Here is a 144,179-nt window from a genome sequence, read left to right as displayed (position 1 = left end):
GAGGAATGGATGGAAGCATTTAGCGTGTGTGATATTCCAAGAAATGCACGTGGTGCACATTCATTAATTTAAAAATATACGCGTGTTTCTCATATTGCCATTATAAAGCTAAAGGTTGATTTTTTGGGGGTATAGCAAAATGTTAAGTTTTCGAGTAATGGTCAAATGTTGCAGATTTAGGGTTATAGCCAATGTTAAGTTTTCGAGTAATGGTCAAATGTTGCAGATTTAGGGTTATAGCCAATGTTAAGTTTTCGAGTAATGGTCAAATGTTGCAGATTTAGGGTTATAGCCAATGTTAAGTTTTCGAGTAATGGTCAAATGTTGCAGATTTAGGGTTATAGCCAATGTTAAATGTTTTCGGGTTATGGTTAAATGTTGATATATGCACAAAGACGCCTCCGACGACGAAAATACCTCCGAAGACGATAGCACTGCAGATTTGTAAATGTTTACAATTGTTTCTCGTATCAGCTTCGAAAATGTTTATTGAAACAGATTTTAACATTTTTTCTATTTTCATTTTGTTATTAATTTTGATCGAATTCATTACGGTTGAGTCGTCGATCTTCTTTTCCGGATTCTTCTGTCATTTCTTTTTAAACAAAAAGATCTTCTTGTGCAGTAAGCGCAGTGGTTAGCATCTCACCAAGGCGACCCGGGTTTGATTCCCGGCCCGGGCTCATGTGAATTTGGTTAGTGATCACTAAAATGGGTTTTCTCCGGGTACTCCGGTTTCCTCCACAATACACGACACCACACTCTTGCACAACATCGTGCCAACGACAGTGACTAAGAATAAGCTGTCATAGCTTCCTTCACAATCGTTGTAAAATATATAATGTTCAAACAAAGAAAAGTAAAGTGGATGTAAGCCCTTAACATCAAATAGAAAGGTTAGCAATTTTACCATGTTTGTACTTTTTGTAACTATTTATTGTATGTTAGAACTAAATTTTTATAAACCATACAACGAAATATATATTGATATAATTAGAATTAAATACTAGCTTTAGGTCAAAGAAAAAATAGTATGAATATTGAGCAATTGCTACCATTTACATGTAACTTGTTTGGTAATTGACATCTAAACGTTATCGGTAAACAGGAAGAATTGCTATAAAATCAATGTTGCCCTACATTGACCGCAAAATGTGACCTTGACCTTGAGATAACTCACAATCAAATGCTCTTCTATACATTTGTGACGTTTAATTGAATTCCAATGAATTACACATTATAGTAGCTTGGAATAAATGATTGGCAATATTAGCATATAAATGCGACCTTGACTTTTGAGCTGTTAAGGAAGTGACACGAAGCAATAAAATGACGCCGTATTATGCAAAATTAATTTTCATGTGAAACCTTGTCCTTTCAGATGAGAGCACAATTTGGTGCATGCAATTCTCATTAATGGTCAAAATGATATTGCTGAGACTTGAAGTATTGTTATGAAGCCCATAGTATGCAACATTGTTCTCCCAAAGTTGACCTTTGATCTCTAAGTATGACCTTTAAATTTGAGATGAAAGCCCAACATGCTTCCAAAAATTGTCTTCAAGTATATGAAGTTTGAATGAAGTTTGAATGAATATACATTCATAATATCAGAGTTATGGCTGTTATGGGTGGGAGGGAGTGTGATGTGGGGTCTTGCATAAACCATACACGTACCCAATAATAAATAACTACATTTAATATAACTCACGTAGAACAAACGCCATATTTGTCGTTTAGATAAGCCCGGAATTTAGGTAAACACATAAAGACGATGCAAATTCTACCTGACAAAAAGCTCCTTAAACAACCGAAAATTTACTCGGAGTGTTATCATATCCATTTGTTTTCATTTGTGAATAAACATTTCCGATGATAACTGGATCTGATAGTATTGCAATACACTATATTTGGATATCATATCACCATTCAGTCGATATAAACCGGTATATTGTTACTGTTCTACAATTAAATGTAAGAGCGTGACAAACAGTGTTAAGACTGTTATCTTCTGAGGCTATGTGTGATTTTATTTATAATTAACTAAATTAGACGGGCCTCACGTAAGGGTGAGGGGCCGAAAACTGTCAATTATCTCAGACAAAGAACAGTCCGATGCTCTCAGTCCCGAGGCTATTTTTTCGCTGACATAATTGACAGTTTGAGGCGTTTCACCTTCTTAAAACAAGAAGACAAAATGCAACGAGGTCCAAATCATAAATTTCATGGCGCTATTGTCAAATTATTGGACACTGTCACACAAGTTGAAAAGATATTAATCATGAAAAACTCTTAGGTAAAAAAATAATAATTTTGTTTTCTACTCTTTAAGGAACATACAACTAATAATCATTTTCCTTTGCCCTAACGGCTGCGCAGACCTCAGTCACATCATCATTAGGCATTTAGTTGTTGCAATCTAATAATCGGGATTTTACTAACATCAACATTTTATAATTATTTATTATACATTAATAAAAGAAAGATTTTAGTGTGTGTTTTTCTTAAAATAAGTGCATGGTTTTACACAATACAAGATAAACAAGTTTGTCAACACACGCCTTGATTCTACCATATGACTATTTCTACTGACCTTCCATTATCGGAACAATAACTGTCCATAATTTGAACAATGACTGTCCATTCTTAAAATATTGGACAGTTAGTAGAAATAAAGTACCGCATACAGTCCAATAACCTATATAGAGTACAAAAAGAACAATGGATGACGTCACAGACATGTTTTAATAATCGCAATACATCACTCAGTACTTAAATAAGGTCAAAGCTACTGCATTGTATTTTATATGTGCCATTTAAAGCGACAAGGCCTTATCGTTTTGTAAGGCGACTTCAAATTATTGAAAACCAAAATTAATAATATTATTCAACACCTGCAAATATATTGAAATCAGACATCGGCACTCGACAAACTTATGAAGTTCAAACAACCTGCTACTCTTAATGTAGAATGTTATTACCAGGCCAGGTCTTACGAAACGCATTTCAATGCTACGTATTTAAAAAAAATCTACGTGTTACTGCGTTGGATCATAGATATGCTAATTCAATTAACAAAGGCTTAAAGTACTCATATGGCCACTTTAAATTCTCAAAATATAAAATCATATACACCAGCTGGCCCCAAGGCTTAAGTAGCTTATTTCAATGTCACAAAACACATACTTAAATGTGATTTTGGTAAATAAAATTTGGTTTATTGTGATAACCATAACAGTTATTCCTATTTAAAATCTAATAACTCTAAAAGAAGTTGATATTCTGCGAATTAAAGACAAAGAAAAATAGTGAGATTAGCTTAATCCTGTTATAAGGGACTTAAGAAGTTTCGAAAAACTGGGGCCTAGATGCAAACTAACTGAAATCTGACTAAGACAAAGTACTTGACAAAGATATTCAGTTCTATGCACCTGCTACTTTCAATAAAGGCTGTTGTTTGGTTCTATACATCCTGTTTTAAACTGGAATCACCTTTACCAGAAATGTATATGAATACCTACGTTTGCCCTACTTCCTTTTGTGTGACTCTTTGCCATGTATATTCATTATCAAATTTTGAATTTGATCTCAAACTGCGTAAACTAAAAGCACTATGTTTGCCAATTACATGAAGTCTATATTTGTACAATATCTGACCTATTTGTTCTCGATTTTCTGCATCATCATATTTGATAGATAAGATGAACGAAATGGCTATATAAATCTTTCATGACAACAACGATAATTTAAGTTTATATTAGTTCAACGTTTTATGGACACTATTTTGAGATGTATATCTTCGCTCCTTCAATAATGAGAAAGGTGGCCATTATCGTCCTTTTTCAGTTGTTGGATATTGCAGCCTCCCAGAGTAAGTTAGCTCTCGTTTAGTACATTACTACGTTTAATTCGGGAATGAATTGCGGGATTGATGTCATTATAGCGGTATGTGCGCAGTTGTGCTGATTAAAGTGTTTGGAGAACTCCACGCGTACTTTGACCAGCCCAGTTGTGTTCAACATTAATATGTATATTAATCTGTGATGAACCACGATTCGAACATATTCGAAGATGTTGCGTTTATCGGAATATGCATTGAAATATATTTGCAATTACCGGAAGGCAGTTCATTTAAGGAATGAGAGTTGAGGTGTATTTATTTTGTTTGACATATTTTCAAATATAAACTGCTTTAGATGAAATTTGTGTGCACAACTACTAGACTTAAAAAAATGGTGATTTGTTAGATCAAGTATCCCAGTCGAATGTGACATCGATTTTCCCCTTTTTTTGATAACTTTCTTATTTGAAAATATGTCAACAGTACCTCTCAAGACAGTGTTGATTAGGTGATCTTGGGCATTTTGACTCAAAATAAAAGACGTAATTTTGACAGACTTTTCCAGAAAATGTGAATGTTTTAATATCAAAAATCTTCTTTTGTAAAATTTGCTCAATTCCTTACTACTCCAAAACATGTCACCAGACTTGCGTTCTTGACTCCTAAAAAGATCGATCATAAAGGCTAAATAAAACATGAATTTTTGAAACGCTTTTAATTTTTGACCACCCTCCTTTGCTCTGTGGAAGGTCCTTCAATGATTCTACAAAATCGATAAGAACAGACATTTTAAAAGCCCAGTCCTTTAACAATGGAATGTCTAATACATTCAAGACAAACATGTCTAAGGTATCTTAAACAAACTGACTTTGTTCTTGTCGCGATTGAGCAACTGTAAATGCAGAATCAAATTCTAGAAAGAGATTAAAACGATAACCTACTTGAAAAGATGAAAAATAATATGTATAATTCTACAATAATTAATATTAGTATTTGTTTCGTATTGTTTAATGTATTTTATATACCATAACGGTATTCCATATTAACTGGGAGTTTTGCTTTTGTTGCACATAATATTCCTGCTCTGTATGATATTTATGTAAAAATTGCATGGGGCTCACACATGCTATCCTCTACTTCTTATATTTGCTTGTGTTATAAATATAATAGCCCTACTAGGTATGTGACTTGCGGTACGCTTGCAGAGATATATTGTGATACATATATATAATATTTTCATGTGGTATGTTGCTTGTGATACACATATATAATATTTTCATGTGGTATGTTGCTTGTGATTCACATATAAAATCCCTTCATGTGGTATGTTGCTTGTGATACACTTATACAGTCCTTTCATGTGGTATGTTGCTTGTGATACTCATATATAGTCCTTTCATGTGGTATGTTGCTTGTGTTATGCATGTACAGCCCGTATCTTCGAATGCTGTTCGTATTTTACACGTTGTAGCCCCTGCTGCGTAGTTTGCTTGTGATAGACATACCAAATCTCTGCTGCGAATGTGTATTGTGACCAACTATAAAGACTTTATTATAAGGCTTATATGCGTTTGTTTCTTGTGTTACAAATGCAATACTTCTTGCTGGATCTATTGCTGGTGCTACCATATAATACCCGCTGCTGTTTTTTTTTTGCTTTTTCAGACATATAATATACCCAGCTGCGTATGTTGTTTGTGTTTCATATAGAATACCACCTGATGGGTATGTTGCTTGTGTTTCACATATAAAACAACATGCTTGCTTGGTAAGTTGTTTGTGTCACTCGTATATTAATCTATGCTGTGTATGTTGTTTGTGTTAACACATATAACAACATCTTCTGAGCTTGTTAATTATGTTTCACATGCAAAACCCCTGCTAGGTAAGTTGCTTGTGTTACACATATTATAGATACGCCTGTTTTTTTGTTGTTTGTGTTATAAATACATTTTGTATAAAACAACTTCCTGCATTGTGTGCTAGCAAAACACACAATATACTATCCGCAGGGAATTTTGCAATTGGTACACATACAACTGGCAAAATGTACCTTCCATTATAGGCATCACGACACGTTTGAATTAATAAAAATATTGTAAGTAATAAAATGAAATTGTAACCTAGAAAGTCATTGATTCGTGTCAGTGTCTAGTATAGGATACCATATTGACGCTAAAGTAATTGACAACTACTTTCAGCATCCTACGGTCGACAGTTTTTTCTTGGTTTTCCACGAAATTCTGATGTGGGCCAAAGCCACCAGATATCCATTGATATTGTCACAAGGGTTAAAGCCCAAACTGTAAGTCTTACCATCCAATCACCCTTTCAACATGGGCTTAACGCTAACAAGACGTTGAAGTTTACCAGCCAGAAAACTTTCTCACTGTCAGATGGCTATGAACTTCACTTCACCGAACGAGACCGACGAGGTGTTTATGTTGAGGCGAACCATGACGTGGCAGTTTTCGTCACCAACGTTCAAGGGGATAACAGCGGAGATACATATGCCGCGATTCCCGTCCAAGGTCTTGGAAATAAATATGTTGTGGCTGCCTATGAACATTTTGATTTCTCTTACCCATCTGAATTCCTAATAGTTGCAACCCAAGACAACACAGATGTGCACATGTCTTTTCCAAATGGATCTAGGTTTACATTGGACCTTCAAAAGTATGATGTCTATCAGGAATCTTCTCCTCGCGGTGATCTCAGTGGAACTGTTATAACATCTAATAATAACTTCAGCTTGTTCGGAGGAGCAACGTGTGGAGAGCTTAAGAATGACAACGGGCCGTTTAATGGCTGCGACTTTATGGTTGATCAGATACCGCCACTTAATGGTAATAATCGTAACATCGAAGTGATAATTCCGGAAATATTTCATCAGAACTATGTCTATAGAATATACAGCGGTAATGTCACGTCCCAGATATGTCATCGGAATAAAACCAGAGGACAGGCCGAATGTCTGCAATCATCTGATTTCAACCATAACATGTACGAGTCAACTATGACAAATGGGACATCTGCGGTCTACTGCAAATCAGCTGATTTCTTTGTGGCATTGTACAAAGATCAACAAGGATTTATGATGATCATTCCGTCCATAGACCAATACCTTACAAGCTACCGGTTTTTGATACCATCTATTTATAGTAGTGGACAGAACCACTACATTGCCGTTATTGTTCCCACTGCCGAGAAGGCTGGCATTATGATTAATGGGCAACCTGACTCTCCAATTGCTTCAACACTAGTTGTCAGTCCGTTTGAAAACTACACCGTTGTAACATACCGTGTGTCTAATCTCCATGTTAATGACGTAACGCATAGTGCTGGAAATGTCAAGTTTGGCCTTTTTTGTTATGGATATAAGGATCGGAGTCCGGCCTCGGCGTACGGATTTGCGATTGGGTTTGCATTTGGTATGTAGCATTATTCTATCTTGTAGATGATGATTTATTGGAATGCGAATTAATTCGTTTCAATTTTATATGAACTATGCTATTTCGAATCCACTAACCAAAATGGTAGGTTCCATTCAATGGTATGTTCATAAAGACATATAATGTATATTGAACGGAACAACACTACAATAAGTTAATGTTTGCTTTCAACGAACTCCATCCATCTCAAAGAAAGTCACATTGTTCATAATCCCAATAATCAGTAATGTCAAAAATTGATGCCGAGCAACAGGTCTTAGGTCTTGCCTTTTGCTCCTCAACATGGTTAAATTTGATTGTTTGACTACTGGTCTAGTCTTTGTAATTTCCATTTTATTGTTTTGATTAACAATACAGAATATACATATAGATTGGTCAACATACTCTAATTATTCTTTTTGCCGTAGGTATGTTTGCTTTATGTATTTTATTTCATTTTTTATTGAACGTAATAAGATAATACATACTGCTATCCTTCATGGCCATAAAAAGACTCGTTTATAATACTTGTATTTGTTTGTCATATATAAAACATTATATTTCATCTAAGAGATGAATGATTTTGTAACTTTTATTACTAGACACCTTAATTATAGATGATAGAAATACCTTAATGTAGGTTCAGATGAGAATGGATGTCGGACGTCTGGTTGTGAACATGGTGGCAATTGTGTTCATTCCCTTTCCGGTGGCGTCTGTGTATGTCGTGATGGTTTCACCGGCAGCAGGTGTGAAAAGTGTGAGTAAGATTCTTCTTTGATTTTGATATTGAGCTTACATCGTGTGAATTAAGAAAACCATATTCTGATAAGTTAAATCTTTGGCACACTGCGTTAACTATATCATCAAACAAAAAATACATTGTGCCAATAGCACTTTTGAAGAAGCACCTACAAAAGTGAGATATTGGTAATCAGACTACACTGCAAAGCTTTATAATTTGTTTTATCTTCACTGTTAACCAGCATTAAGAGTTATCACACGTGTATGCAAACTGTATGAGTTATTGAACTTAAATGTAAAGCGTTTTGGGTAATTTAACTACATATATCTTTTAAAACTTAAATGACTAATCCAACTAATCTGCAAAGCTTTAAACATGATGCAAAGTCTTATGGGAAATTTAATAACAGTGCAAATTATTATGGGAACTCAACTACAATGCAAACGTTTATGGGTAATTGAACTACAATTCAAAGTGTTATTGGAATTCTAATTACAATGCCAAGCTTCAAGTAACACATGGTTTGTTTGATAAAACCTTAAATAAAATCTTAACAATGGATCACTATATCCGTGGACATTATATGTCATTTGGACACATTTTGGAGTGATGTCAATTGTATCAGTTGACACTTGTTGCAGTTGTAGTAGATGACAATGAACATGATGGCTGATATCCGGTCATTTCTTACGGTAGGTGCCGATGAGTGTCAGCACGTGAACTGTCTTCATAACAGCACGTGTGTCGGAGGTTTTGGCGAATTCGCATTCGTTTGTGCTTAAAGATATTCTGGAAAATACTGTGAACTAACAGATAATAATTACTTACTGGTGGAAATGTATTTGATGGGTTACTTTAATGTATTAACTCGAGTTTATTTTCTGTTTTGGACCAACACAAGCTATTAAGAAAATGTATTCAATATATTAGCATGTAAACATGTAATTTGACTGCTGTGAAAGTTATGACGAATTTGAATCTATTGGCATAACAAAGACATCACATAATCGTGAATCATGACCATGTGTTGGGTTGTTTAAAATATTATGTTCATATAGATGTTATCCGGAAGGTAAATATTTATAAGCTGGTTTTTCCACGATTTCAACAAACACTGTAGGGATAGGTAATAACTCAATAGATTCTTCCGTTTATATCCTTTTTAATATTTTTATTTTTTTAATAGCCTTAACCATTGATTGCTGTTTGAGTAGATTATAAAAATAAGTAGTCTCGCCCGGTTAAGATACATAAAACAGTAACGATTTTAATCACATTTAAGTGCGTACAAGACAAAATAGTGAGAACAATGATACAATGAAAAATAAAGGGACAAGCCCAAAACTCGAAATGTCGAAATGAACCCTGTTAAGGTGCGCAAGGCAAGAGCCAAAACGAAAATGAACTATAAACATAAACATATTAACATTATATACACACCAAATGCACAAACTTACACCACATACACAAAGGAAAACGTCAAAAACAAACTTACACCAAATGCACAAAGGCAAACGCCACAAACACCCCAACACCAAATGCACAAAGGCAAACGCCCATTAAAAACTTACGCCACATGCACAAAGGCAAACGCCACAAACAAACTTACACCAAATGCACAAAGGCAAACGCCACAAACAAACTTACACCAAATGCACAAAGGCAACCGCCACAAACAAACTTACACCTAATGCACAAAGGCAAACGCCCAATACAAACTTACACCACATACACAAAGGCAAACGCCACAAACAAACTTACACCAAATGCACAAAAGACAAACGCCCAATACAAACTTACACCAAATACACAAAGGCAATCACCACAAACAAACTTACACCAAACGCACAAAAGGCAAACGCCACAAACAAACTTACACCACTTGCACAAAGGCAAACGCCACAAACAAACTAACAACAAATGCACAAAAGGCAAATGCCACAAACAAACTTACACCACTTGCACAAAGGCAAATGCCACGAACAAACTTACAACAATTGCACAAAAGCAAACGCCACAAACAAATTTACACCAAATGCACAAAAGGCAAACGCCAAAAACAAACTTACACCAAATGCACAAAGGGCAAAAGCCCAAAACAAACTTACACCACTTGCACAAAGGCAAACGCCACAAACAAACTTACATCAAATGCACAAAGGCAAACGCCACAAACAAACTTACAACAAATGCACAAAAGGCAAACGCCACAAACAAACTTACACCACTTGCACAAAGGCAAACGCCACGAACAAACTTACAACAATTGCACAAAAGCAAACGCCACAAACAAACTTACACCAAATGCACAAAAGGCAAACGCCAAAAACAAACTTACACCAAATGCACAAAGGGCAAAAGCCCAAAACAAATTTACACCACTTGCACAAAGGCAAACGCCACAAACAAACTTACACCAAATGCTCAAAGGCAAACGCCACAAACAAACTTACAACACATGCACAAAGGCAAATGCCACAAACAAACTTACACCAAATGCACAAAGGCAAACGCCCAATACAAACTTACACCACATGCACAAAGGCAAACGTCACAAACAAACTAACACCACATGCATAAAGGCAAACGCCACAAACAAACTTACACCAAATGCACAAAGGCAGCAAATGCCACAAACAAACTTACACCAAATGCACAAAGGCAAATGCCACAAACAAACGTACACCACATGCACAAAGGCAAACGCCACAAACAAACTTACACCAAATGTACAAAGGCACACGCCACAAACAAACTTACACCAAATGCACAAAGGCAAACGCCCAATATAAATTTACACCTCATGCACAAAGGCAAACGCCACAAACAAACTTACACCAAATGTACAAAGGCACACGCCACAAACAAACGTACACCAAATGCACAAAGGCAAACGCCCAATATAAATTTACACCACATGCACAAAGGCAAACGCCACAAACAAACTTACATTACATGCACAAAAGGCAAACGCCCAATATTAATTTACACCACATGCACAAAGGCAAACGCCACAAACAAACTTACACTAAATGCACAAAGGCAGCAAATGCCACAAACAAACTTACACCAAATGCACAAAGGCAAATGCCACAAACAAACGTACACCACATGCACAAAGGCATACGCCACAAACAAACTTACACCAAATGTACAAAGGCACACGCCACAAACAAACTTACACCAAATGCACAAAGGCAAACGCCCAATATAATTTACAGCTCATGCACAAAGGCAACGCCACAAACAAACTTACACCAAATGCACAAAGGTAAACGCCACAAACAAACGTACACCACATGCACATAGGCAAACGCCACAAACAAACTTACACCAATTGCACAAAGGCACACGCCACAAACAAACTTACACCAAATGCACAAAGGCAAACGCCCAATATAAATTTACACCACATGCACAAAGGCAAACGCCACAAACAAACTTACACTACATGCACAAAGGCAAACGCCACAATAAACTTACATCACATGCACAAAGGCAAACGCCACAAACAAACTTACACCAAATGTACAAAGGGCAAACGCCACAAACAAACCATACACTCATTAAAATTGCTTTACCGTTAAAGGATTTGATTACTGGCTTGGAACAGTCATTGAAACAAGATATCACTGGAACCCGAGTCTACCCGGGGCTTACACTAATTAGTATGGTATTTCCCTAATGTAACGTTCAGCTGTATGCAAAAGTGTATTCATAGTACGTTTATATACTTGGTTGGTAATATGCAATTTGGCATAATTAGTTCTCCGTGTTGACGAAGAATATACTGTGTATAAGACCAGGCGACCCCTTTCAGGTTGAGCATTCTTTCCTCTGAAGGAATCGGTTATTGGCCTCGCACGTTACAAATGCCTATTCGCAGACTCCCTTATCCCAAAAATCAAGTATGAAATCATTCATATATACACTCGAATAACAATGATGACTGACAAAACCAAATAATTGAAAATAATTATCATGGTTCAAGAATCAATGTTTTATTATCCAAAACCACGAAAGTACCGGAAAGTACCAACTCGAAAACTACAACGCATATACTATTTTTTTAACAGGACCAGTAAACAAAACGTCCATAAACCAATCTTACAATATGTCAGTGAAACCCACAGTCCAAATTGTATAGCTTGCATACGGGATATCAAACCATTGGCTCTGTTATGTCTGTATCGCAATGATCCAGGCTTATTGAGAGGCCAACAAGAAACCCGACGGGTGTCCAAATCTCAAGACAAGACTGTAGCGCAATGCTTCACTTCTATTATCCTAGTCTCAAATAGTTCAGAATCCGCACCTTGCGCACCTTAACAGGGTTCATTTCGGAGCACACACCAATGAAGAATGAAATCAATAAAGAGTAGGTTAAAGGCATTTTTAATTTTAACTGCAAACTTCTAGTTAAATAGTTTTGAAGTCAATTATTGGAGTGGAGGCGTTAACTGCAAACACTTCCGTTCTAGGGCGGTACCTAACAATCCTTGATATATACACCTAGTCTTTCATACAGTCTATATGCACTGAGTTTTGTGCTGTTGTTCCATATTTCCTGTTCGTGATTTTTTTGTGTTCTGTGTCTTTGACGTTTAACCTGTGCCATAAAACGGGATTTATATTTAAACTTTTGGCTACTGAGCTTGTTTCTGTAGATTGAGATATAAATATTAACAACAAGCCATTTGTTTACAAATAATGAATATTACTTTTTGGAATTCCCAATTAAAAATGTGGTCCTAATTCACGATGTTGCTAAGTATTCTTAAACTTATTGATGTTTAATCCCGATTTGATAACTTAGGAACTTAAAATGAAAAAAAATACTAATATTGGCGAATAAAATATCACAAGATCAATTCAAAATTATAAATATGCTCTTTTTTTCTTAATAAGGAAAAGCAATAACAAATGATGTACATGTTATTTCTGGGTCATAAGTATTGTCTTTTTTCCTTTATTTAAGAATCTATTTTTGTCTTTAATCCTTTATTTAAATCGGTTATGAAAGAGAAAGTTTAGTTTGCTACCAATCAACAGATACTTCAATATATGTGAACTGCTGTTCATATCGATACTTATGTAAAAAAACCTACAGAAATAAGCTCAGTAGGTAAAAGTTTAAACATAAACCTAGTTTAAAGACACAGGGTGATGCCTCGATTTATCTAAGATGTACTACCAGAATAACAGTGTACATTTGTAAGATGAGAAATTAATAACCACTGTTAACATGCCAAGCAATAGTTTAATTAAAAAGATAACTTGAAATTTTCGATCCATTTTTGCAACCTTACATCACCCAAACATCTGTTGCGGAACATTTCGTTGAATAATTAATAAAGAATCTACTTATCGCTCTTGAGGTATATGAATTATGGTTTAATAATCGACAATGCCTTTTTACTTATATATATAGTTCCGGTTCCGTGTGCGAGCTCTCCATGTTTAAATGGAGGATCCTGTATCAACAACGGCACGACTAGCTACACATGTTTTTGTTACGGGAACTTCACAGGAGAACAATGTCAAATGCGTATGTGTGTTTTAATTGAACACGTAGTTCAATTCATCATGCATTCGATTGTTCTTTGATGAATCATTAATTCAAATCTTCATTATTATTTCATTGTTAAGCAATTGATATATTCTTTTTTAAAATACTGATTGTATATTAATAATAATAATGAAATAATGCGTTTCAACGGCAACAACTATGTAACTACGCGTGCAACTACAACATCGTAACTATCTTTAAAGTTTTCTATTCATAGCAATTGCTCCTCAAGTGACGACGCCGCTGACGTGTTTTGATTGTGAGGATATGAGTCATCTAGAACTATGTGACCACGTGACCAAATGTGCTATAGGGGAGGTAATACATACTGCATACTTACATCAATCTTCGCGCAGATGCAATATGTAAAATAACAATTCATTTCCACCAAGCGAAAAAGAAGGGAAGTTGTTTCTTTTGAAATCGGACTTTTTAATTGGAAAAAAGGAGGTTTTTTTGATAAGCTGTAAAATGCTTACACATATGACAAAACTACGGTTTTTAGATGTTTAAATGTGGATCAAATTGTATCTTATAGATAAGGGATAAAAGGAATACTGTAAGTAATTACTATTCATTCAGGATCTTGGCAATCTACAGTCATTATAGTAGTATCACGAATTCTTTATAGAACACCAATGTTCTTGTGAGGCAGAGCTAATATTGGCTAACCGTAAACGTAAAAGTACTTTCTCAATTAACTTCTTTTTAATTGCTTTAACAGCATCATTGTAAAAAATGGTCCCATTTGATCAACCATTGCAGATTTTATTTTGTTTTATCCATTTTTTTTGGTAAAATGGTACTTGTAATCCATTTGCTATCTTTCCGATTGATACTTATACGAGTTGTATACCTCATTATATAGCTATTTTAAAGATGTGTATGGTGCAGAGAAGTGGACACAAGTACAGATCCGGATGCATGAGTTCAGATGTGAGAGTACTTATCAATTGTCTCGATAAGTATAACTACAATAATGTGCTCGCCTTTTCCGACGTATTATATTTTAAATACTTTTCAAAGAGCAAAATATCGTTTGCATTTTCATTTGTATTAATAATTTAACTGTGTGATTTATAAAATGTGTATGCTGCCTTTGTCGGTGAAGTTGACGGTGTTGCGCCAATCATTGTTGTCAATAAACAGTCTTAATCACACAGGGACTGCTATCGCCACTACCCGTGTGTATTTCGTTGTTTCTAGAGGACTGGGGCCGTATTCATAAAACATCTTATGTCAAGTCCTAACTTAAGTCATTTTCTTAAAATGTTCACAGTCAAATTAAAAACAAATGAATAAGTGTTTTAACATTAAAGTGATTTTTTTAATACGGTTATTGGAAATAATGTTTCTGTATTTTATATGATTGAAGTTTAATTAATACCGCCTCAGCTCTTCATCTTGTTCAACTATATATGTATACATGTATATCGCACTGTTAATTTTAGGTATGCTCTAATGCCCAGAAATCATCTGACCACTGTTTGCAATGTTGCGAAGGCAATTATTGTAATGGTCAAGGATGTGGATATGAAGGTGAGTTTTATAAATCATACATACGCATTTTTACGCACTATAACCTTTCCAGTTGTTTTTTTCCTCTATATATTTGGCGGTAAATTGTAAATTGGCAATTTAAATGATTATAATATGGTACATGATGCAGTTCCAATGATAACAGAGAATAATCCAATTGGAAGAAGAGAAATGAGCTCAATATCTATGTATAGTTTGCTAGTTTTAAGTTGTTTATGAAATTCTTGGAAACTCGGCAGCATTTCCCAGCTATATTGTATAAATTATTTACCATAACAAATCATGAAACCCCTTTAACAACTAGGTTAAATTGATGTTCTTTTACAGGCGTGTTGCGAGGCCCAATGTGTTACGACTGTAGTCATGTGCAAACTGTTGAAGAGTGTTCAGCTGTGCTTTGTCATCCGGATGAGGTTAATGAGATGTCTTTTTTTGTATAACAATGAGTAATCTTTTGAAACTCTTATTTCCAACTACTCGTTACTGCGTCTTTGTATGTGTTGTATAAGTATCGTCATTTGTGAAGGTACATCATATATATTAACATATTCCTGACCAATTTAAATGGTATTATTCATTACTACATTTACTTAAAGAAATATATTTTAGCCTTCCTTTATTTTCTATCTTTAATAGTGTAGTAATAATTTATTAGTGATATTATCTGGGATAGTATATTACCCGCTTAATATGTTGTGTTTATTAATACTTCTAATAATACTCATTTAGTTGTTTATGACGGAAAAACGCAATGGGGCAGTCAAAGTTAGTTTTGTTAGCTTATCTATATTAAAATATTAAACATTGATTGTCTCCGGCTAGTTGCAATGGACAATTTGAATGTCACATGTTTATTTGTTTCGTTTAGTGGTTATATTACAAATGGTTCTCAGGCTTTTGATATTAAAATACATAACTGACCAGAGGTTATTGGTCCTTTTCTAATGGGCATGTTTAAGACACATATTTATGTTTTCAGGTGTGTGGCATTGAAGAATTTGAGTTGATCGGACTCTCCCACTTCAAACTAGGATGTGTGGATAAGGCGGTAGGTTAAATTATCATGTACGGTGTATATGTATTATCATTCATTTAAATGGAACATAAATCAACCTCAAAGGTAATAAATTCGTGAATTATTCCCAAGTGCAATTTTTATTCCAGTGTGGGCCGATTACCCAGCAACAAACCAGGTCCCTGCCAAAATGCAAGTCTTGTTGCAATGAAGACTTTTGCAATCAGAACTGTACACGTCATCCAACAGAAATTATTGTCGGTGCGTATAAATCCGTCTTGTGAGGAGGCTGTTAAAAACCGCCGAATACTTTGCAAACGTCCGGTCAATCGGTATATTGGATATAACTGGGTGATTCTGGACAATAGAATACTGCATTGACAGTTTTGCACTTGTACACAGTGAAAATACTTATATATTTGTCTTTCGGACAATTGAATATGTCTTATTAATACTTTGAAATTTTGGTTTATACGAATTTATTTAAGTTCGATTGTGACGAAAGCTGATAGCTTATAGAATCACTCTCGAGTCCGTTTCCTGGGCAGAAACCAGTACTGTGTCCTTTTTGAGAGGCTATGAGAAAATACCTCTGCTGGGGATCGAACCCACAACCTCTTGGGTGAGAGGCGGACACCTATACCACTAGACCACTCTCACCCTTTGAAATTTTGACTACTGCTAAATCCGGCTCTAGGGATGCTGACATAGTTACACTTTTTATTGCTGTCAATGAAAAGTTTCAATCAAACAATTTTCGTACTATGAATGAAGTTTGTGCTTCCAAAATACAGATTGGCATTCCTTGTAACGACTACCAGACGCAAAGAAAAAGAGAAACCAGCAGCAAACTTTAAATTATTTTTATATGATTTTTGATCACCATAAAGAAGAAAGCTCGATTATTAAAAAAGTACTAAATTTTAAATACATATAAATGCCTATTAACATTTAAATATGTGTTGCATGTGAAACATTACTTTTTCAGGATGACAATGTGGTACCGTGAGATGATGTCAGCTCTTTCCCTTTTCTTTGATTTTAAAGTAGACATGTACACAGTAACATATCTTGAATTAAATAAAACTACTCCTTTTTCACAGCCTTAATATCTATCCGCTATTGCTATACGACTTTGGTTAATTTCTTGCAATTTTATACCAATCATTTTGACCTGACATTGGTCATTCTGATGGCATTGACCGTTGATGTGTTAATCTAGAAATAAAAACCCGTATTAATTTCTAACTCGAAGTTTCAAAGGTCAAGGAAGTCTAATAATATACATCTACAGGTCATAACCAACATCCCACACCAACTCGGAGAACCGTAGGACTAAGAGTTTTTCTTATATTGATTCGAAAAACTGTCGTGTTCTTGGTCAATCGGTATATTGGATATAACTGGGTGATTCTGGACAATAGAATACTGCATTGACAGTTTTGCACTTGTACACAGTGAAAATACTTATATATTTGTCTTTCGGACAATTGAATATGTCTTATTAATACTTTGAAATTTTGGTTTATACGAATTTATTTAAGTTCGATTGTGACGAAAGCTGATAGCTTATAGAATCACTCTCGAGTCCGTTTCCTGGGGAGAAACCAGTACTGTGTCCTTTTTGAGAGGCTATGAGAAAATACCTCTGCTGGGGATCGAACCCACAACCTCTTGGGTGAGAGGCGGACACCTATACCACTAGACCACTCTCACCCTTTGAAATTTTGACTACTGCTAAATCCGGCTCTAGGGATGCTGACATAGTTACACTTTTTATTGCTGTCAATGAAAAGTTTCAATCAAACAATTTTCGTACTATGAATGAAGTTTGTGCTTCCAAAATACAGATTGGCATTCCTTGTAACGACTACCAGACGCAAAGAAAAAGAGAAACCAGCAGCAAACTTTAAATTATTTTTATATGATTTTTGATCACCATAAAGAAGAAAGCTCGATTATTAAAAAAGTACTAAATTTTAAATACATATAAATGCCTATTAACATTTAAATATGTGTTGCATGTGAAACATTACTTTTTCAGGATGACAATGTGGTACCGTGAGATGATGTCAGCTCTTTCCCTTTTCTTTGATTTTAAAGTAGACATGTACACAGTAACATATCTTGAATTAAATAAAACTACTCCTTTTTCACAGCCTTAATATCTATCCGCTATTGCTATACGACTTTGGTTAATTTCTTGCAATTTTATACCAATCATTTTGACCTGACATTGGTCATTCTGATGGCATTGACCGTTGATGTGTTAATCTAGAAATAAAAACCCGTATTAATTTCTAACTCGAAGTTTCAAAGGTCAAGGAAGTCTAATAATATACATCTACAGGTCATAACCAACATCCCACACCAACTCGGAGAACCGTAGGACTAAGAGTTTTTCTTATATTGATTCGAAAAACTGTCGTGTTCTTGGTATCTTTGGCCTTGACTTTGGATATGCTGACTTTACCATCAATCGGGTTGATCAGCGGGTCGTGATCATTTTGTCTAGAAACTTTGAGGAACGTCAGATTAACCGTTTTATATTGATCAATCGGACAAGCTTCATGTGTTCAATGTCTGTCATAACCTTTTACCAACTTAATTCAGAGTAAAAAGGCGTCATCTGCAGATCATGACCATTACGTTACCAAGTTTGAGGACCTTAGACTCAAGCGTTCTCTAGTTAGCAATCGTACGTGTTTCTTTCTGTTTTTACCGAACGATGGACCGACCGACCGAGTAATATACCCTCTCATTTTCGGGAAGGGGGCATAACAAATGGTTCTTTTTTCTCAATCTTAATATATTAACAACCACGTTGTATCATCACAGAATTGTGTGACGTCCTGTTAATGTATTTGTAATTGTTTTAAGGTTTATTTCGCACGTGCGTTTGTCACTGTAATTCTTCCGATTTAAACAAGGACACTTTGATTGTCATATATGTCTTTTATTTACTGCAAACACACATGGAATAAATAATATATTGTGTTGTATAACGTGTTAAGACTAAAGTCCAGTAGCCTCCCATTCTATCATTCATTTATTCATTCTTAGATACTTGATAAAGTAAAAGGTATTTGTTCATCATCTGCAATTGTTCTTTAAGGTCTCAGTTATCAACACACTATGTTTGGAGAAGAGGTATGTTTTAACTCGAACATATAAACCAAACATCTATGGTTAAACTTTAAAAAATGAAGTTTGTAAAAACACTGTGTTTATGCACCAGCCAATTGTAACCATGCCCCCCCCCCACCCCAGGCCCGAGGAATAGCGGCAACTTTGACTTTCCGTCCAGCCAACCCCAGCTAAAATCCTCGCCCTGCGGGAACGAACAGATGGTCAAATTCCCGCCAAACGCCCTCGCTACCCAGGGACCCTTCTATATTTAAAGTGAAGATAAAACCACCGCATTCACCTGGCACTGCGGAGCCACCTGAAAGGTAAAAACACGGCCCATTTCCCCGGCTATCTCCGGGACCTGGGGGTGCCGTGGTTACAATTGACTGGTGCATTATTAGAAAGTCTAACCTATTATCAATCTATGTAAAGTCAGATTCAGACTTATTTGTATTTCAAAGAAATCAAATAAAGTATTTGTGTTCTTAATTTTGCCACTGGTACCTGGAGCTCAAAAATTATTGTTTACTATCTCAGCATCTGTCAATTGGAAGCAGACTTAGCCCCACCCACCAAAATTAAATGACATTTCCATTTAGTTTCTCATTAGGGCACTTTGTACGCCATTTTTAAATTTTAATAAAATATATCAAGTATAAAAATAACACTTACACACAAACAAGTGGTACTAGTTCTCCCCTCATCCTGTCTTTGGACCAACATATCGCTTGGTTGTTTGAACATCTCCTTGGTCGGTCATGATGGACTATTTTCTAATAACCCGTAATAGTTCCGAGGCAAGTTCCTGTTTGATACTGGCCGATGTGTTCCGATTGGCACTTTAGGAACGCAATGAGCCAGATGCCTGTGATTTCAACCATAGTACAAATGGCAATTTCAAAGTAAGGGGAAGGAACTTTTCTGTGATTAGTTGGAGCTAGCATTGACAAGCTCATCTTCTGTTTCGTAATCAAATTCTAGTTTTATCGTATCACGGTTTGAGCTTAAGCAATAGACACATTCCGATTTGCAAAATATAAATACAAATTTCGAATCAAACGACGTAACATTTCAGTGATAAGTTGACATTTACATGTTTAGTTTCGTAATCGAAATCGAGTTAAGCGTATTGCGGTTTGGCATTAGGCGTTAGACACATAGCGGTTTGGAACATGTTGAAATTTGCTAGTCAGATACAGACAATGCCTATTCAAGAAAGATGGAAAACGAAATGTAAATTACGATTTAACACTTTATTACAACGAATTAAACAATACATGAATGGAATGTATTGTAAGAGATTATTAATAAAGCATATTTATAAATGTTAACAAATTGCAAATTTCATTTTTGAACCGAATACCGCTCCATAGGATATCATATCACCAGTCAGTCGATATAAACCTGTATATCGTTACTGTCCTACAATTAGATGTATACCAAGAGCGTGGCAAACAGTGTTAAGACTGTTATCTTCTAAGGTTATGTGTGATTTTAATTCATAATTATCTAAATTAGACGGGCCTTACGTAAGGGTTAAAGGCCGAACACTGTACATTATGTCAGAGAAAGAACAGTCCAAGGCCAGTAGTGCCGAGGCTGTTTTTTTCGCTGGCATATTTGACAGTTTGATGCATTTTACCTACTTAAAACAAGTAGACAACGAGGTCTAAATCATGAATTTCATGGCGCTGTTGTCAACTTATTGGACACTGTCACACCATTTGAAAAGATACTGATCATGAAAATCTCGTTGGCAAATCAAAACAATTTTGCGCTCATTTACATGTACATATAAATTGTAAATATGTTAAAGCTAATATTTAAAACATTTTTTTACAATACTCCTATATTTACAGTCAATGAATTTGCAGATAGGCAATCATTAAGTAGTATGTTTAAACTTTAAGAATATCAATTTTCGCGGGTGTTTAAAGATCCGACCACTGCCACTCACCCGATACACAATCCCTGCGTCAGAATTTGCGTTGATAATGTGTCAGCCAAAGAGGTGCATTCTTAACTAAGTCAGTTAGATAACCTGAATTGAAATATTATGATTAAGAATGGGCGGAGTGAACGTAGCGAAGATTTTAATTCATGAGATCTTAATGTAACTTAATATTCAACTTCTACGGATTGATAGTGCAAACTGTGCTTTCATTGTGCATTATTCACTTAATACGGAAACTTTTTAAGTCTTACCCAGGTTTCATAGAGTCATATTTCAAAAAGTTAATCTCATAATGAAAAGAGCAGGTTTATTTATTAGCATGTGGACTGAGTGGTCAGTTGTATTGTGCATGTTTTGTTACTGTCCTCATGGTGATTAGTGATTTTGCATATTTCCCGCTCTTATTTTTACCAATCACTTTCGAGTCAGGTTTTAAGATTAAAACATCTCAAAGATATTCCTTTTACTGCCCGGTAAGTTTTTGTTTTACAGTACTTTGTATTATTGGAAATGTATTGTAATTGCATTATGAATTTATCTTGTGCTTGATGTATTAGATACTTATTTATTCTTAATTATTTGAATTGTGTAATGTATTTCCTTTACTTGTATTAAGGACTTATTGGTTTATTTTGTACATTTAGGATTTATTCAAACCTTTTGAGTCTAAATAAAAAAACAGGAATCTGAACCCGTAGTCTTCGTTATCAATGCTAAGAGCCGGGGCACGGGTAATATAAGTTTAGAGTTGTATTTTTTTACTCTCTTTATGGGACACTCAACTAATAAACATGTTCCTTTGCCCTAACCGTTGCGCAAACCTCAGTCACATCTTCATTGGGCATTGTGTTGTTGCAACCTAAAAATCGGAATTTTATTAAATCAACTTTTTATAATTATATATTAAACATTAATAATAGCGGTTTTTAAAGTGTGTTTTTTTACATAAGTGCATGATTTTACTCAATACAAGATAAACAAGTTTGTCAACACACGTCTTGATTCTACCATACTTATATTTCTACTGACCTTCCATTATTGGAACAATTACTGTCCATTATTAGAACAATGACTGTCCATTCTTTAAATATTTGACAGTTAGTAGAAATACTGTACAGAACACAGTCTAATAATCTATATAGAGTACAAGAAGAACAATGGATGACGTCACATACACGTTTATAAGGTCAGGGTTACTGCGTTGGATCGTGTATATGCCATTTAAAGCGACAAAGCCTTATCGCTTTTTAATGCGAATACAAATTCTTGAAAACCAGAATTAATAATATTATACAACCCCTGCAAATATACTGAAATCAGACTACGGCACTAGACATAACCTGCTTCTCTTAATAAAGAATGCTATAACCAGGCCTGATCTTACTAAACGCAATTCAATACTACGTATTTAAAACAATAAAGGTCTGTATAACTGCGTTGGATCTTAAATATGCCAATTAAATTAAAAAAGGCTTTAAGTACTCATATGGCAACTACAATTTCTCAAAGAATAAAATCTTATACACCAGATGCAAACTAAATGAAATCTGACTGAGACAAAGTACTTGACAAACATATTTAGTTTTAAGCACCTGCTACTTTCAATAAAGAATGTTGTTTGGTTCTATACATCCTGTTTTTAACTAGAATCACCTTTACCAGAAATGTATATGATTACCTAAATATTTGCCCTACTTCCTTTTGTGTGCTCTTTGTCATGTATATTCTATATCAGATCCTTCAATTTGCACTCAAACTCCGTGAACTAAATGCACTATGTATGCCAACTACATGTAGTCTATATTTGTCCACTATTTGACCTTTTTGTTCTCGAGTTTCTGACTTTGCATCATCATATGTGATAGATAAGATGAACGAAATGGCATGAACTGCTATCTTTCATGACAACAACGATAATTTGAGTTTATATAAGTTCAAAGTTTTATTGACAATATTTTGAGATGTATTTCTTCGCTCCTCCAATAATGAGAAAGGTGTCAATAATCGTTCTTTTTCAGTTGTTGGATATTGCAGCGTCCCAGAGTAAGTTATCTCTCGTTTAAACGCTTTAAACGAAGGTAGTACATTACTACGTTCAATGAATTGCGGGATTTATGTCATAAAGGTAGTACATTACTACGTTCAATTTGGGAATGAATTGCGGGATTGATGTCATAATCGGGGTATGGGTGCAGTTGGACTGGTTAAAGTGTTTGGAGAACTCCACGCGTACTTTAACCAGCCAAGCTGTGTTCGAACATTTATGTGTATATCAATTTACGATGAATCACGATTCGAACATATCTGAAGATGTTGCACAATTACTAGACTTAACAAAAAATGAGATTTGTTAAATCAAGTATCGCAGTAATAATTTTGATGTATTGAATTAGAGTCTGAATGTGACATCGATATTTTCCATTATTTTCTTTAATAACTTTCTTATTTGAAAATGTCATCAATAACTCTCAAGACAGTGTTGATTAGGTGGTCTGGGGCATTTTGACTCAAATAAAAGTAGTAATTTTGACAGACCTTTCCAGAAAATGTGATTTTTTTTTTATTAAAAATCTTCTTTTGTAAAATTTGCTCATTTCCTTACTACTCCAAAACATGTCACCAGACGTGTATGTTTGACTCCCCCCAAAAAAATCGATCATCAAAGCTAAAAGAATATGAATTTTTGACATTCTCCACCCACTTTTGCACTGTGGAAGGTCCTTCAATGATTCTCCAAAGTCGATCAGTACAGACATTTTAAAAGCCCAATCCTTTAACATGGAATGTCTTATATGTCCAAGACAAACATGTCTATGGTATCTTAAACAAACTGACGTTGTTCTTGTCGTAATTGAGCAACTGTAAAGGCAGAATCAAAGATTGAAACGATGACCTAATGACTTAGATATCTTGAAAAGATGAAAAATAATATTTATATTTCTACAACATTTAACATTATTAATTGTATCACATTGTATAATGTATTTGATATACCAAACCGGAATCGGAATGGTATTTGAATTGCAGTGTGGACCGAAAACAATTAATATTATATCATGTTATTTCGAGCATAGTACAAATATTGTGAGAACATATGTTCCTTGTGTTACACATATTATCCCTACATGTGCTACACATATAACACACCTAATGGGTAGGTTGTTTGTGTTATGCATATATTACGTCCCTACCAAATATTGTGTTTGTATTACACATAACAGAGTTGTGTTGAGTATGTCGCTTCCATACATAATGGGAATTTTGCTTTTGTTACACATATAAATTAACTGCTTGATATGTTGCTTTGGGCTCACACATGATATCCTCTACTTCTTATATGTGCTTGTGTCATAAATATAGTAGCCGTACTAGGTATGTGACTTGCTGTACGCTTGTAGAGTATATTGAGAGACACATATATCTTCTTTTCATCTGGTATGTTGGTTGTGATTCACAAAATATTATATAGTCTTTTTATGTGGTATGTTGCTTGTGTTACACATTTATAATCCCTTCATGTGGTATGTTGCTTGTGTTATACATATATAATCGCTTCATATGGTATGGTGCTAGTGATACACATATATAATCGCCTCATGTGGTATATTGCTTGTGTTACACATTTATAATCCCTTCATGTGATATGTTGCTTGTGTTACACATATATAATCGCTTCATGTGGTATATTGCTTGTGTTACACATATATAATCCCTTCATGTTGTATGTTGCTTGTGATACACATATATAATCGCTTCATATGGTATTGTGCTAGTGATACACATATATTATCGCTTCATGTGGTATGTTGCTTGTGTTATACATATATAATCGCTTTGTATGGTATGGTGCTAGTGATACACATTTATAATCGCTTCATGTGGTATATTGCTTGTGTTACAGATTTATAATCCCTTCATGTGGTATGTTGCTTGTGTTACACATACATAATCGCTGCATGTGGTATGGTGCTTGTGATACACATATAAAATCGCTTCATGTGGTATGGTGCTTGTGATACACATATATAATCGCCTCATGTGGTATGCTGCTTGTGTTACAAATTAATAATCCCTTCATGTGGTGTGTTGCTTGTATTATACATAAATGATCAATTCGTGTTTTATGTTGCTTGTGTTACACATTTATAATCCTGCCATGTGGTATGTTGCTTGTTTTACACATTTATAATCCATTCATGTGGTATGTTGCTCGTGTTACAAATTTATTATCCATTCATGTGGTATGTTGCTTGTTTTACACATTTTTAATCCATTCATGTGGTATGTTGCTTTTTGGTATACATATATAACCGCTTCATGTATTATGTTGGTTGTGATACTAATTATAGTCCTGTTATGTGGTATGTTGCTTGTGTTATGCATGTAAAGCCCGTAGCTTTGAATGCTACTCGTATTTCATACATTGAAACCCTAGATTTGTAGTTTGCTTGTGATACACATACAAACCTCTTCTGCGATGGTGTTTTGTGTACCAAATATAAAGACTTTATATGCGTTTGCTGCTTGTGTTACAAATGCAATACTTCTTGCTGGGTGTATTGCTGGTGCTACCATATAATAACCGCTACTGTCTTGTTTTGTTTTTTTTTGCTTTTTCAGACATATGATACACCCAGCTGCGTATGTTGTTTGTGTTTCGCATAGAATACCACCTGATTGTTATGTTGCTTGTGTTTCACATTAATGCAACATGCTTGGTAAGTTGTTTGTGTCACTCGTACATTATTCTCTGCTGTGTATGTTGCCTGTGTAAACACATATAATAACATCTCCTGAAGTTGGTGATTATGTTTCAAGTGCAAAACCACTGCTAGGTATGTTGCTTGTGTTGCACATAGTATAGATACGCCTGCTCATGTTATTTGTGTTATGAATCCATTTTGTATAAAACAACTTGCTGCATTGTGTCCTAGCAAATCACACATTATACCATCCGCAGCGAATTTTGCCAGTGATACACATACATCTGTCAACATGTACCTTCCATTTTAACGCTTAAGTAATTGACAATTACTTTCAGCGTCCTACGGTCGACAGTTTTTTCTTGGTTTTCCAAGAAATTCTGATGTGGGCCAAAGCCACCAGATATCGATTGATATTGTCACAAGGGTTAAAGCCCAAACTGTAAGTCTTACCATTAAATCACCCTTTCAACATGGTCTTAACGTTAACAAGACGTTGAGGTTTACCAGCCAGAAAACTATCTTACTGTCAGATGGCTATGAACTTGACTTCACTGAGCGAGACCGACGAGGTGTTTATGTTGAGGCGGACCATGACGTGGCAGTTTTCGTCACTAACGTTCAAAGCGATAACAGCGGAGAGACATATACTGCTTATCCTGTCCAAGGTCTTGGAAATAAGTATGTTGTGGCTGCCTATGACAAATTGGATTACTCTTACCCATCTGAATTCCTGTTAGTTGCAACCCAAGACAACACAGCTGTGCACATGTCTTTTCCGAATGGTTCAAGGTATTCATTGGACCTTCAAAAGTATGATGTCTATCAGGAATCTTCTACTAGCGGTGATCTCAGTGGAACTGTCATAACATCAAATAAAAATGTCAGCTTGTTCGGAGGAGCAACGTGTGGAGAGCTAAAGAATGGCAACGGGCCGTTTAACGGCTGCGACTATATGGTTGATCAGATACCGCCACTTAATGATAGGAATCGTAGCGTCGAAGTGATAATTCCGGAAATATTTCATCAGAACTATATCTATAGAATATACAGCGGTAATGTCAGGTCCCAAATATGCCATCGGAATAAGCCCAGAGGACAGGCCGAATGTCTGCAATCATCTGATTTCAACCATAACATGTACGAGTCAACTCTCACAAATGGGACATCTGCGGTCTACAGCACATCCGCGAATTTCTTTGTGGCATTGTACAAAGATAAACAAGGATTTATGATGATCATTCCGTCCATAGACCAATACCTTACAAGCTACCGGTTTTTGATCCCATCTATTTATAAAGACGGACAGCACCACTACATTGCCGTAATTGTTCCCACTGCTGAGAAGGCTGGAATTATGCTTAACGGTCAACCTGACTCTCCAATTGCTTCAACGCAGGTTGTCAGTCCATTTCAAAACTATACCATTGTAACATACCGTGTGTCTAATCTCCATGTTTATGACGTAACGCATAGTGCTGGAGATATCCAGTTTGGCCTTTTGTGTTATGGATATAAGGATGGGAGTCCGGCCCCGGCTTACGGATTTGCGATTGGGTTTGCATTTGGTATGTAGCATTATCCTATCTTTTCACTGATGATTTATTGGAATGCGAATTAATTTATTTCAATTTTAAATGAACTTTGCTATTTCGAATCAACTAACCGATATGGTAGGTTCAATAAAATGGCATGTTCATAAAGACATATAGTGCATATTGAACTGAACAACACTACAATAAGTTCATGTTTGCTTTCAACTAACTCCATCCATTACAAAGAAAGTCACATTCTTTATAATCTCAATTGACAGTTATGTCAAACATTGATGCCGAGCAACACTATTGTTGCAGAATCCTTAAGAACGGTTTTAGGTCTTGCTTTGTGCGCCTCAACATGGTTAAATTTGATTGTTTGATGATTGGTCTAGTCTCTGTATATTCCATTATATTCTCAATACAGAAAATAGTATAGATTGGTCAACATACTCTTCTTATTCTTTTTGCCGTAGGTATGTTTGCTTTATGTATATTAATTCTTTTTGAACTAACCGTAATTAAACATACTGCTATCCGTCAAGGCCATAACAAACTCGTTTACAATACTTGTATTTGTTTTTTGTCATAATTAAAACTTTATAATTTATCTCAGAGATGAATGTAACTTTTATTATTGCATAAACTGTGTGTTTTTGGTCCGTTATCGTGGTGTGTTTAAACGAAAAACCCGGGCATTAACGGTAGAAAACGTGCATTATTCAGTATATTCACGTGCCGTTAATGACCGGCTTTTTGTCTTTACATAAGCGCTTTCAGGGCTCGCATCATAACAATGGCAGCTGAGCGTAAGTGGGTCAACGATGCCAACTTTTGCACAAAAACAAATTTCAACATATATAGCTGTTTACAAATATCAAGAAACTAAATAAACCGCATTTAACTTACATATTTTATTCTGAGTTGTCTTTTCCTGGCAAGCTGATGTGTGTTTTCTAGATGGTACTTTGTTTTGACTATTTGTTTGCCAATAAAGCACTAAATTAAGTCTTAAACGCTCAACTCCTCCGAACTTTAGTTATTTCTCTCGATTTTATTCAGATCAAACGACTTATATGGACATGATTCCATAACGTCGTATGGAATGAACAAAGAAATTTAAACTATTTTTTCTCTGATGCTGAAGATGCTGTACATTTAATCAAGAACATGTTAACAATTTTTTCAGGCTTAAATTAGTTGTCAAAACAAATAACGGTTAAAGTAGGACTATATCGGTAATTAATCGATTACCCAATAGGTATTGTGTGTAAATAATCCCAGTAATCCAGTCAATTTCTAAAACAACAACACTTTCCAAACGAATGAAAACTGGAAAAAATGTCGTCGAAACAAAAAATGGCAACTGCCGAGTTATGTTGCGGCCCTAATCGAGCTAAATGTAAAAAAAAATCAATGACATCACTCATGACGTCGCACAAACACCTGTTATGGAGGTTATTTTGAACTAACTGTTTTTGCATTTTCGTGACATTTATAAGCTATTTTTAACACAAACGATTCTTGTGGTGTGTATTTTATGCTATAATAGCGATAATACACCTTTTTCGGTCGTTACCCTCTGCAAAGGCCCTTAAAATAGTAAACAACCCTCGTGCTACGCACTCGGCCTGTAAACCATTTTGCGTGCCTATGCAGAGGGTAACGACATAGAAAAGGTGTATTAACCCTATTTTATTAGACACCTCAATTATAGTTGCTACAAATACCTTAATGTAGGTTCAGATGATAATGGTTGTCGGACGTCTGGTTGTGAACATGGTGGCAGTTGTGTTCATTCCATTTCCGGTAGCGTCTGTGTATGTCGTCAAGGTTTCACCGGAAGCAGGTGTGAAAAGAGTGAGTAAGATTAGTCTATGACTTTGATATTGAGCTTACATCGTGTAAATTAAGTAACCATATTATGATAAGTTAAATCAGTGACATACTGCTTTAACTACATCATTGCATTATGTAAATTAAAAAAGACATTGTGTCAATAACTTTTGAAGAAGCACCTACAAAAGGGAGATATTGGTAATCATACTACACTACAAAGCTAAATGGTTTTCACTGTAAACCAGCTTTATACTTTGTTTTATCTTCACTGTTAATCAGCATTTAGAGTTAACTTGGATGCAGACTGTATGAGTTATTGAACTTAAATATAAAGGGTAATTGGAAATTTAACGACACATATCTTTTAAATCTGAAATGATTAATCCAACTACACTTCAAAAATATGATACAATGTATTAAGAGAAATGTAATAACAGTGCTAATTATTAAGGGAACTCAACTACAATGCAAACGTTTATTTTAGGAATGAATTGCTGGATTGATGTCATTATCGGGGTATGAACTCAATAAGACTGGTCAAAGAGTGTTGAGTGCGAAGGACTCCACGCGTACTTGAACCAGCTCAATTGCGTCCATATCCCCGATAATAACATCAATCCCGCAATTCATATCCCCGAAAATGACATCAATCCCGCAATTCATTACTTATATTTACACCGATAGTTAAAAAAATACTTCATTTCAAACCTTACAGTAAGCCTTTCTTACCCATTCGGCAAATAAAACGACCCGACTGTAACCGAAACCAAATGACGTCACAATAATATTAACCACTTGAAATCATTGTTTACGGGACCTGCTGACACAATATAAACAATAACAAGATAAGCAATGTCCATGTATATTGTTATGCAGAGATTCGCGATCCGAACGTATCCGAAGATGTTGCGTTCATCGGATGATAACTGCAATTGTTGAAAGGCAGTTCATTTAAAGCTGCACTCTAACAGATTTACCATTTTTAAAACTAAAAATGATTTTTTGTCTTAGAAAGAGCATTTTTGTGCCTAAATATTTGCAAACCAATGATATAAGACTGCTGACAAAAGATCAGATCGCAGATGTTCATATTTCTGTTCGAAACGGTATAAGAAAAATGAATGCAACATCAATTTTCGAACTTAAATTAAAAAATCTCGGATACACTTTTTTGTCAGCAGTCTTATATAACTTGTTTCCATGGATTTTCGCAAAAATGGCTCGTTCCAAGACAAAAAAAATAAAAACGTTGTCAAAACACTCAATCTGTGAGAGTGCAGCTTTAAGGAAAGGAAGTTGATGTGTAAATATGGGTAATTGAACTACAATTCAAAGTGTTATGAGAATAACAATAATTCAAAAAAAATTCAAGTAACACCTGGGTTGTTTAATAAAACCTTTAACAATTGTTAACAATGCATCACTTTATCCGTGGACATTAAATGCCATTTTCGACACACTTTGGAGTGATGTCAACTGTATCAGTTGACACTTGTTGCAGTTGTAGTAGATGACAAGGAACATGCTGCCTGCTAACTGTTTGCATGTCATTTCTTTCTGTAGGTGCCAATGCTTGTCAGCACGTGAACTGTCTTCATAACAGCACGTGTGTCGGAGGTTTGGGCGAGTTTGCGTGTGTTTGTTCTTTAGGATATTCTGGACAATACTGTGAAATAGCAGGTAATAATTTGAAGACTTACTTGTGGACGTGTATTTGATGTAATTTGATTACTTTGGTTGTGATGATGAAAGGTTTTTTTTCAATTTGCAAAATGATTACATCAAATAATAATAAATCATAACTATGCGTTGGTTATTTAAAATTAAAATACATATACATGTTATCCGGAATTCGAATATTTAAAAGCTCACAAATATATATGTAAAAGCTCTTAAATTGACCTGTACCATTTTTTCCACGATTTCTACAGACACCGGGGGAGATAAGTAATCAATAAATAAATATGTTCATGTTTATATCCTTTTCAATATTTTCTTTGTTTAATTAACCATTGATTGCCTTTCGAATGAGGTTAAAACTATGTGTAGTCTCGTCCGGTATAATACTTAAAATAATCCATAGCTGCCTTTAAATTGTTTTTTCGAGTTGAACCTAAATTGAATATAGAAAACAACTTCGTAGATACACCTTGAGCACAAAACTGCTTTAGAGTCCCACTTTGGACAGAGTTCCGGATAATACGGGCCATCAATAAAATATCGTTGAAATATAAATTCTAGTTAAAATGGCTTAAGCATACCTTATTGAAGTGATGATGCTATAGATTGTAAGTTTAAAGTACATGTGTCTTATGTGACCAAACTAACCATTTATTTTGAAAAAAAATACATGGGAAACTCGCTATGTCAAACTCTGTTATCTCGATGTTCTTGTTACGTCAAACATTTCTCGAATAGTCTAGGTTTAGTTATTCACTGTTTGAATTTCGGTTACATCGAATGTTTGTTATATGGAAGTAATTTTCGAAGTTTCAACGACTTCGAAATAGTGATTTTGACTCTTACAAGTAAATATTATTCTTTGGAATAACCACTTCAAAAATGTGACCCTGGAAAAAGATCGTCGATAAGGTTTCCGAGACGTATTGTTTAACCCCGAGTTGAAAACATGAAGTAGTTACTACTAATAGCGCAAACAATTATCACAAGATCAATTCAAATTGATAAATATCCTCATTTTAACGTAAGCTAATAAGGAAGAGCAATAATAAATGATCAAAAATGATGTATGTGTTATTTCTAGGCAGTAAGTGTGGTCTTTATTCCTTATTGAAGAATTTGTTTTGTCTTTATTCCTTTTTGAAGAATTTGTTTTGTCTTTATTCCTTATTGAAGTATTTGTTTTGTCTTTATTCCTTATTGAAGTATTTGTTTTGTCTGTATTCCTTATTGAAGTATTTGTTTTGTCTGTATTCCTTATTGAAGAATTTGTTTTGTCTTTATTCCTTATTGAAGAATTTGTTTTGTCTTTATTCCTTATTGAAGTATTTGTTTTGTCTTTATTCCTTTTTGAATCGATGTTGAAACAAAATAATTTAGATTAAAACAAACAATAAACAAGTAATTAAATTTTAGTGAACTGCTGTCCGTATCGATGCTTAGATTAATTGTTAATATACGTGCATAATAACATTGTGCATTTGTAACAAGAGAAATTATCAACCACTGTTCAATTGCTAAGCAATTCTAACTTGTAACAGTATTTTGATAGGTAAGATAACTTGAAATGTTCGACCGTATTTTTTTTTGTAATCCTACGACACCCACACATTTGATGCGGAACATGACTTTGAACAACGAATAAAGAATATACTTATCGTCGTTGAGTTGTACGCATTATGGTTTTATGACAACATTGTCTTTTTAACTCAATAGTTCCGGTTCCGTGCGCGAGCTCTCCATGTTTAAATGGAGGATCCTGCATCAACAACGGCACGACTAGCTACACATGTTATTGTTACGGGAACTTCACAGGAGTACACTGTCAAACACGTATGTGTGTTTTCATTGAACTCGTAGTTCAATTCATCTTGCATTCATTCATTCGATCGTTCGTCCTTTCGTTCACTGATGATTCATTAAAATAGTTCTTCGTTATTATTTCATCGTTTAGTGATTGATATATTAATTGAAAATACTAATGTTTTTATTATAAACATTATTTATGGGTAGTTGAACTCCAATGTAAAGAGTGAACTACAATGCAATGTTTTAGGGTAATCAAACTACAGGGCAAAGTCTTTAAGGTAATATAACTACATTGCAACATCGTATGGGTATTATAACTACGATATTATGTACCAATACTAATTTTGAAGTAACACATAATTTGTTTTTATAAATAACTTATAAGAACAATTCTATATTAACAAAACATCACTATATTCGTGAACATGAAATGTCATTTGGAAACATTTTGGAGTGATATCAACTGTATAAGTTGACACTTGTTGCAGTTGTTTCTAGATGATAATAACCATGCTGGCTGTAAGCTGTATGCAGGTCATTATTTACGGCAGGTGTTGATGAGTGTCAGCACGTGAACTGTCTTCATAACAGCACGTGTGTCGGAGGTTTTGGCGAGTTCTCGTGCGTTTGTTCCTTAGGATATTCTGGAAAACACTGTGAAATAGCAGGTAATAATTTGAAGACTTCCAATGGACATGTATTTGATAAGTTTCTTTAGCGTATCTATTTTAGGTTTAGGACCTAAACAAGCTATTTTGATACAGACTATATATAAGCCTGTATACATGTTATGTGATTGCTGTGGTTGCTATGACAATTCTTATTCGATTGGCAAAATCAAGACATCACATAATTGTGGAACATGACCATGAGTTGGGTTATTCAAAATACTCTGTTTATATAGGTGATTTCCGAAATTTAAATATCTTAAAGCTTTTTTTCCCAGGATTTTTACAAACACCTGAGGAGATAAGCAATTAATAAATAGATCCTTCTCATTTTCCTTTGTTTGATAGTCTTAACTATTGATTGTTGTTCGAAAAAGATTATCAGAATAAGTAATCCCGTCCGGGTAAGATACATAATATAGTCCATAACATTTAAATTATTTCTTTCGAGTTCAACCTAAATTACATATAGAATCAATCTTAATACAGCATAAAATCCAGAGTCCCATCTTATACAGAGTTCCGGACAATAGCCATCTTATTTACGATCGTTCAACAAAATATCGTTAGAAGAAAAGTTCTAATAAAAATGGGCAAGGGGCAGTCTCACGTATGATAAAATAGCGAAAAATAAAAAGAAAATTGTCAAAAACTGACATAAACTTGGCATCGATGTGTACAATGCATTGAAACTTCTAACTGAAGTACCACATAGTTTACAATGTATTTCAGTTTAGCAGTTATTTCGTATTTTTCCATTAAAAAAGATTACTGGGTATGTCTACCAGGTAGAATTCATTCCTTATGTGTGATTGGCTAGTCAGTGTTATCACGTGATATTACCGAGGTAGATGTGTAGTTTAATTATGTCACACGATTAGAATAAGCCTAAGCAGTTCAGTGAGTAAGACGCTGGACTTCAATTTTGGCGACGCGGGTTCGAACCCGGTCTCCGACACAATTTTTTTTTTTAACATTTTGGTACTTTTTTTACAATTATTTTATTAGATAATTGTCCTGAGATTCGTTACAGAAAAAAATCTTTTTTTGGTGCCAATATGTGACACAGTCCCTTTAAAATCACTTATTGAAGCGAAGGTGTGAATTGTAAATTCAAACTACCTGTGTCTTAGGTGACCAAAGAAACCATTTTGTTTTGAAATACTTACAGGGGAAACTCGCAATGCAAAATCTGCTATCTCGATGTTTTGGTAATGTCGAACTTATTTCGAATGTTTTGGGTTAAGTTATTCATTGTTTGAATTTCTGTTATTTCGAATGTTCGTTATCTTGTAGTTTTTTCGAGGTCTCAACGACTTTAAAATAGTGCGTTTTGACTGTAATATTATTTCTTGGAATTACCGCTTCAAGAATGTGAACCTACTTAAAGATTGTTGATAAGGGGCCCGAAACGTTTTGATGTTTTATCCCGAGGTGATTTCTGACAAGAAAACATGGAGTAATTAGTAGTTACTACTATTGGCGCAAAGAAATGTCACAAGATCAATTCAAAATTATGAAAATGCTTATTTTAACTTAAGGTAATAAGGAAGAGCAATAATAAGTGATAAAAAATGATGTATGTGTTATTTCTTTGCCGTAAGTGTTGTCTTTATTCCTTATTGAAGAATGGTAATTGTCTTCATTCCTTTTTTTGAATCGGTGTTGAAACAAGAAAATTTAGATTACAAACAATTAACAGATAATTGAATCTTAGTGAACTGTGGTCCGTATCGATGCCTCAATATATTTAGGATATACTAACAGAATAACATTGTACATTTGCAACAGGGTAAATTATCAACCACCAAACTGCTAAACAAATGTAATTTGTAACTGCATTGTAATTGTAAGATAACTTGAAATGTTGGACCTATTCTGTTTTGCATTCCTACGACACCAAAACATATGGTGAGGACCTTTGTTTTTGATCAACGAATAAAGAATATAGTTATCGCCCTTGAGTTATATGTATTATGGTTCTATCGTAACATTTTCTTATTAACTCAATAGTTCCGGTTCCGTGTGCGAGCTCTCCATGTTTAAATGGAGGATCCTGTCTCAACAACGGCACGACTAGCTACACATGTTATTGCTACGGGAACTTCACAGGAGAACACTGTCAAATGCGTATGTGTGTTTTAATTGAAATCGTAGTTCAATTCATCTTGCATTCATTCATTCGATCGTTCGAGTTCGCGTACTTTGTTGATTTTATCAGTTTTTCATTTTTATTTTAATCGTAAAGCAATTGATATATTTATTGAAAATACTGATTGTGTGTATTATTTTGAATCATGAAATAGTACGTTTAACCTTTAAAGGCAACAATTATGGAACTACGCGTACAACCACACTAGAATAACTATCTTTAAAGTTTGCATTCTTTTTCTATTTTTAGCAATTGTTCATCAAGTGACGTCATCGCTGACATGTTATAGTTGTGAGGATATGAGTCATCTAGAATTATGTGACCACGTGACAAAATGTGCTAAAGGGGAGGTAATACATACTGCATATTTACATCAATCTTCGTGCAGATGCACTATATAAAAGAACAGTACATTTTCACCAAGTGCATGAAGCGAAGTTCTTTCTTTAGAAATCGGCTTTTACACTTAGAAAAGGTCAGTTAACTATTTTTTAAATACTATTATCAAATTTTAATGCTTACACATATGACAGAATCACCGTTCTCCCACTTCAGATAAGTAGATCCAATAATTTAACCATGCTAGAAATTCTTATCTTGCCCACGGTCGAAGATAAAATGCTCGTATGGAACTCCTTTTTAATGGTAACCACATTGTAATTACCTCCCTTGTTGAAGACTGTCGTCTGTAGCATCATGGAAATCTTGTCTTGTGGCAATATTTAGAATCCTAATTAATTATTTCTCGCTTCAAATGTCACCATAAAATAGTTTTCACACACCTTTCAAGAAATAATGCTTCACTCTCCTTAGAACTATTTAAAGACCGATTTGAGTATTAACATAATCTGAATCACTGCGCGCATATCCATGACAACCACGAATTATCGCATATCCATACGCCATTATTTTCACTAAGCACAAAATTAAATTTTTACTTAATTTTGTTTAACTGAGGTGGGAGAAAAAGCATCTACCATAGCTGCTCGTGTAAAATAGGTTCATCGCAACCCTCGGGCAGGGTGTTTTGCGGAAACTCGGTAAACCTCGTTTCCGCAAAACACCTTACGCTCGGGTCGGGATGAACCTATCTTACACTCTTGGCCATGGTAGATACTTATATTCTAGGTGTTTTAAATGCCGATCAAATTGTATCACATAACTCAAGGATAAAGGGAATACTGAACGTAATAACAATTCATTCAGGATCTTGGCAATCTACTGTCATAAACTAGTGTCACAAATTCTTAATAGAACGCGAATGTTCTTAAGAGGCAGACCTAATATTTGTCAACATAATAGCACTTTCCCAATAAACTGCTATTTAATTACTTTTAACATCAGCATTGTTATAACGAGGTATCGTTTGATCAACCCTTGCAGAAACTCTTGCAGAAAAAAATGTTATATCCAAATATTGTTAAATTGGTACGTGTTATCCATTTGATGTGACCTTTGCTAACTGTTTGTCTCCAAGTGACATGAAATGATACTAATGCGAGACGTATACCTCTTGATAAAGCTAATTACATGCTTTTAAAGATGTGTATGGTGCAGAGAAGTGGACACAAGTACCGGTCCGGGTGCATGAGTTCAGAAGTGAGTGTACTCATCAATTGTCTGGATAAGTATTACGTCAATAATGTTGTCGCCTTTTCAGACAATTTATTATATTTTGAAAAAAATAATTTCCATTTGTATTTGCATTAATCATTTAACTGTCAGTGTGGTTTATAGAATTTGAACGCCGCCTTTGTCGGTGAAGTTGACGGCGTTGCGCCTATCATTGTTGTCAATAAACAGTTTAAATCACACAGAGGCTGCTATCGCCACACCATGTGTGAATTTTGTTGTTTCTAGAGTTATTTTCTTAAAATGTTCGCAGTCAAATCAAGAAAATTGAATAAGTGTTTTTAACATTAAAGTATGTTTTTTTCCAATAATGTCATTGAAAATAATGTTTTAAGGTCATTCTTAAGTTTTTATTTTAAATGATTAAAGAAAAATTAGGAAAGTGACTTCAGTTAGGAAATGACTTAAGACGTTGAATATCGCCCCAGCTCTTCATTTTGTTCAACTAGATATGTATACATGTATATCGCATTGTTATTTTAGGTATGTTCTTATGCCCAAACCTCATCTGATCACTGTTTGCAATGTTGCCTTGGTAATTATTGTAACGGTCAAGGCTGTGGAGATGAAGGTGAGTTTAATAAATCATCCATACGCATTTAACGCACTATACCCTTTCCAATTGTTTTATCTATATATTTGGCGGTAAATTGTTTTATTTTCAGTTAAAAGGAGAATAGACCCAATTTGAAGAACAGAAATGATAATTATATAATTTGCTAGTTCCAAGTTGTTCGTGAAATTCTTGAAAACTCGGCGGCATTTCCTAGCTTTATTGTTTCAAATTTTCACCATTACAAATCATAAAACCCCTTTTTAAAACTAGGTTTAATTGTTGTTTTTTCTAAAGGCATTGTACAACTAGGTGTATTGCGAGGCCCAATGTGTTACGACTGTAGTCATGTGCAAACTGTTGAAGAATGTTCAGCTGTTCGGCCTTGTCATCCGGATGAGGTGAATAAGACATCTTTTTTTATATCGCAATGAGAAATCTTTTGAAACACCTATCCGTTACTGCGTCTTTGTATCTATTGTATAAGAAGCATCATTTGTGAATGTATATCTTATAAACATTTTCCCGACCAATTTAAATGGTATCATCCATTGCTAATTAAAAATATATATTGTATCCTTCCTTTTTTCTGTTTTAGCGTATTATTGTTATGTTATCTGGGATGGCATAGTTCCCGCTTAATATGTTGTGTTCATTAATACTTATTAAAATACTCATCTAGTACTTTATGACGGAAAATAGCAATGCAGCAGACAACGTATGTTTTGTTTGCTTGTATATATATATATATATATATATATATATATATATATATATATATATATAAAAATCTTAAATATTGATTGTCTCCGGTTAGTTGCATTGGACAATTTGAATGCAACATGTTTATTTGTTATTAAATGGTTATATTACAAATTGTTCGCAGACTTTTGACATTAAAATTCATAACTGACCAGAGTTTATTTGTCCTTTCATAATGGGCATGTTTAAGACACATATTTCTTTTTTAGGTGTGTGGCATTGAAGAATTTGATTGGATCGGACACTCCCACTTCAAACTTGGATGTGTGGATAAGGCGGTAGGTAAAATTATCATGTACGGTGTACTCTTAAAGGTCATAAAGTTGGGCCCAGTGCCATAAAACCGGGTTTATGTTTAAACTTTTTGCTGTTGAGCTTGTTTCTGTAGCCTTTCGCATAAATTTTGTGAATTCTTGACGAATGTTATTTTGCATTGCAGTGTGGGCCGATAACCCAGCAACAAACCAGGTCTCTGCCGATCTGCAAGTCTTGTTGCAATAAAGACTTTTGCAATCAGAACTGTACTCGTCATCCAACAGAAATGATTGTCGGTGCGTATAAATCCATCTAGTTGGGAGGCTGTTAAATATCGCCCAATACTTTGCCTACGTCCGGTCAATCGGGATTATCGGATATAACTTGGTGATTCTGGACAATAGAATACTGTCTTGACAGTTTTGTACTTGTACACAGTGATGATACTTTTAGTCTTGAATTTCGGATAGTTGAATATGTCTTACTGACTCATGAAATTTTGACTGTTTAAATCCGGTGATAGGGGTGCTGACAGTGTTGAAGTTTTTATTGCTGTCAAAGACAAGTTTCAAATCAATCAACTCTCTTACTATGTACGAAGCTTGTGCTTCCAAAGGACCTCCGTGCCAAGATATATGTTCCATAAGATTGTTTCACTATGAAATGAATTCTCATGTTTTGTAACGACCACCAGAAGCAAAGAAAAGGTGAAACCAGCAACAAAGTTAAAACATATTTTTTGAAATGATGTTTGGTCACATTAAAGAAGAATACTCGATTATTGAATAAATAAAGTACTAATTTTGAAATACATATAAAGACATATAAATATTTAAATACGTGTAACATGTTTCAAATATAACTTTTTCAGGATAACAATGCGGTACCGTTGGATGATGTCAGCTTTCCCCCTCTTCTTTGATTTTGAAGTAGACATGTATACAGTAACAGATCTTGAATTAAATAGAACCACTCCTTTATCACAACCGTAATATCTATCCGCTCTTGCTATACGACATTGGTCAACTTCTTGCAAGTTTTATGCCAATCATTTTGACCTGAATTTGGTCAAACTGATGTCCTTGACCGTTGATGTGTTAATCTAGAAATCAAAACCCGTATTAATTTCTACTCAACATATCAAATGTCAAGGATACATCTACAGCTCATGACCAACATCCCCCACCCACTCTGATAACCGTAAGACCAAGAGTTCTTCTTATTTTGATTGGACAACCTCCCGTGTTCTAGGTTACCTTGACCTTTTATCTGATGACCTTAATATCAATAGGGGTCATTATGGCCATTTTGTCTAGATACTTTGCGGAACGTTATCTTAACCGTTCTTTATTTATCAATCGGATAAGCTTCATGTGTTCAATGTTTGTCGTGACCTTTGGCCAACTTAATTCAAAGTATAAAGGGGTCATCTGCTGATCATAACCACCTCGTTACCAAATTTAAGGACCTAAGACTCAAGCGTTTTCTACTTTGCAATCGTAGGTGGTTTTTGTTTTTACCGAACGATGGACCGAGTAGTATATCCTATCTTCTTTACAGGAGGTAGGGGGCGTAATGAGCAGTACTTTGTTCGCAATCTTAAGGTATATGCAAACACATTGTATAGCAGAATTGTGTGATTTCCTGTTAATGTATTTGTAATTGAATAAGGTTTATTTCGCAAGTGCGTTTGTCACTGTAATTCTTCCTATTTAAACTAGGACACTTTGATTGTCATATATGTATTTTATTCACTGAAAACACACATGGAATAAATAATATATTGTGTTGTATAAATTGTTAAGACTGAAGTCCAGTAGCCTCTCATTCTATCATTCATTCATTCATTCTTAGATACCTGATAAAGTTAAAGGTATTTGTTCATCATCAGCAATTGTTCTTTTAGGTTCCAAACGCAATCAACATCTGTATATAAATGGGACATAGGACGTTAGCAGTATTAACGGATTTGAATATGGATCTCTGTATGTTTCTGTTCAATAATTACTTGTACACCAAATGCAATATCGTTTGTTTTCCACGGAACAAAATACACTCTTTCGCTTACGACGGTCGACGTAATTCTGTTTCGCTTTCAACGGCAGAGATAAAATTATTTCGTTGTCGATGGTTGAATAATCACTATTTTGTTAACTGGTTTTTGAGATTAATGACAAGTGATCGAACTTTTAAAGGGTTTCAGTATAACTTGGTTTTAATATATGGCTAACATTGAAGACTTGAGTAAATTAAATTGTTAAGATTTTATGAATACTTTCACTTATCAGTTGTTCCTTGATACGGTTATAATTACCGTAAGCAATTCGAATTGTTTCAGACTCACACGGCATTCATTGAGCATATCTAAGCCGACTAAGACTCCAGATTCCATTTTGCATGAAAATGTGTCAAGTGTTTCGTCTACACTGAAGAGTTGCCTAAGGTCAATATTTACGTACTTCTCATACGTGTCATAACATGCATGCCGATAAAGAGTCAAACTCAAAGAAATTCTACTTTGGGATTCCATGGCTGATTCGTCGTTTACAAGAACTTTGAAATTTGCAATTTCGACATCTTCTGGCAAAATATCAATGCCTTTTCTAGCAAAGGAATAGTATGGAGGTATATGTCTCGTCGCGTCCTTAATGCTAAAGGCATATACAGGATGCTGAACAAGACCGTTTTGTAGAATGCTTATTCTAGACAAACTATTATATTCGCCATTGTTTGTTGGTTGCTTCTCCAAGGCTAGGAAGAGGCTTGTTTTCGATAACTTCTTATCATTTACTGGTTCGTTCAAACCTGACATTCTAATAGGACCAGCTCTGTCGATTACAACAGCTAAATTCCCGGGTTTTTGACTTGTAACGCCACGAGCGGCATTTGTAAAGACATTCAACCTTCGTTCATTATCCTGAAGTAAAGCAAAGGAGGTCATCGGATAAACACTAGCACCGAACTGTAATTGCTGTCGATGTTCTCTTTTAGACGGCCACAAGCCATTTATGTCCGTATACAATGTACTATTCAGTTCAGTCTGAATAGCTATGATTAATTCACCTACAAACGCTTTGTTATAATTGAACAGGTGTGATATAACATCGATTTGCAGTAGGCTTCCAAATTGACCTGATGTGTTTGCAAATGTTGCTACCATAGCAATTGTTTCTTGTTTATTTTGCAATCTAAAGACGCACTGTTTAGTTTCTGATATAAAATCAGTCTCAAGTGAAATTAATCGACCATTCATACCCGTAGTAAAACATGAACCAGGTGCATCATAATGCGAAAAGGCAACTTTTAAATTCACACAAACATCATCAACTTTGTTACACAATAGTATAGTTGATCCCGATGATGCGGGAAACGATACTTTAATAAAATTATTTTCACACACATTAGCTGTTTCATCAAGCACATGTTCTCTTAAATCTTGTTTGTTCTTTTTTATCGGTATTTGATTTGACACTTTTAAGTTGTTAACTACTTTAAATATCACCCATCCCAATGCTGGAATATCTACATCGAAAGATATTCTTCGTTTATTTTCGGTTACAATTTTTTCTTGAAAGTCTACTTTACGTCCATGATTGTCCAATACCATCAGACGTTTGTTCCTTTGAACATCTATTTCCATGTTCGTCCCGTGTTTCCTAGTTCTGTGGTAAGAATTCACAAACATTAAACTTACTTCTGTGTCATTTGTATCTGGAAAGTTTATGTTGAAGCCATCAATTAAATGGTTATGTTGGTGTCGATGTGCTAAAGGAACAAAGAATACGTTCCTTGTTACGGCGTGTTGATTTGTTTCAGTTATAAACTGAAGCAAAATAGAAGCTAGGAGATCTTGAGATTGAACAAACGTCTTGAGCAATCGTGTTTCATAGTCTAAAATCACGCGAGCTCTTGACGTTCCCGTAACAGCATCATGGTGTTGAAATAGATTTACTTCATGTCTACAATCAGAAACATTTTTTGTCAAATATTTAAGCCTGTTAATATCAATTTTGTTTCGAGAAAACTTCATTAAAGACAAAGCCAGAAAGCAGTCTGTTGCCGTAACAGACTCTTGTACCTCTCGGCCAAGTCTTTTTAGAAAGGGTCTTGTGGTGAAAGAACCGCTCCAGTAGAAAGGCGAAGATTTGACTTTTAGAGGCATAAAATCTCCAGTAATAATTGGATAGTGTAAATTGGTGTTGGCTTTGTTTGTTTTCATGTCATCGAAGAATTTCTGCAGCGTACCAAATGTGATGTTCGTTTTAAATTTGCTTTGTGAATTGATATACCTCATGAGTATTTGCGTGTTTCGGTACTGTTGATTCCAGTCGGCTTCAGTGTTGTATCTGAAGTCATCTCCCAAAGGCAGAAGAATCTGTTTGTGCTGATAGCCTTCACTCTTTTGATGCAGCGCCTTTACTAGTTTTGTTGCAAAATCATCAAGGTTATTGTACTTATGGTATCGTAAATGAATCGTTTTATTGATCTCTGGTGTGTTCAGATCGGGTAATCGCGCATGATTTGTAAGATCAAGGTCAGAACATACATTTCGGTCTGGGCCGCAGCTATCTGGAAAACTAAGCCATTCATATGGCTCGACCTGCAAAATTGCAATTGCAATTAATCCAGCATTCATATATCTAATAATGAACTTTTTTAAAGGCACACAATATAGGTTGATACATTTTTTTTAAATTAATGCGTAATCGTAATTCCTTTGATTTTATTTGTCAACAAAATATGAATATCATTAAGAAACATATAAAACAAATCATTATTGTTTTGGGGAAGCTTTTTACTGGAATGTTTGTTGCAAAGCTATTTATTAGAAAAAAAAAATATTAATGGTTTCATTTTTTCTGTACCTTAATCATACGATTTATTTTGTTCTTATCATATTAGTCAAATAATTTTCAACATATTATTGAATTGAAAGAAAACTTCATGTGTCATTGTACCTTTCATTGTAGCTGGCATTGTACCTGTCAGTGTATCTGTCTTTGTACTTGTCATTGTACCTGTCATTGTACCTGTCATTGTACCTATCATTGTACTTGTCATTGTACCTATCATTGTATTTGTCATTGTACTTCTCATTGTACTTGTCATTGTACCTGTCATTGTACCTGTCATTGTACCTATCATTGTACTTGTCATTGTACCTATCATTGTATTTGTCATTGTACCTGTCATTGTACTTGTCATTGTACCTGTCATTGTACCTGTCATTGCTCATGTCATTGTACCTGTCATTGTACTTGTCATTGTACCTGTCATTGTACCTGTCATTGTACCTGTCATTGTACCTTTCATTGTACTTGTCATTGTACCAATCATTGTACTTGTCATTGTAAATGTCTTTGTACCTGTCATTGCTCATGTCATTGTACCTGTCATTGTACTTGTCATTGTACCTGTCATTGTACCTGTCATTGTACCTGTCATTGTACTTGTCATTGAACCTGTCATTGTACCTGTCATTGAACCTGTCATTGTACCTATCATTGTACTTGTCATTGTACCTGTCATTGTACTTGTCATTGTACGTTTCATTGTACTTGTCATTGTACCTGTCATTGTTCCTATCATTGTACCTTTCATTGTACTTGTCATTGTTCCTATCATTGTACTTGTCATTGTACCTGTCATTGTACTTGTCAATGTACCTTTCATTGTACTTGTCATTGTACCTGTCATTGTACCTGTCATTGTATCTGTCATTGTACTTGTCATTGTACCTGTAATTGTACCTATCATTGTACTTGTCATTGTACTTGTCATTGTACCTGTCATTGTACTTGTCATTGTACTTGTCATTGTACCTTTCATTGTACTTGTCATTGTACCTATCATTGTACTTGTCATTGAACCTATCATTGTACTTGTCATTGTACCTGTCATTGTACCTATCATTGTACTTGTCATTGTACCTGTCATTGTACCTGTCATTGTACCTGTAATTGTACCTATCATTGTACTTGTCATTGTACTTGTCATTGTACCTGTCATTGTACTTGTCATTGTACTTGTCATTGTACGTTTCATTGTACTTGTCATTGTACCTATCATTGTACTTGTCATTGAACCTATCATTGTACTTGTCATTGTACCTGTCATTGTACCTATCATTGTACTTGTCATTGTACCTGTCAATGTACCTGTCATTGTACCTGTCATTGTACTTGTCATTGTACCTTTCATTGTACTTGTCATTGTACCTATCATTGTACTTGTCATTGTAAATGTCTTTGTACCTGTCATTGCTCATGTCATTGTACTTGTCATTGTTCCTACCATTGTACGTTTCATTGTACTTGTCATTGTAAATGTCATTGTACTTGTCATTGTACCTTTCATTGTACTTGTCATTGTACCTATCATTGTACTTGTCATTGTAAATGTCTTTGTACCTGTCATTGCTCATGTCATTGTACTTGTCATTGTTCCTATCATTGTACGTTTCATTGTACTTGTCATTGTAAATGTCATTGTACTTGTCATTGTACCTATCATTGTACTTGTCATTGTAAATATCTTTGTACCTGTCATTGCTCATGTCATTGTACCTGTCATTGTGCCTGTCATTGTACTTGTCATTGTTCCTATCATTGTACTTGTCATTGTACCTGTCATTGTACCTATCATTGTACGTTTCATTGTACCTGTCATTGTACCTATCATTGTACGTTTCATTGTACCTGTCATTGTACCTAGCATTGTACTTGTCATTGTACCTAGCATTGTACTTGTCATTGTACCTAACATTGTACCTGTCATTGTACCTTTCATTGTACTTGTCATTGTACCTATCATTGTACTTGTCATTGTACCTTTCATTGTACCTGTCATTGTACCTGTCATTGTACCTATCATTGTACTTGTCATTTACCTTTCATTGTACTTGTCATTGTACCTTTCATTGTACTTGTCATTGTACCTATCATTGTACTTGTCATTGTAAATGTCTTTGTACCTGTCATTGCTCATGTCATTGTACTTGTCATTGTTCCTATCATTGTACGTTTCATTGTACTTGTCATTGTAAATGTCATTGTACTTGTCATTGTACCTATCATTGTACTTGTCATTGTAAATATCTTTGTACCTGTCATTGCTCATGTCATTGTACCTGTCATTGTGCCTGTCATTGTACTTGTCATTGTTCCTATCATTGTACTTGTCATTGTACCTGTCATTGTACCTATCATTGTACGTTTCATTGTACTTGTCATTGTACCTATCATTGTACCTATCATTGTGCCTGTCATTGTACTTGTCATTGTAAATGTCATTGTACTTGTCATTGTGCCTGTCATTGTACTTGTCATTGTACTTGTCATTGTACTTGTCATTGTTCCTATCATTGTACTTGTCATTGTACTTGTCATTGTACCTGTCATTGTACCTATCATTGTACTTGTCATTGTACCTGTCATTGTACCTATCATTGTACTTGTCATTGTACCTGTCATTGTACTTGTCATTGTGCCTGTCATTGTACTTGTCATTGTACCTGTCATTGTACCTATCATTGTACTTGTCATTGTACCTGTCATTGTACCTATCATTGTACTTGTCATTGTACCTGTCATTGTACCTATCATTGTACTTGTCATTGTACCTGTCATTGTACTTGTCATTGTGCCTGTCATTGTACTTGTCATTGTACTTGTCATTGTACCTATCATTTTACTTGTCATTGTACCTGTCATTGTACCTGTCATTGTACCTGTCATTGTAAATGTCATTGTACTTGTCATTGTGCCTGTCATTGTACTTGTCATTGTACTTGTCATTGTTCCTATCATTGTACTTGTCATTGTACTTGTCATTGTACCTGTCATTGTACCTGTCATTGAACCTATCATTGTACTTGTCATTGTACCTGTCATTGTACCTATCATTGTACTTGTCATTGTACCTGTCATTGTACTTGTCATTGTGCCTGTCATTGTACTTGTCATTGTACCTGTCATTGTACCTATCATTGTACTTGTCATTGTACTTGTCATTGTACCTGTCATTGTACTTGTCATTGTACTTGTCATTGTACCTTTCATTGTACTTGTCATTGTACCTATCATTGTACTTGTCATTGAACCTATCATTGTACTTGTCATTGTACCTGTCATTGTACCTATCATTGTACTTGTCATTGTACCTTTCATTGTACTTGTCATTGTACCTATCATTGTACTTGTCATTGAACCTATCATTGTACTTGTCATTGTACCTGTCATTGTACCTTTCATTGTACTTGTCATTGTACCTATCATTGGACTTGTCATTGAACCTATCATTGTACCTGTCATTGTACCTGTCATTGTACCTATCATTGTACTTGTCATTGTACCTGTCATTGTACTTGTCATTGTGCCTGTCATTGTACTTGTCATTGTACCTGTCATTGTACCTATCATTGTACTTGTCATTGTACTTGTCATTGTACCTGTCATTGTACTTGTCATTGTACTTGTCATTGTACCTTTCATTGTACCTGTCATTGTACCTATCATTGTACTTGTCATTGTACCTGTCATTGTACTTGTCATTGTACCTGTCATTGTACCTATCATTGTACTTGTCATTGTACTTGTCATTGTACCTATCATTGTACTTGTCATTGTACCTATCATTGTACTTGTCATTGTACCTATCATTGTACTTGTCATTGTACCTGTCATTGTACCTATCATTGTACCTGTCATTGTACCTATCATTGTACTTGTCATTGTACTTGTCATTGTACCTATCATTGTACCTGTCATTGTACCTATCATTGTACTTGTCATTGTACCTGTCATTGTACTTGTCTTTGTACCTGTCATTGCTCATGTCATTGTACCTGTCATTGTGCCTGTCATTGTACCTGTCATTGTACCTATCATTGTACTTGTCATTGTACGTTTCATTGTACTTGTCATCGTTCCTATCATTGTACTTGTCATTGTACCTGTCATTGTTCTTGTCATTGTACCTATCATTTTACTTGTCATTGTACCTATCATTTTACTTGTCATTGTACCTGTCATTGTACTTGTCATTCTTCCTATCATTGTACCTGTCATTGTACTTGTCATTGTACCTAACATTGTACCTTTCATTGTACTTGTCATTGTTCCTATCATTGTACCTGTCATTGTACCTTTCATTGTACCTTTCATTGTACTTGTCATTGTACCTTTCATTGTACCTGTCATTGTACCTGTCATTGTACCTTTCATTGTACTTGTCATTGTACCTGTCATTGTACCTTTCATTGTACTTGTCATTGTACCTATCATTGTACTTGTCATTGTACCTGTCATTGTACCTTTCATTGTACTTGTCATTGTACCTGTCATTGTACTTGTCATTGTACTTGTCATTGTACCTGTCATTGTACCTTTCATTGTATCTATCATTGTACCTGTCATTGTACCTGTCATTGTACCTTTCATTGTACCTATCATTGTACTTGTCATTGTATCTTTCATTGTACCTTTCATTGTACTTGTCATTGTACCTGTCATTGTACTTGTCATTGTACTTGTCATTGTACCTGTCATTGTACTTGTCATTGTACCTTTCATTGTACTTCTCATTGTACCTGTCATTGTACCTTTCATTGTACCTGTCATTGTACTTGTCATTGTACTTGTCATTGTACCTTTCATTGTACTTCTCATTGTACCTTTCATTGTACCTGTCATTGTACCTGTCATTGTACCTGTCATTGTACCTGTCATTGTACCTTTCATTGTACTTGTCATTGTTCCTATCATTGTACCTATCATTGTACTTGTCATTGTACCTATCATTGTACCTGTCATTGTACTTGTCATTGTACCTGACATTGTACCTTTCATTGTACTTCTCATTGTACCTTTCATTGTACCTGTCATTGTACTTGTCATTGTACCTGTCATTGTACCTGTCATTGTACCTTTCATTGTACTTGTCATTGTACCTAACATTGTACCTGTCATTGTACTTGTCATTGTTCCTTTCATTGTACCTGTCATTGTACTTGTCATTGTACCTTTCATTGTTCCTATCATTGTACCTGTCATTGTACTTGTCATTGTACCTAACATTGTACTTGTCATTGTACTTGTCATTGTACCTAACATTGTACTTGTCATTGTACCTTTCATTGTTCCTATCATTGTACCTGTCATTGTACTTGTCATTGTACCTAACATTGTACTTGTCATTGTACTTGTCATTGTACCTAACATTGTACTTGTCATTGTACTTGTCATTGTACCTTTCATTGTTCCTATCATTGTACCTGTCATTGTACTTGTCATTGTTCCTATCATTGTACCTGTCATTGTACTTGTCATTGTACCTAACATTGTACTTGTCATTGTACTTGTCATTGTACCTAACATTGTACTTGTCATTGTACCTTTCATTGTACCTGTCATTGTACCTAACATTGTACTTGTCATTGTACCTTTCATTGTACCTAACATTGTACCTGTCATTGTACTTGTCATTGTACCTAACATTGTACCTTTCATTGTACCTGTCATTGTACTTGTCATTGTACCTGTCATTGTACCTTTCATTGTACCTGTCATTGTACTTGTCATTGTACTTGTCATTGTACCTGTCATTGTACCTGTCATGTGATCATGCCTTTGGCAGGCTCATGCTTGGAAACCGAATATGATTTCTTATCGTTTGAAAGAGTAATTCGCGCTAATTATCAATAATTGTAATAAATGGCCGAAAGTGTATTATATCACGGACGTATAAGGCCTATAGGTCAGTTGTTCTTGCGTTTATTTGTCATTTATTTCAGCTTAAATCATACGAGTATTTTTGCAAATATTGAAGGCAAAAAAGGATTGTTTGTAATATTATTTTTTGTATAATGTTTACAAATCCTTAACCGCTAAAAATCAACAACACTAAAACTGATAACATAGTAATATGAGGTGCATAGGCGTCCACTTTTCACATGTAACACATTCACAAATTACATAAACTTTGTCATTTAATGTTTTGGTTATCGCGTCATCCAATTCTTTAAATGACCCCATGTTTCACTGATCAACAGGCAGTAAACCCCATATTCATGTAAAGTGATAACTGTATGATGTCTTTTTAATGGTGTGTTTGGCTTTTTTTTTGCTTTTCACTTTTTTATCACCATAAACTGTAAACGCAAACACAAATAACATGGAACTTAATATGAATTATATATTTATTATCACTTGTCCCTGAAAAAAGAGTTCGTTAATGCATAAGGCATATGATTAAGTGTCAGTGTCCACTATGTTTTTTAAATGTAAATAGTTGGTAGGCAACATGTTTTCTCTTAAGTTATATAGGCGTGTTGCCTACTGCTCCATGGTATATAACCGTTCTGGTATTATATGCGTTATGAAGAAAAAAAAGTACATAAGAACTAAAACAAACAGATATATAGGAAGGAGAAATAGAAAGAGATAGGTTAACTGAGTGGAAAGAAACACATAAACAGATTATATTCACCTGCACGAAAGTATCGTGTTCACCGCTTTTATCCCATTCCTGTCGCCACCAGAAGTTCATTAACCGGTTTGTCATCATAAACGCCTTGATTCCATGATGTAACCGCTTTAACACAGCATTTCGAATCCCATAGTGGTGTTGCATATAGGCGGCACCAGGAGACAAGGTGAACTACGGAACATTAACAGATAAATACAATATTGCAGAACGATCATTTGACAGCCAAATAACACCAACAGTATTAAACATACGTTTCGGTTTAATTAAAAGCAAAAGTGACATTAATCATGTTGGTAAAACGCTTTCAATGTCCCCCTTTACAGCTTAAAGCGACACTCTTATTCAAAATCAATACATATGTATAACAAACATAATTTTTGAGTGACAAATCTGTAAGTACTTACTAAATAATGCATTTATTGAACATATTAATTACTGATAACAAGATTGTAACCGTTTATTTAATAGCTGAAAACCATAACATATTAAATGATTGGTAAACGCTAAAATATTTACTGTCCTCTACTATCGTCTCATAAGGTAGACATACCGTGTTTTTCTGTCCCTTTCTTTCGAATTAAACTCGGTTTCCTTCATAAGAATCATTGTTTTCGAAATGTATTCATCCTTTCTGGTATATTTAAACAATTGTATTAATTGTGGTAAATCTTATTTGGGAGTAGTAGTGAATCTTTAAGCGAGATGAATGTCCAAAGGTAAGGGTTAGATCTTATGTTTAAGCTCACTAAGTCATGTTATATGTTTTCAAGGGACAAGAGAAATATGTTTAAAAGTCACATACAGTAGAACCCCGTTGGCTCGAACTCGCTTGGCTCGATTTACGCGTTGGCTCGAACTGGATGTTAAGGACATATTTCATACTACTGAAAGTAAGCTTTCACGCTTGGATCGAATTTCCCAAAGATCGCGGTTATTTTCGCTGGTCCCCTGGAGTTCGAGCCAACGGGCTTCGACTGTAATTCTAACAATAAATATATTTAATACGTTCAAGAAATTAGCATAACCGAAACAAGATCTGTATAAGCATGTTCAGATTTGACCCCAAATAGCAGTTTTAACGGACATTCATTTAATATTGATCCACTTTGACATTTTGTAAAGTCACACTGATCAAATAAAATAATTGAAAGTGATAGTTATCGATAACGTCATTTAAATAACATCAAACGCATAATTTGTTGTACCAATGGTCTTCCGAAGATGTTGCGTTCAGCGAGAAATTAATACATGTACAAGGTGCATTTAAGGTATTGTACGAGGAATGTAAATATTAAATATTATGGAAAACCAATCAATTATTGAGATTATGTTATAAATACTATATTATATATTTATCCATATGCAATACTCAATACAAATACATAATACCTGATCCAGGCCAAAAGAAATATCTGACAATGTTCCAATGTTACGCTTGACCCAATTCCGGCCTTCGGACAGTTGGTCAAGGTAGGCAGTGTAAGGGACAGACGCCTCATCTGCTACCACCCAACCCCCGGGGGATATCTCAAGTCGGCCCTCTACAAATGTATAAATGACATCAATAATGCCCGTATTTAGCATACCTACACGGTTATTATCGTGCCCATTTCTTGTGAGTATGTGTATGCCACATGTTAATTTGCCATATCACTCCGTAGATATGCTTTAGTGATTCTTTTTAGTATAGTGGCCGATTAATTTTACAGCCCAGTCACTGAATTCTGATTCTGCTTTTCAAATCAAGATAAATCTAATATCGTTTTTAAATACGGCCCAAGTTGAATTGCATAAATCCCTGAAAGGGACTTGCTTTTGATCTTTTTTTTATCAAATATAGGTTTTCCAGGGAATGCATTAAAATATACTTTTTTAATTATTATTTTACTCTATGATTTCGAAATTGCATAAACAATACAATTTTTCAAAATAATTTGATTAAAGTGATTAAAGTGGGATGCGAACCCTAATGTCAAAAAATAGTAAACCGATGTCTTATCAATTAGGCCATAAAGAACAACAATGATGAATAGTTTGACATTTTAAAAATACATTAATAACATCAAGTGCTTATGTTAATCAAGTGCTTATGTTAATCAACTATTCACGCACCAATTAAATCGCCCAGTACCGTTTATAACGCGATTAAAAACTGTGCTCTTCAAAGACGATATTTGAGCAAACAGCAACTTATTCTTATAAAATAGTATTTCGTTAAATTTGCTTAACTACATTTCACACCGAAACATCATGTTTGCTCATTGCCCCAAGGCCTTTATACATTTGAAATACACTTTGATATTATGTGTTATATATCATGTGCCGGAGGCCTTATATTATACCTTACATAAATGTGTCCCTTCTTGTATATATATATTTTATAACGTCAGCGGTCCATATCATATTTTTGGCCGGTCCGGACCTCGCCAAAAATGTAATATGGACAGGTGACGTCATACAACTGGTAAGTGCGGCTTTCTAATTCCACAACGGCGAAAATTAGTCGCAAGTAAACTTTATTAGCTCTGTTCAATAAAACACATCTAAAGCGCTTTAAAGGTATTTAATGGTAATATACACTTTCGGTGGCTGACTGGCCGGTCCTTATAATGCCATAAGACCCTCAGTGCTGTGTAATATTTCTTAAATATTCTTCGCGTTGTTGTAAAAGATGTGAATAGACCTTCACTCGCATGCGCATTCATTTAGTACCTTTCACCAGCTGTTTCAGAAGCTCACGAGTGGCTGCCGTTTGCTCCTCCCACCATTCTTGTAGAAAACAAATTTCAGTCCAGACAAATGTAGCGTCTCTATGGTTGAAAATATGAGAAATATATGCATTGTAATAATCAAAGCATCTTCGGGACAATCGCCCAATTTATTCGGAATTGGAATAATAATACACTGTCAAATTGTTGCAGATAATTATTAAGCATAAACAAACAACACCTAAAATTAAAATAAACCTCCAGAAAAAATACATGCATAGAAATATCTATTTAAAACAACATAAACATCGATTAAAACAAAAAACAAAACGCACAATGCGGAATTTATATATTTAGCGAGGACTACTTTCTACATGGCGTCTCGAGGTATGAAAGGGAGATCATTAGAAAGCAAGCACAATAAACATACAATGTATGTAACTATTAAATAAAAGCTTAAAATCTGAACACTTCTAACAAATGTAATTTGTCAGGAGCACCCGTTTAAATGACATTTACAGGATGGTGATCTCATCGGGTGTCTAAAATAACCTCTTTTTAACTAGTCCCTGAAATACCCTTATTCGTCCTCATACCTCATGTTCTAATTATCAAAATATGAAGGTGAAAACCTTGCCAAGTCTATTTGCATGGGCAACAACCTCAGTCGGTGTGTCAAAGTGCATAATAATCAGTGTTTTCGAGATCTAGTCAATACATCGATAACTATAAACCAAGTAGTCGTAAACCCTGTTTAGAGGCGCAAGGCAATGGGCACACACGACCAAACTCCAATATATTATATTAAATTGATTGAACACCGCCTTTTGTTTGCTATGTGTATTACTAGGGTACTCCACTCCCGTTCCGCCTTACTTCGCCTGTAGGATAACAAGATGTTTGATACGTGCATTATGACTGACCTGAACTCGTTCATTTTCTTCATCAGTAGATCCAAAATGTGTCTTGTAAACTCATTGTAGTATTCGCGATATGTTCTTACGTAGCCTGCATCGTTATGAGAATGGAAAAATACATATACTTGTAAACAATCGTTATCCTCAAAACCACCATTCCTTGAAACATTGGGTAAGGGCTGTATTTGCGCGTTAACCTTCGTTTCAATATTACCAGTAAGCCATGATAAGTTCTCGGAGTCAATAACATTCTGTGAGTTCAACTGATTCATAAATTCATTTGCCCTTATATGAATGTTCGAGTCTTTTCTAACATCATCCTTGTTCTTCCAGCGGTCGATATCGTTATGTATTCCTGTCACTTTTTTAAAAGTTAAAATAATGAGCGGTATATTGAACACTTCTGTAGAAAAAGTTAACATACAATTGGATACCTATTGTAAAAACAAGTAAAAATCCGAGAACAATCACACTGTTCCTCCGGAACGACATTATTAGCAGTTATATTTCATTTGAAATAACGCAACTTGATAAACGCTTAAACATTCATTGTGTAAAGGCAATGTATATGTGATACGACTTCCCATTGAGTTATTGGTTTCAATATAAAACGTATGTATATAATACATATGAAGCCAAATTCCCTCGAGGACAGTACGAATATAACTTATTAAATAGTTTGTTAAAGGGACACACAACAATATCCAATATGATTTCTTTTAGCTCTTTTTTCCCGACGGCTGAAACCTCCATACAAAATGTTAAATCACACAAGTGAGTTTGTTTCCTGCTTAAAAATCCTAAATGATGTCCGCATGGAAATAAACCTTTTTAGGCACATATTATATCTTAAAATGCTTCTCACACATATGCAGTTGTTGAATAATAATAATAATAATAATAACAATAATAATAATAAAAATAATAATAATAATAATAATAATAATAATAATAATAATAATAATAATAATAATAATAATAATAATAATAAAAATAATAATAACAATAATGATAACAATAATACATATGTTTTTATGATAAGCAATAGGAATAATAAACTAATGCAACCCACCCATTCGTATACATAAATATAATGGTAGATTCCCCTTATGTGGTCGGACATGTACTCCTGGTAAAACCTAACTAAATTATTTTTGAAATTACTTGATTGCGGATGGTGATTGGTCTGTAAAAACAAGCACGTCTCTTTTAGAATTATTCAAGTTAAGTCTCTCATTGGTCATTTGCTATACTAACTTAAAAATGTCGGAAACAATTTATTTTCAAAATACCCTACACAAAGTTCAAACTATTTTTATTTCACTATGAATAGATTAGGAAGTGGATTGTAGTTAGAAAATGACTTAGGATGTTTTATGAATACCGACCCTGGGCCTTTTTCTCCTCGTCATCCTTAGCTCTGAAGCATCTTCTACCGCTAATCACTCAGAAATATTCATTAAAATGTCAGTGCTTATGAGGTAAGAAGCACATTAAGCAGAATTGTCTCAAATTTTGACTGGAACATATGTTGTCATTGGGATATAACACTGAAAACCTATCAACTGACGTACCTTTACAAAAAATGTATATTTTTAAAAAGTTGCTACCATCTGCAATAAGGGAAGACACCTTGACAGGGGTGATTGGCTTTTATACATAGGCTAAACGTACCGACCTGAATGAACATTAGCGCACGTCTGATATAAGGCACAGTCGTGTAAAAAATATATATTGTTGAGAAGGCAAAACAATCTCACTTTTAACAATTTGACCGAAATATTCGGAAAACTAACTCTTCTTTTGACTTTTGAAACATGTTGAGAGCTGTGTTATGCAATTTCTCAAAAGCCTTTGACTATGAATGGCATATAGGTCATCTCTTCACCATTCGTCAAGTGGTATCAAACGCTCCCTACTTTCCATGCTTACAGATTCAGTGATATAATGTAGTCAGTTATTTTTCAGTTATCATCTCTGACACCGTCTGAATATCAGCTGGAGTACCTCTAGGCTCTATCCTATGATGCCTTCTTTTCGTAGCCTGTAACAACGGTACCGTTCGTGAAAAAACAGTCACCTATTAGACTCTTTGCAGATGACACGTCTATATATTATCAGTCACAATCCTATTTCTTTTGCTGATCAACTTAACAACGACATTGGTCTGGTCCAATCATTTGCGGATGAAGGTGACTGGTATCCTTTAACCTACGAAAACTAGAATCGCTCAACTGTTACAAGAATGTTTCAATTCTTCACTACTTTCATGAAAGGTACATTGTCTTTGAAATTCAGCTATTATTTTCGCCATTTATTAGAAATCTGAACCTCAGGATGTTGGTAATTATAGGTCAATTTCTGTTTTAAGTGTTGTCAGCAATGTTAGTCCTAGAAAGAATCTTAAATAGATAAATTTTCAACTTTTAGTATTGTTTCACCTCATTTCAGTCTGGTTTTATTCAAACTTGGTTCTATACATCACACCTTCCTTCTTGTTCTCAATAATCGTAAAGAGAGTTGCATTATGCATTATGTCTGAGATATGATATGACACCGTCTCAACATCTGGTAGAGTACCTAAAGACTTTTCAATCATTTTTTTTGTTTATAATAAAGACACTATTTCTGAGAAACAATTACTAGTAGTTTTAGACATTGCAGATGACACGGATTTATCTACTTTCGTTGAAAATCTTATTTCTGCTTCAGTTCAACTTATCATTAGTTTTGTCAAAAGTAGTCTGCGCCTAAAGTTAACTGCTATAGTTTCCTCAAAACCAGCAAAAATGACACGTTCATTTTCTTTGGAAATCCAAATACTCATATGCACCCACATATATACATGAACGGCAGCCAGATCGTTTAAACAACATAGTCATTTACTAAGTGTAAGAGTGAGAGTAAGAGATCATGCCACGCTGGAAATAGCTTGAGTTATTGAGTTATTTATCTCAATATGGATTAGTTCAAATGAATCCTTTATATCTCATTTAATTTTTACGTGTACGTTAAAATATTGGTATGTCCATCAGCCCAGCGACTTATCAGCGGCTGATGGAGGGGTGTTTCGGACACCTGAACATGAGTATCTGCGTCATACATCTGAATGACCTGATCACATTAACCGGTACGTACGAGGACTACTTGAGACGAATAGACATCTTATTTACAAGGCTTACGGAGTGAGGGCTGAAGTTATCACCACAAAAGTGTTTCTTTATTCAGGAGCAGGAATCTTTTCTTGGCCACGTAGTCACTGAAGAAGATATCGAGACAGACCCTGCAAGGTGCTTGACTGACCAGCTCCCAATAATGCAGACTAATTGCGCTTGTTTCTACCATCTTCTGGGTATTTTATGCGCTTTATGAATGCCTTCGCCTGTTATTTTGAAATTTGCCTCTTGCTTAAATTTGAAAATATTGCCAAAAAGAAACACTGGTTTTTAGGCCGATTTTACTCAAAGTATATGCTTGTGTAAACCTAGTCTAACATATCTTGTCGGGAGGGGACACCTCCCCTATTAATCAAGTAATAATTGAATTATTTTTTCACTCATGATAATCATATTCTGCAACTTCCTGCTGGATTTTTAATTCGGTGTTAAATTGGTGTTTTATCCTTTGTAGAGATGGGGAGTCACCACTACAATCACCGCCGTGAAATATATATATTAATTTAATACATAATTTCACACTTACAGTCTCCTGAGCACTGCAAACAACTGGTCAATCAAATTGTGGTTTCTGCCTATCCATCACTGGGGTTTTGGCGCCATTCCAATACTGCATCTTCTGTGCCATAGGAAGAAAGAAGCTGAAACGGAATCTTATAATTTTTTACAAACATTTGTTTTAAATAAAATGGCAACACTGAGCAGTTTTTTATATTAAAGTTATGATTGTTAATCCCATGCATATCAAGCAACATCCACACAGATTCACCATAACATTTGTAATTGACGTATTACAATGGTGAATTATTTAGTTGTTTACTTCAGACCGAATTCTTATAAGAAGCCTCGCAAAAACAAAGGGTGATCATTCATTGTTTGAGTCATTATTTAATATAATAGTTTTCTCCCTTGAATGACCCATTAATTACCTCTATAACCACATAAAGAAAGCAAAGGTTGGCAGACCAGTGTAAAATATTGTGTCCTTGTCATCATCCTTAGAATTGTTGACGCCAAACTCAAACATCTGCAGCTCTTTCCTCAATTTTTCGTTCTCCTCCCTCAGCTGTTGATTCTCTTCTACAAGAGGGTCTGTGCCATACTGCGAGCCTGTGGAATATATACTACAATAAATCAAGTACACATATCTACAACTTGAATCGTTGTGCTTAATTATTATACACATGCATTAGAACTTTAAACAGATTATTTTACAATGTTGTTTTATGTTGCATTGAATAGTGTTATAGTGAATTATTAATATTTGAGTAACATGTATCATTACTTTTACTTACAGTTTTGTATGACAATCCTGGAAAACAAAAAATAAGTAGTAATGTTATCATTAATTTAGCAACATATACTGTCATGCTGCAGCACAGCTTTCCCAGCAGTGTGGTCATATCAATCAGATTAGCCATGGTCCTGGGTTTAAAACATAACCAAAAATGTTTTTATACAAATTCTAATGAAAGCAAAAACTTTATAGATATTAAATAATCCTATTAGATACTATTTTTAATAATTGAAACAATTACACTGATATTAAGCACCTTTATCTTTTGTGAAAGTGATTGATATATAATCATGGTACTGCATGGAACATGCCTGGGCATGTTCATCAACATCGTTTTGCCATCTCCGCAGTATGTGTGTTTCACAGTGGACATCTGGAGCAAGCTGTCATTCTTTCATCGTGAGTCGTAGTAGCAGCTTCAAATGTCTGTATGATAATTCAAACGTGAATGATTCAAAAGAAAATCAATGTATCCTACATTGTAAGACCGAAACTGCCTATTTAAACCGTTAATACTGGAATAAAAATGAACAATAGTGGCAATATATATCCTGAGAAGTATTGCGATATTTCATTGGTCAACTTCGAGCAAGTTTTAAGCTAAATCTGTCTGTCTGCCTGCCTGTCTGCCTGCCCGCCTTTCTGCCTGCCTGACCGCCAGTCTGTCTGCCTGCCAGTCCGTCCGTCCGTCCGTCCTTCCGTCCGTTCGTCCGTCCGTTCGTCTGTCTGTCTAAATGTCTGTCTGTCTGCCTTTTTCGGGGCATGACTTGAAAGTATTTGATCTTTGTTATCTTTGTTTAAAGGCTTCATTCCAAGCAAACAATTGCCTTCCGACGTAGGATTTATGACGCAATTTATCACGTGGTATACATACAATGTTTATGATATTCTATATACGAAGTATTTACAGCAATACAATTAAATCTACAGGTGTGGACAATTTTAAAACACAAATTATAACACTAATTAGTTTAGCTAAAACCTGGGTCACGAGAAACTTCACCGATGTTATCAAACCGAAAACCGGTTTATTGCTTGAATGTGTTCATCAAGAATGCAATTTATGAAAATTGATGAACATAGCTTAAATAAGTTTCGTCCAAACATACTTTTACTGACAGATTAACTGAAAATTAATCCGTTAAACAACATAATAATGCCGATACCAACAGGAAATCCAGCCTTATTATATGGCATTCTACTTCTGACTCGTTCGTTGATCTATATATTTATCATTTGTCTAAATAGCCAAATGTTTACTGGTTCATAATAACATCCGCTGTTTCGCTAAATGTTTAGTTGTGACTAGAATACATATTATTGTTTTTGCTTTCTTCATTTTTCGAACATGATTTTGGTTTCGGAAAATGTGGCAAAACTACTTATTTACTAAAACGAAATGACAACAGTGCAGAAAAAAGCAAAACAGATGGATGCATTAGATATTGTTCCCTGTTGAAAACGCAGATGAGTAACCCATTGCGTACAATGGTTTCACGGATACGGGATCACGGCGTACACATGTAATAAAAAAGAACTTACAATAAGGCTCATCCTTTTATTAGAACACAGTCATTGGTTGTCGGTTTTCTACAGTGCAATTATGTTTTGTTGAGCTTTGGTTTGTTCATTTTCTTAATTGATTCAAGAGTACTGTTTTGTTTTCTTGTAAATAAACATTCCTCAGCAGCCATTTGTGTAGTACTGGTTAATTGCTTGATTTCGTTAACTTAGACGAAATGTTTACCCATTGGTCAAAGTGTTTCCAAAATTACTGTTGGCCAATCCAGTTGCTTGTATATGCAATATAAAAGTATTTGAATTAAAAATGATTAAGGTTGTCTATTTTAATATCATTGTCCCCTTTAACTAGTAAAGTTTTAATTGAAAATCGATACTGCTGTATACCTTGTTTAAGCAATAAACACACCACATGTTAATACATGTCATTGAGTTTTAAGTTAGAAACAGTTTACCTGACTGTTCTTCTAAAATCAAAGCACCAAAAATGCTGAGAGACTTGGAGAACGTTAAGTTGGTGTCGAGAGTAATGAAAAGGTTCATTTAATGAACATATGGTACCTTTATAATTTCATTTGATGTGGTTTACATTCGCAACGGTCCTGAGATGAAATTTGCATCAAAAACTCCGTCATTTTTTTGAAGTATGGCCACGGAAAATGCGCAAATGCAATGGAAATAACATTTTATCGTTTACGACTATGTTATTGAGCGTAATGGAATATACCTCGTTATTTTAAATATAAAGAGAAAGGCTTCTTTTACTGTGATAAGGATGCAAAACGTTCTTTTTCATCAATCTAATTAAAGTAACATCCCAATATTCTTTTTTTATATTTTTATTTACTTATGATATTCACTCGGATTAGTCTTTTCATTGGGTCGGACGGGTTCTGATAAGTTGACAATAGTGCCATGAAATTCATGATTTTGACGTCGTTGTTTGAAGTAAGTAATACGCCTCAGACTGTATATTATGTCACCGAAAAGACAGCTTATGACTGTCATTTCTCTGATATAATGGTCAGTTTTGGCCTTCCACCCTGACATAAATATTATATAATTCAATGTTCTTATGAGTATAATATTATAATTTAAATTTCCACCATCATTCATTTGTCATAATCACCCAATGACTAAAATTTTCGAAAACAAAATCGCGAGATTATGGTTACTAAACTGTAATTGATAATTTCAGAAAGCATAATAGTTATTCGATATATTTTGACTGGAATTTTTAAAAGTCTTTCAGAATGATTGAATTTATAGAATTACAAAATTCTGAACACTTTTCTTAGATATTGTTTAGGTAAGTATGCTATAAGTTATATTGCTTCATACCATGTCTAGATGTGTGTTCGTTATGTTATTTTACATAATTGTAATGGTTATTTCACTCTCCCATACATAATTTCTACTTCCATGCGTTTATTTTATTGTTGAAAGAATAACTGTACATGTTCAAGTTAAAGATAAACGTTCAGTTCAGTTTTTTTTTCTGGTGATCTTAAACGTTGTATGTGCTGCGTAAAAACTAAGAACAAAGCAAACATGCCTGACATTAACACTATGCATAATAAAAAACAAATTTGGACTCATATTAATACTAACCTTTTCGCAACACGGACTATAAAAATTAAGAATGGAGAAATAGAAGTTTTTAATGAGTTTTCCCTTAGGCTTAAATTAATCCCACAATTTTAAATATTTTATAGTTGATTGCTGGCACGATTTATAGATTGGCATGCGTTGTTCATACATAATCAATTGTTTCAACGCATAATACATAATCAATAGTATTAACGCAAACCAAATGTAAAGTAAGCTATGTTTTACACAAACAGAAGTCATGGGCCTCTTTACTTCCCCAAACCCTAAGACCGCAACACCTCCATCCATGAGTTATTCCCATATATGTCACTGTATACCTCTGTCTGTCACAAAATATTCAAACAAGCCCTCACTGTGCATCGAGAAAGGTTATCACCTTGTCCTTCACTATCGCAGTTCCTAGGAAACAAAGTAGTATAGCATACATAATTTCTACAAAAAAAACTGATTGTGGGTTGTGTGCGGTGGTGTTTTTTGTCCGCCTCCGTATTCATTTCGTTCATATCAATTGATTTACACCACAGTTCTGCATGGAACGAGAATAGGTATAACTATAGAATTAACGGAATTATCTTTTATCTGGTAAACAGACATAAATGGCTAAGTCTTTGATTATGTTGATGTTGTCGTTCTAAAACCGTAAATGCTTACTTGATACAATAGCGATTCACGTCATTCAATACGCCTAAATACGTTCATTCAGTAGCGCTTTGACCAGGATCTATCTGCTAATGGTGTTTTATTTACAAGCTGCTGTCTTTGTTTTGGTAGGGTCAACGTTTGTGACACTTGATTTCAAACGGCACGACTTGTTAGTTATACATCACGTCTCGCGCTAGCTCTAAGCTATGCCAATCACCTATCTTTTTCAAATACTCTTGATCATAAAAATAAACCTTTTATTGTGTATTATCGGTAAATATATTAGTTTATTCGTGTGTTATGTTCTTATAAGGATTGGGTGTATTAAAATTTGGTATCGGTACTTCCTTAAATACATTGTATGTCATATTAAATCATGTTTGATTCCGTCTAAAGTATGCCCAATAATGAAGAACCAAGATCCACCGTATCAGATCAATTACAAAACATTGTTTGTTAACATAGCCGGGGCCCGCCGCCCATCCAATTCAACCAGTGCGCGGTTTCCCTCTTCTGATTTCCGGCCATAAACTTTATATTAAGGAATACCTAATACCAATACGTTATGGTGTCCTAAACAGTATATTCATACAGAGCGTGTACACTGGGGTCATCTGATCATCAAATGTATCGTGCTATCTTTATTTTTTTCTATCGATTATGTCATTTTTGTTTTTATAAAATACGTATTCTCAATTTCATAGTGTGATTTGTAATGTTACACATTGAGTATATGTATTTGTAACTTAAAATTATACATGAAAGTCGAGCATACCCTGGTTCTGCTGAGTATATGTTTAATCATTAATGTCATCAAACAATTGCAACCCTTAACATGCATGTAATGAAAATCCCGCAATCTTTAAATAACATTTGTAGCTCTTTCGTATTAATCATCACATGGTATTCAAAACCAATACACCTTGAGTATTTGCCAGCTGTATACTATAAATAGCCAAGATAAATATAAACATAATTATGTCAACGTTGACGAAAACTCCACTTTCGTTTTAAGTTAAAAAAAATGATTGTCTATTAATCAGTTTTAAGGGAGAGTTGGAATAACGTTCAGTAAGTATCTTATGTTGTTGTGGAAATTTTATATTTTTTTTAAAAGTACTAGTTAATATGTATGTATAGTAAACATGAAATTAACGAAAATATACTATACATGTAACCGAGTGTTCCCGTTAAATTGCTCTTAATCCAAACTAATTCGGCACAATAAATGAAACTGGTGCAAAATAAAAACAAACAGATAATTTCACATCTAGTGTTGTTATGATTTAAGTTGAAAAATGCCGTTTAATTGCCCAAAATACTAATTTATACAAAATTCACAAGCCAGATCGTAAAACAAATGTGATCCTATAAATACTCACCCTTTATTAAATACCTACCTAAAATATAATAAAACAGTGATTTGGGGTACTTTATTTATCAAGGATTCTAACTGTTTAAGATGCCTTTGAAAAATAATATCTCACTAGGTTGTCTTTACATATTCCTTAAAACAGATTTCAAATCAAGGAAACTATCAAAGTTTTGCATTATGAATAACCTAAAAAGAATGCGGTTAAGTTATTAACAATACCTGAATTCCATGTTGGAAATAGAAACGAAAGATAAGAGGCGTATACTTAATATTTATATAGAACCTCCGTCTAACCTAATATTTATATAGAACCTCCGTCTAACTTAATATTTATATAGAACCTCCGTCTAACTTAATATTTATATAGAACCTCCGTCTTACTTAATATATATATAGAACCTCCGTCTAACTTAATATTTATATAGAACCTCCGTCTAACCTAATATTTATATAGAACCTCCGTCTAACTTAATATTTATATAGAACCTCCGTCTAACTTAATATTTATATAGAACCTCCGTCTAACTTAATATTTATATAGAACCTCCGTCTAACTTAATATTTATATAGAACCTCCGTCTAACTTAATATTTATATAGAACCTCCGTCTAACTTAATATTTATATAGAACCTCCGTCTAACTTAATATTTATATAGAACCTCCGTCTAACTTAATATATATATAGAACCCCCGCTTACTGTATCTTCTATTCAATTTCAAAATCGATTAGAGAGATATCTTTGCTTTGAAAGTAGTAATCATATATGGGTAAGGTGCAGTCGATTCTCCTCCCTGTAAGCACCTTACACAGACAAACAAAATGTTAAAGACATGATGAAGTATGTTTTTAACATAGTGTATTTAACAGTCAACTTGCTTACTAATTTCTAGTATAAGCCTGTTTTTGTAGATTGTAAAAAAATGCCGTCTTTTTTCTGAACACATATACATGAGAATAGAATCGATGGAATCTTCTGCAAAAACTTGCAGGGCAATATGCTTAATTGTCAAATGTTTGCAAACTAATAATTATTTTATGCTTATCGATATTTTTGTGTTTCCTATATAATGCACTAATAAATTTAGGTATTTAAATATTTAGATAAAACTTACTTTATCATGTCACGCCGCTAGTTTGTTTGTTCGGGTAAGGTGCAGTCGATTCTCCTCCCTGTGTTTGCTTGCGTTTTATTATGGATTGGTGAAACATTTTCGCTTAAGTGAGAGTGCAGTGTTAATGCCCCGATTTCACCCGACCAGCGTGAATGTATTAAACATAAATAATTACATAAAAAGACTGATTAAAAAAACACCAGTGCTGTATGAAAAATCAGTTTATTACGCCCTTGTTTAAATTGCTATTATTTTAAATGCGCATGCATTGTGGATATGTTATGTAATTTAAATGATTTACATGTGATATTTGTTTTATGGTTAATAGAGGTTCTTTTTCCTGCGTATATTTTCTTTGCGAACCCGTGTCAGGATAGCGCAAACGTTGTTATAACGGGGAGTGATCACGTTTTCAGTTACCTTTGGGAAAATCTGGAAGAAATTAAGTGTCTAAACGTAACAGAGGTAGCAGTACAGATACAGAATTCTTAAACCTAAGTAAAGTGTTCAAAATCGGAGGCCCGGTAGAGATTAATGAGAGTCAAATCTAAGTAAACTCTGTAGTTTTTGATGACTCGACATCTAACGTTAAATATTTACTAAAGAAAAATTGATTTTTAGACGGGTTAATCCGGGGAATTAGAATGTCAAACTCTTTGCTCCAGTCTTTAAACAATGTTTAATCGATAGTTTTCTACCAAAGTGGCGTGCTGGTATTGCCAACAGTGCGAAACTTAATATTGTATACTTGCATCTGTATTGTACGTTTGGTATGGCTGAACATCTTAATTTATTATATAACAAAACTTATAGAAAATACCTTACTCAATTACGTGTATCAGCACAGATTACGTATCAAAACTGGTAGGTACGGACAAAACAGACTGCCAAGAAATGAATGATCATGTTTATTATGTCATATTCAAGACATTGCGGATGGATTTCACTTTGTTATAAGATGTAATTGTTTCGATGACCTCCGATCAATTTTTTTTAAAGGATTTTATGTAAAACCCAGCATGTTTAAATTTACTCAACTAGTTAGTAGTATTAACTTAGCAACTATTGATTTATGTAAATTCTTGTTACAGGCAAATAACAGAAGAAACCTATTAATCATAATAGGTTTCTTCTGTTATTTGCCTGTAACAAGAATTTACATAAATCAATAGTTGCTAAGTTAATACTACTAACTAGTTGAGTAAATTTAAGAAAGTGTTTAAGTTGTAATCGTAAAATCACTGTTGTAACCACTAGCCATTTGCATTTCCATTATGTATCTAATTAATTAGATAAATAGCTTTTTACATCTATTATCATTTACAAATTTTGTATAAATGAACACACTCCACACTTCTTAAGCTTGAATGTTATTGATATTTGCTACCTTGTAACAATGATCACAAGCATGGAAATAGTGTTTACTTGTCTTTGCTTGCTTGACGAGATGCTTTGTTGCATTAGTCGAAATACACTTCTGTTCTGTTCTGTATACAGTGCATATTCATTATAGCAAGTACAATAGTACATGTCAACACGCTGTTTACTTACAGAACCACGATGTCAGACCGGTACTATCGCTTGGAGACTCTGCTCATTGACATCAGTCTCCCAGCTCTAAGGGATCTGTTCGTGCATTTCGCTCAGAATGATCCGAATATTACATTCAACACACTAGAGGGATACATGAACAGCCGTAGGAAAGCAGTCGATGCATTACTCAGATCAAGAGTACTTCGTAAAGATCAATTAGATAATGTTTTTCCAACATCAGTAAAGTTTGACGAAACAAAATGGGACATGTCCTTATTGTCATCACTTCTCCTAAGCATGTACGGACAAACAACAACTCCTGTGAAAAATGAAATACAGCTGATAAGAGATATGCGAAATAAATTAGCACACAGGTCTGACACAAACATGATGGAAACAGAATACAACACTTTGTGGGCAGATGCTGTTGGCTTGACCGTGAAAGTTATAACTCATTTCAAGGGTCCTCCTGTCATACAGAAAGTGGTAAAGGATATCACAAGTCTCGAAACTCGCACACTAGACCCTTCAAAAACACTTGAAATCATAAACACTTGGTATCTGAGTGTCGTCTTGGAGAATGCTGCAGAAATGAAGCAGAAATTAGAGGAAGTTGGAATAAATACCTCATTTACTTCTAATGTATTACAGAAAGCTACAATCAAAAGGAAAAGCAGATCTGGTAGGTTTAAAATTATGTTATAGTTTCAAATTATTGTCGATCTTTAGGATATTTTGTAACGGTTTGCATCGGTTTTGATATGTTGGATGCAATACGCAATTATAAGAGGTGGATTTCTTTTTCTTTTTCCAGGTAAACCGTCGAAAAGGATGAAAAGTTTGAGTACATGCTTAGAAGGATTTAAAGGTAAGTTAACACATAGAAAACTGAAATATGTGCACTTGTTAAGCAATTAAGGCTTTAAAATTATGCAGACCAATTTTTTTTTTCAAACATAAATGCATATATATCCATATGTCATAAGTAATTCATTTATTGGCTTAATTTAGAAAATTTCATACTCAGTTTTTTTGATTGCATGCAACACAGTTGAAAGATAAGCGCTCTCTCCATATCCGATCACAATAGCAAGGTGATCATCTTCTAGCTTTTGTCGAATTGTTTCAACTTCCTCGGACGGACTAAAATCTCCTTGCATACACCGTGACATAGTTCTTTTGAAATTTTACGGTATATGTCTGAACTTGCATGATGTCTGTCGATAATGCTTATATCATACCAAACATTTTATATAAGTAAACCATTAAATATTTTGAAAAATCTTTGGTGTGTTAAATTGAACAAAACAATTCATGTTAACTTCCGACAATTGTTCGCCGTTGTGAAAATCGCAAGTCGTACTCACCATGTTTATGACGTCAGCAGTCCATATTATTTTTTGTAACATTTACGTAAGGTATGATTTAATCCATGGCATTATATGTAGGGCCGTAGTCAAAAACATGACAACAGACAACATAATACATATATATAGGGCCGTAGTCAGCACATGACAACGGACACTTCAATACACATATGGTCGGCAGTAGTCGATTACAGGACAACGGACAGTTTAATACACATATAAAGGACAGTAGTCGATTACAGGACAACACATGACAATGGACACTATAGTACATATATTTTTTTATGTAGAACCGTAGACAACACATGACAACGGCCACTTTAATACACATATGAAGGACAGTAGTCGATTACATGAAAACGGACACTTTAATACATATGTGTAGGACCGTAGTCAACACATGACAACGGACACTTTTATACACATATGAAGGACAGTAGTCGATTACATGAAAACGGACACTTTAATACATATGTGTAAGACCGTAGTCAACACATGACAACGGAATCCTTAATACACATATGAAGGACAGAAGTCGATTACATGAAATAGGACACTTAAATACAAATATCTAGGACCGTAGTAAAACACATGACAACGCACACTCAAATGCATATATGAAGGACAGTAGTCGATTACATGACAAAGGACACTTTAATACATATATGTCGGGCCGTAGTCAAACACATGACAACGGACACTATAATACATATGCGAAGTGCCGAAGTCAAACACATGACAAAGGGCACTTTAATACATATGTGTATGACCGTAGTTGAACAGATGACAATTGACACTATAATACATATAGGTAGGACCGTTGTCTCATACATATTATAATATTTATTATTATCGACATATGCATTAACCGTTACAGCATCCAGACCGACCCAAAACTGATACACGTGGCGGACATAAATCTGCAACTAAACAAGAACGAGTACGAGGAGAGAATAATAAGCGGAATGACTATAGTGGAGGACAGATTACTAGTGACAAGCGGAATCATTGTTTGCTTAGTTTTGATTTGAACACGAGTACACAGCTATCGAGGTATGATATGCAACGAGACATGCCATATGATATAACAACACTACCTGGTAGTCGAGTAGCTGTGACACTTCCTGTTGCTGGTGAAATTCATTTCCTGGAAGTGAAATATCAGTCTGGAGAGCTTTTGTTTATAAGTAAGATACAAGTTGATGATGGATGTCAAGGAATAGTGTACAGTGATGACAAACTAATAGTAGTTTATTGGGATCATTCAATCCATAACGTCCAAATATTGGACATGGAGGGCAACGTGCAGCAGGTCTTCGAGAAGGACAATAACGGTGAGAATCGGTTCCGTGATCCAGAACACGTGGCCGTTAGCCCTGATCACAACACAATATACGTATCTGACAGTGGGGAGAGCTCGGTGACTGCCCTGACGCGGGATGGTCATGTGATCGGTGTTATACATGGTACGGACAATTTATATTGCCCACGTGGATTAACTGTGGATACCACAGGTTGTGTGTACGTATGTGGTTATGAGTCTGACACTGTATGCCTAGTGTCCCCGGAGACCGGCTCTGTCACCAGGCTGCTGGGGGAGGAGGATGGTCCGCGTTGTGTGGCGGTCTGTGATCAAACACGCCGTCTGTATGTTGGGATGTACAGCAGTAAAATTAAAGTGTTCAAAATAGAATAATGATATATTTTAAAGAAGAGTTACTTAAATTGCCTTTAACAGAAACTTGTTTAATGATGATGACTAAAACAAATTGTGAAATTGTAATTAAGGTTTACAATATTATGGTGTATCATAATCCGTGTGTCGTCACAAAATGAACGTTTAGACAAAATTTCAAACAACAACAGAAGTTTCACATTTTGTGTTGTACTTCGTGTGGTTGTTTTTGAAAAAATCGCAAAGATCGCCCATCCGTTGACCGAGGTGACAAAAATCGACTAGCCGTTTGTATGGAGCGATGATTGTGAAAAAGCTGTCGCCAAATTAAAGTACCGATATTATGCGGAGGTTTAACCTCGTAATGATGCTGGACAGTTTATCCTAGATGTCGATGCTTCTTGTACTGGCATAGGTGTGGTCTTGGTTCAATTGCAAGATGGTCGGGACCGACTCATAGTTTTCGCAAGTCGTGGATTAAGCAGAGCGGAGCGCAATCATTGTGTTTCAGAGCGGGAATTGTTAGCAGTCATCTTTTTCGTGCAGTATTTTCACCACTGCCTGTTAGGACGGAAGTTCCGAGTTCGAACAGATCACCAGGCCCTCGTTTGGTTATTCAGGCTGAAGGTGGCTAACAGTAAAGTGTCTAGGTGGCAAGAAATCCTGGCTTCGTATCAATTCGAGATTGAGTACAGGCCTCGTTGTATCCAATGTCATTGTGACCTTTTGTCAAGATGCCCTGTGCCCAGCGACTGCACGTGCGACGCAGTTGACACCGAAGAGCCACTGAAATGCGGTCCATGTTCAAAGTGCAAAAGACAGGCAGAGATAATACGTTCAGAACGTCCATTTGCAATCAGAAGTAAAGTGACCAAGGCTTAGAAGTCAATCAAACCATCTAGACCAACAAAAACTGATAAGGAAAACAAGAAGTTGAAACGGAGTTGTATTATACATTTACATACGTTTTTGTCAAGTACATACACTAGCATGAATCTAGGGTGTGCCCCTACAGTATAGATTTCGCTTCTGGAGTGTCCCATCTGTTTATACTTTTTATTTCCGTATAAAAAATATGAAATATATGGCGGTATTGAAAGTTAGTTACATGTCTATGAAAGGTAAAGAAAATATGCACATAAGGTGTCGTCTTTCTGTAACAAGTAATAAGTATTCATATAGAAGTTGCAATGTGTACATACATTCTTGCGAATCTTATACTTATATCTTACATAAAATGTAGAGATTGAATGTTTATTGTTCCTGATGTATGAATGCACTCAGTGACCAAAGAGTATGAACATGTATACTTGATACTATAGAGACCTTAACTAGTTTACGTTTGATTCTTGTAGTGTGAAAGGCTTTAATTTCCGAGACTGTGAACTGATATCAATGATGATTAATTGTTTTAAAAGATGAGTTTAACAGTATATTATTCCTTGTCATTTTTCGGCAGACATCCGAAGTTAATTTCAAATATAACAGTCTGTTTACTAAAACCGCTAAAAAAATGTGTGAACTACTATTTTACTCTACACATAAAAAAACACTCAAGTGTCTGTAGTTAAAATATTGCTGCGAACATAACATGCTTAAATAATGAGGAGTAGAATTAACAGTTTGTTAACGGAAGAGACGTCATTTTTCCGAGAAAAACCAAAGCAAAGAAAACTATTTGAGTACTTCCTGTTACCGATTAATGTTATTTAAGGGAGTCGCATTAAAATAATTCAAGTAATAACATATGTGTCTGTGATGTTTTTGTGAATAAATGCTTGTTTGTCGCGATGTTTTAAATGCGGCCTCCGTGATTTGTTTTCTTACGCTCAGAACCCTCAAACGTTAAACAACATAAACATTTATTTACTTGTGTTTTCTATTGAAACTTACCTTCTCAATTAAACGATGATGAAATCAGGATGAGACTGCATGACACACGGCTTTAAACCGGCGATTTTTTTTTTGGATAACTGTCTCTGTATGATCGCACCTTATCCTTAAAAGCGTTGGAACCACCACTCTGCCAGGATTTATTTGAAGGCAATTACGTTTAAACAATCAAGCAATATATTGCCAAGATAAGTATTTTAGTTATGCATGTGTGCAGTTGAAGGTTCTCGTAAGTCTCGTTTTCAGCCGGTGGTGTTTGCTGTTTGTTTTATTCAAGTCTTCGTTGTAAATCTGAAAAACACAGTTTATAATAAAATTACTTATATTTTGATTTCCATTTATTGCTCAATCGCAAGTATTACTCTTATTGTTACTAGGAGTATTAAATTTGTTGTTTTCATGTTTGTTTTATAGCTAAATCAATATTTAGGATTGTCATTACTGCCAATTCCGAAAGACAATCGTGATTGGGAAGACGTTTATACGATACATGGATGAACCTGCAGACATGGTGAATACATCCTTAAACAAGTGAATGTCATTCATGACTGTTCCTGTTTCTTTTATCTTACAGAAAACTTAACACACGTATAGAAGTTTTTCAATCATCAGTTATGTCAACTTCAACAAAAGTTACAAAAACGCCATTTTCTCAAAATGTATGTTCATATTACTACATAAGCTTATTTGAAGGTATTTCCGTTGACGTTGACAACTGTCGATTTTATATATTAGAAATTAACACACACACTTACATCTGACATCAACTGCTCTCGGGCGATCCACTGTTATGCTTGTTTGCAGTAACACACATCAAACTGCCTGTGTTTTCCAAGCATGAACTGGTCTTGCTATATCGCAGTTGTTTATCTCCTGCCGTAAATTGCAATGCTGTGCCATTTGTAGACACTGTACTTATATTACATGGCGGGTCACTATTTACATCACACACAAACTGTTATTCATGCATGTTAAACAAATAATATAAAAAGCGTAGCTTGTATACAGAGATAATTGTAAATAAATACACTCAAACATCATGTATCCTACACGCACAACTACACTCACACATCATGTATGCTGCACCCATGAAAAAACACACACATCATGCATGCTACATGTACTAATACACTTACACATCATGTATGCTACACGCACTAATACACACACACTTCATGTATGCTACACGCACTAATACACTCACACATCATGTATGCTACACGCACTAATACACACACACATCATGTATGCTACATGCACTAATACACTCACACATAATGTATGCTACACGCACTAATACACTTACACATCATGTATGCTACACGCACTGATACACTCACACATCATGTATGCTACATGTACTAATACACTCACACATCATGAATGCTACACGCACTAATACACTCACACATCATGTATGCTACACGCAATAATACACTCACACATCATGTATGCTACACGCACTAATACACACACACTTCATGTATGCTACACGCACTAATACACTCACACATCATGTATGCTACATGCACTAATACACTCACACATCATGTATGCTACACGCACTAATACACTCACACATCATGTATGCTACACGTACTAATACACTCACACATCATGTATGCTACATGCACTAATACACTCACACATCATGTATGCTACATGCACTAATACACTCACACATCATGTATGCTACATGCACTACTACACTCACACATCATGTATGCTACATGCACTAATACACTCACACATCATGCATGTTACATACACTAATACACTCACACATCATGTATACTACATGTACTAATACACTCACACATCATGTATGCTACACGCACTAATACACTCACACATCATGTATGCTACACGCATTAATACACTCACACATCATGAATGCTACATAAACTAATACACTCACACATCATGTATGCTACATACACTTATACACTCACACATCATGAATGCTACATAAACTAATACACGCACTAATACACTTACACATCATGTATGTTATATACACTTATACACTCACACATCATGTATGCTGCACCCATGAAAAGACACACACATCATGCATGTTACATACACTAATACACTCACACATCATGTATGCTACACGCACTACTACACTCACACTTCATATATGCTATACGCACTAATACACTCACACACCATGCAACCTACACGCATTTAAACACTCACACATCATGTATGCTACACGCATTTAAACACTCACACATCATGTTTGCTACACGCACTATTACACTTACCCATGATATATGCTATGCGCACTATTACAGTCAAACATAATGTTTGATACACTCACACTTCATGTATGCTACACGCACTAATGCACTCACACTTCATGTATGCTACACGCACTAATACACACACACTTCATGTATGCTACATGCACTAATACACTCACACATCATGTATGCTACACGCACTAATACACTTTCACATCATGTATGCTACACGCACTAATACACACACACTTCATGTATGCTACATGCACTAATACACTCACACATCATGTATGCTACACGCACTAATACACTTACACATCATGTATGCTACACGCACTAATACACTTACACATCATGTATGCTACACGCACTAATACACTCACACATCATGTATGCTACACGCACTAATACACTCACACATCATGTATGCTACACGCACTAATACACTCACACATCATGTATGCTACATGTACTAATACACTCACACATCATGTATGCTACACGCACTAATACACTCACATATCATGTATGCTACACGCACTAATTGTTAAATGCACTAATACACTCACACATCATGTATGCTACATGTACTAATACACTCACACATCATGTATGCTACACGCACTAATACACTCACATATCATGTATGCTACACGCACTAATTGTTAAATGCACTAATACACTCACACATCATGTATGCTACTTGTACTAATACACTTACACATCATGTATGCTACAGGCACAACTACACTCACACGTTATGTATGCTACATGCACTAATACACTCACACATCATGTATGCTACATGCACTAATACACTCACATATCATGTATGCTACCCGCACTAATACACTCACACATCATGTATGCTACATGCACTAATACACTCACACATCATGTATGCTACATGCACTAATACACTCACACATCATGTATGCTACATGTACTTATACACTCACACATCATGTATGCTACACGCACTAATACACTCACAGATCATGTTTGCTACATACACTAATACACTTACACATCATGTATGCTACACGCACTAATACACTCACACATCATGTATCCTACACGCACAACCACACTCAAACATCATGTATGCTACATGTACTAATACACTCACACATCATGTATGCTACATGCACTAAAACACTCACACATCATGTATGCTACATGCACTAATACACTCACACATCATGTATGCTACATACACTAATACACTCACACATCATGTATGCTACATGCACTAATACACTCACACATCATGTATGCTACACGCACTAATACACTCACACATCATGTATGCTACATACACTAATACACTCACACATCATGTATGCTACATGCACTAATACACTCACACATCATGTATGCTACATGCACTACTACACTCACACATCATGTATGCTACACGCACTAATACACACACACATCATGTATGCTACATGCACTAATACACTCACACATCATGTATGCTACATGTACTAATACACTCACACATCATGCATGCTACATGCACTAATACACTCACACATCATGTATGCTACATGCACTAATACACTCACACATCATGTATGCTACACGCACTAATACACTCACACATCATGTATGCTACACGCACTAATACACTCACACATCATGTATGCTACACGCACAACTACACTCACACATTATGTATGCTACATGCACTAATACACTTACACATCATGTATGCTACATACACTAATACACTCACACATCATGTATACTACATGCACTAATTCACTCACACATCATGTATGCTACATGTACTAATACACTCACACATCATGTATGCTACATACACTAATACACTTACACATCATGTATGCTACACGCACTAATACACTCACACATCATGTATCCTACACGCACAACTACACTCAAACATCATGTATGCTACATGCACTACTACACTCACACTTCATATATGCTACACGCACTATTACACTCACACATGCTATATGCTTCTCGCACTATTACAGTCAAACATTATGTTTGATACACTCACACTTCACTCGCACTTCATGTATGATACACGCATTAAAACACTCACACATCATGTTTGCTACACGCACAATTACACTCACATATATAATGCATGCTACGCGCACTGTTACACTCAAACATTATATTTGCTACACTCACACTTCATGTATGCTACACGCACACCTAGTGTATGCTACGCGCACTATTACACTCAAACATCTAGTATACTTTATCCATTAATACACTCACACATAACGTACTTTGACACTCACACATCATGTATGCTAGACGCACTATTTAACTCACACATGATGTATTCTACACGCACAAGTACACTCACACTCTAAGTATACTCTAAGTATACTACACACATTAATACACTCACACATCATGTATATAATCTGCACTTTTTCAATCAAACATCATTTATGCTACACGAACTATTACACCCACACATCATCTAACTTTAATGCACTAATACAATCACACATCAAGTATGCTTCACGAACTAATAAACCCACACTTCATTTATATTACACGCTCTTATAAACGCACACATCATGTATGCTTTACGCACTTTTACACTCACACTTCATATATAATACATCCACTAATACAGGCACACATCATGTATGCTACATTCACCATAACACTCACACGTCGTGCACGCTACATGCATTATAACACTCACACATCATAAATGCTACACTCGCACTTTATGTATGCTACACTCAGTATTAACGTATGCTACACTCACACTACATGTATGCTACACTCACACTATATGTATGCTACACGCATACTGCATGTATGCTTCACTCAAACTTCATGAATGCTACACTCACACTTAATGTATGCACCACTCATACTTCATGTATGCACCACTCATACTTCACGTATACTACACTCACACTTCATGTATGCTACACTCAAAATTCATGTATGCTACACTCAAACTTCATGTAGGCTACACTCATACTTCATTTATGCTACACTGATACTTCATTTATGCTACACTCACTCTTCATGTATGCTACACTCACACTTCACGTATGCTACACTCACTTTTCATGAATGCTTCACTCACACTTCACACAGTAATGATCGGTGATCAGTAAAGAAAAGTAATCATTCAGAAAGGAGAGTATATAGTCGCGGTTTTTGTCATTCCGTCCGTAAAAACTAATACTGACAATTAAATAAAACTTGAAAAAAGACAGAGGGCAAAATGCATGAGTGCATTATGCAAAAACCATAATCTTACCTTCATTCAATCATGAATAATCTCCCGCTTTCACTTTCACAGTATAAATAGGGAACCTGTTTGTCCGGAACGGCATAGCCCAAAATGTACTAAATGGATTTTAACTAAACTTGGAATGAAGTGCCATGTTCATAAACTTTTACTGAATAACCCCCGCTTTTACCATAATTTATAACAGTCCGAGGCATATTTGATATATCGACTTCAAACTTTATATACAGTAATATCTTATAAAGGATGAAAGCAGTACACAAGAACTATGTCTATGATTTCGGTAAAATAAGTGTTCTTGCCATTTATTCATGTTTCAAACGTCCTTGGGGTAGTGAGTTCAAACTTAAATTACGAATAGCTCTTATTGAGACTGTTGTTATTTTCTTTTAAAGTTAAGCCCGTTATTCATGTGTATATAATCAATTGTTTTCCTGCATCATTTTAATGAATTGCGAGATTGATGTCATTATCGGGGTATAAACGCAATTGGGCTGGTCAAAGTGTGTGGAGTCCAAAGGACTTTTACTATTGTTCGCGGACTGAGCTTAATAGGACTTGTTCATTGTGTATAGAGTCAGACATCAAAAAATAATTTTCAAGTGCAATTAAAACAAAATGCATGCTTTAGTGTTTAAACAAAATCATAAGTTGAAATTAAAGCTCAGCTCTATCATTGATAATTTCCTACACAAAATGTTATTAAATAGCTGGAGTAACGCTTTTTAAAATTGATCAATTTTCAGATTGGCTGTTAAATAAAAATTCAAAAGGGTATCTGCCAGTGGCAGTTGCAAACGTCTGCTACACAAGTTTATGACGCCAACAATTGTCGAACACATATACATCTTAAACAGTTAGTAAGACGTCAGTACAATAAATAAAACAGGCAAACGAAAACATTTATTCCTTTTATTTCATTCTTACATCATTTGGTAATAACATACTTGCATGTAATACTATTTTATAAACTAACGGAATCAAACATTCCAAAGGGATAATGGTTGTGGTACCTTTAAGAAGGGCGGAATTTGAGCTCCAGAGTGTAAGGTATAAAATTGTTTGAAAACGTAAAATTATTTCGATGGAAAAGAAACGAATCTTGCTAGATAGCACTTCATTTTATGATAAATAAATGGGCGGAACACGTAAATAGTATTATGTTCTATAATGCTTCATTAGACGGAAGGATGCTGCCTACTTATTTCGTACGAAGAAAACCTACGCAGGCGTACCAACCCTAGGAATACATACATAAATGCAACTGAGAAGTCGGTAACTCCAGACCAGCGATGTTTATGTGTTTCTTCACTACGTAACATAAAAAAATAAGATGGACGGCATAGCATAAAAGTTGTACTGCTGGAAATAAAATCGATTATCGGAAATACTCCGTCAAGCTATTTCAATCAATTTTTGATTATGTCATCGACATCAAAAGTTAATTAAAAGGTTAGAATACGTGTATTCCAAATAATAAATGAACCTTTAAGATAATTTTTTCGCCGCATTTTTGAATTATTGTTTTCAATGATAAGGTGTAGTTATTTGAGCTGAATATAGAATGGTTTATACAGTTTTTCGTAGAATAAACCAACATAATCGATTATCGATTCCAACAAAACGTAATCGACTATCGGCTATCTCAACCGTAAACGATTGATTCCAGCAATACTAAATCAACTATCGGCTATCTTAATCGTAATCGATCGATCCAAACCATACGTAATCGACTTTCGGCTTTATCAATCGTAAACGATCGATCCCAACCATACGTAATTGACTATCGGCAATCCCAATCGTAAACGATCGATCTCAACCATACGAAATCGACTATCTGCAATATCAATCGTAAACGATCGATTCCAACCATACGAAATCAATTATCGGCTATATCAATCGTAAACGATCGATCCCAACCATACGAAATCGACTATCGGTAATATCAATCGTAAACGATCGATTCCAACCATACGAAATCGACTATCGGCTATATCATTCGTAAACAATCGATCCCAGCCATACATAATCAATTATCGGCTATATCAATCGTTAACGATCGATTCCAACCATACGAAATCGACTATCGGCTATATCAATCGTAAACGATCGATTCCAACCATACGAAATCAACTATCGGCTAAATCAATCTTAAACGATCGATTCCAACCATACGTAATCGACTATCGGCTATCTCAATCGTTAACGATCGATCCCAACCATACGAAATCGACTACCGGCTATCTCAATCGGAAACGATCGATTCCAACCATACGAAATCAACTACCGGCTATATCAATCGTAAACGATCGATCCCAACCATACGTAATCGACTATCGGTAATCTCAATCGTAAACGATCGATCCCAACCATACGAAATCGACTATCGGCTATATAAATCGTAATCGATCGATTCCAACCATACGAAATCGACTATCGGCTATATCAATCGTAAACGATCGATCCCAACCATACGTAATCGACTATCGGCAATCTCAATCTTAAAAGATCGATCCAAACCATACGAATTCAACTATCGGTTATTTCAATCGTAAACGATCGATTCCAACCATACGTTACCGACTATCGGCTATCTCAATCGTAAACGATCGATCCCAACCATACGAAATCAACTTTCGGCAATCTTAATCGTAAACGATCGATTCCAACCATACGAAATCGACTATCGGCTATATCAACCGTAAACGATCGATCCCAACCATACGTAATCGACAATCGGTAATCTCAATCGTAAACGATCGATCCCAACCATACGAAATCGACTATCGGCTATATCAATCGTAAACGATCGATTCCAACCATACGAAATCAACTATCGGCAATATCAATCGTAAACGATCGATTCCAACCATACGTAATCGACTATCGGCTATCTCAGTCTTAGACGATCGATCCCAACCGTAAGAAATCGACTATCGGCAATCTCAATCGTAAACGATCGATCCCAACCATACGAAATCGACTATCGGCTATATCAATCGTAAACGATCGATCCAAACCATACGAAATCAACTATCGGCTATATCAATCGTTACCGATCGATTCCAACCATACGAAATCGACTATCGGCTATATCAATCGTAAACGATCGAATCAAACCATACGAATTCAACTATCGCCTATATCAATCGTAAACGATCGATTCCAACCATACGTAATCGACTATCGGCTATCTCAGTCTTAGACGATCGATCCCAACCATACGAAATCAACTATCGGCTATATCAATCGTAAACGATCGATTCCAACCATACGAAATCAACTATCGGCAATATCAATCGTAAACGATCGATTCCAACCATACGAAATCGACTATCGGCAATCTCAATCGTAAACGATCGATTCCAACCATACGAAATCGACTATCGGCCATATCAATCGTGAACGATCGATTCCAACCATACGAAATCGACTATTGGCCATATCAATCGTGAACGATCGATTCCAACCATACGAAATCGACTATCGGCCATATCAGTCGTGAACGATCGATTCCAACCATACGAAATCAACTATCGGCAATCTCAATCGTAAACGATCGATTCTAACCATACGTTATAGGCTAACGGCTATCTCAATCTCAATTGTTCTTTTATCGACTTTTGGCATTTTGATGTAAACTGGCATGGCCTACATGAGTGATACATTGAAAAGGTATGGGATGCGAAATATAACTAACACGAAGATGTAGGTAATAAAACAGAGTTCATTGTCAACTTCCTTATAATTGCACAAAAATAGGCTTAACAATTGTTTAAACAAGTTTATTGCCATACAAGATAATTCGCCCTATCTCATTAAAATGCTTGGACGTGGTGTGATTATGGTAATTCTTTTAATAGTTTTATTAAAAATAACACTTTGCCATTTCTTTTACAAAAATTAAAAAACGTTTTTGAGCAATTTAAACCAACAATAAAACTCATCAAATTTTATTATCAATACTCAACTACAAGGAAAGTAAGAATGAAATAAAAATTTGCAGTTTTGGCATTTGAGTCTGAACTCAGACTTGAGGCTGTTCGTAAACATGACCTTCAATCGCACACATTTACTTAACAAACTTAAAGATCAACGTTCCTGTCATCACACTCTTTCATAACTATAACATTAATGTCCCTTTAGTCACGCACATGTTACCATCACACTAACTCTTGAGTATACGTTATATTTCTACCATCACACTAACTCTTGAGTATACGTTATATTTCTACCACCACAATAACTCTTGAGTATACGTTATATTTCTACCATCACAATAACTCTTGAGTATACGTTATATTTCTACCATCACAATAACTCTTGAGTATACGTTATATTTCTACCATCACACTAACTCTTGAGTATACGTTATATTTCTACCATCACACTAACTCTTGTGTATACGTTATATTTCTACCATCACAATAACTCTTGAGTATACGTTATATTTCTACCATCACAATAACTCTTGAGTATACGTTATATTTCTACCATCACAATAACTCTTGAGTATACGAAAATATTCTACCATCACACTAACTCTTGAGTATACGTTATATTTCTACCATCACAATAACTCTTGAGTATACGTTATATTTCTACCATCACACTAACTCTTGAGTTTACGTTATATTTCTACCATCACAATAACTCTTGAGTATACGTTATATTTCTACCATCACACTAACTCTTGAGTATACGTTATATTTCTACCATCACAATAACTCTTGAGTATACGTTATATTTCTACCATCACGTTAATTATTGTTCCACAATCATAACTATTGACGACTAGTTTGTACTATCACTAATTCCATAAACATCAAGATTTATCTGCATTCCTTATCTTCCAATAATAGTTCACAAATTTACAAAAAGGGGCACGTACTAAAGTGCTGACGAGTTAGCTGACGATATAGAAATAGAAGAGAGTTGCTGACCATATAGACAAAGAAGGAAAATTTAAATAAAAATCAAATTAAAGATTTTTCAAGACTTATTTTGTTTTAATTATTTTATATACTCCTTATAGTGTACGTATAGACGGATACTTATGTATTATTTTTGAAAATGTCATTTCATTGAAATGAACTGAGTTATATTTGTTTGCTGGTTTGGTGAAAATAAAAGAAAATATCACGGATTTAAATACCTTTTTAGGTTATTCATTTACAATGGTTTAAAAGCAATTATTTTAATTATGAATGTAGCTTTAAATGTAAGCCAAACTACCTGTGAAAAATTATCTGCACTACATCAAAGATCGATCAAAAGAATGTTGTTTGCCAATCCCTTATTTATCATTTTAATTAAGAAATTATGATTTTTTAATCTGTAATTTCGAAGTTGTTTTGTGAATAACAAGAAAAACTGTTGCTAATGAGTTAAGTTTGATAAGTTGGTTGGGAATATCACTTTAATTCTTGTTGCATTGTTAACGCAGAAAGATTACTATACATTTAATTCTTAAACTGTATTTTGTGTTAACATATAATATGTGTAATTACAAATCCTTTGAACTCATTGTGACTTGTTTAGTGCATATAACATAATAAAATGTTTATATGATGTAGAAAAATAAAGCATGAATCACGAATGGCGAAATAAGTGTAATCTTTTCATCTTTATTCATTATTTGTTCATTAACTTGTATAGTCCATTAAGCCACAAAAACGTGTAAAAGAATGAATGCTAACATTGTGCCACAATAAAGTTGTCACATTTCGTACCATGCCCCTCGGGGTGTTGAATTTTTGTATGGTCATTATATTTCATGGTCCAGTGCACATAGATGACCAAGTACTGCCTTATTCAGAACTTACGTACCAATGTATACTATAGGGAAATCGATACTGCCGTATTGATAAGTTACTGACCAATTCCTTAGCTGACCAATGTAACATATAGGGAAACCCGACATTGAAAAGTTACTGACCAATTTCTTAGCTGACCAATGTAACATATTGGGAAACCTGACTATGATACAATGTAAAGTTAATGAACAAATATTTACCTTTTTATTTAACATTTAGTAATATGTTTGGAAAATCAAGAGATGTCCGAAATCCCCATCACAACAAAAACAATCAGTGGAAGGCGAAAAAAACATCATTTCAATAGAAAACTATTGTGTGTGTCATTTACCGGCCTGCTAAGGTGTTCAACTACAGTGTAACAAGTGTTCCCAATGGTCTCATAAACATTGCGTAACAGCACCAGTGGATATATGACAAGTAGACGTTGAATTCATATAACCAAACTGTTCGAAATAATTTCAACAAACATCCATCAATTCATCAATCAGTCAATCAGTCAATCAGTCAATCAATCAATCAATCAATCATTCCTTGTTTAACTGAATTCTTCATTATTCATTCATCAGTCACACAGAAACATATGCTTCATTCACTTATTCATTCATCACTCTCTCGCTCAATCGTTCACTCGCTCTTGGACTAATAAAAAACAGCAGTCAATTCAATTAAAATTTTAATATAAAAACAATACATTTTAAACAATAATACAATAGGGATCTAGTACATAATATATAAAAAAAACATCAGAAAAAAATTATAATTTCAATTTAAAAAAATCCTTCTTTGTGTATATGGTCAGCAATTGTTCAGCAAATCTCCTCTATTTCTATATCGTCAGCTAATCGGTCAGCACTTTAGAACGACACCAAATAAGGTAGTTTTCGTTTCCCTTCAATGATGCAAACAAGTATTATTGTCAAGCATGCGTTTTATACAACGTATATATGTAAAACAATAACACAATATATATTCTTCATTTTCATGACAAAGGAATAATGAAATAGTCCGATATATTAGAGATAACTGATTAAAAATTTAAAAATATACTAACAGAATCAATTGAAGTAAACAAATGTGTAAAATGAGGTATGTCATCAGGGCCAAATAAAGTTTGTCTTAAGTGTGAAATCACGTATGTCATTAGTGTAGAATGATTTATGTCATCCCTGTCAAATTTAAATATGTCACTAGTGTAAAAAAGTATGTCATCACTGTCAAATAAAGTATGTCATTACTGGCAAATGAAGTATGTCATCACTGTCAAATGAAGTATGTCATATGGGTCGAATTAAGTATTTCATCAGTGTCAAATGAATATGTCATAAATTTCTACCATTACACTTATTGCTCTTCTTCTATCATTACTATTGACCACTCCTTTAGTACAATTACCTATTCCATAAACAAAAATATTTAACTGCATTTCTTATCTTCGATTTATATTTCACAAATTTACAAATAAGGTCATTCTATCTTCCCTCCAATGATGCAAACAAGTATTGTTGTCAAGCATACGTTTTATAGAATGATACAACGTACATATTTAAAACAATAAACCAACATAATAATATTATGTACAAAATCAACATTCATCAATTTCGTGAGTTTTAACATAATTGGTATACAATTTTCGTTTACCCCCATCCAGCTTGTTCTTCAGTATATTGCAGTTGGTGACATGGCACATTCACGAACGGCACGTGCTAACAGTATCCTACACACAACGGATGGCTGAAGGGATAAAACTAGTATGTCCATAAAATGTCACAGTTATAGATAAACTCAATAATACATTATATTTACGAGATACATGATACGATGATAAAAAATACTAATTTACCATAAGAGAAGTATATAAATTGCAGACACCATTAACTTACGTTCACGTACCGTCTACTTAGTTCAATAAAATAACAATATAATAACAATATTAGAATAGTAAATCAATTGCAGACACCATTAACTTACGTCCATGTACCGTCTACTTAGTTCAATAAATGAACATTATAATAATTAACATAGACGAAGTAAATAAATTGCAGACACCATTAACTTACGTCCATGTACCGTATACTTAGTTCAATAAAAGAACATTATAATAATTAACATAAATTGAAGGTTACATTAATTGACGTTCATGTACCGTCTACTTAGTTCAATAAATGAACATTATAATAATTAAACATATACGACGAAAATAAATTGCAGACACCATTAACTTACGTTTATGTACCGTCTACTTAGTTCAATATATGAACATCATAATTATTATCATGGGTGAAGTAAAAAAATTGCAGACACCATTAACTTACGTTCATGTACCGTCTACTTAGTTCAGTAAAAGAACATTATAACTATTAACATGGGTGAAGTAAATAAATTGCAGACACCATTAACTTATGTCCATGTACCGTCTACTTAGTTCAATATATGAACATTATAATAATTAACATTGGAAAAGTTAATAAATTGCAGACACCACTAACTTAAGTCCATGTACCGTCTACTTAGTTAAATGAATAAACATCATAATTATAAACATGGGTGAAGTAAATAAAATGCAGACACCATAAACTTTCGTTCATGTACCGTCTACTTAGTTCAATATATGAACAATATAATTATTAACATGGGTGAAGTAAATAAATTGCAGACACCATTAACTTACGTTTATGTACCGTCTACTTAGTTCAATATATGAACATTATAATAATTAACATGGGTGAAGTAAATAAATTGCAGACACCATTAACTTACGTTCATGTACCATCTACTTAGTTCAATATATGAACATTATAATAATTAACATGGGTGAAGTAAATAAATTGCAGACACCATTAACTTACGTTCATGTACCGTCTACTTAGTTCAATATATGAACAATATAATTATTAACATGGGTGAAGTAAATAAATTGCAGACACCATTAACTTACGTTTATGTACCGTCTACTTAGTTCAATATATGAACATTATAACTATTATCATGGGTGAAGTAAATAAATTGCAGACACCATTAACTTACGTTCATGTACCGTCTACTTAGTTCAATATATGAACATTATAATTATTATCATGGGTGAAGTAAATAAATTGCAGACACCTTTAACTTACGTTTATGTACCGTCTACTTAGTTCAATATATGAACATTATAATTATTATCATGGGTGAAGTAAATAAATTGCAGACACCATTAACTTACGTTTATGTACCGTCTACTTAGTTCAATATATGAACATTATAATTATTAACATTGGAAAATCAAACAAATTGCAGACACCTTTAACTTAAGTCCATGTACCGTCTACTTAGTTCAATATATGAACATTATAATTATTATCATGGGTGAAGTAAATAAATTGCAGACACCATTAACTTACGTTCATGTACCGTCTACTTAGTTCAATATATGAACATTATAATTATTATCATGGGTGAAGTATATAAATTGCAGACACCTTTAACTTACGTTCATGTACCGTCTACTTAGTTCAATATATGAACATTATAATTATTAACATTGGAAAATCAAACAAATTGCAGACACCTTTAACTTAAGTCCATGTACCGTCTACTTAGTTCAATATATGAACATTATAATTATTATCATGGGTGAAGTAAATAAATTGCAGACACCATTAACTTACGTTCATGTACCGTCTACTTAGTTCAATATATGAACATTATAATTATTATCATGGGTGAAGTAAATAAATTGCAGACACCTTTAACTTACGTTTATGTACCGTCTACTTAGTTCAATATATGAACATTATAATTATTATCATGGGTGAAGTATATAAATTGCAGACACCTTTAACTTACGTTCATGTACCGTCTACTTAGTTCAATATATGAACATTATAATTATTAACATTGGAAAATCAAACAAATTGCAGACACCTTTAACTTAAGTCCATGTACCGTCTACTTAGTTCAATATATGAACATTATAATTATTATCATGGGTGAAGTAAATAAATTGCAGACACCATTAACTTACGTTCATGTACCGTCTACTTAGTTCAATATATGAACATTATAATTATTATCATGGGTGAAGTATATAAATTGCAGACACCTTTAACTTACGTTCATGTACCGTCTACTTAGTTCAATATATGAACATTATAATTATTAACATTGGAAAATCAAACAAATTGCAGACACCTTTAACTTAAGTCCATGTACCGTCTACTTAGTTCAATATATGAACATTATAATTATTATCATGGGTGAAGTAAATAAATTGCAGACACCATTAACTTACGTTCATGTACAGTCTACTTAGTTCAATATATGAACATTATAATTATTATCATGGGTGAAGTATATAAATTGCAGACACCTTTAACTTACGTTCATGTACCGTCTACTTAGTTCAATATATGAACATTATAATTATTATCATGGGTGAAGTATATAAATTGCAGACACCTTTAACTTACGTTCATGTACCGTCTACTTAGTTCAATATATGAACATTATAATTATTATCATGGGTGAAGTATATAAATTGCAGACACCTTTAACTTAAGTCCATGTACCGTCTACTTAGTTCAATATATGAACATTATAATTATTATCATGGGTGAAGTATATAAATTGCAGACACCTTTAACTTACGTTCATGTACCGTCTACTTAGTTCAATATATGAACATTATAACTATTAACATGGGTGAAGTATATAAATTGCAGACACCTTTAACTTACGTTCATGTACCGTCTACTTAGTTCAATATATGAACATTATAACTATTAACATGGGTGAAGTATATAAATTGCAGACACCTTTAACTTAAGTCCATGTACCGTCTACTTAGTTCAATATATGAACATTATATTTATTATCATGGGTGAAGTATATAAATTGCAGACACCTTTAACTTACGTTCATGTACCGTCTACTTAGTTCAATATATGAACATTATAATTATTATCATGGGTGAAGTATATAAATTGCAGACACCTTTAACTTAAGTCCATGTACCGTCTACTTAGTTCAATATATGAACATTATAATTATTATCATGGGTGAAGTATATAAATTGCAGACACCTTTAACTTACGTTCATGTACCGTCTACTTAGTTCAATATATGAACATTATAACTATTAACATGGGTGAAGTATATAAATTGCAGACACCTTTAACTTACGTTCATGTACCGTCTACTTAGTTCAATATATGAACATTATAACTATTAACATGGGTGAAGTATATAAATTGCAGACACCTTTAACTTAAGTCCATGTACCGTCTACTTAGTTCAATATATGAACATTATAATTATTATCATGGGTGAAGTATATAAATTGCAGACACCTTTAACTTACGTTCATGTACCGTCTACTTAGTTCAATATATGAACATTATAATTATTATCATGGGTGAAGTATATAAATTGCAGACACCTTTAACTTACGTTCATGTACCATCTACTTAGTTCAATAAATGAACATCATTATAATTAACATTGGAAAATTAAATAAATTGCAGACACCATTAACTTACGTTCATGTACCGTCTACTTAGTTCAGTAAAAGAACATTATAACTATTAACATAGGTGAAGTAAATAAATTGCAGACACCATTAACTTATGTCCATGTACCGTCTACTTAGTTCAATATATGAACAAGATAATTATTAACATGGGTGAAGTAAATTAATTGCAGACACCATTAACTTACGTTCATGTACCGTCTACTAAGTTCAATAAATGAACACTATATATAATGATTAACATTGGAAAAGTAAATAAATTGCAGACACCATTAACTTACGTCCATGTACCGTCTACTTAGTTCAATAAATGAACATTTTAATAATTAACATTGGAAAAGTAAATAAATTGCAGACACCATTAACTTACGTCCATGTACCGTCTACTTAGTTCAATAAATGAACATTATAATTATTGATAATGGAAAAGTTAATAAATAGCAGACACTATTGGCAAAAGTTCATGTACCCTTTTTTATTAATATATACAGCTTGTTTTTATAACTTGAAATCTTGTTGTTGTTCTTTTATTTAAATTAACCTTTATAAAAATGTGATTTTGCAAATATGTTTTTATTTCAAATTTTCCTATTTTACCATATAATACCATTCTGATTGTTCACTATTTTCTACTTCATATATGAATAAATAACATAAAAAACATTCTTTAAAATAAAATGGTTATGCTATGATAAAGAAAAAGTCACTAGGGTAAGTGTTAAATGAAGTATGTCATAAGTGTAAAATGAAGTATGTCATCAGTATCAAATGTAGTATATAATCAGAGTCAAATGTAGTATATAATCAGAGTCAAATGTAGTATATAATCAGAGTCAAATGTAGTATATAATCAGATTCATATGCAATAGGTCATCACTTACAAATGTAGTATGTCATCATTGTAAAATATATTATGTCATCATTGTCAAATGTAATATGTCATCATTGTCAAACAAAGTATGTCATCATTATCAAAAGTAGTATGTCATCATTGTCAAATGTAATATTTCGTCATTGCCAAATGTAGTAGGTCATCATTATCAAATGTAGTATGTCTTTATTGTCAATTGTAGTATGTCATCATTGTCAAATGCAGTATGTCATCATTGTCAAACGAAGTATGTCGTCATTGTCAAACGTAGTATGTCATTATTGTCAAATATTGTATGTCATTATTGTCAAATGTAGTATGTCATCAGTCAAATGTAGAATGTCATTATTGGATACGTTTTTGTTATTCTTACCGGTATAACGCATGTGATAAAAAATCGAACAAACTTTATCGTATAACACACAAGTTTGTTTAATTAATTTAGGAAATATGTTTAAAAACTTACTAAGGACTCGCTTACCTACACATTTAATGAACACGTTGAATAAAATTGTGTATTATATGAGACTTAGGTTTATACTATTGCTTGTGAAAACCCTTCAACCCTAACCGCAAATCAAGTTTTATTTGTAGTTTTTAACGAACGAACGAAAGTTTATTTCAATGAAAGGCCTCCAGCCCATAATACATGTTACAATGCAAATCAAATATAACAAAATGCATATATGTAACTAAATAAGAGTTGTGTCTCTTGGTTAACAAGTTAAGTGTTATCTATAGCTAACATGAGTTTATGAATGTAAAGAGCAATGGATTTAATATGGGTAACATTTTCCGATGCCATCATATTATAGAAATGAAAAATGTCAGTATTTCCACGATACCAAGAGAACAAATAATTTTCCCGGATGTCATTAAATCTTGAACACTTAAAAAACACATGATATTCATCTTCAATAACAAGTATGTCTTTATCCAATAAACAATAAGTACAGAAGCGATCATTTCTATCAATACAAAAAATCGACCAATTTCAATATGAAGTTTATGACTAGATGTTCTAAATCTTGCCAATGATTTTCGTACAGGAAACGGTAAACTGATATTAAGGTATCTTTCAACATTCAATAAAGACTTAAAGCATTTATAAGTATCACAACGTGAGGAATTTTTTACATCACCAAGCCATGTTTGTCTACAACAATCAGCAATTCTTATTTTAAAATGACACATAAATATATTTATATCTCCCACATCCTGGGCAATCCAAGCATACCCAAAGCCATATGTAAACAATATTTCTTTTATATAAGTTGCCCAAGTACGCCTACCTAAACTATCCAGATTTTTTATCATAATATATGAATTAGTGAACTCTAGAATTGGCATAATTTACAGGACAAAATAAAATAAATGAAAGTATACTAACAGTAACGATGAAAAATAGAAGAAATGAATGATGCAAAAACGGTTAAAACATTACAAGACGCAGAACTATCAGACAAATCAATTTAATGCACATATTAACATATTCATAAAAATGAAACTATATGAAACTATATTAACAGTCATTGAATGTATTCTGAAATCACTATACCGTACAATATATATTTACACAAATACAACTAGTTTAACAGTAATATTGTACTTTAAAGGGACTCACTCATATATGTTATGATGGCAATAATTTTCTTAAACCTGAAGTTCAGTTATTTTTCTAACTTTGTTAAACAATCAGCCATTGGAAGACACTCTTTTGAGCAGGCTTTTGTGAATCCAAGCCGAAGTTAAGTTTTCAACAAAGTTTCTACTGCCTTTCGGCAAAATGGATACTGTTATGTGACAGCTTTAAATATGTTTTAGAAAGAGAGCTCTAATTTGATGGCAATGATGATGTTTAATCTAATTAGCTATGATTTTGTTCACAATTCAAAAGAACTATTTATTTTCGATGTTTGACCTTACAAAACGTAAACGAGTTCCTTTAAAATCACTTATGTACAAAACATGCATGAGTATGTACAAAACATGCATGAGTATGTAAACAAAGGAAACTCTATTCACAGTAGAAACGCTACATACAGGAACGGTACACTTTAGAATCATTGTGTTAAGAAATGAAACTCTATTTACAATAATAATGTACTCTGAAATCACTATAAATGTCAAGAAATATAACAACAGATCGAACTCTATTTACAGGAACAGCACACTTAAGAATGAGTTTTACTATGTTAAGAAATAACTCTTTTTACAGTAATAATGTACTCTGCCTGATATAACCATCACTTGCAAGGCATATACAAACAGATCATAAAAATACCGCGTGACCACCAAAAGCAAAACATTTACTTAGTTGTTCACGAGATGAGCTATATAACAATCTTACAAAGAAAAAACAGCACCTTTTCTCTTTACTTTATTCTTGTTATTTATAAGAAATAATAATTAATAAATTGATCTTATTTTTGAAAATATCGCCAAATGTTAGCAAAACGATGTCATACCGGAAATGATGTCATCAATGTATACAGCCCAGCACTGTGTGCGTTAACATTCAATTTCTTACAGTAAATCGGACATGAGATAATCATTGATATAATTCATCGTTAGTTTTCAATAACCACAGACAAAAATGAAAGCAATGCTTATAATTCATCAAAAATAATAAAATAATTAATATTTAATCCAAAATTACGCCGTTTTCTTTTCTTTCAAGCAATTTGTGCATATATGTTTTACTGTGAAACAAGCTATCCTTAAACAAACAGTGAACAACTATTTAGATAAATCTACTGATTCAAACGGTGAGTGTATCACGATATATAGAAAATACCATTATTGTTTAATAAGCCACTGAAAAGAATGAATGAATTGTAAACATTTCCATCAACATACTATTGTCAGAAATCAGCAACTTACATCCATTTTGAAGACTTCAAAAGCAGGTTTCTACTTCGGAAATAAACTTGTACAAAACTATAAGAAACACATTTTTCGAGTGCCAGTCATTTACTCTGATCAAAGGCTTTGAGGCGTCAACGTTGAAGTTCCTTAGAATTTCGTTTCACTTTCTTGCTTGCAAAGGCATCATCTTAGCTTTCTTCGGAGCCCCAGGAGCAAAAATATCTACATTGAACCACAAAATTGATCATGACAATGATTATGGTGAACATGCTGGTGAGAGATAGTTCTCGAATAATATTTATGATAAAACATTACAACTCAAAAGTAATACAAACAAAAAGAAACTTTAAATGCACTTTTCAAGTTCAAATCCGAATATGCATCATTTCTGGGTTTCTGCATCATTAGAGGTAAGCAAAATTATTCTTTCTTCCGATTTCACGACCTTACGATAGAGGGTAGATAGGTCGAGTTTTCTTTTCGTTTATTTGTTTCCATCATCATTTGTATTCTAGACAACGTCGCAATTTGATCTGATTACATACAGTTTTCGTCTTTCACGTACAAGAAAATAAAAGGAAGCAGAAACGGAGAGATAGAAAACGGTCAGACAATTTTCGTCTGTTGCCAATAACCAATAATAGTGATAGAGTAGAATTGGTCGGCAAACCGGAAACAAACATTTATTTTGATAACGGCTATATTAAGCAATTATAAGTGCTTTTGATTTAAAACAATCATCATCATCATCATCATCATCATGATCATCATCATCATCATCATCATCATCATCATCATCATCATCATCATCATCATCATCATCATCATCATCATCATCATACACATCAACAACAACGCATCATCATCATCATCATCATCATCATCATCATCATCATCATCATCATCATCATCATCATCATCATCATCATCATCATCATCATCATCAACATTAACAACAACGCATCGTCATTATCATAGTCTTCAGTGTAATTATTTACATGGTCGTCGACGTCGCATCATCATTATTATTATTATTATCATCATCTTAGTCGTCGTCTTCGCATGATCATTATTAGTACTTTCATCATTGTCATCGTCATGGCATCATTATTATTATTATTATTATCATCTTAGCTGTCGTCTTCGCATGATCATTATTTGTACTTTCTGCGTAAATAACTGCAAACCAAGGATAAAAGATTGCTGCCAAAAGCAGATTTTCATATTTCCGTTCGAATATTAATGTTTTATGTCTAAAACCGTTACTAACGGTTTAAGAAAATTGCATAAAACATCAGATTTTGAACTTAAATATAAAAATCTGCGATCTGTTTTTTGTCAGCAGTCTAATATTACTGGTATCCATGGATTTTCGCATTAATTGGCTCGTTCCAAGACAAAAGGGCCCTGAAGGCCCTGTATCGCTCACCTGATCCAATTCAAGTGTGAAAGTGTTTTCAGGGCGAGGGCAATTGTGACAGGGGGTTAGATCCTTCCTAGTGACTAAGTTTTTCTTTAATATCACGGATGATTTTTTTTAATATTACGGATGACCCAGTTGCAAACCTTACCTTGCTGTAATAAGTACATTCTGACCAGGTTTCATATAGATAAAGTAGAAAATATGGCCTCAACAGTGTTTTAAAAATGTTTTCTATGATTTGACTTCGTGACCTAGTTTTTGAACTACCCAGTTTCAAACTTGACATAGACTTCATAAACACAAACATTCTGACATAGTTCCATGGTGATCAAAGAGATAATGTAACCTCTACAGTGTTAACAAAGTTTTTCTATGATTTGACCTGGTGGCCTGGTTTTTGACCTCTGATTACCCAGTTTCAAACTCTACCTAAAGATCATTAAGAATAACATTCTGATCAAGTTCCATAAACATATGGTCATAAATGTGGCCACTAGAGTGTTAACATGCTTTTCCTATTATTTGACCTGGTTACCTAGTTTTTGACTGTACATGACCCAGATTCGAACTTGGCCTAGAGCTAATCAATATAAATATTCTGACTAAGTTTCATGAACATACAGTCATAAATGTGACCTCTAGAATGCTAACAGGCTTTTCCTATGATTTGACCTAATGACCTAGATTTGGACCACACATGACCCGGATTCAAACTTTACTTAGAAATTATTAATATAAACATTCTGACGAACTTTCATTAAGAAACATTTATAAATGTGACCTCTAGATTGTTAACAAGCTTTCCCTTAAATTTGACCTTGTGACCTAGTTTTTGACTGCACATGACCAAGATTCGAACTTGGCCTAGAGCTAATCAAGATATACATTCTGACTAAGTTTCATGAACATAGAGTCATAAATGTGACCGCTAGAGTGCTAACAAGCTTTTCCTATGATTTGACCTGGTGATCTAGTTTTTTGACCGCACATGACCCAGATTTAAACTTGACTTAAAGATTTTAATATCAACTTTCTGACCAACTTTTATGAAGATACAGTCATAAATGCGATCTGTAGAGTGTTAACAAGCTTTTCTTTCAATTTGACCTGGTGACCTTGTTTTTGACCGCACATGATTCAGATTCGAACTTGACCTAGAGATTACTAATATTAACATTCTGACTAAGTTTCCTGACGATACAGTTATAATTGTGACCTCTATAGTGTTAACAAGCTTTTCCTTTAATTTGACCTGGTGACATAGTTTTTAATCCCAAATGGCCCAATATCGAACTCATCCAAGATTTTATTGAGGGTAACATTCTGACCAAGTTTCATTAAGATTGTGCCCAAATTGTGACCCCTAGAGTGTTAACAGTCAAATTGTTGACGACGGATGACGACGACGGACGACGGACACAGGGCGATCACAATAGCTCAACTTGAGCACTTCGAGAAAAAAAGTTGTCAAAACGTACAATCTGTACGAGTGCAACTTTAAAAGGCTTGAAAATATGTAAATTATTAGTAAATCATAGAACGGAAACAAGGTAAATTATCATTGATTATCACGTGCAATTATTACGTTTTGATGTTTAAAAACATACAATGTACATCTATAATTTTTGCACATTAATTACACTTATTCAGTTAAAACCAAATAAATAAAAGCACCATAATTTTATTAAGACAGTTTTGAACAAGAGTGTAATTTGATTCGTTTTCTAGTGTGATAACTGCTAATTGAAATGATTTGCAGATCGACATAAACATTTCTTTATGTTAAATAACATAAATAGTTATCTCACCCAGTTTCATTTTAACTTTTTTCATCATTAATATGTTTGAAGCAATTGTGAGAATGTCACCTACCTTTTACGTTTACGTTGAACTCAATAACCCATATATTTGGAAATGCAAGATGAAAGGGGGTCACAAGTTTCACGGCAGGTAGGTTCTCCATCTCCACCTGCAGCTGTCTCACGTCCTCTTCAGGATCTATTGTACAGGTCGATAACTCACAGATCACAGAATTGTCCGACTGTATCACAATACTAACGAGACGTCTGAACACTCCTGCTGACATGGTCACCTTATTAAATGTAATGTGTGTTGTGTAGTCAGTTGAGGCGGGCTGTAGAGCGACCATCTGAAGAGCGGGCTGGTTCTCCACTTCCACCTGCAGCTGTCTCACGTCCCCTTCAGGCTCTATTGTACAGTTCTCTAAGTGAAAATTTACAGAATAACCCGACTGTATCACAATACTAACGAGACATCTGAACACGCCAGCTGACATGATCACCGTATTAAATGTAAAGTGTGTTGTATATGCAGCTGAGACGGGCTTAAGAGCGACCATCTGATGAGCGGGCTGGTTTTCCATCTCGACCTGCAGCTGTCTCACGTTCTCCTCAGGCTCTATTGTACAGTACGATAACGTACAGTTCACAGAATGTCCCGACTGCATCACAATACTAACGAGACTTATGAATGCTCCTGCTGACATAAGCATACAGTCTAGCCTGATGTTTGTTGTATAAGCAGCTAATACGGGGTGAAGAGCATCCATCTGAAAAGCGGGCTGGTTCTCCATCTCCACCTGCAGCTGCGTCACGTTCTCCTCAGGCTCTATTGTACAGGTAGATAACTCACAGTTCACGGAATGTCCCGACTGTATCAGAATACTAACGAGACGTCTGAACACTCCTGCTGACATGGTCATGTTTTCCAATGTTACATCCGTAAGGATTGAAAGGCGCTCATCCTGAAATGCAATGTTAACAAAGTAAGTAAATATTCAAGTAACAACTGACTTTAGTTCGTTGGTTAATCGAGGTAGTGACGAAATAAATATGCGGTATTTGATAGGGAAAAATTTCTTTTGTTGATTTCTAACTCAAGTTCAAATATGAATCATCTGGGGTAAAAACTAGGTCACAGAGACCAAATATAGAAAAACCTTGTTATGTTAACACTCTAGATGTAACATTTTCAGCCCAAATATCCTGGAAATTTGTCAGAAAGGTTATTTCGATCATTTTTAGCTCAATTTAGAATATGGGTCATCTGGGGTCAAAAACTAGGTCACAGAGCCCAAATATAACAAAACCTTCGTAACTCTCTAGAGGTAATATTTTTAGCCCAAATATCCTGGAACTTTGTCAGAAAGATTCTTTCGAATATTTCTAACTCAAGTTCGAATATGGATCACATGGAGTCAAAAACTAGGTCACAAAGCCCAAATATGGAAACACCTTGTTAACACTCTAGAGGTTATATTTTCAGCCCAAATATCCTGGAAATTTGTCAGAAAGGTTGTTTCGATTATTTCTAACTAAAGTTCGAATATGGTTAATCAGGGGTCAAAAACTAGGTCACAGAGCCTTAATATCGAAAAATCTTGTTAACACTCAAGAGGTAACATTTTCAGCATAATATCCTAGAAATTCGTCAGAAAGGTTGTTTCGGTGATTTCTAGCTCAAGTTCGAATATGGGTCATCTGGGATGAAAAACTAGGTCATATGACCCAAAAATAGAAACATCTTGTAAACACTATAGAGGTAACATTTTCAGCCAAAATATCCTGGAAATTTGTCTTTTGTTAATTTCTAACTCAAGTTGAAATATGAGTTATCTGGTGCAAAAAACAAGGGTCACAGAGATCATAAAGTTCGAATATGGGTCTATGTTGTTGTTTTTTATTGTTATTTTATTGTTTTTTAACCATTGAAGGTACAAACTTCAAACTTTTTGAACTTATTCACAGTAAATTGTGGGGGGGGGGGTTTGTGACGAGTTATATAAATCCAACCTTAGTATTGTAAGAGTTGTTGTCCTTTAGGACATATAATAGTTCCACCTATGGTGTATGGAGGGGCAGAAAGGCACCATCAAGTATGTAGTCCGATCAATTACTTTTGAACCCTTTGTCCAATCATGACCAAATTTGGTCAGAATGTGTATGAATGTGTTTGATAATTAGCAAAATTGCTCTAGTTACCCGAGAGTTATTGCACTTTAATTACTGAAATTACCTAAAATTGGTCTTGTCCTATCAATAACTTTTTAAGCATTTGTCCAATCACCACAAAATTTGGTGAGAATGTGAATGGGCATAATACATCAAAGAAGCCATATCTCTGTTTTTGCCCTTTAATTATCAACAAGTCTAAAGCACAATGTTCTACTTAAGTGAGTTATATAGGGCCATCTTGGCTCTCTTGTTTATTCATTCACAGGACCTGTATTCAATTTATTGGAAAATTATCATGAAATTTGGGGGGAAATGAACACTTGCAAGGGTAAACAACTTTTAGAAGGCAGTCAATTGCACCAAAAAATCACTGACCCCAATAGTTACCTGCGTTTTCGCGCATGTGAGTTTGTTTCTTCACAACCATTTTAATGCAAAAGAAAACCCCATAACAAACGTTTAAACTAAACCAGTAAATATCATATTCAACGCATTTATTACATGTATAGTTAAACTTGATATGTCAAAATAGATAAATTTCCTGGAATCGGTCATTTTACACAGCACGAGTTAAACTCTGAGAAATACTTGGATGGCATGAAAAACAAAAGACAAACATTCTCAGTGCATTTACAAGTTATTGCACACTCACTAAACATAATGATACCAGGGGCGAATCCAGGATTCGATTTAAGAGGGGGCGTAACTTCGGGCGCATCCTCTTGACTTACGCCCCTCCCAAAGAACTGATTTTTTTTTTGGTTTTAAAGTGTTTGCAGCTAGCAATTTCTTGTCCGAAATGGTGTATTTTGGCGTACATGTATTTTACAACTTTTTTTTCACCTATATTGAAATAAAATGTAAACTCCCCCCCCCCCCGGATCCCCTGATGTATACAATAGCACACCAATTAGTCTAAGACTGTGCTTAAACTGCAATCTTGGACAGACAAAAAGTGAATATTGGCCCTAACAATTATGAATTTAGACGACAATACATGACCCCATATTATTACCACAGGCCGAATCTACAAACAGTTGAAAACCGAATTATTAGTTGTACAAGACAAACCAAAAATAATACTACAAATTCATTTACTTAAGCAAATAACATAATGATATAAGACACAATTGGAAAAGAAATCAACTCCATGAGCTTAAAAAGAAATCATGATTTAATTAAACTTCAAAGGTAATCATTTGTATCAATAAATACCAACAGCTTGTTTCTAACATGAACAGGCAAGGCTAAAATCAAAAGCATATTTGTTTTTTTTTTGTTTTTTTTCAAAAAGCGCAACATATCCACTTGTATACTTTTGAAGTTTTGTATAATTGATTTTCTATTGATGGAAGTAATTGACACAAGTCAATCACAGTTTAAATGACTGGAAGTAACTTCCCTTACTCCATTAACTGCACTGCCTTTAATCAAAGGTTAAGTAGATAATCTTTACATAAATTAAAGTTTCACTTCTCAGTACCACGTTTAAGGTACTCGCTCATTTTGTGGACCAAAAATTTGTTTCCGGCAATGCATCTGAAATCACTTACTACTTTATGAAATCAAAATGCAGTAAAAATGCAATTTTAGTACAAAAATAGTATTTTGGATATAGTGGTGCGAAGCCATGCCGGTCAAATCAGGTCAAGAAACATTTAAAAAACAACGATGCCTTCGCCATAAGACCACCAGCACTTATACATACGTAAGGGATATTTTGACCAAACATTGATAGCATCACGTGATAATGTCAACCAACCAATCACGCAACAACAAATCCGTTATTAAGTGAAACGTAATTAACTTTTGGTAGATTAGTTTAAACACTCCTAATAATTTGACACACTTTATTTTGACATACAAAATGCGCAGTTTACAAAAAAAGCATGAGAGAGTCCTTTTAAATGGTATAGAAAGTGTGATTTCTCTTTTCAGGGGGAAGGGTGGGGGAGACATTTCGTTTCATGAAGTGAGAAAAATGTCTCAGTGCAAACAAAATGACGGATTTGTAAGGAAAGGTACAATTTCTGGTACCTACTTTTGCCTGGTGTACCAAAAGGTGCTGGTTATGTGCTTGCAATAAACAACATGGGAGTCAAGGAACAAAATGTCGGTCAGGAAACCTGTACAGTCAAGTGATAACCATAACATTGTGGATTAATTCAACACGTTTATTTGTAAACATTGCATCGTTACCCACAATCTGTTCAAGAACTGTTTATCTTACCAAGGTACAAAACTAAGATCGAAGAATATGTTTTTCGCCCCGTAATGCGCGTATACTTTAAAAGAAATATAGAGAGAAAATCTACCTACTAGGCCAAAGTTTGAAACAAAATTATGTCCCCCCCCCCCCCCCTGTATTTTGACAAAACTCCAGAAACAGCACAGTGCATACATACTGTATATAAGAATGAAAATTAGCAAAGGGTTATAACTCTAAAAATATGGAAGCAAGAGTAACAGTTATTGTGCTCTGCACTTGCCCTCGATGAGATATATCTACATATGACATTTCAAGTTGATATCACTAATAGTTTACGAGATATGCCCCGGACAAGTGAAAACGGGACGCGACCGCCACCGCCGACAAAAGTAACACATATTTGTCGCCTTTTCAGGCGACACAAAAACTATGTATGTTTTATCAAGGATTGTTAGGTACCGCTTTGAAATTGACAATTTTACATTAACATACTCCCTTGGATGCGAAATGTAAACTACAATCAAACAAATCCGTGAAAAATACTTCATCTATGTTACGAACTACTTTCACATGATTTTACCGTGTTTTATGTGACAAAAACAGATTTAAATATATACTTTATACAATACATACGATCTTTGCGACAAAAAATGAGCATAACATAGATTTGTCTAGCATCAACATAGTTATAGACTCCAATACAATGAAATTCAACGTGCAAATACCAGTACAATCCGTTGAGTACCATGGCTTCTGTCTGAAAATTATTCTTAAATTTAACAAGATTAAACAATGTGTTTACATTAACTTTTAGCAGTTTTTTTTTTTAGATAAACTATGTTTATCATGTTAAAATAAGATATAACTCCAAAAGTATACGTAAAACACAGTTTCTGCGATTGACAATGATCTCTTCACATAAAGACTGTAACAATTGTATTCTATCATTGTATGAAGAATAGTTCTCATCAAAATTTATAAATATTTCTGGATAATTTCAATTTTTCATTGAACAAAATACTTTAAGAATTATAAAATAAATCTTAAAGGGACTAACCCACAGATTTTATGCTGCTAACAATTTGTTTAAGGATTGGTTAAAAACAAAAACAGAACTCGAAACAGTTACGATGAACATGTTTTTGTCAGTTCCAGCCTTAGCTAATTTCAATGCTAAAAGCGTTTTAAACATTTTTCGGTTAAAAAAAGCATATTTCTGACTCAATTTTTACAAACATTTACAAACAGAATTTGAACTTTAATGAAAAAGAGTGAGAAAATACGGTTATATTTATCCAACACTTTCATTTTACATGTTGAGAATATAGAATTAAAGCACAGAGAGTGCTGAATGCGGCAATCACTTGATTATTTCAAATTTGCTATAAGATGTAAACATTGACTTAGTATAACACTGAGAAAAGTTAGTAAGCTAACCGGTATTCGGTATTCATTTTAAATAGATAATCCAACAACAACGTTGAAAGGCCATTCATTAACATTGAAGCATCTGTGAATAATGGTTGTTCATCGGTTGCTCTGAATGAAAGTATTTCTAAAGTAATTTTAGTTGCAAAGGAGGTCACAAGGCATTAAGGATGTCATTCAGTGTGTGTATACCACGTAATAAATGACGTCATATATGCTACGTCAGAAGGCAAATATTTGCTTAAAATGAAGACTTAAATCAAAGATAACTTTTCATTTACAACACCATCATTTAGAAAGCCACTCACGAAAATAGCCGTCAAGTGTAAGTCACCCGTTGAAGTTATCAAGTTGGTTATCTAGCTGCCGTTTTATGTGGAATTTGTCATTTAGTACAACAAAGATAAGCAATAGCCGTAAAATAAAACATATCACAAATTTATACAAAACTAAACGATAGTTCGATTAACGGCATGCTTAACGTTTTATACAATAAGAATTGAAAAATAATCAGGTATAGCGGTTAGATAAATTGCGCTAAAAAACCGAAGTCGGTAAGGTACACTCGTCTTGATATCAGGCAATTTGTGATATAATTGTAAATAAATATATTTAAAACAATCAAATATTAAATGAAAATTTCTTTTTCAAAAAAATAAAGATATGCGCCCTTTTTTTAGCGAAACACGTCGCCGTTTGTTTGTTTTTTCGCGAAAACTGACGTTTTAAACATATTTAAAAAAATACGTACAACCAGAGTAAGAAAAATATATGTCCGTGAACGTTTTCACAAGACGCACTTGAGGATGAAATATCATAGCGTTAGAGGATAAATGGGTAAAATTACCAGCTAATGCAGCTGGAATGCAAACAAAACAGACGTCTCAATATTGACGTCAGTGGTATGTTTTGAAATTTCGTAGTTTCAAAACTGCTTCGAATGTTGAAAATGTAAAAGCTGTCCCTAATTGGGCATATTCTGTATTATTTGTATATCAGTTTTCAGACATTCTCTCGAAAATTCGCCCAGGATCGCGTTCCACCTTAAGTCGCTGAAGCTGCACAAGGTCTGTGATTTAGATCAGAGTGTTGCTGATTTTTGTTTGTTTTTTTATTTGTGTATTTATCCCTATTTTAAATCAAAGCATTGAAGAAACTGGGGAATGGAATAGTGGGTTTCTAGACTGATTATAATGACGCAAAGTATTGAAGAGTTGCAAGTAGTAAGCTGTGAATGATGCAAATGAAAGCAATAATAAAATATTGACTTGAAAAGAATCTATACATCACCCAAACATATACAAATATGCAACCATGCAATCAATTGCTTTGCACTCCTGCATCTTCAGAACACAGATTGTTAGTGGATATCACCAATAGTTTGCAGTATTCACTGACCAATCGTCTCTATAACATCTTTCGTAACGATATAATACACTATCAACTTTCTCTATTGGTTATCAAGTGCCGTCCTATTCATATTATATATTAATGTGACGGAGTTTTTATAACTGAATTCAACTTCTGTCAGTTGCAAATGATAACTATATCAACTGAAATTATATGGAAACCATTTGTTCATTTAATGAACATTTCCTGATTAAACTACCCAACAATTTATATACTGATTTAACGGAATAATGATTAATGACTTAGTACCTCGTGTGCACGAGATAGATAAAATCATATACAAGTCACCTCTGTGCCACGTACTAACGAGATACATAAGACATTTGGTTGGCAAAATTCAGTCGTCTGAACGAGTTACTACATCGTTACAAAGTATTAAGAATGTCGTTTAAAGATTCGCAAAGTATAAAACGATATAGTATTCATAAAAACGATAAATAGATAATATCCAAATTTGTTTTAACACACCATTTTCACTTCTATGCCTCTTTGACATCTAACAAAGCAGAAAACCAATAATGTAGTAATGAAGAAGTTATACCAGTTTCAACCAGGTATTGAAAATCAATTCGTGTGCGTCATTTATAATATGAGGGTTGAAGGTGACATTCCTATTTATTACCATGCCACTACATTCATCGTTCAAACAGTGACATGAAGTAAAAGTGAATAACAGTGTCATTCAAACATATGAAAGTAATAGAACGGATAAACTATGTTATCCAATCCCATATAAAATATCACCAAATTACTAATGGGCCAATCTACCCCCCCCCCCCCATATGTTTGGCATCTAAACATAGCATTTGACTTGTCTTGTTTAATAAATCGATATAAACTCATCGAAGGGCATAAAACGGCTACCAAACATTTACTTACTAAGCCGTGTCACAAAGTCAAGACGATCCGATATCAAGCCGATACTTTACCCGATGCCGGGCCGATTTTTATAGCAACATATAGGCTGAAATATCCATGCGAGATAGTAAGTTTCTTTTTTAATAGAGATTTTATTATTTTACATTATCAAACCAAACCACCATAACTTTTACCAATTTTGGCGACACCAATTTGAGTTCGGACATATTTTGATAAAGTATAACGGTTCAACTTCATGTTGATGTCGGGTTTATGTTGATAACCGATGTTCGGACGATGTCAGGCCGAGAACGTCATTAAATTTTATGTGGACATATGTCGATAAAGTCAATCGGTCCAATAATACATTATCAAATACAGGGCAACTTCATTTTGCTGCCGGATTAATGTTGTAAACAGATGTTAAACCGTTGTCCGGCCGTGTTGCTAATATTTAAACGATTATTTTGGCAATATCTCGTTTTCAATGTCGGGCCGACATATCACTCACGTTATTGATCGTTTCGAAGTATTCATTTTTGATACTGCGCTAAAATTTCATATTTTCTATCACAAGATAAATAAATTAAATGGTTAGAACTTCAACTTTAACTCCATATTTTTTCCCTTGATGTTTTGAAATGCTTTCAATCTTAACTGTAGTTACTGTACTTACCAAATTTGGACCGAGTGAATCGTCGCGTTGTGCTAGTAACGCCGCAATTAACCCTGGTGCTTTTTTTGTGTGTTAAAGCTGACCTCTAACTTGCGGAGATTGAGCATATGTAGATTAACAACGTCAGAGAAAGCAAGTCCCTTTAAGGAGAGTTGGTCGAGTTGTTCGAGATGTCGAAGATCAAGATCAAATTTCGAATCATTTGGTAGTGTGTTATTCCATGTGGCGTCTAGATGTTTAATTTGTTGAAGTTTGGAGAAGATTTTCTCGGCAATAGGTTCCCAACCATTCCATTCCAATGAGAGTATTTTCAAACGTGTTACATCTGAGGACAGAAATGAAGCTACCAGTTTATTTGCTGGACTTAGACCTATGCGTTGTATTTTGCATTCTAATAATCCGGTCCAGTTCAATTGGTTGATATCTTTATTTAGAACATTCCTTAAAAAAACAAATTTTAGATTCTTGCAAATCTCGAAATCTAAAACACTCGGATCATTCATGCCCTGCAACAAAGAATAAAGGCCGCTTTCCCCCGTAATATATAATGATACGAGAGTGGATTTTTTTTTATCCAAGTAATGTTTCAATATTGACTTGTGTTTCTCTAATCGATTTTCAAATTCTTCATGAATATCATCATCATAATCATCATCATCATCATCATCATCAACGACGACATGTTGCAGGCAGATCTCCGCTCCGATATGTCCGCTTCTCTCTGCCTCATCATAGCCTTGCAGTATCATATTCTGGAAAGCTCTCGCTTCTGTAGTTGAAAACCCGTTTCTTTCCAAGTGGTCAGTGAAAAGTTCATTTAATGACTTCGAAAACACTTCAGCAGCAGTTATGTCCATGCTGCATAGAAACAGAAACATGTGACGCATGCTTAACACACCTTCTCCCCTGTTATATCTATATACTTCCTGAGCGTGTTGACAATGTTTGAGCAAATCTGATCTGCTGCTCTTCGCCAAATACAATGCTGAGAAGAATTCTTGAAGCGTTGTGTGCCAAAATTGATAAGACGCCAATCTTTCACCTAGTTTACTACTACAGGACATGATGCCGGATTCAAGAGACAATCGTTGATATTTTTCATCCAATTGATGCTTTGCAATGCCAAAAACAATGGAATCATCCTGATTTGTTGAAAACAGTTTATTGAAGGCTAATTTGCTTAAAGAATCAAGAAAATCCTCTGGAAGCTGGTTATCTTCTATTTTTTTCTTGTCGATCATTTCACCCCATCTTTCTTCTATTATTTTCCCGTAAACTTCAGACAGACACATGTTTACCTTAAGCTGGCCTCTGAACCAGAGCCAAACAATATCAATAAGCACGATTGGAATATCTCTGAAGTGCCACAGACCTTTTATTTTAAGGTCTTTAACGCAGCTATGTGGACGTTTATCTTCTTGACTTTTCTCAAACTCCTGAAGTATTCTCCGAACAAGTTTGTCAGGTGACTGAACGCCCTCCAACCGCATATGGTTGCCAAGTTGTGAGCGGTTCAGTTTCAGTTCCGCTATTTTGTATGGTCGTGTTGTAATCAATGTTGTACAGTTCATCCAACTTGTTTCAACATGAGGAATTCGTTCATCACGTTTACATTTGCTACAATGTGTCCACTCGTCTAAGCCATCAAGAAGAAGAAGGCAACATTCTGATTTCAAAATCTCTGCTAACAATTCTTTTTTCTCTTTATCATCTGAATGAATATGTTCAATCAAACACTGTACTAGCATATCTTTGATTTTGCATTGATCAGCAGCCTCTCGTAGCCTTATGTAGAATAAGAACCCGAACTGGCTTAACATGTTGTTATTCTTTGTCGTCTTATTTTCGTCCTTTTTCAGTTTGCACCAGTCATGGACAATCTTTTTACAGAGGGAGGACTTTCCTCGGCCCGGCTCGCCCACAACGAATACTGTTTTAGCCATCGTGCCATTTTCGCTCAGAAACATATCATTCATTTCTGATATCTCTTTATCTTTTATTTTACCATCTTTGTCTCTCTTATTTTTCAAGATAAGTTTTGGCTTTTCATAAATGTCTTCTACGGCTGCATCGATGTCCAATCGGACGTTCATTCTGAGATACTTTGTCTGGTAATAAGTGAGCAATTGTTGGTGTAAATCTGGAAAATTATTATATTTCGATAAAGATGTTTCAAAATAAGAAATAAACAATAACACTCAAATATGTTGATAGTAGGTAATTAAACAATAAAATAATGTGTTCCCTTGTTATGATGGTTATATGCCTATTTGTCTAACGAATAAGTTGATGATTTGATATGTAAAGGAACAGTTACTTGCTGTACTACTTTGGCATAACATTGTTTTGGTGGAATTATGAATAACACATAGCTTGTGTTATTAAATGATGATCAACTAGGAATGAGATAAATGTCTCCGGCTGAGGATGTTAGATGCACACCTATAAGTATATTGCCTAATAAATGTTACACGTTTTTTGTTTTATTTCATTAGAATTATATATATATATATCAACAAAACCTTCAAATTGTGCTCTAAAATTATGTGTGAAGATTGATTGAAGGATTGCTCAGATGCAAACTATTTTTAAGGATATTATTGACATAAAATCGAGTGCTTTGACCTTTAGATAAGAGTACAATTATCATGTGCCAAACATATACCCAGCTTACAAAACTATTGTCAGTTTGACTAAACACCTATATAAAGCTCAAACATATGAAAGAGATACAAATTATTGCTATGATATCTATAATGTGAAAAGACACCTTGACATTAAAGATAAGAGCAGGAGTGTTATGCTCGACACAAACCTTCTACATATGCTGTACAGCAATGGTGTTCCAATAACGTTTAAATTGTTATGGCAAAAAGACAAAAAGTAATGTTTTTTAAAACACTGACTTCCAAGTTTCACCTTGACCTTTGTTTTGTCCCATGGTGCTCTTCAAATACAGCTGTGAAATCTGTATGGAGGATCATTGACTACATAGTGTGATCCTGACTTTTAAAATGAAATCACAAAATTTATAGAAAAACACCTTCCCATACTGTTGTACATTTCCGTGAATCGCAAATAAAATTAAGTAAGTTTCACCTGAGCAAACAAGAGTTATGAATGGGGACTGACGGACAGTATATTTCTCCCTTCGAGGGTCATAATTATAAATAAAATGGTTACTATTCCATTTTACTATGCAAACGTTAAGATAACTGTATTCATAGCGAAGCTTAATGAAAACGCACTTCTCACAAAACATAAATATGCTTCGTAGAATAAAATGGAAATCCCATCAACTGTCCTAGAAACCTTCACATAAATAGTGCATGGGAAATTCATGAAGGCTACTCCTTTGCCTTAACAGTTTGGTGTTGGAAAATATTAAGTATTTTGATATTTATTACTATGGCCGCGTTAGAACAATTTTTTAAGCTTTTCTGACGCTATAGTATTACTTTGGCATCCTGATGACGTTCATGTCACATGAGCCATTACATAACTGTTGCAACGGTGTTTTTTTCTATCCGTTTAAAACGGTTAAACTATTATAAATATTTTAAAGAATATGAGAGGAACAGGAACGGCACCAATTCCTCCGATTTGGACATTTTGGAATGATAGACGATTGATCTTTACTGTCGCCTTAAGTTTATAGAATGAGTGATAAAATAATTAATGTCACACGTCAAATATTGATGATTTACTACTGGCACTTAACGACAAATACAAAACGTAGAAACACAACCATATAAACATCATAGACCACACTTACACCAAACTAGTTTATTAATAAAGACGTCATCTTATTAAATTAATTCATAACGTGAAAATGTTGCTTTCAAAAATACCTTAATCATTACCTTCATCACTCTTACTTAGAACAATTATTCATAACATTTTTTTCATTATTTTTAGTTGTCGTGTTGTCCTGATTGAGCTTAATGTATTATCTATTCAGATGACGTCGACAAACGTGTACATTGGACTTGCGTGTTGTAAGCCCTTCGATTGCTTTATAAATTCTTCAGAGAATGCTACTTTGAAGAGTATTACCTGACTTTGCTTTTGTTAATTTGGACTTCCTTTGCTCTTTCTTTTCCGCTATTTCTTGAACGCCTCTCATAATAGGAACTTCGATAATAGATATCAACGAGTTGGTGTTTTCAGTTTGGGTCTTTAACTGAAAGTAAAATGAAGTAAATATGTTATGTTATTGTATAAATTGATGACCTGATTTGATAATTGTTGAACAAATATCTTGCCGTACCTCGCATGTCACACGACATGCCAAACCCAAGATTAAGTACTCTTACTTTAAACGTTTACCTTAAATCTGTACAGTGTGTGTGGGGGTGCGTTTGTGTGTGCGTGTGCGTGTGTGTGCGTGTGTGTGTGTGTGTGCGCGTGTGTGCGTGTGTGCGTGTGTGCGTGCGTGCGTGTATGTGCGTGCGTGCGTGCGTGCGTGCGTGCGTTTGTGCGTGCGTGCGCGCGCGCGCGTGCGGATGTGATATTACAAATAATATATGAAGTATGCATTACTCGGTGTGACCTTGGACCAATTAACCTGAAGGGTAAAGGACATAAAAATTGAAGGTTGATATTTTAAGGTTCCACTTTATTATTTTGGTTGGTTGAAAATTGAGGTATTTTTCATCTCGTGGTCACGACTAACCTACTCATTCCCACGACTTATTTATAGCGTTACACGGACTTGGTAGTTTACAGGTCACTTGACTTACTTACACGTCTCTCGACTTACTAAACTATCGTACAATAGTTTAAATGATGCACGCTGAAAACAAGCTGTTTTATTTCGATTAAAGTTTTGTTAATGCTATTGTTTTGGTAAAAGTGGATGAGACTTTAATTAACCATCTTGGTGTATGGGGGGGGGGTAATAATAATCTAACAACGGTTTAACACTAAGGCCGGCAAGAAATCTGTGTTTAGTGTCATGGCTATCTAACGAGCTTGGCGAAAATGGACGAGGAGTAACTATTCGACACGTTGTCATGATAAATCGATACCATGGTTGTTTTACATACAAAATATCAACCAGGGGTGGATAAAATCCAACAATGGTTCATATTTAAGTACAATGTATATATTAATACATACATCAGGGGCGTAGCTTAGCAAAAATCAATATGTAGGCCCCGTTATTCTAGGGGGGTCCGGGTGCATGCCCCCCCCCCTGAAAAAAATTGAAATCCTATATCGCCGCAGCTGTATTTTGGGGCATTTTTTGAAGAAAAAATAAATTTTATAAATTTGCAGTTTTTGTCAAATTGAAAAGTATATTCCATACTTGTTCTAAAGCAGTTCAAATTTTCGACAAAAAATAAATTAACGATTATTGAAAAAATCTCCGTACTGTATTCAGAATATATAAATGACATGAATATATAACCGACCATGTCAATAAAAGTAATCAGACTAAGAAACCGGAACTAGATAGTAATCGTACAAATCAAACACTTTCTGTAGCAAAGGCCGGCTACACTTGCTTCAAATAAAGTTAAGCTTCCTGCACTTCCTTGAAGCGAAAGTTTTTATATCATTATTAATGTCGACGTCCATGTCCTTGTAAATATGCAGCATTGCCAAGTACGATGACATCCTGTCTGTGCTCATGGTCGACCGCAAATAGTTCTTGATTCGCTTCATAGCACTAAACGATCGTTCGCATGATGCTGATGTCGGTGGCATTGTCAACAGTACTCCGAGAATGCCATAAATACACGGGTACAAATCTTTGCTCGTCTGTCGGAGCGTATCTTGGAGCCGAGGCGGTCTACTTTCCGCGATATTCCACCGAACTCTCCACCTCGCAACTTCGTTACCGAAAGCTTCAAACGAATGCTGGAGATCTGGAGCATATGCGTCATATATGGACGGAAGCATTTCATCTTGTAGACCTGGCAATGGGTTTGGCAGAAGATGCTGTGCCGCGAAGCGGTCTTCATTGCTTAAAATGCGGGTCTCCATTTCCTGTATAAAATGGTCAAGGAATACATTGAACAGTGTTATTCTCCAATAGTCGGAAACTGTATCTACATCCGGGTTAGCACGGTGATTTTGCCTACCAGCCCTTCTTGGTCTCGACGGGATTATATCAAATTCCGCGGCAACATTTGTAGCTTTTTCAAAGAGAGCGCCCCACACTTCTGGGTCGTTTCGCTCATTGTTCATTAGCTGAATGACGACCTTAGCCTCACCAATTGCATGCAATAGATCGTTATCTTCTTTTTGCAATAGGTTTGTTAATGCAACCGTGGAACTAAGCACATGTTCAGCCACTATCAATGCTATAATGAATTCAAAGCAAAGTATCCATGACAGATACTGCCCTGCTTTGTTATCTCCGTCGTCATTAAGTGTTTCAAGCGTATGAACTACAACGGGAAATGCGTTCTTGAAAGTCGCTAGGGCATCGGCGCGACTCGACCACCTTGTTTCGCACAAAGTACGCATTTTCGTTCGCTACTCCATTTCCTCTTTAGTGGTGGTATCTCGAGACAACTCGTCCACGAAAGCTGCTAGCCGTTTCGCAGAGTAATCGAACAGAAAACTTAAGTCCTCGAATATTGGAGCTGTGAACCAACGCAAGATTCAGGCAATGCGCTTTGCAGTGTACGTAGTTAGCATGCGGTGATCTTTCACGAACATGAGCCTGAACTCCTCGATATTTCCCCGACATGTTTGATGCCCCATCGTAACACTGCGCTAGAACTTTTAAGACGTCAAGTTCGGCTTCCTGGAGAAATGACATAATATTGGCACAAAGTTCAATTCCTTTGACAGAGGCACACTGAACGAAGCCCCAAAATTCCTCCCTTACTGTACCCTTATTGTCACAAATCTGACACAGAGCGACAACTGTTCTTTAGTTGATTTATCGGTAGCTTCATCGACAATTATTACAAAGTATGGACAGTTCCGACAGTCGCTAAGAATCCTTTCCTTGACTTGTTCAGCGCAAATGTCAATAAGTTCGTTTTGGATTTCAGGGGAAGTGTATTTGGCATTATATTGTGCGCTAGCTATGTGCTCCGACAGAATTTCATCATTTTGTGCAAATGCAGTAAGTATTGCGTAGAAATTACTAGTTTCCTCTGTATGCCATCGTAGAGGTATGTTTTGCTTTGCACAGAGAACTATTATTTCAATTATTCTATGCAAGACATGTCTGTTGTTCTCCACTGTTGTCCTATCGGAGTCCGACAGTTTCTTGTTAATAGACTCACTTTTTCCAAATTGTTTGTCTTGATAACTTTCAGCTTGAGCGGAAGCATTATTATGACAAGTTTCATTTTCATGACGTTTAACCGACGATGACAAATTCTTCCAATCAGTATCTCCAAACAGGCAACAGTTCACATAATATATCGCATCCTTTGACTTAGAATACCTATACCATATTTCAGTGTTTTTTTCAAACTTTTTTGAGATAATTCTAGAAATATGGTTTCGGACGGACGGATGGACGCACAGACACACGAAAGTAAAAACAAAAACACCAACTGGTTTCAAAAGTATTATGAGTGGTAAAAATCAAGCGCTCAAAAAACTTTGATCTGACTTCCTTGGTCGCTTGGAAGTTTCGTTACCACACTACTTTGAACCAGTTATGAAAACCTTCGATTTTTTTTAGATAGTGTTATTCAACACGGACTTATTTTCATATTCGATGGGTTCGCTGCAGATCGACACTTTACCCCTTACCCCCCTAACCCTTCATTTTTATTGCATTTTTGAACTTTTTTTTATTTTTTTTCATTTTTGAGAAAAATGTGTAGGCACGTCCTATATAGGAAGCTACGCCCCTGTACATATACATGCATAACATGGGTTTCTTCTTAATTTATTTACAGATCAGTTTCGATTAATGCCATTTATTGGAAATAATAATTGATAGGTATGACGTATTTTAAACTACATGACGTCAAAATGATGACGTCATTATTTAATGATTATTACAGATTGAATTAATCATGAGTGACGACCTAGCGGTTAAACCATTGAGCTCGAGTTTGTAAAATAGAAATGTTTCACAAATATACTGGGGCTTTGAACAAGTATCTAAATAACCGCCAAGCAGCATTTGTCTTGTTGCTAGGAGAATTATAGTTCTACGACTATGTAGTTTATCTTCTGTATGTCCTGGGTATATTTCCCTTCAATAGCATAAAAATACGTAGCACCTATAACAGTGCAAGTCATAGTTTCTTTAATACATATACAAAAATATAGAGGAATTCGTAACTGAATATTCTGCACACACATTTTTAAGCTTAATTCAAATATTGGTATAAATTCACGTAACCGTTTGATACATTGTGTGGAAAACACGTTAATGCTATTTCAACGGATATATTGATTAATATTGTTATTCAAGTTTGCTTAACCATTTCCGCAATTTTCCCCAACACCAAACACATTTAAGTTCCGCATACTCAGGTAATCATACTCAGAACATACTGTACCGTTTTAAGTTATTAAACGTCCTTGTGATTTTAATATATACTGCAAGTATAGAATTACTTCTCTCTTTGAGTGTCATGGTCAAGTGATATGCATTAACATTTATCTCAATGCTCTAGAGACTATTTGTATTTTTTCAATTAGACATAGACTGATAACCGAAACGTTTCTTTTTATTTTATGCTTTTTCCAAAGGACCTTAAATCTTTCATTTAGATAACGGAACGGGTTAATTTTTTAGGTATTTTAGGCGAAGAAATAAGTTTGTCTTTTTATTGACCCAGTGCGAAATAGTGTTGAGTTTTAATGTATTGTGACCCCATCATCTGAAAGTTAACTATTTACTCCTGCAGCCAATTGTATAAAAGTTGGTTAGATTTAACCGCTGGTTAAAGATGTCCAGCGGTTAACTTTAACCAAGTTGGCCATTTTATCCAAACCGTTTATCCGTTTGTATAAAGGCAGAAAATGCGGCGGCTAAGTTAACCAACTTGGACAACTTAAACCTAACCAAATTTCATGAAAATACCCACAATGCACTGATAAACAATGTTCCGGTCAGTGCGTGTTTACCGCATTTTTCTGTTAACATCATAGACTTGTTTGGCATATACAATGACATTACGAAAAGGTTGTTGAATTTTAATGAAAAAAATACCCATCAAATCCATTACACATCCAATATCCATTAAGTAGCGTAAACATGTACCTATTATTTTAATATACACCAATATATAGGGCTTATGGTGTACCTTTGAAAATGAAAATGACAAATGAAAATCTAATATATCATGGTACAGTAGTACCAATTTTAAAAAAATCGCACTTACCTGTTTCAAGTGCATATTTCCTCTTTATAGTGTTCTGTGCATCGGCAGATTTAATGACAAACTTCAATAACAAGTCAATAAAACCACACTCTAGCAATAATGCATTTATTTTATCATATTTGTTATAAGAATTTTGTTTAAACCAACCATATATCATTTAGACAAAATGTTTTTTATTAAAACCATTTTTACAGTAAATGCAGTCCTGTGTCAATATATAAAAATGTCAATTACTATAATTGTTTATTTTCCAATCCAGCCATTAACTGTAAAATGAATAGTTTATAAAGAAAACTATTAATAGTGAAATTTAAATATAAAATGACTTTTTTGGAGCATTCCTATTAAAAACAATAATCAAACTAAACATTGTTTCAACATGACAAGTGGTATTTATTATTTCTTTTATATTACACTGTTGGTACTACCCATTAGTATGATAATTTGAATTGTAAGAAAAATATCTAAGAAAACAAATCTGATGATTAATTTATAAATTAACAATAAACATTTATTATTTAACCCTGTTCATACAAGATAGGACGTTGACAATTAAGCTCGCTGGGAGCATCAATTTGAAACATTTTCTATTCCTCTCATAAACTTTAAAGTTCCACTTTGTGGTGTTTCCTGGTGTCTGTCAGATGAACTTGATCATCCAGTGGCTACAATCTGAAGAATAGTAAAATGAATGTATATTTTAAATCATAACAATCATGTATGTGCGTTTAGGCATTTGAACACATTTTAAAGGTAGATGAATGATAGTTTTGCCAATGAAGGGAAAGCCCCTTTAAAACACCACGAAAAACTAACCTATATAAGTGACAAGAACTTGAATGTCAAAACATGATTTTAATGCAACGAATGCAATTTTGTCTCTATAATACCCCAATGCTCAATTTTAAACTATTTAATAAGCAATTAAGCAGAAGTATAAAAATCCATGCTTAACATTTGAATGTTCATGTAAAACTCCATTTAAAATGTTCCCATTTCCCTTAAGTGGAATATTCAAGACAATTTGACACCAGGCAGTCAGACAGACAGACAGACAAACAGATATTCAACATCCTACCCATAACATGTGGTAGGGTAGGCATTCTTAATAATTCCTATTAAGTATTGCTCTCACTTAATTATATGATATTTATGTTAATTGTCATTAGTGAAGGTTGAATTATGAAGAAGCCAATTAGCATATATAAATATATATTTTTTTCTTTTATTCAAATGACTGTACTGAGTATACTGCTACATGTGTATATGTTTTGGAATATGTCTTTAATTTCACAATATAGTTTTGTTAACAAACTAACCTGATAATGCTATGTATATCCTCACTGCTCTTGATGCATTAGATCTGGTGTTGGTTCCATTCCCTACTGTAGCAGACATGTGTAGAACTTATCAACACTAGTTCTTTCGACTTTGGCTGGTAAAACCACTCAACTGAAACATAAATTTATTATAAACAATATGAGATAAATAATTTATCTATATTTTTATCTATGACATTTTATTTGAATGATACAGTAAGGTCTCAAATCACAAGTATGCTTACAATTACTCATTTAAGTCACGCACGCACGCACGCACGCACGCACGCACGCACACACGCACGCACGCACACACGCACACACCCGCCACTTCTTTATGTGTTTACAACAATATAATTACATACTATTGAACAGTAGCAATTATCCTCCTGGGTGCCTCTGTCAGGGTGTATTAAGAGAAAGTTGTAGAAATAGACTTTAGAATGGGTAAGATTTCTTGAAAATGACGTCATTGCTGTCAACTTTTCTCAATGTTTACACGCGGTTTATTTTGATTGTAAAAATGTGCAAATGAAACAAAATATGTTTAAAGCGAGGGTTTATCTATACACAGTAAGGGCGAGACCTGCAAGCAACTGTTGGTCTCAACCCAGAGTCGTGACTTGTTTAAGATTATGGAATAATATGCACACAATAACAAGGTAAACATCGTTCTCAAAATGCAGCTTGTTGTCACTGTTTTTGTTTCAAGGTTCCGTGGATAAGTTTCATGCATAAATTGGGTCACAAATAAGAAATAGATCTTTTCTTACCTCTAAATTCATGACTATCATGGATATCGATGTTATAACATTTGTTTTCTATTTAGGCAGAGTCCATGTGTCTGTAAAATCGTCGAAATAAGTTGGGAATCGAGCTTTTTTGTGTCTGGTCAGTCATCTTTGTTTTGGATAAGTCAGTTAACCATACTCCTAGAGGTCGGCTAAATTTTGTCCAAAAGTTAGCCGAATCACGCGCTGGTTAGGATAACTTAATTCTTATACAATCGGTTTTCGGATAACTTGACCAAACCAGGGAGATAACCAAAAGATAACCACTTTGAAGATATCACCTTTAGCACTGTGACGTAACGCCACAGACCCTCAACAGTTCAACTCAACTCAATTCAACTTTGAACACAAAAATACTGTTTACTGTTCCATGTTTGTATTCAATGTCTCAAAAAACTCACTATGTCCATCTGAGTCCATCTCAAATTCGCGATTCGCTAGTAAACAAAATGAATGAGTTTATACACTTTGAATATAGGCAAATCGTGACGTTTAAACTACGCAAGCCTACACTCACTTGTAATTTACACGACAGCTTATTCATAACTGTGCGTTTGTACACCACGTTCGGTTAAGTGGACAAGAACATACCAATCAAGTATACCCCTCATAAATAATAAGTGTTGATTATGAAACAAATGATACACTCTTTATTCATGTATGACAAAAATATATTCAATAGACAAGAGCTGTCACAGTATGTGACGAATGCCCCCGATTGTGACATTGACCTATGAACAAGGTCAGTACATGAAAAGTTGATCTTGCCTTTACATGTCAAATACATATGGCAAGTTATTTAAATTGCCTCTAAACATAAAAAATACCACCCATAGTTGACAACCGACACTGTTATGTCCTTATATATGCAGCATTCAATTGTGAATAAACACCCAAGTGTGACCTTGACCTTTGAGATAGGGACACGGGTCTATCATGCGACACGTCGTCTTGGTATGTGGAACATATGTGGCAAGTTATTTTAAAATCTGTCCATACAAGGGAAAGTTACAGCCCGGACACGACAACTTATACTCTATGTCCTTATATGCAGCACTCTGTTGTGAATAAACACCTAAGTGTGACCTTGACCTTAGAGGTAGGGACACGTGTCGTTCACGCGACACGTTGTCTTGGTATGTGGAACACATGTGGCAAGTTATTTTAAAATCTGTCCATACAAGAGAAAGTTACAGCCCGGACACGACAACTTATACTCTATGTCCTTATATGCAGCACTCTGTTGTGAATAAACACTAAGTGTGACCTTGACCTTTGAGGTAGGGACACGGGTCTTGCACGCGACACGTCGTCTTGGTATGTGGAACACATGTGGCAAGTTATTTTAAAATATGTCCATACATGGGAAAGTTACAGCCCGGGCACGAGTTATTGAGCCGGACACACGGACGGACGGAAGGACGGACGGAAGGACGGACGGACGGACGGTGCGATTTTAATATGCCCACCTTCGGGGGCATAAAAACTAAAAGTTACAATAACGTTCTCGTTACGTTACAACACACTTTAATCTTATTTTGTTTTTAGATTGAAACTTAAGGCACTAACGCGTGAATATAGTTGACAATCTTATTATAATTTTGTTTAAAAGACTATTATACTCTTTTATTGTTATCTCGAAATTAAAAAAAAACACTATCGCTTAGTGAATTAGAGTGGTACTAAATACGCTTTGCCTGTTTTATTTCAGAGTGATACAATATGAGGCATAACAGGGATGTAACATGTCGAAAATGTCTGAAAATCAGCGTTCTGGGCTTAATGCATGGTGTAACACGATAAGTTGATGAAACATACAATACGAGAGCAAAAAGGACGTTTCAAGTTTCATCACAATGAAAAGCGAATATTTTAAGGATCAGCGTCACACATTTTAGCTTTGTTACATTACCAATAGGACCTTGGGATTTGAAAAGAATGTACCTATAGTGTGCCCTAATTGTGACATTGTATAATAAACAATGCAATCAGTAAACAAGTGTCTATGACAAAGATATATCTTTTTTATCAGCAAGCCTTATATGAAACCAAAGCTAAACAATAAAAAGAAACAAATACTTTTAATAGCATTTTACCACGTATTCTAAGCAAGAAACTGATCGTTTAATACATGTTAATGAAATGCAATGTAATAGGTTTGTTCGTTAAGAACCATTCGCGACTTTCTGGACAGAAACATACGGTGTATATTTGCTATGTATATTCCTTAGAAGAAAGTATAAATGAATGCAAGTGTATGAGCACATATGCTAAGAGTATCCGTATATAAATCAATTCTGGCTCTCAGACCCGTCTAAACTATGTCGTTATTTTGTTTCCCTAACCCTTTTACATGTACATATCTCTCTTGTCATTTTATTATCTATCGTTTATCTATTGGTCGCATAACAACATTTTATCTCTCCGTCAAATTTATTTCCAACCTTATTGTGATTTTATTTTACCTCATCCAGCTGTTCCATTGCTTCTAGTATCTCTGGATCTCCCTGGAACTCTGGGTCGTTTAGCAACGCAAGCATGCTGTCTATACACTCAGTGGTGGCCTGGTCTGTAAGGGCACTTGAACATAAGTCTGGTATATTCCGGATGTTGTTCACGTACTTTCGAGCCTGAAATTTATTTTATCTTTGAAAAAATACAAATTCCATCCCTATGATTACTCTCCATCGAGCATGAATTCGTTTGAACAAAATAAAATTTGTCATTTGCATTTGATTTGATAACGAGGTGAACAATGATAATAGCCAGTTTCAACGCAGTTAATGTTTTATTGTCTTTCGGACCTGATGAAGAAAGCATATTATTACCTCGTCAGATAGTGTTTCCAAGGTGGGTGTGTATTTCCCGCAGTTATATATAAAGGCTGCCAGCCCGTTGAAGTCAATTTCATCAAATGAAGATTTATCATCATACCCAGCTGGCTGCATGAATAACTTGGCGACAGCAAAGGGAGAGTCTCCCCATGTGTCAGTCGAAGCGTTTCCCCATGAAGGTTTTTTTCTTTTGTGTATGACTTTGATTTCATTTCGAAGTTTTTCATGAAATCGACAAGGTATTTGTTGCCGGTCAGATAAACGACCATGGTCTAATGAACAAGTCTGCTCATTCGATGCCTTCTGGACAATATCATAGTGCAGATTGCTAGACTTTGACTCGACAAAAGGCAAGACAGCTCTCCTCGTAATGAAGACGGCAAACCATTGTTTTAACCAGTTTTGGGACTCTTGGCCGAAGAACGTCCTATATGCCGCCAGCTTTTAATAGCCGCATGCAGATATAAAAAATAGAAGTTGTTATGAACAGTTGATAGTCTTTAATAATTTATTAATATTTCACCATTAAAAGATACTTTGTTTGAATTTGTTCTATTTTTTCCATATTAATTCAAAGGATGGCTAGAAGCTGTTCGATTCACTCATAGACATACAGCTTCTAGCCATCCTTTATATAAATCGATTCTGTCTTGCAGACCATCTAATACGAATATTTCTTAAGTATATTTATCGCTATTTCACCCGTCTAAACATATTTTTCATTCGACGCCTTTTAATAAATTTACGTCCTCTCTGTCGCCAAATTATCTTTTTGAAAATAAGTATCGGCCTGTCTACCTTCTTCTCCTGTCGCTTATGTGTTTATATGTCAATCTTAATAAATATCGCGTGAGCCTTTTCATCCGAAAATAATATCTAACTAGTTCACAGCCCGTCCGTTTAATCAATATTCTTTCTGTCGATTTATTTTCTATCTTATTATCTTATTTCTGCATGTCATATATTATCGTTTATTTTTGTTATTTTATCCATCTGTCTATTTTAGAATGTCTCTATCTTTTCTATCCGTTTGTCTGTCTTGTTTCTCTCTGTCGTTGATTTCTTCATCTGTCTTATATTATTTCTGTCACTATTTTTCTGATTTCTTAACATACATGTGAAACTATCTTGCCTGCTTGTTTATCATAATTTCTTATATTACTATGTCGTTACTTTGTCTCCCTTTCCACTTTACATGTACATATTTCTCTTGTCATTTTACTCGCGTTTCTATCGTTCATCTATTAGTCGCTAATTTGTCAGCAAATCAACATTTTATCTCTCTGACAAATTTATATTCCACCTTATTGTGATTTTATTTTACCTCATCCAGCTGTTTGCTTGCTTCTTGTATCTCTGGATCTCCCTGGAACTCTGGGTCGTTTAGCAACGCAAGCATGCTATCTATACACTCAGTGGTGGCCTGGTCTGTAAGGGCACTTGAACACGCGTCTGGCATATGTCGAATCTTGTTCACGTACATCCGAGCCTGAAATTTATTTTATCTTTGAAAAAAAATACAAATTCCAATCTGATGGTTTCTCCATCGAGCATGAATTCGTTTGAACAAAATAAAATTTGTCATTTGCATTTGATTTGATAACGAGGTGAACAATGATAATAGCCAGTTTCAACGCAGTTAATGTTTTATTGTCTTTCGGACCTGATGAAGAAAGCATATTATTACCTCGTCAAATAGTGTTTCCAAGGTGGGTGTGTATTTCCCGCAGTTATATATAAAGGCTGCCAGCCCGTTGAAGTCAATTTCATCAAATGAAGATTTATCATCATACCCAGCTGGCTGCATGAATAACTTGGCGACAGCAAAGGGAGAGTCTCCCCATGTGTCAGTCGAAGCGTTTCCCCATGAAGGTTTTTTTCTTTTGTGTATGACTTTGATTTCATTTCGAAGTTTTTCATGAAATCGACAAGGTATTTGTTGCCGGTCAGATAAACGACCATGGTCTAATGAACAAGTCTGCTCATTCGATGCCTTCTGGACAATATCATAGTGCAGATTGCTAGACTTTGACTCGACAAAAGGCAAGACAGCTCTTCTCGTAATGAAGACGGCCCTCCACTGTTTTAACCAGTTTTGGGACTCTGGACTGACGAACGTCCTATATGCCGCCATCTTTTAATAGCCGGATGCATATATAAAAAATAGAAGTTGTTATTAGTAATGAGGAAGTATCTACGGATAAATTTTAGTTATGAAAAAAAGAAGCCACTCTTATTCAACTTTACTTAAAATTTGTCGTCAATAACCGTTTTGATGCGTGTAAAACTTCCAAAACGTCATATAAAACGAATAAGCCTAATGTTTAAAACAAGAAATTAAAAAAAGTTATTCTCTGTGTTTTTGTATTGACTGATCGCCGGTCATACGAGTTCTTTATTTTAGAAATTTACTTTCTGTGAAAACGATTTATATACACGCTGTGGTAGTAAATAAGCATGTGAGAATTTACGGGCATATTGTGAATAATAGTTTAAATTAGCATTTGATAACAAATATAAGTGCCTTTACACGATATTAATTGACTATTTTAAATTTAAGTGATATAAAATGGAAGCACAAAGCTTAATTCACACGATTTAAAACAAACATTAATGAATAAAAGTAGGCCGAAAAGGATCAGGCCGAAATGATATCTCGGCCGAATCGACCCGACACCAATAATTTTATCAGTGATAATGCAAGGTACCAGTCTAAATAATTTACGGATGCCGTAGACGACCGAGTAAATACGATCTAGAAAGTTGATTAAACCGTCATAGCTAGGCTATGTCCGTGTTTATTCGAAATGTTAACAATTTTTATATTGCCATTATCATAATTATATACTACATGTATATGCATGTCTACGTTCACCACTCTAACATAACAGCGACATGCTAAGATCACTAAAATAGGCAGACATTAGGCGAGTAGGAACCTTATATCGATCTTATGTGTATGGAACATTTTCCACAATTCTTCTTAATTGTCACTTATTTTAATCACTTATTAGAAGGTTTAAACTCATGTTTACCTTCATTCGAATTATGATAAAAATATAGATTCAGATTTAAACCTATTTTTTCGCGTCTGTGATGTCTTACATCAAATTTCGTCTTGTTATAGCTCTAATTTTCCATTGAGAACTTTCAAAGGACTTTGACAATATTAAGATTAAGGTAGATATATTATCAGATCAACTAATCTACTCCTGCTTATCAGACAAAGACGGTCCCATTCGCTCAACAATATCCTTAAAATGCTGATATAAGAACAATTGTTGCTTTTGAGGTATGTTGAGGATTAGTCTACGGTAAACTTTCGCGATTTATCTAACAGGATTTCCAAACAGGGAATAGCAAACAAAGACAAAGTTTGTTCCTGTAGTTTTCTTACAAAGCAACTGTGTCAGTTTCTTCTCCTTTCAAATTTGACTTTAAATCTTCATGTAAGCAACAATAACTTAATTTAAGTTCGACACGTAAATTTTTGTTTATTGTGGAAGAATAAGAAGAATGTAAAGAAGAAAAAGGTAAAGAAAAAGAAGGTAAAGAAGAAGAAGGTAAAGAAGAAGAAGAAGAAGAAGAAGAAGAAGAAGAAGAAGAAGAAGAAGAAGAAGAAGGGAAAAAAAGAAGAAAACGAAGAAGAAGAAGAAAAAGAAGAAAACGAAGATGATGATGATGATGATGATGATGATGATGATGATGATGATGATGATGATGATGATGATGATGATGATGATGATGATAATGATGATGATGAGAAAGAAGAAGAAGAATGAAAACTATATTTATCATGATGAGACTCGATAAAGTCTGTGTCTATAAAGACGATTCCGAAAATAGAAACAAAGCACCTAAGTGATATAAATATTGCCATTTAGACTGTGTCTATTATGATAATATCAACACTTAACTGAGTTGTATAACAGCCAACATCCAGTAACAGACTGATAGCTAAATTACCACGGCTCGTCCAATTCGGTATTAAAGGCGCATATAAGTTGTTCTTATGATGCAATCAAATATCAAATATGTCTGACATTTTTGATAAACATATCAATGTGATAAGCTATAACATGAATTAAATTTCATCAAAATATATGCCCAAAAATCATAATATTGTAATGTGGTAGCATTAAATACTGATCTCGTTGACTATTGACCCCAGGGTTATTTTACAGATGCCAGATATATTTTGAACGTTGAAACTGACCCAAACCGGTAATTAATGACGTGAAAAGGTGATCCTTGTTGAAAACTTTAATCCTATAGCCATACTTCATTGGCATTATTCTTTATATTTGTTGACTATTTATACCACGCAAATCCGATTAGATATACCAATCTTATATCAAATTAAGACCAATATTGAATACTACCTCAACTGTTATTGTGTATGCTTTCAATGTTGATTTCTAACCCAAATAGTTGTAAACAAGTTTTAAATTTATGAACATACATGGTACGTTACCAATTTTAGATAATTAACACTTTCGGGACAGTAAGTAATAACTCTTTAGTGTAACGTATGCCGCAAGCTGAAAATGATATGTTGCTGCTAAGTCAAGGGCCATAACTCCGCTGATACTAGCGTGAGATATAGAACACGTTCAGTGCTACATAAGTTTGACGACTGTAGGTGGCGTTTTCGAATCTACCAAAGCATAGTAGAAGCACTGTTTTGTTTTGCTGAATCTTAAAGCTGCACGCTCACAGATAAACCATTTTTAAAACTTTTTTTTATTTTTTGTCTTTTAAAGAGCAAATTTTTGCGTTAATGTCTGCAAACCAATTATATAAGATTGCTGACAAAAAAGATCAGATCGTAGATTTTCATATTTCCGTTCGAAAATTAATGTTTTATGGCTTAAACCGTTACTAACGGTTTATTTCATATTTAAAAGATTCTTTTGTTTGAATTTGTTCTATTCTTCCATATTAATTCAAAGGTAGGTTTGAAGCTGATCAAGTCTCTCATAGACGTACCGGTATCAAACCAAATATAAAAACGTATAGCAGTTTAAACGTATAGAAGTTTTGCATGAAGATATAACTGGTATTTATATGAATCTAATAATGCAAACGATGCCGAGGTATAGCAAGACCATTCATTGATTTTGTAAAATTGTTGTTGAAATGAGACGCGTAAAATCCGGGCAAATTCATTCTAGTCAGATTATACTTTTTGGGGATAATTATATGGAAGGATAGCCCGACTGGGAATCAACATGTTTAGCCTTAGAGGGGAGGTTTTGACGACATGAGCGCCTCAAAGCCTTGTTGTGATTATCTTGATGAAATGCTTACGGATAACCGTAGAGCATACAAAGAGACACACAATAGTACAACTGAACTACAGAATAAATTTCGTATATAGCATTCGTACATATACTTGAAATATGAAAGAACCCCAGTCCTGATGTAATTAACTGAAATACATACTTAGTTTATGGAAAAAAACGTACAACCATGACCCATTTGCACTAATATTATTCATTGAGTATACTTGAAATTTATATTTTTTTACAGAATTGTGAGATTTGCTGAGTAAGCATTGTCTATGTCCTGGACTTTTTAAATTTGAATAATGTAAGTAAGTAAAGTTTATTAAACAAATAAATAATATCGAAATGCTTTGTGGGTTTACAATCACCCACATATATATATTCAACCATGGTTTAACAATTTGATGCAGTCTAATATGAAACATACTGGTAGATCAGAACAACCTTAGCCATAAATGTGAAAGTAACACTTGGGTGACCAACCTTCTCGGCAAAATTCCGGGCCCCAATATTACGAAAATACTTAAGTCAAATCTCAAACTCAATCTCAACTCATTTTACCATATAACATCAAAATTTATTTGAAATAAATATATGTTTTACACATTTTTAAACTGCATTCTATCATTGAATATGTTGCTTGAAACCTTTGGTCTAGATTCCAATTGAAAAATATTCTACAGCCAAAAATGTAATTGAGTACAATTCATTGCCTTTTAACAATTATTTAAGTATATTTTTTGCTCTAGAATATTTTTTCTTTGAAATATTGTCAAACTATTTCAACAACACATTCTATGATAAAATATGTTTTCAAAAAGTATAAAAACATACAAAATTTTGGACAATACTATGCTTTTATGTGGTCAAATGAGTTGAGACTGAGAGTGAGATTTGACTTAAGTACTTTCGTGATATTGGTGCCGGGGCTTTAATGTTCCGATTTAACTTGTCTCCTTGAAAATCTAAGCACAACCCACACACTACTGAATGGTCTTTGAGAGGTAACTATATAGGGTAGGTAAACAGTGGATGTGGATAAAACATTTTAGATTTCATTGTATACGATATCAACATCCAGAAAGTCCTTGTTTTGCTGACCGTTTCAAGGCGGTATCCCCTTAATTTGTTTATTAATACATGTATGGTCTGTCTGTGTTGTTTCGTATAGTGTGTGTCTCTCGTGTAAGTGACTGTTGTGCTTAAAACAGGACTTTAGTAGTAAACATTGCACAATTACTAGTATTGGTATATTCTAGCAGTATGTCAAAGTATTTTCATGGACGGAGTGGGTTTCGTTGAATTATTTTCGTAATCATTCAAATAGATAAAATGCCGTGATATATTAAAACATGAATAAGTAACTGATTAGTTAAAAAAACAATTCATGAACCGAAAAACATGCCATTGTAATCGAAATATAATTACGAAAAAATATACCACCATGTTTAATGCATCAGCTTTAATGTCAAGTTAAAAATGAACGTTACATATTGAATATATCATGACGGTTATATATATCTTGTTAGGTAAGCTTAAAAAAATAATTACTTTCAGTAAGGTTCTTTTACTAATTTACTGACACATTTTTAATAATTGACGTTTTAGAACAAGAGGACAAAATGCAATGTCAACGGTTCCTAATGAAGGCAATAGTTGCTAAGGCAGAAAGTGGTTGATCAGGAAGTAATTTGTTGCTAAGATAATCATTAGTTGCATGGGAAGTAATTGGTTGCTAAGGAATACATTGGTTGTCATATATGAATGAAGTTACTGAGGAAATCAATCGGTGTTATGAAAGTCATTGGTGGCTAAAGAAGTCATTGGCTGCTAAGTGAGTAAGTGATTGCAACGGAGGTCATAGGTTGCTAAGGTTGTAAGTGGCTGCTAAGGAAGTAAGTCTTTGCACAGGAAATAATGGTCGCTTAGGTAGTCAGTGGTCGCTAAGGAAGTAATTAGTTGCTAACGTAGACATTCATTGTTAAAGAAAAGGTAAGTTGCTAATATAAGCATTAGTTGCTAAGGAATTTATCGATTGCTTATGAAGTCATTGGCTGTTAATAAAGTATTTTGTTGCTAAGGAAGTCATTGGTTGATAAGGTCGTCATTGGTTGCTACAGATGTTACTACTTTGGTTACTAAAACTATAGGTAGTTCCTAAGATAATCATCGTATGCTTAGGATGTCATTGTTTGCTAAGGACATTGATATTTGCTATGAAATTAAGGGGCTGCTTATTAAGACATTGGTTTCTAAGGCAGTCACTGGTTGTTAAGGAAGTGAAAGGTTGTTGTTGATGTATGTAGTTGCTATGAAAGTATGTTGTTGCTGGGGAAGTCATTGGTTGCTAAGAAATTCATCGACCGGAATTAATTCGACAAAGAAATAGTATTCTAATAAGGAGGTTGTTAGTTGCTAAAATAGCATTTAGTACCTAAGGAAGTAATTGTATGCTTACGTAGACAGTGTTGCTATAGAAGAAGGAAGCAGCTAAGTTAATCATTGGTTGCTACGGAAAGCATCGATTGCTCAATTTTCCACAAGTTTTGAACAATCTTACTATATAACTTATACATGAGGCTGCATACCAAATATCATTTTTCTGGGCATTGCGGTTTCAGAGACGAAGATTTTAAAACCGTTTTACTAATTAAGTAGTATAGAAAACTTGTTATCATTGGGGCCAAGCCAGTTTTGACCCAACAAAATTTTAACACACTTGGAAAGGGGAGATTTACATGAGGCTGCACACCAAACATGGGATTTGTGGCTGCAGAGAAATGGTATTGCTTTATAAATAAATTAACACCGGGGGCGCGGCCACTTTTGACCCGTGGGACATAATTTGAACAATTTTAGTACTACGTGAGGCTGCACCCTTAATATCAAGGGTAAGGACCTTATTGTCTATGACATGAAGATTTAAAATAACATACATATTGACGAAATAACACTAACACCGGAAGGAATGCTACAGAAATTCAAACTTTTGTTAAATATTGTTAATACATATTTAAACAAAATCTTCATCATCTCTTAAGGTAGGTACATGTTATTAGCTTTTTCCATTCAAAGGAATCATTTTAGAAAATTTGACGTTATCAAGACCAAAATTTGAAGTGTCACTGCAAAATGTATTTGTTCCATTATATTGTATAAAACCTTTTTTCACTGACATAAATAGAGTTTTGGTAAGTTATAATCACATGTTATGACAATGAACAAGTTCCAGAAATTCAGAGTTTTTTTTTACTGTTCCACATTTTTTTATAATAATAATGCGTTATCTTTTAATTTCAATAATAACATATGATATTGTTAGTCGGTTTCCATACACAACAATGTATATAAGACAAAGCTAAAATATATTAGCCCAAATAAAAATATCAATTGAATTGCTAAAACTAAAAAAAACACGTAAAATTGCTTAATTCTCCTGTTTTCTAATGTTAACTGTTATTTGCATCAGAACTGAATTTTAGGATAAGATTGTCAGGATTAAGTACATAATGTACATCACACCAGAAACACTCTACTGACTGCCCGTAATGGGATATCTATTTTTGACTCAAGTCATTCAACGCCCTGAAAGTCAGTAAGTCCTCATGTGCTATTGAACGCCATGAAGCATCGTCTGCGAAACTTCAAAGTATGCCTCTTGGGTCAATCGTGGAGGTCACTTGTTTAACATTGACTTATGAAAACAATCCCTGTTAAAGCTACAGTATTTAAATGTGAAACAGGTGTATGGTTTGCAAATCAGGGTATTTCCTTGGATGACATTTACCGTAATCTATTTAAAAAAATATTTTTTGTAAGCTACAAAAATGCAGTTTAGACCATTGGTACAATTATGCAAAGACGTTTTCCTTGGATGACATTTGCACTTCTTTGAACAAATATTTGAAGTTCAAGTTACGAGGTTCGGATCATATGTCAGTGTCGCAAACTAACATCAATAGTATCCGTAGATAATCACAAACAATGGTATTTTAACCTTCTTCTTTATAGGTCGTTTATATGAGGAATTCGTGCATGTGAACGCAAACACAACAAGGGAATTACCCTCAAGCGCAAATTAACCCACGTCTTGAGGTAGGGTAAATTTATCACAGAAGGTGTTTCATGTAATTTATACATTTCATTTGCTCCCGGAGGTATATTGGATTTGACAGGGTGTTACAATAAATAATTGACAAATAAAACAAAAGAAATGAGGGCAATTCTTACAAACACAACAATAATGCCTTCAGGTCTTTTTCTTAAATTTCTAGGCAGACTGTTTCTACACAGGACTATAATGTTTGGAGAACCACTTTATGTCTCATTTAGTAATTTGATTCAAATTTAGTTTTGGTCTTTCGTCTAACTCATTCAAACTTTCAAATACATTTTATTAAAGCTATCGCACTCTTCTTTTAATCTGATACTTTGAGTTAACAACTTGAAACACATCATTGATGCGTTTTTTTCTTATAATGAAACAAATATAGTTGAAGAAATGCATTTATATGGTTTCTAGCAATAGTTGACGAAATTGAAAAGAAGTGCCGTGCATTTATTCTTACCAAACAACTGTTAATTAAAAATACGGACATATTGTTCTGTGGCCCTGGCCTCAGATTCTTCAATGCCTAGTTATTAACGATAAAATAACATCGTTCTGGCAGAAATGGAAAACACAACATTAGGAAAATATGTTTTACAACTTGACTTTCGAATGCGCTACCAGTATCAGGCAACTAAAAGAATAGTTGATAAAGCTGAATACGGAAAATACATCCGAAGAAAATCGTTAAAAATATCACTGAAACAGGGACAGGAATAACAGATTAATGTAATTCAAAACACGACTCTTACGAAGTTAGATCTATCGCAGCTGCAATTGAGCATAACGAGAAATCATCCAAAAAATAATCTAGAATAACGCGGAAAAACAAACTATCGATTCGTTTAAAACAGATTCAGATAACGTTAGGTTTTAGACGGATGCAATTTTGGAAGAGAAAACTCTACTCTATTAAAAAATAAATTCATATCGGAAGGCATTTATAGAAGATAATTGTTTATTTCAGTGTAATATATTTCACCGAGTGAACACCATAAAAATATGTATAACGAATTTAATATTCTATTACCAAACAGGTCTTAAAAAAGTTTAAAGGTGTTTCTATAAGTCCAATGCGTGCCTCAAACCCAACGAGGGGGGAAATGGAAATTGTCTCTTGAAGACATAATAGGTCCCCAGCAGCCTTTCTAATCCCTATGGTGGTTTCAGTCAAAACAGATAATTTTCAAATAATCAACAGAGAGATTTTCAAAAGTGAAGCCAGAGCTCATTCAACCACATTATTTTTTTGGATGATTTTTCGTTATGCTTAAAATTCAACCACAATCAACTGATATCTGCCATACGGTCATTACAGACTGATTGTTCTCAAGTCCACTAATAATATGCGCATTTCTTATCAAGCCTACTCAGCGTCAAAAGCGCCACTTATTTGCAACAATTAACCCAATTCGGAGCCAAACAAACACATGCGCAACTCTATAATAAGCAGGGCTTCTAAAAACCGACAATTTACCGGTCCAGACCAATTATGACCACGCTGGACAGATTTCAGTAACAGAAAATGGTTGAAAAATTAGTTAAATATACTTTATTGTAAAACATAAACCTGGTTTGTCATTCACACACCCTCCGAATAGCCCGTTATCAGTAACAAGATTACCATCAAACAAGCTACTTTATTTCGCTACGATAATACTCGATATATTCCAATTGACAGACGCTTGTAATTGACCCAAACACATAGAAAATCACAGGAGACACATGAAAGTTTCACGTGGTTTGAACGGAGAAGTATAGTGAAACACATGCTCCAGATGTTTTGGGGAATTAGAGCTCGCCCATGGACATGAACCTTCTAATTTTTGGATATATTGGAACTTTAAGCGTTCGTGTTAATGTCTTCGAAGGTAAAAAACTTTTGAAAAAAAGCTTATAAAAGAAACCGTAAACAAAATATGATATCGCCATTGTCCGATTCAATCCGCAAGGAGATCATGGACATTGATCAGTTGAAAAAGAAAAGCAAACAAAAAAACTCGGATAACAGTTCAGTATTTAATAATAGCATTTCTAACCTAACATACTGTGTTAGCCCATACAAAATGGCCTTCACCCCCCCCCCCTTCTTCGGCGTGCCACATTCTGCGTTTAGCCCCCCTCCCTCGGGCTCCCCTTTCAGCTTTACCGCCTCGTTCAAGGTAATTAAAGACATAACATCAAAAATGAAAGCCATTGACCGTTTTGAAAGGTCGCCGACCTGGAAGTAAGGGTCATGGACATCGACCACCGCATCATGTACACGGAAACGTCTTCACAGTTCATCGCCGCAAAATTTGAAAAAAGTGTAATAGAACTTAAACAACGTTGCTCCTTACTCGAAAAAGTGTATATCCTTACAAACTCGGGAAGAGAAAACTGAAGAAAATGTTAAGACATTGCACGGCATCCTTTGAGCCGTCCACCCTTCAACGACTTAGAGATCAAGAACATTGGGATCGGGGCACAGCTAGCGAAGGACGTTCGCGACGCCCGCAAGCCATTGTATATCGCCATGAGTTGAGCAAATGACACCAGAAAAGAGGTATAGTTCTTTGGATATAGTTGTCAACGGGAACCTATACACACACCCAGCCAGTGGAGACCAGTAGGGACGTCAGGCGGAGTGTATAATTAATATAGCATCTTGGAACATTCATGGACTTAGACGCAAAATAGTAGATGAAGATGTTTTAAACTTGATACAAAATAATGGCATTAATTTTCTAAGTGAAACCTGGATTCCTTCTAATAACAATCTTATCTTGGACATAAAATTGAGATCCTATTTAAGGACGAATACCTCAACACGCTCTGGACGATGTAGTGGTTTCATTTCTTTATATTATAAAACTGTTTTAAAGGATTATATTACAATTGTTATCAAGAGCGACAATAGAATTATTTGGGTAAACATAGACCATATTATATTCTCACATAACAATGATGTTTAAATATGCCGTGCATATCAGCCTCAAAATAGTAAAAACTCTTTTATTTCTTATTATTTAAATGATTTTATTTAAAACGATAGAATCACATATTGTTAAGTACGACATCCTTCGCTTTACTATTTGGGGCGAAATTTGCTTAATTTATCAGGCTACGGGTTTCGTTATAGCTAGAGGCAGATTGGGCAACGATGAAAATGTGGGCTTTCACTTTTTGCTTATTCTTAAACATGAAACGTTCAATTTCATAGATAGTTTTACTATACACGAATTTAACGAATTTTCTGATCATGCCTGTATTTCGTTCTCATTATGTATAAATACAGGCAAGAATGCCAGTGATAATATCAATGAAATGCACCCCAAAAATGATTCTAAAATTTTCTTTGACAATGCAAAGGTCCCGTTATTTCAAGGCGTTATTTCAAGGTCAACTCAGTAATTAGAGAGACGTATTACTACAATTATCCGCATCGCTGGGCACGGAATCAATTGATACTGTAATACAATAATTTATAAATATTTTGATTACTACAGTTGATTCTATATTTGGATTTGGCAAGACCGTGGGAAATTTTAAAAACAAACAAATAAGAAGTGGTTCAATAAGGACTGCTATGAAGACAAAAAAAAGATTTCAAACGCAAGCGAAAAAAATATCACAAGGATAAAACAGAAGTTAATAGAAATATAATATAACTGCAAATAAAGATTCTGTTAAATACCGTAAAGAAGAAGGAATCGGGATAAATAACCTAGCATCTACAAATCCTAGACAGTATTCGAAATCATTAAGGGAAAACTCTCGTAAAAAGACGTCCGTGCTGATTATTAACAGTAGATGATTTATATAATCATTCCAAGGATTTGTCCGGGCACACCGTATCAAATCAAGATGGGTCTAACATTACAATCGTAAACGATGGGCGATAGTTTACTTGACACATACACAAGTGTAACAGAAATAAGAAAGGCTGTATTGTGTCATAATTACAAAATATGTTCAGGCTATGACCTGCTTTCAGCGGAAGTAAATGCTCAATATATATTATATTACCTTTCCTAAAAACATTATATTATCGCATATTCCTTTACATGTACCATGATTACCTTAAGTCTTGGGAAACAGACAGTATCACACCAGTTGTTAAGAAAGGTTATATAAACGACGCTAACATTAAAGGCATCACTTTAATATACATCATGGCCAACTTTACTAAAACAATATCCTTTAAAGATAAACAAATCGGTCCGTTGAGAATGAAAAGTTCACATCAATTTGGTTTACAGAAACGGACATCTATATCTGACTGTATCGTTTATTTTACAATCGATTATCTCAAAAGTTCTAAGCGACAAAAGAAAACATTTTTTGACCACATTTACCACATATCTATGGCACAAGTTTTTAAATGAAAAATGAATGGCCGCTTTGTCAATGCTCAAAGCGATGTAAAACTGTGTTAAGTCGTGTGTTAGATATCAATCGTCGTTATCTTCTGCTATCTGTTTGAAACCTCTCTTGGGGTAAAACAGGGTGATCCTAGCTCGCCTCTTTTAGCGATATTCTTTATAAATAACCGTTTAAATAATGTTAATTCTAATCTGCCGGGGGTGTAATTCTAGATGATATGTTTATGTTAAACGTCCTTGACAATTACTGCGATAGGTGGGGATAAAAATAAATGTATCAAATAATAAAGCCATGATCTTTGAAAATGGAAGGGCAACACATATAAACATATTTATGGTCACCCAATACTTTAAATACTTCGGAAAAAATGTTTAAAAATGGCAACTCTAAGATCTCAAAAACTTATTGCTCAACATGTAGCTTTTTCAATGAATAAATTATATCAAGCATTTAAAAATACTAAACGTCCCGTTTATCAGAAAATTAAACTGTTTGATGTGTCAGTGGGCTCAGTTCTTAATTTCTGCTTGGAAACCTAAGTATGAATCAAGCCACAGACATAGAAATGATCAAAGGCATGTGAAAGTATTTCAGGAGATAAATGTTTAGTCCATTATAGTTATAAAGGAATACGAACAGACGATTATAAATAAAACATATAAAAATAAAAACTGGGCCACTCAAGTCAAAAATATTTTAAATGAACATGGTTTTCTGATATTTGGCGAACTGAGAGTATTGATAGATTAGACCTTTGGGGTAATTAAGAAGTGAATTCTAGATACATGTTGCCAAATCTGGTACGCAGATGTCAATCAATAACTTAGATTAAAAACATATGCCTTATTTAAACATGCATTTATTATAGAAAAATACTTAGAAACTATGCATAAAAGTAACTTTCGATATGCTATTGCACGATTTAGAAATTATGTCCTTAGAATCGAGACGGGCAGGTATACAGACACATCCATTAATGAAAAATAATGTGCATCATGCAATATGAATCAGGTATAATATATAGTTCATTTTCGTCTCATTTGCTCAAATATCGGGCATTAAGACGAATTCTTAAAGCCTTATTTTGCCACGGCCAACGTAGAATTAATTTGAATCCAATTTAAGTTGTAACAAAAAGAATACCACATATATATTAGCAAAATAAATCTACTTTGTTAACCAGCTAAGGGAAGTTTAAATAATTAGGCACGTATTGCCTTTAATACCTGAGTTTCTGCTATTTTATGTAATTATGCGAACAAACTAAAGTTAAACGTCTGATTTTATAGCCACACTCTAACTAAAGGATGTTATATCATTCATGTTAAATTGCTCCAGAAAATTGTATTTCTGTACTTTCTACAATCACTTTATTGTATGTTTATATGCTATGCACATTGTTTAATGTTTTACGCAATCAACTTATCGCATCGTATTGTATCGTATCTTACATATTAAGTAAACACAATAATTGCTTTCATTTGTCCATAGAAGAACTGTTGAAATCACATAGAAAACTGCTATGTCGCCGATCATTACATAATGATTTTGTGAAACATTTTGCCCCCCCCCCCCCTGAGCGCAATGTTTGCAGGCATTGTAAAATTATCACACAGACAAGCTTTTTGCATTCAATGTCACTGTTACCTTTGACTCGATGACCCCTAAAATGAAAAGGGGTCATCTACAGGTCAGGCCCAGGTCAGGCCCAACCCCCAAAACAAGTTTGGGGGTCATGGCTGCAGGCATTGTCGAGTTATCACTCGAACAACATTTTCAAGGTCACTGTGACTTTGAACTTTGATACGGGGTCATCTTCTGGTCAGGCCAAGCCTCAATGTCGTCAAGTTTGATGGTCATATGTACAGGCTTTGTTGATACATCACTGGGAGAAAGTTTGTTAACTTTTTCGTGTTTAAGGACACTGTGACCAAGACCTTTGACCCGATGACACCCAAAATCAATAGGGGTCATCTACTGGTCAGGCCCAACCTTTATGTCCAGTTTGATGTCCATATGTCCAGAAATTGTTGTGTTTGCGTTCAAGGTCACAGTGACCTTGACCTTTGACCCGATGACCCCTAAAATCAAAAGGGGTCTTTTACAGGTCAGAACAAACCCCCCGAAACAAGTTTAAGACCATTGGGAGCAGTCATTGTCGAGTTATTACTCGAACAACATTTTCGCATTCAAGGTCACTATGACATTGACCTTTTACTCTATGACTTCTAAAATCAATAGTGGTCATCTACTGGTCAGGCCCAGCCTCCATGTCATGTTTGATGATCAAAGGTTCAGGCTTTCTTGTTGAGATATCACTGGGAGAATCTTTGTTAACTTTTTCGTGTTAAAGGTCATTGTGACTGTGACCTTGACCTTATACCCGATGACCCTAAAATTAAAATAAATAAGGGTCATGTACTGGATAGGCCCAGCCTCCATGTGAAGTTTGATGACCATAGGTCTAGGCATTGTTGATAAATCACTCGGACAAGATTTAAGATCCTTACACCATTTAAGGTCATTGTGACCTTGGCCTTTGACCTGATGACCCTTAAAATTAATAGGGCTAATATACTGGTCAGGCCCTACCTTCATGTCAAGTTTGTTGATCATACGCCCAGATATTGTCGAGTTATCACTCGGACAAGCTTTGGTCTACCGACGGGCCGAACGATCGACCTACCGACCGACATGTGCAAAGCAATATACCCCTCTTCTTCGAAGGGGGACATTAAGAATCATTACGATTTACAAATATAATTTGAATCGAAGAATGCCGACAAAGCCTGGTTTTCATAGCACAAATTCTGCTGTTTATATAATGCAAAAAAAATGGATATTGTTCGCCTTTCATTTTTTTCTATGTCCGAAATAAACATAAAACCTACCTTTAGTTCAAGATCAAGCATTGCGTATAAACATGATTAATGGTAGGTTTCAATACTCATTTCATTAATCGTTACAATAATGAATCGTAAATTATCAATGATTATTTATTACACCTAATGAAAGTCCTATCAGCTGCAATCCAAACTAACACCTGCGAAAGTTTTACCTATATATAAATTCATTGAAATGTGTCGTGTGTGTCGGCTGCAGAGCAAATGGAACACTATGTGACATCGGAGCATGTGCGGTGTAATGTTTAAAGGCGTATAGTAATGTATTGCAATGCGCTAAAGAGGGAAAAAATATCGGTCTAGGCTGGTTAATCAACTAAAGTATATTCCACGTTTGCGTCTAGGCTGGTTAGTAAATACCATACGATCGGAAAAAATAATCATCAATAATCGTCGTCTTAGAACCTCCAAATGATGGTCAAAATGAATTCACTACAATATGAATGAACCTTTAAAAGTCCAAATCTTTAGAAGACGTTATTATTAAGACTAGTCACATGGCGGCAGTATTGAACTGGGATTAATCCAGGGTATGTCTTGAGATCTTTTCATTCACATGATAAGGTTTCTGCAAGTGTACCAAGTTTCAAAATATATACCGAATGTGCGTAGTTTAAACAATATCAACTGACTATAATTATGTCTAACATTCATTTCAACGCAAACTATTGACATTTTATCAAAACTATTCAATGTTCTCAATAGAAACGGTTGAGGTCCATTGCACACATATTGCATATTTCCCTTCGATGTGACCTTATCCAAGTCCTTTCACCTACTAATTCACCTCTAACCCTACAACAATGAATTTTGACCGTGCCGTGTACAGCGTTATAAACAACAAGAAACGCCGCAATGCAACGAAATCAGGTTTTCAATGATTGACAGAAGAACTTCAGCCTTTATTGTTCGATTCGTTTCAACAGTTTTTCAAATTTAGTAACAGTGACCTTGACCCCAGGGGCCCAAAGCGAAATCCAATGAAAGGTCGCCTTAATACCAAGTTTAGTCAAAATAGGTTAACCCTTACTAAAATTATTCAGGTTCAACTTTTTTTTCTAAACTTGACCTCAGGGGCCATCCCCATGAAAGGTTTTCATAATTGCTTCCTAAGTACTAAATTAAGTTAAGAATTGTCAATATATATGCAAAAAGCTACAGAAACATGCTCAGTAGCAAAAAGTTTAAACATAAACCCGGTTTAGTGGCAATGGGCAAACGCCAAAGACATAGAACACAAAATCACAAACAAGAAACATAAAACAGCACAAAACTCTACAAACAGCACAGTGCATAAATAATATATATAAATATAACTTAAGTGATTCAGAACTAGTTTTTTCTATGTTTAGTAACAATGGCCTTGACCGTAAATCAAGGGGCCTTCATTAACTGTTTATATATACCCAGTTTGGTTTAGACATGTCAACCCTAACTAAAGTTATGCAGTTTTATACGTGAGTTTGACACCGTCCGCCCGCACGTGTCCGCCCGCCCGAACAATGACGTATATCATTCTAAAAACCAGGTTTCACTATGTGGCCCCACACGCAAACCCATATAAGGTTTTCATAAAGTCTTCTTTTATATAAACTTAATTCAAGATATGTCAACCCTTACTAATGTTTTTCAGTCTCAACCGTTTTTTCTATTTTTAGTAACAGTTACCTGAAACTTGATCCATGTTGTTTCTATTTTGGTAAATGTGACCTTGACCCTCGGGCCCTCAAACGCAATCTTATGAAAGGTCTCAATTAACTCTTCATATATACCAAGTTTGGTCAAGGTATGTCAACCCTAATTAAAGTTATTCAGTTTCATAGGTAAGTTTGACACCGCCCGTCCGCACTTGCCCGCCCGCCCAAACAATGACGTTTATAATTCTAAAAGCCGGGTTTCACTATTTGGAAACCTGGTTAAAAAAAATTCAATAGTGTCCTATTATGACCTTCATTATGTGTTTTTACCTACAGTTTAATTTTTAAAACCACAGCAATAAACAGCAACATAATTTTGATCTTGAATAGACTTGCGATACCCTGGATTTTGTGGTAAGTGTAACTAGTTTTACCATTATATAAGTGTCTCCTCCCACATTTTGGTATAACACACGGTTGTGTAATGATCCTAATCCTTATAACCATCTGCTGAATTGTCCTCATATCAATGTGCGTATGTCAAAGAAATAACGGCCAAGCCTCTTTTTTAAACAAAAGAAAAACTCATCTATACTGTAGTTATTAGCCTCATAGTTTCATGTTACTTCCTTCTTTGCCTATTAATCCTTAATTCAAGATGAGTTTTCAGATTAATCTATGGATAGGCTGGGTATTTGAAGGGTATATTTATTGTACACATGTCCTAGACGATTCAAACCAACATCAACAATTGACTTATTTAGAATTTAATTCTTTAAAAAAATATACATACCGGCTGTGTTTTTGTTCTGCTTTACGAGCGTAACAAAGAGAAAACTTCCTATATCGAAGTCAAGTCCAATTCACTTCCTGTTTCATTGCGTTGTGTATTGTCAGAAAATAAATCAAGTGATTTGATTGCTTACCAAGATAAATCAATGTATTCAATGGATGAGTTTGTTATAAATCGAAAATCTTGTCTGCATTTCCTAATACTTTGAACTGGATATATCACTAAAGAAAAAGGGGCAACATGATAGAAGAATTGACTTAAACATTTCCATGCCTTCAAACAGCCATAGATGATTGATGTACGGTATATAGACCGATTACAAATACGTACAGTATGATGGTGTTAAACATATATAAATAATCGTGTTTAAACATGTTGAAAAACAATGAGAGTCAGCCTGAATGGCCATTAAATCCGTCAAAATTAAAAACAATTTTTATGCGAAAAGCTGGTGGATTCAATGATATTTGTTCATTTCTTATACTTGTTTCCTTGATTGTTTAACTGAATATTTGCATTTTTGCCTTCCCTTGCGTGAAGTTAAAAGAAACTAATATGAGCACCTGAAAAACGGCTGAAGTTAAAGGTTTATACCCTACCTCGTTGATGCTTCAGAGAAGAATTTATAATTGTTATGATTTACTTTTTAACGTACTTTGTCAAATTGTCATATGATGGCACACTATTATTGATTGACAGAAAGGGATACTGAAATAGTATTGCTTAATACAGCTCAAAACATAATCAACACATTCAGTATTAATATTCTTTTTAAATAACTAAATTGGTTGTTCCTTATGCCCCAAAACAGGGTTAATTTTTAACTTAGACAACTGGGCTTGTCCCTGAAGTTTTCATTGTAAAATTGATAACGAAACAGGTAAAATCTGGATGCCTGATTTAAACGACTACGGTCCAGATACAATACCTCTTCTTTTCCTTCAGTATAAACAGTTACGGCGTAATTAAACAATAGGATATTCGCTATCCTATCATCTGTGGAACGGTCTTAAGGTGTTCAAGCTTCTTGACGCGAGACACTAGTTTCCAGATTCCAATCCTTAGCAGTTTTTACAAAAAAGTGTTATGTTGGTCAGGTATTTACCAATTTGCTTGAAAGGGTCCACTTTTTTACGGTGTATCTGCTCAAGATGTAAGTTGTTCGAAGGTTGCTGTCACTTTTAAACACCACAAGTATCTGGTTTCTTATACGGGTTGTAAAAGTCAATTTTGTAGCCGGCATGAGATTTCTATCTACGACATTATTGGATTGGAGAGTAGTTTCAGTTTTGCAAGCATCTGTGTAACATAGCCCGGTACACGTTATAAGGTAAATGTTTGAGTACGTGCATATTATCCATGCTCGATGAATATTATGTATATGGGTGATATACAAGTACATGTTTATTTGCCCTGGATATTATTCTTAAGGTTGATGTCCAAAAATGTACATACTTCCCCTGGTCTATGTATATTATATTTGGTGTTGATTTCCGCCGAGTCTGTGACTACCATAGCATGATCAATAATCCCAGAGATACTTGTTGAAGCTTTTACAAGTGATGATTTGCTCAGTTATAAAAGATCAAGTTGTTAATTCTGTAGACCCCGCAAATTCCCAGCCTATTAATAGACTAATCGGATATCCCTTCAGCAATTTGTCCTTATATTTATTGCCCTCTGGTGTCTGATATGTTCGATGAGATCTCATATGAATGAATATTGATTGGTCAAAACAGTAGCAGCACAGCCCTATTTATTTCAAGATCCCTAAATGGCAACTAGCCAATATACACACGCAATTAAACGAATATTTGATTTCTGAACTTTACGGAAGTTAAATTGAGTTTAATTTTATAATATTTTCAATAATAACGGATTGTGATTAGCTTCCAACATTACATTTCTTTATGAAATGAAGACAAAAATGTAAAGACTTACATTTTACAGAACCACGTATTCCAAATAAAGCACTTGGATCGTTCACTTGCCTGCCTTAAACATAATCCAGATACCTCCCTGTACATCGTTGCTAAATGGCGATATCAGGTAAGCTTGTGAGAATAAATTACGTGCCGATATCTCGTAAACACTTGAATACCATACATTAAAGGTGCACACTATAATACAATTGTTTTAATATACCAAAAAAGATAATTGTTGAAAACAATTGTTCTTATGAGGGATACCGAGTTATTTTGAACGAAAGGTGCAGAAAGCACGGTACTTCTACCTTAAGAGACGAAATAGATCACAGTAAATCTTTTAGTAAATATTTGTGCGTTTTTCAGCTATTAAATACACGGTTACAATCTTGTCATTAGTAATTAATAGTTTCCTTAAATGCATTATTTAGTAAGTAGTTTAAGGTTTATCACTCAAAATGTAAGTCTGTTATTAATGTGTATGCATTGGTTGTAAATAAGAGTGTCACTTTAAGTTACATTCTACTAAATAGAGCGTTTCAAATTGTATAGAAATATAGACATGGTCAGGGTCACATTTATTTGTACGTTATAAATACAATAACGCACTTGTCATTTTTCTTGGGATTAAAGTGTTTCAACTGGAGTTTCAATAAAAAGTTCCACACGTAAGCGTTTGAAGTTGGACTTGAACTGAAATATTTCGTAATGTATTAGGGGATTAGAAAGTCGGTAAGGGGTATACAATTTATGAGAGAATGAAATTGCAGGATCGAGAGGTCTTAGTGGTAGAAACCGCGAACTAAGCTCAAGACGGTTGTCTTAAATACATCGTATATCCATATTAAGCTACGAAAGCTATCAAGAAATAATAAATAAATCTATAATAACTCGTTTTAGCACCAGTCAGTGAAATAATGAGTATATACACTGAAGGTTGTAAATGACCGTGTACTTTATCAAACCTAAAATGTCCGTGTACTTTATCAATTTGGTTTTAGTTCATTTTCGTCTTTGAAATTACTATAAGAAGTTCAACAATACACGCTGAAAACTTTTAAATACATAAAATTTGCTTAAAATAAGATTTGTGTATGAATTATTTACGGCTAACATGAAGTAAAGCGATAGATTTGTCAAAAACCGTGTACTTTGCCTTAGATTTCAACTCTGAGAAATCAGTTGGTCAAGATTTTCAGGAAAACTTTAGGATATTAGAGAAAGTTCTTTATTACCGTGGATAGAGCTCTTAAATGCGGGGTTTATGGTCTTTATTTCACAAAAATTCTCCAAATATTAAGAAAGTTATCTTTAAAAACCTTACCTGAATCGAGACTTGTTGAAATTTGTCGCCGTGCACTTTACCAAATAAGTCACGTGAGTTCTCCACCGTGGATTACTAAAATGTAAAATCAATGACCGTAAATATTAGAGGCAAACGAAACGTAACTGGTAGATAAATGCACATAATTTTACATAAAATTACTTATTCATGTAACATTATATGACTCGTATGACTCGTTTTACATATTGTTCTGCTGTAGACTGATACTAGCGTGAGAAATTTGTTAGTGTGGATGTAATAAAATAACCTTAATGTGCTTTTTAATTTTAATTAAAAATGTATTCTCTTTGAGTTCACATAAATCCGCTATTGTTGACTTGAAAGGGTTATGATGATAAGGCTTTTAATGTATAATATAAAACAAGTACTATCAAGAATCCAAATTAAAATGAATGTATGTCTTTCTGGTATCAATTTGCTCACACGAAAGGTTTTAGGACTTTTCAATGCATAACTGTATATTCCAAGGCCCCAATTTATGTCCGAAATCGAACACTATAGAACACGGTACAACTCGGCTATATGGTATCAAACAAGAAATATTTCATCCTTCCCATGTTATCTTTATAGTAACTATTATGCACCACTGGTCAGAATAACACTCCCAACAGAGTGTCCATGGTGCCTGCAAAGCATCACAGATAATGATTTACATCTATAAATCAAATAGTTTAGCGCCTTTGTTCGCGTCGTCGTTTACATTGGCACACTTTCTTGAATTTTAAGTCCAGCATTTCTTATCTTACCCTTACCAAACTTACTAGCTACAAGCTAAGTTTTGCATTGTTGTGCTCAATCGCTACATTCAATACAGTAAATAAACGGGTTGTCGCAAACTTTTTGTGTTTCTTTTAGTTTATGTAGTTTTCGATGAAAAGTCAAATCATCAATAACGACCATACTGCACATCTATAAGAAACTACTGTAACGTTTTCATATCAAATGGAACGTGTGTGACAAATTACAGCGTTATCTATATAACGGTTTAGACAAATATCTCAAAGAAGCATCACAAACAACACTAATTCATTCAACAATCCACTTACGATCAAGAACAATCTGAAATGGTAGATACAAAGCATGTGCATATTGCCCCTGATAGCAGATATACTTAGTATAATGTGAACATTTTCATACCCTTTCTGTGTGGCAATGGCTAAGCCCTTTGTACAAATGTTTTAAGCATCTCAAGTTATTGTCATTCAATGAGGAGACAGAATTGCTTAAATTATCCTCTCGTTTTTCGTGAATTTGTTCTCTTGTTGGACCTTGATAGATGCTTTTGTACCTAAAGTTTATTGTTCATTTTTAAGAACTCTAATTTGTTCAAATTTATATCCACTAACTATTTTTGAACCTTATCTCATACTTTTTCAACATATATCATATACATCTTCCCTTTTCACCAATCTTAGCTCTACTGCCTTGGAAAAAGATCCTCAAGTCTGCAAGTTTTCATCCTGGTCGTCTCTCTGTTGAGCTTGGTAAAATAGCTGCTAGAATACATATTCTGTGATCGACAACACCATATAGACTTTTTTTTCATTTTTTCAAGGATTGTATTCAAATAAATAGTATAGCCAACGCTCATCAAAAGTTTTGAGGCATAAGTTATTCTAACAACCTGTAACACCAATTCTTGTTTAAAACGCCTAGCATCAGGCCTTTACCTTCATAATTCCACTGATTATATGGTCACAATCAGCAAATCATAATTTGTAAGTAAACACGGCCATACAAATGACAGTATTGAAGCGCTAGTTACATAAATTGTCACATAAGAGCGTATGGAGGAAGTTCAGAAACTACGAATTCGAAATCTTGAACGTCTGGTAAGTTATAAACAATCAATGGGGCAATGATGGCACTAAATCACTCACCTGATTGAAAGTATTTTTATGAGAATGAATAAAGTTATTGGATTATGGCAATGCAGCTAGGGGCTACACTTTGATCGATTATTTTCAAATGTTGTATTGTTTAAGGTAAGTCAAGCACAACATTGATATTTGTTTACAAAATTGTGCCCAATGTCAAAATGTAATAGCTGATGCTTCAAACGTAATCAGGCTATCAGGTTACAGTCAAGCACACCATTGATCTTTATATCCAAAAAAGTATAAATGGTTGAAATTTGTTTACAAAAGAGTACCCATTGTCCATATTTAATAGCTGTAGCATCAAAAATAAATAGGTTAACAGGTCACAGTCAAAGTCATCCAAGCACAACATTGATATTTGTATCCAAAAAAGTACAAATGGTCGATATGTTATTGCTGCAGCTTCAAAACTAAGAAATGTCATCTTAGACAGCATTGACATTTGTTTGCCAAACTTCACACATGGTCTTAAATTCATCGCTGTAGCTTCAAAGATAAGACAGAATGTTAAAAAGCACAATATTGATATTTGTTTTAAAAAATGTACACATTGGCCAAATTTTATTGCGGCAGCTTAAACACTAAGAAATAAGATCGAAATGCACAGTTTAAGTCACCCGAGGACAACATCTAATTCTGTTTTCAAAACTATATACATGGTCTAAATTTCGTTGATCTAGCTTCATAAATAAGAAAGTAGGTAAAAAGGTCGCAATCTAGGTCAGCCAAGTATAATTTTGACATTTCTTTTCAAAACTATACAGGGTTCAAATTTCATTGATGTAGCTCCATAAATAAGAAAATAGGTTAAAAGATAACAGTCTAGGTCCTCCAAGTACAACATTAATATTTGTTTTCAGAACAACATATGACCCAAATTTCATTGCTGTAGATTCAAGAAAAGAAAGTAGGTCAAAAGAAGTTGGGCCAGCTTTGACCCCAGGGGCATTATTTGAAAACAAAACTTGTTATAGGGCCATCATATGATGCCGCATACCAAATTTCAACGGTCTGTGTCATATGGTTTGAGAAAAAAAGATTCTCCGAGATTTCCCTGTATAAGTCTATACGAAGATTTTAAACCCCAAGGCGTGGCCAGTTTTGTCCTCAGAAGCAATTTGAACAACTTAGTGGATGACCACTGCATGCTACTACAGACAAAATATTGGTAGGGTTTAGGGATAACTAGGGTATAGCAAACCCTCAACGATTCGAACAACGTGTGCTTGATTGTGTAGCTAGCTTTACACCCACTCGTTAGTATACTATGACCCGGTTAAAACATGTACCCCACTGTAATAATAAAATTAAATTAAAAGTATACTTAAAGCATTAGAGCACGGTGTATAGTGGTAAGACATGACCTCCTATTGTGCAACTGAAATTTTGCTTTTATACAACCATTCATCTGTCATGTCCCTTATGCGCTTCCATACGTTACATATGCTTTGACACCATGACGCCATACCATGACTATGCTACGACTTTTTATAAGACTATTCACAGTCGACAAAAACGTATACTGACAAACAATGAAAAAACGTAAACTGTATTTATTCTTACCATGGGGTCATTCTAATATTGTTTTGAATGTCAAGTAATGCTTTTTGGGATTATAGACAATTTGGTATATGAATCATTCATAGCTTATGTATATACACTAGTTTGTATGTTCTTAAATCACTTATGATTCTTGTTATGTTTATTTTTGTCTAGGTTTCCCCGTCATTCATAACCAATATGGACTATATCTGATTGAAGTTCGTATTGTATCGTTCAATAACGAATTGTACTCTTCAGAAATGGAGTAATAAAGGGTGATATATTACTAGAATAGTACCTTATATTATCTTATAATAGCGGACTGTGCTGAGCGGATGTACACTGTTTTATTTAATTTATGGCAGAATAAATTGACAAATAACAAAATATGAATTACTGATTTAAAAAAATTAAAAATTATTGGGCTTTTAATGAAATTATCAAAT

General features: G+C 34.5%; 4 protein-coding genes across 8 annotated transcripts; 2 read left to right on the top strand and 2 right to left on the bottom strand.

Annotated features, from left to right (window-relative positions):
* The first annotated feature begins 3,813 nt into the window (after window positions 1-3,813).
* Window positions 3,814-7,280, top strand: LOC128202861 (uncharacterized). Its single transcript, XM_052904021.1, has 2 exons — window positions 3,814-3,871; window positions 6,043-7,280. Exons 1-2 carry the CDS (start codon window positions 3,814-3,816, stop codon window positions 7,278-7,280), a joined length of 1,296 nt encoding a protein of 431 aa, XP_052759981.1.
* A 35,187-nt stretch (window positions 7,281-42,467) lies between these two features.
* On the bottom strand, window positions 42,468-59,160 carry LOC128202860 (alpha-mannosidase 2-like). The gene is made up of 7 exons (XM_052904020.1): window positions 58,980-59,160; window positions 58,066-58,209; window positions 53,011-53,067; window positions 51,688-51,839; window positions 50,299-50,469; window positions 42,890-43,411; window positions 42,468-42,473 (listed from the first exon to the last, which is right to left on the bottom strand). The coding sequence occupies exons 1-7, from the start codon at window positions 59,158-59,160 to the stop codon at window positions 42,468-42,470; spliced, it is 1,233 nt and encodes a 410-aa protein (XP_052759980.1).
* A 3,996-nt stretch (window positions 59,161-63,156) lies between these two features.
* LOC128203682 (uncharacterized) lies at window positions 63,157-68,552 on the top strand. Its single transcript, XM_052905203.1, has 4 exons — window positions 63,157-63,241; window positions 66,213-66,874; window positions 67,007-67,060; window positions 68,437-68,552. The coding sequence occupies exons 2-4, from the start codon at window positions 66,220-66,222 to the stop codon at window positions 68,457-68,459; spliced, it is 732 nt and encodes a 243-aa protein (XP_052761163.1). The 5' UTR covers window positions 63,157-63,241; window positions 66,213-66,219; the 3' UTR covers window positions 68,460-68,552.
* Window positions 68,553-83,123: 14,571 nt separating this feature from the next.
* On the bottom strand, window positions 83,124-139,083 carry LOC128202750 (uncharacterized). Of its 5 annotated transcripts, none has more exons than XM_052903859.1 (8): window positions 138,983-139,083; window positions 119,635-120,081; window positions 119,272-119,436; window positions 117,942-118,388; window positions 117,579-117,743; window positions 95,004-95,895; window positions 91,724-91,930; window positions 83,124-83,352 (listed from the first exon to the last, which is right to left on the bottom strand). In XM_052903859.1, exons 2-7 carry the CDS (start codon window positions 120,079-120,081, stop codon window positions 91,869-91,871), a joined length of 2,178 nt encoding a protein of 725 aa, XP_052759819.1. In that variant the 5' UTR covers window positions 138,983-139,083; the 3' UTR covers window positions 83,124-83,352; window positions 91,724-91,868. The 5 variants fall into 5 exon arrangements, with proteins under 5 accessions (XP_052759819.1, XP_052759823.1, XP_052759822.1 ...); XM_052903863.1 differs by lacking the exon at window positions 91,724-91,930 and adding an exon at window positions 84,102-84,194; XM_052903858.1 differs by lacking the exons at window positions 83,124-83,352; window positions 91,724-91,930 and adding exons at window positions 103,687-105,826; window positions 107,743-107,869 and having other exon boundaries at window positions 95,761-95,895.
* Window positions 139,084-144,179: the final 5,096 nt, after the last annotated feature.

This window comes from Mya arenaria, chromosome 9 (genome assembly GCF_026914265.1).
Source record: "Mya arenaria isolate MELC-2E11 chromosome 9, ASM2691426v1".
Taxonomy (NCBI): Eukaryota; Metazoa; Mollusca; class Bivalvia; order Myida; family Myidae; genus Mya; species Mya arenaria.
The sequence above is the reverse complement of the archived record's forward strand: the minus strand, read 5'-3'. Positions and strand labels throughout refer to the sequence as shown.

What these genes read in the sequence shown, in the direction of transcription:
- LOC128203682 (XM_052905203.1), top strand. Translation starts at nt 66,220, where the DNA reads ATGTCAGACCGGTACTATCGCTTGGAGACTCTGCTCATTGACATCAGT. An exon ending in CAAAAGGAAAAGCAGATCTG is followed by an intron (nt 66,875 to 67,006) that starts GTAGGTTTAAAA and finishes TTCTTTTTCCAG; the next exon opens with GTAAACCGTCGAAAAGGATG. An exon ending in ATGCTTAGAAGGATTTAAAG is followed by an intron (nt 67,061 to 68,436) that starts GTAAGTTAACAC and finishes TAACCGTTACAG; the next exon opens with CATCCAGACCGACCCAAAAC.
- LOC128202861 (XM_052904021.1), top strand. Translation starts at nt 3,814, where the DNA reads ATGAGAAAGGTGGCCATTATCGTCCTTTTTCAGTTGTTGGATATTGCA. An exon ending in GGATATTGCAGCCTCCCAGA is followed by an intron (nt 3,872 to 6,042) that starts GTAAGTTAGCTC and finishes AACTACTTTCAG; the next exon opens with CATCCTACGGTCGACAGTTT.
- LOC128202750 (XM_052903858.1), bottom strand. Translation starts at nt 120,081, where the DNA reads ATGGCGGCATATAGGACGTTCGTCAGTCCAGAGTCCCAAAACTGGTTA. An exon ending in TGGAAACACTATTTGACGAG is followed by an intron (nt 119,437 to 119,634) that starts GTAATAATATGC and finishes AATAAATTTCAG; the next exon opens with GCTCGGATGTACGTGAACAA. An exon ending in CAATGGAACAGCTGGATGAG is followed by an intron (nt 107,870 to 117,578) that starts GTAAAATAAAAT and finishes TTTTACTTTCAG; the next exon opens with TTAAAGACCCAAACTGAAAA.
- LOC128202860 (XM_052904020.1), bottom strand. Translation starts at nt 59,160, where the DNA reads ATGCCCCGAAAAAGGCAGACAGACAGACATTTAGACAGACAGACGAAC. An exon ending in TAGCTTAAAACTTGCTCGAA is followed by an intron (nt 58,210 to 58,979) that starts GTTGACCAATGA and finishes TATATTCCACAG; the next exon opens with GCTCGCAGTATGGCACAGAC. An exon ending in GGACACAATATTTTACACTG is followed by an intron (nt 53,068 to 58,065) that starts GTCTGCCAACCT and finishes GTTTTCTACAAG; the next exon opens with AATGGTGGGAGGAGCAAACG.